A 144,179-nucleotide genomic window follows, 5' to 3' on the forward strand; every position below is an offset into this window, starting at 1 on the left:
TCTGAAAAGAGGCGAAGACTTCCTACAATATGCTTCTCAGAGGAGCCTCTCTCTAAATCTCTTGTTTGTTTTACGACCGCAATCCCGTAAGTACGAATTTTTTAGTACCGTTCTACCCCGATTTATTTCTCTAGACCGCAGCGGAAAGAAAAAGAAGTTTTACGGCTGTCAGTTACCGGTGGACGTAAAGCACACGATAAGTCTGAGACACAGTAAAACCGAAGACCGAGCAGCTCGCGGAAAGACCACTTCCCTCTCACCGGGAGCTTACTCCGGTGTCATCGACCAAATGTTTAGCACTCGTTTCTGAGGCCGCGTCACAAGCCAAGAAACTTTAACTAAATATGTATGAAATTTTCTTGCCTGTAACCATTAGACGAAAGTCGGAATTACGTTTTTAATTTATGATCTTTGGACGTGACCAATATTAGTTTACTTCGAATATTTTTTTTTTTTGCAGCATGAAATCAAATATATTAGAATTGTTGTGCATATTCTTCTAAAACCAATTCTTACTGAATGCACAAAGATCCCTAAAAATTGCAGCGTCTATTTTTCATTTGCACTTCACGCTGCGTCACGAAAGAAGCACGGGAAGAAAAAAATCCCCTTCTGAAAGTACGGAAACTTTTGATAGATGTAAGATATTTCTCCTCATGTTTATCCAGCTTGCTACTCGTATAACAGCTCAACGAAATATCACTAACCAAGAATGACATATTTCTCGAAGATAAAACACGCTGCTCCGCTATATAGCAAATAAAAGTGTGAGCTGGAAAGGGGTTCAAAATGGAAGTTTGACATACAAGAGTAACGCCTTTCCAGCGGCTAAGATGTATACTAGTTAGAAAGAGTAAAGAGAAAGGATGAGGTGGGCTGTGAAGTTATTGCATACTGATAATTCTTCGCGGCTGAATTAACTTGGGCAGCCAAATGAAATTCTTCTTGCTATCTGCTAATCTTCTATTGTTAGTCTAGTCAGAAGTTCCGCACTGTGACGTTCTCACAGTTCGTATCATGACTTGAACCAAACTTGTTGATGTACGGTTATTACACTGCAGTCGCACCCGTGAACAATTAAGCCTTTTGCAGCGAAGACACACAGCGTGGCGTAGGAAGCTTGGGAGAAGGAGGGTGGAGGTGGGGCAGAAGGGAAGGAATTGTGATACATATGTACAGCTCTGTACTTTACAATTAAATTTCCAGATTGGGAAAGTAGAATGTCGTATCAATCCTTGTGGCTAAGGATATCGCTGACGACGTTGAGTCATACATCAGCATCTTTTTAAGTACACGCGAGTAAGGAGACATAATATTTCTTCCCATAGACAATAGCAAAACAGCCGTCTGGATAAAATTAAACAAATCCAGGTTCATAGTAAGGTGAATGAGCAGTCGTTCTACAAACCATTTGCGAAAGGAACTGGAAGTGACTGAGAACCTATACTGGTTCATTACGTACAACTGCCGAAAGATAGTGTATCGAGTAGAAATGAAGATGTAAATTTTCTAGCTAGTTCATCTCGACCATCGAAGAATAGTACGTAATTAAATATTGCCAATATCTGCACGCAAAACGAATAAAAGGACATTATTTCCTCTAAACTAGTCTGTCTAGTATTTTGTCTTGAATCTACATGACCATTTGGGAGACATTCGGGAACCTAGATTTCTCAGCATTCAAGAAGAACTTGTACCAACACAAGTTCAGCTGTCCTTTTATAATGGAAGATCATTCACTGCAGAACAATCGTTGATGGGAAGTGACGCACGATGAATACAAAAAAGTAAGTTGGTACACTATTATTGGCTTATAGACATGAACGATAAAGTGTGAAACGCCCTAATTATTCTCTGATATTCGCACTATTCTTCGGGAAGTGCGGTTGTACTGTTCCTAATCTACATGTTTTAGTGTGTTCTTGTAGATTGTAACGCAATGTGAGTTTTGCTAATACTGAAAAAGAAGAAACAATCGTGATCTCGGGATCGACAAATAGACCATTGCTCCAGAACAGCACCAACAAGACTACCAATGTTAATATCTCCAACTTGAAAACAGCAATATTGGTCTTTCATCCAGGATATTGGCGAGACGTTACGCCAGTACTTCTTTTGCCCTTGCCAGTCTAAAACTGTAGACGAAAGTTACTTCCACGATCTGGGCTCTAACTAGATTCCTCCGACGTGACTGACACTGCGAGATCTGGGTACTGTCACACTCGTTCTTCCGAGAATCCTTTTTTTATGTTTCTGGTCTAGGACTTGAAACGTATACAGAATTTTGCAAAATTAGGGACTGGCCCATTAGTATGTACTGGAAGTATTTCGGCTGCAACGGACACATTGCCAAACTTCCTACTACAGTTCGCTATAAGAGTTAGAACTACACTAACGATAGTGGAAAGTCTGGTAGACGTCAACATGTCTGTAGACGCTCTGGTGAAACGCTCCAGGAAGCAGAGAGTTTCAGGACCCACTCTTTTCGAGCTTCTTGAATCATGGCGTGAAGAGCTATTGGTTATTTTCAAAATCAGTAGCTCCTACAGTAGTAATTTGCTAATTATTGAACGGAGGCAGAAGGCAAACCACTGTGGCGTAGCGGCTCATTTCGCTCCCACGTTAACTAAGAGATATTAGCGGTCAGACGGCTTCAGACAACGAGTCACGGTTATAGCACAACAGATGCGCTCTGATCCAGTAGCTAGTTGCAAGTAGTTACGATTGTGGTCGGAAAGTGTCAGCTTCTGAAGGGGTATGAAATTATCAAACATTTAAAACATATTACGAAAACAAAACTATAGTTGTGATTATTGTGACTGGCAATTATTATTGTTAATTTGTTTATAAATGTGAATGATACTGTGAAGGGAAAGTAAGATATCAAATGGAAATTGTTGTGTCTATTAACTGAGAAAACATTAGCTTGTGAGCTGTAACTGTACAGAGAAAATTAATTATACTCTCAGAGAAATTTTGTAAGGTGCAGCTATCAAGTTTATGGAACTAGGAGAACAAGAAACTTTTACGATAATTCTGTTATTTAAAGAGGAAGTTATTTTGACATTTGTGGAGTTTCTAAATTTGTTCATTTAGTAAACTGTTTATAAAACATATTAAGCTGTAACTGGTCAAGTGTAAAAGATGCGGAATTGCGAGGCTTAGTACTAATGTCGGATTGACTACAATGTGAATCAGCCAGAGGATAGTACGTTCGCGCGTATTTTCTTGGCTGTAAAACTTGCTTTGTGAAGTCTAAAAGGTTCATTTCGGAGCTCAGCCATCATTATGTTCAGATGCAGATATAAAGAACTCTAAATAGATCTGATAATTTTGCAGAGTAATGATTAAAACTGTAGTGCCGCAAAATGGATACGAATGTATAAGAAAAACGAACACGTGAAATTACGATTGTAATGTGTAAACTGTGACTTTTGAATAGCTAAATATGAGTGGCATGTTATAAAAACCGTGCGCGCAAACTGGACAACTGTAGTGATCAAATTGTGTAATATTTGACCGAGCATTCTGTCACAGACGATCCGTTTGATAATCCTTTTGATAATGTGTTCCGTTAATAACCATAAGCTGGCTATGATGAGTGACTGTGACTGCGTGTGTGTTGAAACTAAAGACTAGTACGGGCTTTGCACTGTTTTTTGTATCAAACAAGTGCCAATATATCGCAGTTTTCACTGACAAACCATCTATCAATCAATCGCTCAGTTGACCTGATACTTAAAACATTTGTATACCCGCTGGATTCGTATAATGCTAATGGTTTTACTACAGCTTTTCCAGTAGAGGAACATCATTCTTTTTTAACAGGGAAGGTATGTGGACCGGACTGCAGAAGAAGAAATCACCGCAAGGACTGCACCTTATTTCCGTAGGACAACTACTTAGTAACCGCGACGTTGCACCATGAAGACCTTGGCCCAAGACTACGGAACTGAGACTCCATTATTTCCTTATCTGTTGGACAGATCGTCAAAATGTAATCCATATGCGAGCCTATTTTCAGTAAAAGACGCCATTACGAGAAATGAAGACTGACGTGAGTGCAGGGTGGTTATAATTAAACATCCGCGACTCGAGAACCCCCCCCCCCCCTCCCCAATGGAAAACGAGTGATGGTAGGACAACGAAACTTTATGAAAATATTTTAATGATATGCGAAATGGAAATGACGAATAAACCATAGAAACAAACTTATCTTCATTTCCATTTGAGATGGTGACATTTGTTAATTGCATAACATGTTTACGTTCCAGGTTACTAACGTTGCTCATTGTGACGACATTCTGCATTCAAGAAAGCCTGGAACCGTGCCATAGATAGCGTTTCACAACTGTTGGCAGCATTTTTCGAACGGTGGTCCATCCAATATTCAATTGTCGTGACACAGCTCGTGTACTGCTTGAAGACCACGCATTGCGTCCAGGATTCTCAGTCATTGCAGCAGAAGTTTCTTCAACAATTTGTGGCGCATTTGCCCCTCCCAGGATCAGTTCCCAAATAGCCAGTTAATTCGAACTTCCGAACCACGTTCTTCGACCTGGGTGAGAAAAGAGGACTTGTCCGTATACTTGTATTGCGTCGAAGCTCACGTGGAGCAGCTGCACTATTGCTGTTATTTTGACAATACAGCTTTACGAGTACCAGGCTGCTCACCTTGTGCAGACCCATGTTGACTGCAACTGTAATGTGCACTGATGCTTGTGTTTCTACCTTACGTCGCCGAACCAATATCGGCGCCTAACGTCAAGTCATTACATTGACACTGCTAACAATGCAATTCATACAACGCACAGTCTGAACACCATTCCTATAAAGTTGCGTATCCATACTGTAAATAGTTTTCATATAGAATGGCTGAAGTAGCGAGAGATAAACCACGCTGTACACGTTATCGGTTAGATGTGTCTGACGTGAATGGAATTTTTCAGGTGATCACAAAATAGCATCCCTAGAGGACTGCACGTGCAAGTTATGCATATCTTTCGGGGTTTGAGAAAGATTGAATCTTTGGCGTGTTGAAGGAGAGAGCATCGTACCGACAGAGCGCACAGACTGTCGGCTGTAGTATTACGGCTGTAGGAGTGTGGACTCAGGAACAGATTACGGGATACTGGGTTGAGATTTGATGTTTACCGCCGACACAATACTACATACAACAGAGACTTGCGTGGTGTAGATCCAGGGTCAATGGGTACACTGAGTGGCAATTTGTCGTGTTACGCGTCGAGTCTCGCCTTTGCTATGGCGATCAGAAAGAAGTCAACGCATCCGTGGACAGCCTGGTACACAGGAATCAGCGAGTTTCAAGACCCACAATTCTCCAACTTCTGGAATAATGGTGTGGGAAGCTATTGGATATGACAAATGGAGCGACTGGTAATGTTCAATCGCAGGCTGAAGGAACACCGTTATGTGGCAAGAATGGTAAACTCTCTTACCATATATTTCGTGGTAATGGTACCAAGTGGCATATTCCAACAGAATAATTCACAACTCTATACTACAGTGCACACGACAAATGCCTTGAAGAATGCCTTTATACCGCAGTTCACACAACAAATGCCTTGAACAATGCATGGATGATCAACAGCCCTCTACAGTACCCTAGTTTCCCATCCATTGGGCATTTCTAGGATGCGATGGTGTCCATAAATTGAACCTGAACACCTGATGAAATGCGAACGCCACAGCAGAAAGGCCAGTGTGTGGCCTGATTCATATAGACGACGCCCAATAACCAAGTGCAAGGAAATTTTCGAACACGGTATGGAAGGCCACAACCAACCAACTACTCGGGCTTGGTATACATCATTTACGGAAACAGGTAGTGTTCCCAATGAAAGGTGCGCGGATCGCCCATCTATTTCGGACGCCAACGTGGACAAGGTATGACAGGCTTTTGCAAGGAGTTCGTCAAGATCGGTGCGAGTTGGAAATGAGACGATCGACAGTGCACAATGTCTTGCATGAGAGGTTACGGCTATCCTTACAAAGTGCAGTTGCTTCAGCCATTAAAGCCTACGGATATCCTCAGCGCGAACAGTGTGCAGTAGACATGCTAGGCAAGACTGACACAAACAGTGACTGTTTGGAAGAGATTTGTTTCTGCAACGAGGCAACCTTCCATGTATCCGGCAAACTGATTCGTCATAACGTTCGTATACAGGATTCGTAGCATTCTCATGTTACTTATGAAATGGAAAGATATGTTAGCGGCAAGAAACAATAAATGCCTTCTCTGTGCGATAGCAATGGAGATACTATCGAAGACAGTGCTGTCAAAGTAGAGTTACTAAACACAGCCTTCCGAAATGCCTTCACAAAACGAAGTAAATATTCCAGAATTCGAATTGAGAACAGCTGCCAACATGAGTAACGTACAAGTAAATATCCTCGGAGTAGTGAAACAACTTAAATCACTTAATAAAAGCAAGTCTTCTGGTCCAGACTGTATACCAATTAGGTTCCTTTCGGAGTATGCTGATGCATTAGCTCCATACTTAACAATAATATAAAACTGTCCGATCGACTAAAGATCCGCACCCAAAGACTGGAAAGTTGCACAGGTCACATCAATATTCCAGAAAGGTAGTAGGAGTAATCCATTAAATTACAGGCCATATCGTTAACATCGATAAGCAGCAGCATTTTAGAACATATATTGTGTTCGAACATTATGAATAATCTCGAAGAAAATTGTCTATTGACACACAGTCAACATGGGTTTAGAAAACATTGTTCTTATGAAACACAACTAGCTCTTTGTTCACATGAAGTGTTGAGTGCTACTGACAAGGGATTTCAGACCGATTCCGTATTTCTGGATTTCCGGAAGCCTTTTGACACTGTACCACACAAGCGGCTCGTAGTGAAATTGCGTGCTTATGGTATATCGTCTCAGTTATGTGACTGGATTTGTGATTTCCTGTCAGAGAGGTTACAGTTCGTAGTAATTGACGGAAAGTCATCGAGTAAAACGGAAGTGATTTCTGGCGTTCCCCAAGGTCGTGTTGTAGGAACTTTGCTGTTCCTTATCTATATGAACGATTTGGAAGACAATCTGAGCAGCCGTCTTCGGTTGTTTGCAGATGACGCTGTCGTTTATGGACTAATAAAGTCATCAGAAGATCAAAACAAACTGGAAAACGATTTGGAAGAAATATCGGAATGGTGCGAAAACTGGCAGTTGGCCCTAAATAACGAAAAGTGTGAGGTCATCCACATGAATGCTAAAAGGAATTCGTTAAATCTCGGCTACACGATAAATCAGTCTGATCTAATTGCCGTAAATTCAACTAAATACCTAGGTATTACGATTACGAACAACATAAATTGGAAGGAGCACATAGAAAATGTTGTGGGGAAGGCCAACCAAAGACTGCGTTTTATTGGCCGGACGCTTAGAAAATGTAACAGACCTACTAAGGAGACTGCCTACACTACGCTTGTCCGTCCTCTTTTAGAATACTGCTGCGCGGTGTGGGATCCTTACCAGATACGACTGACGGAGTACATCGACAAAGTTCAAAGAAAGACAGCACGTTTTGTATTATCGCGAAATATTTGGGAGAGTGTCACAGAAATGATACATGATTTGGGCTGGAATTCATTAAAAGAAAGGCGTTTTTCGTTGCGACGGAATCTTCTCACGAAATTCCAATCGCCAACTTCCTCCTCCGAATTCGAAAATATTTTGTTGACACCGACCTACATAGGGAGGAAATATCACCACGATGAAATAAGGGAAACCAGAGTTCGTACGGAACGATATAGGTGTTCATTCTTTCCGCGCGCTATACGAGGTTGGAATAATAGAAAATTGTGAAGGTGGTTCGATGAACCCTCTGCCAGGCACTTCAATGTGATTTTCATGGTATCCATGTAGATGTAGATGTAGATTTCCAAGTCCAATGTTTGTTACGGACTGATGCACAGTTGCATCACTGGTCCATTTTTTTTCATCGAGGTATCCGTGCACGGTGGTGTTTAGTCGGGTATGTTGCAAGAGTTTTCTGTGCCACAATTGAAGCACATACGGCCTGATATCATATTTCGGCAGGGTAGGCTGTCACGCCACTGGTCCCTAAATGTCAGTCAGTTTCTAGATGAAAAGTTTCCAGATATGTGGATTGGCCGAGATGGTCGAATTCGATGGCTACCTCAATTCCCTTACCTCACATCAACAAACTCCTTCCCGTGAGGTATCGGAAATGATCTTTTGTATCGAATCAAAGTTAGAGACCTACAGAAATTGAAGGTACGCATTTGCAGTGCATCTAAACTTGTCACGTTGGAGATCTTGAATTTTATGTGGAGTGAAATGGGGTTAGTATTATTCTTGCCTCTCGGAATGGACACACCGATGTGTATGAATGAGGAAACTTCGAGTTATCATCTCACACTTTGATAACCATTTTTTAGTATCTAGTGAAATTTTAAATGTATTAAGGTCATAAAACATATAGATAATTTATTGACACCCTGTACTTTCGCACTAGGCTTCGTCCCGAAATATCCATGGGGACAGCAGTTCCAAATTCAATGTAAGTTTACTCATTTAGTATCAGTATATGATGAGCATCTCCACAAAAAATGCCACGTAATGGACTGCTACTTCTTGGCGCATCTCTATACATTTCCATACTTGTTTTACAAATTTATTTTATTTAACTCATACGCGTTTCGTAGTCTACTGTTTTAAGGCATCATCAGTGGGATGATTTACTGATTAACGTTTCCTCACATCTGGTCTGGAGGTCGCACTGCCACTTTTATCACTGTTCTATATTCACTTCTTCGTGTTTTCGCCATCCACATACTGTTCAGCATGTTTGTCAGTCTTTTTTGTGGTGGACTATCGTTCTTCTGTCACTCGATACAACTATTTCCAGAACAGTGATAAAAGTGGTAGTGCGACCTCCAGACCAGATGTGAGGAAACGCAAATCAGCAAATCATCCCACTGATGATGCCTTAAAATAGTAGAAGGCGAAACGCGTATGGGTTAAATAAAATAAATAGCAGCAGGAAAAGGCAGTTTGATTTGCAAAACAAGTATTTATAAGCGCGCTGCGGAAGATTGCCACACAAACAAACGTGCTATACATTTCCGTATGAGGCAATCACATGCAGTTCTGGAATGCGTCCCGAGAGTTTTTATTACATGGTGAGCATCTCTCATTGTACCTGTCTGTTTATTTCCACACCTGCTGTGAAAAAAACCACATGCAAGCTGCGGCTCCCAGAGGGTGCTGGTTTCCGAAGAGCGTCGGAGTCTCCATCCGCCTGCAAAACGGGCCTCAGAAGTGGGACGCGAGCGGTCGGGGTCTGGTGGAAGTGATGTCGCAATGAAATTAACTGGCGCTGATAGGGGCAATCCCGAGATCGCGACCCACATATTTAAGGCGGCCCACGTGGTATGTAGGCCAGCCGGCAGCCAGCAGCCCGCGGCTACCGGCCGTGTATCGACTGCTGCCGCCACGTGCACCTCTGCCTCCACCCCCACCCTCACCTCCGCCTCCGCCGCCCCCGCAGACTCCATCTCACGGCACAAACTTCTGCCCGCCCCCGCCACCACCCCCAGCACTCCTGTCCCGACTCAGAATTCAGTTTAAAATATGGTCTCATTCCAGTAACACTCTTAAAACTTTGGTCATCTGTTCTCAAGTTCGCCCCTTTGTGTGTGTGCGTGAGTCAGTGTGTTCGTGCGTATGTATGAGTGTGTGTGTGTGTCGCTCTCTTTAATCATTCCACTCACATTTAGCACGAAACCACAAACAGGCTCAAGCATAAAACTTTGAGGTAGAAATCCTAATTTAAATTCACATTTTTCTCATCTATTATTATTTTACCTTACTTTTTTCGCTTTTCCTTTAGCAGAGAGACAAAAGTAATTTTCTCCTGAATATGCGAAACAAAAGAACAAGAACACGCTTTAGTTTCTCCTTTACCATAATACCGTACGGCACGACAGCAGTCTTAACGGCCGTCGGTCTTCCTGGTTACTTAGCACGTCTTTCTGACTCCAAGGGCTGCAACGTAAAATATTGGCCCACTCCGCGTAAGTGGGGCAAATAATAACCAGAAAAGTCTTCCAATATAGAAAATAATCCGTGTGAAAGCGTGAAACCAACTTTTTTCACATTAAAGACGCAGAAGCAAAGAAGAAAGTCTGTTACGCTGTGTTACTAGTTCATTTGAAAGCGATCTAAAATAAGGAATTGTTATGTTTTCTTTTGTGATCTTGTCTATGCAGTAACTGTTCAAACGATAGATTATGTGTAGATTAATGTTTTCGCAGGAGCAAAAAGCGTGCTACATTTAACTGTACTCGTTTCACGTTACTTCAACGAAGTGTCTTGATCTTCATTTATAATTTGAAGAAGCTAAATATAAAAGAACTCTCACGTGTAATCTTTAGAGCAAGGCACTTCAAAAAAGTCATACTTTTCCTTCTCCTAGAGTATTCTTTAGTACAATGACAACATTCTTTACATACAAACAGCAGTATTTTATGTTGTGATGATACATGTAATACCACTATTTTGATTCAGTTATCTCACGTGAAACACACTGGATTATAAGGAGAATTAGCTTTGTGTGGATGCACAAATTATGAGCTTGCATAATGTACACTGAAGAGCCAAAGAAACTGGTACACCTGCCCAATATTGTGTAGGGCCCCTGCAAGCACGCAGAAATGCCGCACGTGGCACGGATGCGACTAATGTCTGAAGTAGTGCTGGAGGGAACTGACACCATGAATCCCGCAGGGGTGTCCATAAATCCGTAAGTGTACGAGGGGGTGGAGATTTCTTCTGAACAGCACGATGCAAGGAATCCCAGATATGCTCAATAATGTTGATGTCTCGGGAGCTGGGTGGCCAACGGAAGTGTTTAAACTCAGAAGAGTGTTCCTGGAGTCACTCTATAGCAATTCTGGGCGTGTGGAGTGTCGCATTCTCCTGCTGCAATTGCCCAAGTCCGTCGGAATGCACAATGGACATGAATGGACGCACGGGTTCGACAGTATGCTTACGTAAGTCTCATCTGTCAGAGTCGTATCCAGACGTATCAGGTGTTCCATATCACTCCAACTGCACACGCCCCACACCATTACAGAGCCTCCACCAGGTTGAACACTCACCTGTTGACGTGCAGGGTTCATCGAATCATGAGGTAGTCTCCATACCCATACATGTCCAACCGCTCGATACAATACGAAATGCGATTCGTCCGACAGGCAACATGTTTCCAGTCATCAAGAGTCCAAAGTCGGTGTTGACGGGTTCAGGCGAGGTGTAAAGCTTTGTGTCGTGCACGCATCAAGGGTAAGCAAGAGGCCTTCGGCTCCGAAAGCAGATATCGATAATGTTTCGTTGAATGGTTCAAACACTGAAACTCGTTGATGGCCCAGCACTGAAATCTGAAGCAGTTTATGGAAGGTTTGCACTTCTGTCACGTTCAACGATTCTCTTCAGTCGTCGTTGGGGACCAACGTGCCGGGTCATTTTTCGGGCCGCAGCTATGTCGGAAATTGGATGTTTTATCGGATTCCTGCTATCCACCGAATACTTGTGAAATGGTCGTATAAGAAATTCCCCACTTTATCGCTAACTTCGGAGATGCTGGTCCCATCGCTTGTGCACTGACTATAACTCCACGTTCAAACTCACTTAAATCTTGATAGCCTGTCATTGTAGCAGCAGTAATCGATCTAACAACTGAGCCAGACACTTGTTGTCTTATATAGGCGCTGCCGACCATAGTGCCGTGTTCTGCCTGATTACATATCTCTCTATTTCAATACGCGTGCCTATACCAGCTTCTTTGGCGCTTCAGTGTCTAATACTGCCACAGTCACAAATGCAGTGTAATGGAGTCATGTGAATTTATATAAATGCCTGAATACAACGCATCAGAACGAAATTAAAATATGAAAACTATGAATAAGATTTCTTTCGGATCGTGTTTACTAAACTGCAACCAAATTCTAAATTTTTCACTACAGTAAACGCAAAATTACGTATATCGAATAAAAAAATCGGTGCATGTTCGATCAAAATACATAGACCGGGGCATAAAACTCACATAACTGACAAAGTCAAATCAAATTTAAATCTAGCAATAAAAAAGAAGGAAAGTACTTTACTTTGCTAGTGATGTCGGAGATGACGATCAGTTTTGGCTGTTAAAACTAATTTGTACTAAAAATAAAATAACAGGTTTCGTTTATCACGGAAGATACATAACCGAATCGTATTGTAACCCCGTAAATTCATTCGACCATTCCTGTAGCACTTATATTTATAATCATCCGGTCTGTATTTTTTAGTATTTAGTAATTTTATTAGTAATTATGAGATCACCGAAATCTATATATCTATTTTTTCAATTTTTCCATGGCGCGTACTTCGTGTCTTACATAAAACACGATTAATTTTTAATCTCTTTGTTCTTGACATTTGGGTACAGTCGGTTCTAAGACGAAGCACTATTGCTTTAGTGTAACTTGTATCTGACATCATATAACGAAGAATTTTAGTAAGACTTAACACTGACCAAAATTCTAGAAAATTCCGTACATTTCACATTAAAACCTGAAGAGGATAGTAGTAATGCAAACGATAAATTTAAAAGTTGACCTTCTCTGTTGGTGGTAGGTACATCTTCGGCTAAAAAAAAAAAAATAAACTCGTGTCTCACTTTTTGTTTTCAAGATTTTCATGACACTGTCCGATTCTTTCAGCAAATATCATGTCTCGCACAACAGTGAAAAATGGCTACTTGAAATAAATTTCTCACATAATTTTTTAAAGAAACTCACGAGATCGTGATGGAAAAATTAACGAGCATTGCTTTAAACCAGTCTATATATTTTGAAGATTTAATGTCTCGTTTTCAGCGTGAGAGTTGTAATTGGAGTGGCCACACTGCTGAATGACTGTGGTAAGCTACGGCAACGTGGAGTTTTTGAAACAATGTGTTACATGTTCACTTAAAGGGATTTGCGGAAGTCAAGTAGGAATAATCAGACGACGTTTAAGTGGATTTAAATCCATGTACTCAAACAAAGATTCCAGTTTTCTATCTTACACAGTCTCGTTCAGTACTTAATTGTTTTCCAAGCCGTCTAGAAAAATGTGATTTGATTGTTGATCTGCAGTTATTGATAGAAGTCTGTGTGGAGGAAAAATACATAGTGTCAAACGGAAATACCTAGCGCATAGCAGACTTGTTTTTATATCTGGTCTCAAGGTGAGAACGAAAGCCTGAATGGAGGGAAAAAGACATTATCATGCCTATAAGCTAGTAAGAAATTGTAACATGCTAGTCGTAACTATGAGTAACTCACGACTGCGCTATGTGGTATTTACGAAACGCAGTACTTCCTCTCGGGTCCGGTTTGCTCTGTTTTCATAGTTAAATAGCAAATGTACGACCTTATTTAAACAGATAGTATAACTTTCTTTTATACATTACCAACGTTTTTCATTTTTATTTGCCATCTGCGATATATTAACGGGTCTGCGCAAGTGCAATATTAATTGGCAATACTAGTTTGTAGACCTTCAATATATTTAAGCGACGTTACACTGTCAGTATCACTGACAAAAATTGTCAGATGACAACGCGGATTGTCAAGGTTAAAATATCGCAAACCAAAGAAAGCATGTGTTATAATTAGATTAGCTTTACCTTGAAAGCATCAGAAAACAACGAACAAGAGGACATAGGCCCGAGATTGGTTGAAAAAAGGAGCGACTGGTCATATGGGTCATATGTTAATTTACTGACTAAAGTCAGAATCACGGACCCGAAAGACTTCGTTAATTATTTTCCGATGAGTTCTGCATCGCACAGGGTATTGGTGTTGGTACAAGACAAAATAAGGAAGCAAAATGCCTTAATCGCATTCAACAAGCGATTAGCAGTAACTTTGAGATATCTGGCGACAGACAGGTCATTCTAAGGCTCGAAGTTCTGTAACATCATCAAGCACAATTTGTAAAATTCTATGGGAATATGTGAAGCAGTTGTACCTGACAAGCAATTGCCTGACAGGCAATTAAAGTAAAACTTCCTTTTTCGCTTTGTGATAATTTGGTGAAACTGACATGCATTCCGCAGACATCTTACTAGTCACTGCGGACATACGACATATTTTACGAAATGGGTGCGTTTGTCAAAAATCCTATGTAACACAGAAATCTATACTATATTTTCAAATTAATAAAGTAAGCAATGCCTTATAAAATCCTCCGTTAACCATCTTAAGTGGAATATACAATGAATTATTATACATGATGGTCGAATTAGAGAGGATATAAAATGTAGACTGGCAATGGCAAGGAAAGCGCTTCTGAAGAAGAGAAATTTATTAACATCAAGTATAGATTTAAGTGTCAGGAAACCGTTTCTGAAAGTATTTGTATGGAGTGTAGAAATGTATGGAAGTGAAACATGGACGATAAATAGTTTAGACAAGAAGAGAACAGAAGCTTTTGAAAAGTGGTGCTACAGAAGGATGCTGAAGATTAGATGGGTAGATCATACAACTAATGAGGAGGTGTTGAATAGGATTGGGGAGAAGAGGAGCTTGTGGCACAACTTGACTAGAAGAAGGGATGGATTGGTAGAACATGTTCTGAGGCATCAAGGGATCACCAATTTAGTATTGGAGGGCAGCGTGGAGGGTAAAAATCGTAGAGGGAGACCAAGAGATAAATACACCAAGCAGATTCAGACGGATATAGGTTGCAGTAGGTACTGCGAGCTGAAGAAGCTTGCACAAGATAGAGTAGCATGCAGAGCTGCATCAAACCAGTCTCAGGACTGAAGACCACAACAACAACAATGATTACTCTTACATAGCCATTTAAAATTCCCTTGTGTTAAAAGACTCCTTAAAATTGTATTTTAGGTGTGATACACACAATCGCGAATTAATAAAAATAAACAGTGTATTCTAACGCCGCGTGGCTTATTCCTGAAGCTATGTCAACATCTGAGTGAAGAATATTGTTAAACCGTCAATATTTTACCTCACATTTTCAGAATATATTCACAATACTGAGAATATTTTGATGTCCGTCAATACTGTCTAGTACTGACAATACGTCACTAAGCGTCCTCATATGATCAACATATTGACAGTTTGACAATATTATTGCACGTGTGAGGGTCCCTTTACTGGTGGTACTGTTATATTCATAAGAATAACACAATACAACAAAACGAACGAAAAGTTTACAATTATTAGAGGTTGATTCCCAATTTGGCTACAATATAAGTAACTCATCGCTAATAGTAAGAGCGTCATTTAATTGGATGGTTCGGTTTTAGTAAAAAAACGTAACATTTCTAGAACCACATCGATTTATGGAATCGAAGACGATGTGGTTAATTTTCTCGTCGACACCGTATACATACAGCAGGGTTGGAGCTCGACCGATAGCCTGCAGACATTTGTTAAAACAGGTGAAGTTCGGGCATGACATGGTACCTCTGAAGGGCCGTCAAGATCTCCAGTTGTTGTACACGGTACTGTCACATTAATGTGACCACCGGCTATGTCTGACGTCAGTGTCCAATAACCACTCACAGACAGCAGGTAAAAGAGCTGGCAGTGGTGTGTGTGTGTGTGTGTGTGTGTGTGTGTGTGTGGCGGTGGGCGGAAGAGTGGGCGCGGGGGGGGGGGGGGGGCGGAAAACAGTGCAGTCGCTGTCGTAATGTGGAAACTGAGCGATTTATCTAACGTCCAAAAGGGGATGATCACCGGCTTTCGGGGCAAGGGTGGACCATTTCCGGAATGGCTAAGCTTGTAAACGGTTCGCATGCTGCCATAGTTGAAGCATACGTGCACGGCAAAATGGCCCTATCAAAAACTGGCGCCGAGGCAACTCTGGTGCATCAAAGGCCGTAGATGGCAAGGATGAACGACTGATGTAGAGATGTGTACGGGCCAATAGGCGTGGAACTGTTGAGCAACTGAGCACGCAGATGACCCAAAGGGCTACTAATATTGTGTCCTCAACGACCGTCCCTGTGTATGGGTATTCGAAGTGGGCTCCAGATTCACTCACACATGCCGACTGCTGTTCATCGGCAACGAAGGCACGACATTACGGCAACTTGATATCCACTGAGAGGCGACAGGTGGCCTTTTCAGATGCATAATGTTTTATGCTTCGTCGGCAAAATGGTCGTTGGAGTGTGTGGCCCTCCAACAACTGTATGCAGGGTCCAGGCCGGAGCGGGGAACGTTATGCTCTGGGAAATGTCTTCATGGAATTTCCTGGGTAATCTGTGTTTCTGGAAGTCACAATGGATCAACAAGTATATATCTACCCTTGGGGGCCATGCCCACCCATACAAGCTGTTTGCTTTCTCCTCGGCACAATAGCATCTACCAATAGGGCGATGCAACTTGTCGCAGAGCTAGAAGCGTACGTTCACGTTTCGAAGAGCACCAAGATGAGTTTACTATTCTGCTCACCAGAGCCACTGAATTTACGCCCAATCAATAATCTGTGGGACCACCTCGATCGGGCTGTACGCGTTATGGGCCCCCAACCGAGAAACCAAGCCCATCAGGCCACAACACTTATTCTCCATCCCTATTGCGACCTTCCTGAACCTGACTCTCTTTCTGTACGTCTTCGCTGTAAAAGGCGATTATTCAGGTCAGTGAAGGGTGGTGACAATGTGACTTGACTGTGTATAACTGATGCACTGTTAGCCAACCATATCAACTGCCCAAAAGTAGTTTTCCACCGCCTGCACGACATGCATATTTGGTATTCCTTCCTTTCTTAGGTTTACGTACCTCAGTCGGTTTAAAGGGACCCGTATAGGATCACTTTATCCCCCTGTCTGTCTGCCTGTTGGTCTGTCTATCTGTGAAGACACCTTTTTCTCAGGAGTAGATATAGGTATCGTGTTGAAACGGTGCCAATGTGCGTAATAGCGTACCGCCAGAATGAAAAGAGACATGGCATTCTGTTTCGCCGCTTTTCATCGTTGTTTTGTAAGTGGAGCATCAGGAGGCATGATGACGTATTTAAAAAGGCGGTACAGTACATAAAAAAGGGGTAAAGCCCGTGCCTGACGATGGAAAAGCGGCACAATCGAATCTCGGTCGGACCACAGATTTTCAGTCTGTTTTAACCTATCCTTGACCTTTCAAGGATGTGAGGAGAAGCCGGTGACAACACGTGGTTGGTATTCCACGCCAAGCTGTGGGTCCTCTTTCCCCTTTTGGATAACTGGTGTAGGTTAGGGGCCCGTACGTAGCAGAAGTGGCGTGTAAGACTTGGACTAGGCTATTGAGTCACATTGTTATTATTATTATTATTTTTATTGCTATTATTATTATTATTGTCTGTACACATGCTTAATTTTGTACAGAACCACCAGAACGCGAATAATACTCGCATTAGTCTCTTTATTGGAACTGTCCTTGTCATTAGTCTCTTGAGCGCTTGAAAACGCTACGTGCAGTCACTAGCATAATAGAGGTAAGCGTAACCGCTAATTCTGAATGCAGTTAAGAAGAGCATTCCAATCATGAATGTGATAATGCAGCTTGTAAATCCTGTCCACACAGGAAGTTGCCGGTCGATCTGGCGTACACTACACTGACATTATTCGAACATTCATTAGCTATCGTGAGACACACAAGGCAAAGTAGTTTTACATTGTAATTGGACTTCCTACAAATTATTACTTTTAGTTATCAGGACGAGAATGCAACGGAACTGCACGCTATTGCTTCGGAGGCGGAAGAGTTTTATCGAACCAGGACGTCTCGGCAAACACCTAGACCGGGCAATTTGGGCTCTCGGCGTCCTCTACGAACAACAGCACAAACCCTCCAGCATCGTGGCTCGCCAATAAGATGGGTAAGAAAATATCTGGATTGAGACGTGGATGGATGGCGTGAGCTTCTCTTCAGGGAGGAGTCCATCCTGTATGGCTACAATCGTCATTGGAGAGCAAGGAGGTGGCTAGCTACCAATGAGCCTCTCAGACATTCAGTCGCACGTGTTCAGCTGTGAGGTGGCACTACGGTATTTTATCCCGGTGTCATGCAAAGTTTTCTGACGCTGCTCACGGCTATCGTCTGTAATTTGAGGGCTCTGAAATACTAAGACAGGATCCTCCAGCCTTTTACCCAGTCTATCAACATTTCGGCGGAGGGTTCGTCTCGTAAGACGATGATTCAAAGTCATACGTCATGAGTACCTCCCTCTAAGGGGCGGGAATTAATGGAGTAGCATGGTCTGTGGTTAACTGCTGTCATGAAATCAGCGAGTTTAGGGCCAGTTGGAATCTCTTGCAAGAAATTAGTTTCTGCACTGGCTTCCATCAATTTTATTTTCATTTTGTGTACTATGTCTTTCAGGCAGCGTAGTTATTTTCGATCAAGATATTAAAACAGTTTAAGACATATTTTGAGCTACAGGTACATAATTACCGGGGCGCTGCACGGCTGGCCGGGCTTGAGAGGTGTAGCCATGATATCCTGTTCAGTACGAACAGTACCACACAGACAAGCCATTTACGCAATCAAAAGTATCCGGATTCCCCCACACAATGCGGAATTGTCAGTTGTCACGAGAGGAGAACACGTCAGTATGAAAAGAGGAGGGGAGTATTGTGTTATCAGTAAAATAGCAGCAACAGCAGAATGAGTCGCTCAGGGGAGCTCAGTTACCCCGAACGTGGGCCAGCCATTGAATATCACCTGAAATCCATTAGGGGTAGTTCAGTTCTTATAAGGCTTCCGGTAAGTCGATTGTTCACGATGTGATTGTGCAAGGAATAACAAAGGAACAACCACAGCCAAGGCAAGACCAAGCACGCCTCACGTACTGACAGGCAGGTACCATAGAGCATTGCGGAAGGTGGTTGCAAAAAATCTTAGGAAATCAGCGGAAGGAATGACTCGTGGGTACCGAAGTACTACGAGCAGCCCAGTAAAAAGACTAGGACACAGTAGTCATGCAGCTCCTCATAAGCGGCGTATTTCTTTAGTGAATGGTAAGCGACGTGTCAGGTCGTATAAAGAGCGACGACACTGGACGGTCCACGTCAACAAACGAATCATCTGGAGTGATGGACCCTTTGGCAATCTGATGGAATGTTTGAGTTCGTGAAATGCCTAGAGAACGTTACCTGCCATCAAGAAAAGTGCCAACAGTGAAGTATGGAGGAGGTGGTTTTACGGTATGGGGTATTTTCGTCATTAAATTGCATTCTCCTGAGTTTTCTTAACAAAGCGGTAGGGTATGAACACATTTTACAGCATTGTGCTCTGCGTACAGTAGAAACAGTTCGGAGACGATGGTTGTACTTTATCAATGTGACATTGCGCTCTGTCGTAAAACAACATCTGTGAGGCAATGGTTTGTGGACAGTAACATCTCTGAAATAGACTGATTTCCCCAGAGTCCCGAACTAAATCCAACAGAACACCAATGAGACTGCGTAAAACGTCGACTGCGCTCTAGACCCCAGCGTTCAACGTCAGTATCTTACCTCCTTTCGGCTCTTGAGGAACAAAGCGCTCTCAATCCTTCACGGACATTCAGACATGAAAGTAACAAGGCAACAAGCTATATTAGTCAATACATATTATAATAATAAGTGCGTACCGCTAAAACCCAGAAACGAGTTCCGGTACGATTAAGCAAATTATATGGTGTGGTAGCTCTCTATCCCCCATTCACGGAGAATGTTCCCGTTTTTACCTGAAGGGCGTGCTTCTGAAGATATAAGAACTGGGAAGTTCCGCCCTCTGGAAATTTCTAGAACATTACAGAACATTCGAGAGTATTTGAGAGTATTCCACAACATTCCAGAATGTTCTGGAATGCTCCACAATGATCCGGAATGTTTGGGAGTAGTCTGGAACATTCTGGAAGGTTCCAGAATCAAAACAGTTTCTTCAAAATGTAAAAGCGTACAACACCCTCTTCCAAATGATTTCCCTCGGTATCACTTCCACCAACACTAACAGAGACGAAATAGATTATGTTTTTTTCCATTACAGAACAAATCTATCACAACATAGGACCATTACTATCACTACTCAACGAAGACCATAAATTTCTGCAAGTATATTTCAGTGGAAATGAAGAAACAAAAAATGATCAACTTGGGATGCAAGCACAACGAAAAGATGCTATAAGTGTGCTAAACTTCGAAATTACAAAGGGAATTTACAAAGTTATCATGGACAGGATCGACAACAACATTGGGGGAATTATTTACTTTGACACACCTGGCGGCACGGGGGAAACGTTTCTAATATATCTATTTCTGGTGGAAACACGTGCTAAACAACACATCGCATTGTAGCTACACTCATGGAAGGAGGACGAAACTGCTCAGTCCGCCCTACTGCTGAATGTAGCCGAAGAACAATTCCCGGTATGTAAAGTCTCAGCCAGCCGCTGTGACCGAGCGGTTCTAGGGGCTTCAGTCCGAAACCGCGCTGCTGCTACGGTCGCAGGTTCGAATCCTGCCTCGGGCATGGATGTGTGTGATGTCCTTAGGTTCGTTAGGCTTAAGTAGTTCTAAGTCTAGGGGACTGATGATTTCACATGTTAAGACCCATAGTGCTTAGAGCCATGTGAACCATTTGATTTTTTTAAATAAAATTTGAAGAGTATATGGATGGGTTGCACTCCTAAAGCAAGCTAAAGTTATCTTCTGGGAAGAATGCACAATGAGACATAAAAAATCACTCGAAGCCATGGACAGAACATTACAAGGCTTGCGAGGTAACTCTGAGGTGATGGCAGGAGATCTCCTCATACTCACAGGAGTTTCTTGACATTCACTTCCAGTTATGCCTAAGTCAACTACATCAGACGAGATCAATGCATGATTAAAGAAATTACATCTCTGGCCACACATACAAATAATGCGACTAACAAAAAAATGTGAGAGTTGAACTATCGAAATACGAAACAACAGCACATTTTGCTCAACAACTTTCGAAAAGTGGCAAAGGAACATACCTTACTGATCAGACGACCCGTCTCATTAAAGTCAACAATGATTTCTGCAACACAGCCACTGCTGAGAACGAATCAGCGACCACATTTATCCAACAATTGGTTTACAACTATACCAATTCAGATTGGCTATTTGAAAGCTGAATTTTGACAACTAAAAACAATGTTGTCGACGATATTAACATTAATTTTCAAAAGAAAAATCCCGGTGAAGAGAGAATGTACAAATCAATCGGCACGGTGGTAAACGTTGGAGAAGCTTTTAACTTCCCTACAGAATTTCTAAACTCTTTGGAAGTATCAGGAATGGCATTACACTGCCTTCGACTTAAAACTGGATCTCCGATCATACTGCTCAGAAATCTCAACTCACGAAAACTATGTAATGGAACAACGACGATCGTCAAACAGCAATGTAATAACATCACCGAAGCCGAACTTATGGCTGGAATCTACGAAGGACATACACTATTTATCCCCAGAATACTACTGATCTCTCCTAAACTGCCATTCCAATTTAAAAGGCTGCAATTTCCAATCAAATTAGCCTAAAGTTTTACAGTTAACAAAGCTCGACGACATACTGCGGCATCAACCTCAAAGACTCCTGTTTCTTTCGCAGTCAACTATATGTAAACCGTGGGTTCGGTGTGGAGCGGCGGTGGGGTCACTGGGCTGCTGTACCCTGTTGTGGGGTTGTGCACCACTGAGGGCTACGGCGGGGACGAAGCCTCTCCGTCGTTTCTAGGTCCCCGGTTCAATACAATACAATACAATAGAACAATATGTAGCTTGATCTCGAGTAGGAAATTCAAAAAATCTGTACATACGTCGCCCGGATACCAAAATGAAAAATATTTTTGTAAACAGTTATTGTAAATAGTGAGAATATATTTTCAATAAAGAATTTTTACCTCTTGTACTTGAAAAGTGTTGTAAATAGTTAGAATATGATTTCAATAACATTTTTACCTCTTGTTTCTTAAAATTCATTCTTTTAGTCCAATTACCAGACAATCTCATATCAACTCTTTGAGTGAATCCGGGTACCCTAGCTTAGTGTTCACTAATAAGTGGTTAGATGCTTTTGATCAGAGAGTGTGCAAGGGAGCACTGAACTATGTAGCAAATAAGCGATAAACCTCTATTGGAAAAAATAGATATAAAAGCAGCTTATGTGGGAAACTAATTTCTTTCAAAAAATGTATTATGGCCGTGGACCAGGTTACAAGTTAAATACTACAACATGTCGTTTCACAGATTGCATGATTTCAGGTACAGTTCCGGACGTTGATTCCCTATCAAAACTTTATCTACTACGTCCCTCTACAACCTGTAGATGCCTCTTATCAATATTGTCAAACACTCTGTGCGTGAATTATGTTCCACCATACACGCAAGTAGCAAAAATAATGATGTGATTCTTCAATTTCTCCAGGCGTATTTTATGACGAAATAAATCTCGGATGAACAGCCTGGTATGAGTGCCCATAGGATACAATATTTCGGCAATCGACCACGTTGTTTTCATCAGGTGCGCACCTGATGATGGCAACGTGATCGATTGCTGAAATATTGTGTCATATGCACATTCATACCAGGCTGTTCACCCGAGATTTATTTCGTCAACAAAAATAATGCTTTTTGCTGAGGAAGCAAGTATTATGATCAAAGCGTAATGAGGTAAGTGCAGCACGATCAAAAGTAAATAATACTTTCTTGAAAATTAATAACTATTTCTCCGCAAAAGGACTGTCACAGAATTTAGATAAACTACACAACACGCAATTCAGTCCAGCACAATGGTTGACACATCAGCAAATGAAAAAGAATGTTCCAAATTAATAAGTGTTTATATTGATCGTGAATGGAAGTCACATGTCTTCGTGAATGATGGATCGTGAATGGAATTTTACAAATCCATTTAAACGTATAACTTGCGCAATGTTAATTTCTGTTTCGTATTTTCATTCATTAATATCCTCTGACATCAAATTCTGGAGTAACACAGCAACGAGGAAAACATTTGTAGCGCAGAACTTGAAATAAAGATCAATTTAGAGCCCACTCTAGATTTCTTGTAGTCAGCGCTGTAAACAGTAGGATACGCTGACAACAGTCTCTCTTATGAAGTTTGTTCACAATAATAAAGCACAGCTAGAAAACGTGGGTGTAACATTGGTAAGTAAGATAGTAGTACGAGAAATGATTTACGATATCCATCGCTAAGTTAATTTAATAGTTCATAAAATTAAACACCAACTGTTATCGTACCTGGTTGACAACTACTTCTACTCCATAGAAGCATTTCTTAGTGTGTGGTAGTGCGCCTGCTTACGTGTGTGTGACTCGTTGAATATCACTATGAGGAGTCACAATTAGGATCCATTGAACACGCAAATAATTAGTTAACGAAGCGGTCCAGGAAACAGTATCCGAAATGCATGTATACCGTTGTTATTGTGGTGTTCAGTCCAGAGACTGGTCTGATGCAGCTCTCAATGCTACTCTATCCTGTGCAAGCTTCTTCATCTCCCAGTACCTACTGTAACCTACATCCTTCTGAATCTGCTTAGTGTATTCATCTCTTGGCCTCCCTCTACGATTTTCACCCTCCACGCTGCCCTCCAATACTAAATTGATGATCCCTTGATGCCTCAGAATATGCCCTACCAACCGATCCCCTCTTCTAGTCAAGTTGTGCCACAAATTTCTCTTCTCTCCAATTCTATTCAATACCTCCTCATTAGTTATGTGATCTATCCATCTGATCTTCACCATTCTTCTGTAGCATCGCATTTCGAAAGCTTCTATTCTCTTCTTGTCTAAACTATTTGTCGTCCACGTTTCACTTCCATACATGATTACACTCCATACAAATTCTTCCAGTAATTATTTTGCTCCCCAAATAGCGAAACTCATTTACTACTTTAAGCGTCTCATTTTCTAATCAAATTCCTTCAGAACCACCCGATTTAATTCGAATTCATTCCATTATCCTCGTTTAGCTTTTGTTGATGTTCATCTTATATCCTCTTTTCAAGACACTGTCCATCCCGTTCAGCTGCTCTTCCAGGTCCTTTGCTGTCTCTGACAGAATTACAATGTCATCGGCGAAACTCAAAGTTTTTATTTCTTCTCCATGGATTTTAATTCCTACTTAGAATCTTTCTTTTGTTTCATTTACTGCTTGCTCACTATAAAGGTTGAATAACATCGGGGAGAGACTACAACACTGTCTCACTCCCTTCCCAACCAGTGCTTCCCTTTCATGCCCCTCGACTCTTATAACTGCCATCTGGTTTCTGTACAAATTGTAACTAGCCTTTCGCTCCCTGAATTTTATCCCTGCCACCTTCAGAAATTGAAAGAGAGTATTCCAGTCAACATTGTCAAAATCTTTCTCTAAGTCTACAAATGCTAGAAACGTAGGTTTGCCCTTCCTTATTCTAGCTTCTAAGGTAAGTCGTAGGGACAGTATTGCCTCACGTGTCCCAGATTTCCACGGATTCCAAACTGATCTTCCCCGTATTTTACGTTATTTGTACAACACCAAAGTACTACTTATAAAGCCGTAGTGCAGTGTAAGCACGTGAGCGATGAACCCCTTCATACATTAAACAAGTTGTTGTACCGATCAACTGTTTTTTAGATGTTTTTTTACTTGTACGTCTATGCATGGTAAGCCACCTTGCGGTTGGTGACGGAGGATGCTCTCTTAAATTCTATGTTTGTCCCATCTGCGTCAATAAACGGAAAACTCAATATTATACACGCCTATATCTTTCTCTCTGTCTTTCATGTGCGCAAGCGCTGCTGTGTGTGTGTGTTTGATAGAGAGAAAGAGAGAATGAAAGAATTTTAAGCTTCTGAGTGACTACATGCGTAATAATGACTGCGCAAATGATTCGTAGAAATGTAATACTTAGATAACTTACTATATGAACAATCGAACTTAATTTCTAATACCAGCAGCTGAAAACTTGCATCACGCAGAGCCGTTCGTGTCAAAGCACATAGACCGACCAGAACGCCAAACACACAACACTTCAGCAGTGTTCTATCTCGGTCGTGTCATTTCTACGGGCCAAGCACACTGTAAAAACGCCAGCCATCGGCGCCGAGTTTACAACCACTTAAGGCAAGGAAAGAGGCTATAAGCGCACACAGCCAGAAGCCATTTAATGGCGAGCTGTTTCTCAAAGGCGGTAACATATAGGCGCCTAATGCAATAGCGAGCGCCAGAATGACAGCATCGATTGAACGAAGGAACGCGCACGCTGAGCTGTGCCGATACAGACTCAACCGAGTAGCACTTTTCGCACTTAAGTGCTGCAGGCCCCGAAATCACACCGCCGAGTAGGCTTATTGCTGAAAGACAGTGTTGTGTCAACAGGAAGGCCGGCATACGTAGCAGTCATGTGCCAACAAATCGCTCGAAAAGTGGAAGACAGTTATTACCCAACAAAATCTATTGATTTTTTATTCCTTTCAGAAAAAAAATGTTAAACTAACCGGTTTTGAGTTTGTACCCGTTTTTCCTGCCCTCTTTATCTAATGTTTCGACCTTTTCCGTACGTCATGGCTCTATCAAAGGACTATTACCACAATGCAATCAGGCACTGTTGAAAAGCACAGATCACTTTCTTTTATCGTATTCGCTTCCAACAACGACCACGTGTCCGTAACTAAGTCATTATCATTAGCATGCACTATTTATGGCGGAGAAAGTATGTTCAAGTCAAGTTTCACGACAGGGTATTTTTATAAAATATCGGTAGCTATGATTTGCAGCTCTTACGCGCATACGGTTGAAATCATATTCTCGGTAAATCACTCGCGAAATAATTTCATTCCTGCCCCGTTGACTGTGTTATTTCCAGTTTGATGTCATTATCGCGTCCATACTCTGGCCCCTCACTCGATAAACGCTTCACGGTTCACTCGAACCATGCCTGTTGTCGTCATTAGCCGCGCTTTAGTTTAAAGATCAACCAACGACAGTAGAAACGGTACACTTCCCTGGTAAAGGCAGGGCCTAGCTGTGTTGTTTTCACGCCAACCGTATTTCGACAGCATGTCCACAGCCTTGTAAATAACCAGTTTCGGCGAGGAAAGGTTCACACTAACCGGTCTTCGGGCAGTGAATCATATCACATATACGCTCCTCACTATTCCTGGAACATACTCGACATGTGACTGAGGAAGCACCTTGATATTCGTAGTGTTTAACTGAAGAAAGAATTTTTGCATTAACAGCAGAAAACTGAGCTTGAACGGATAAATTCCTGTGTGACTTTCATGTCAACTAGCTTATAAGACACTATATACTGAAACATTTGCTCTAAAGTTATCAAAAGTTATCTTTGTGGCCCTACATGAATTGTTATACACACGCACAAAGACGATACTTATTTTTAATTATTCATCTACAACTTTCTTTCTGTTGGAACATTTTTGTTATGCGTACAAAATTCTTGTGTTTACAATGACTCCTCTCACGGTGTTAACCTTACAGGAAAGTAAGAAGACTCAACAGTCGCGTCTCTCTGTCTGATATAGAACGAATATCGCAAATTTTCTGTGTAATCTGTCAGCGAATTTTTACATTAACCACTTGTTACAAATGTGTTAACAACTGAATCTTTCCAACGAATCACATCTCCTTAGAGCAAATAACACAATGCCTTGTGAATGAATAAATGAGTGCTCCAACTAATGTACTTTAAAAACCCATGATAGTTTGTAACTTTAATAACAATGGTTGGCTATATCATTATGCTGAAGATAATTTTTATAAGTATATGTGTTCAGAAAATATTATGTAGGCTGGAGAGATGTAAGAAAACTCGCCTTCAAAAACTTGTAGCTTAAACCTGAAACAACCACGAAAAAATTAATGTGTCTAGAGGAAGGAAGATTAGGGTTCAGCAGTCATAGACAGCAAAATATTTAAGATGGAGTAAAAATTTTGGCCGAGGAAGGAAATCGGACGTTTTCGAAAAACAGAGCCACCACGGAATTTGTTTTAAAGGATTTAGAAAACCTAAATGTCTACGAACGGAGGAAATTTGGAAGTACCGTTCCGACGAATACGAGTCTAGTTTTTGTCGCTGTGGTCATCGTTTCGTCCATGTGTAGAGTGCATCGCAGGACCACACGGATTAAAATGCATGTCATTAACGCACAGAGCACGGTTCCTATCGCTGATGATTTTTTACTTTCTAGGAATACATTTTTCTTTCAACTCTGCCGGTCATTTATATGCAGTAAAAAATGCCAAGCCAAGAATTTACGTTTAATGACAAGTCGGTGCGTAAATAGTTCAGTGTATCTCAGAATGGAGGAAGTCAGCTGTTCATGTGTAGTAAATTACGAAGTATTCATTTCTCAAGGAAGATAACTGCTACACTTATTTCTCTGAACATTGCTGAGTTCTATAACAACATGCCTTTCAATCAATGTGATCCAGAGTAGTTATTCCGTTCTCTAGGGTTGATTACATGACCGCATATTTTACAATGTATTTTTCTCTGAAAATAATTTTCATTATAGATTATTTCCATGAATCTGAATACATACATTCGCAATAAACAAATGCCAGAGATCCTTACGATTATTCCGACATACATCTTGTAACATTATTTATAAATTCGGAGAGGTAGACAGGATTCTAATGGGACTACAATTTTCATTATAGATTATTACCGTGAATCTGGATACATACATTCGCAGTAAACAAATGCCAGAGATCCTTATGTTTATTTCGACATACGTCTTGTAACATTATTTATAAATTCGGAGAGGTAGACAGGATTATAATGGCACTATCAGGACAACACAGACTCGGTTTATTCGCTCTTCTGAGAATGACATGCTCATTAACTGCAGCCATGTTGAAAATTGTATGAAAAGTATCCAAAACAATTACTGCAAAATCAGTATCATATAGAGAATCTCATCAGGTTTTAGACCGAAACGATATCAAACATTAGACAGTTCCATACAAGAATAATAAAAAGTATGATGATGTATTTGTCATTCTTAGAAAGGACCATCATATATAGAATGTTGGAAAACCAGTCTACTGAATGCAAAAACTGTTTAATTCCTATCTTTAACCGTTCCGGGGATAGTGTGTAGCGAATCCACATACTGATTTTAATATTTAATGTCACAGTAGCACATTGCCTTTTACGTCATTTTGGGTCCCTTTGCAGTACCATGGTGTTAAAAGACATAAAAGCGTAAATGCAGATATGTCCTTTTGTCACTAAACAGAGGATATGTATATACGTGTCCTATATGAAGAGCAACCTGTAGCCTAATACAAATATTATAGATGTAAGAGTACTTATCCATTATTTCTGCTTCATGAAACACATCAAACCATTCTTAATTTCATGATTCAAGCCTTTGCTGCTGTGAAGTGAACGTGTTTTCCAGAGGAAGAAATACTGATCTTTTAAAAATCGAAAATGTAGTACTATTCGGGTTCATTTACATTCCACAATGTGCTCTCATCATCATGCAGCAATACTATTGTAGACCGTGATAAGTTATGATTCATTACTCACAGTAAATAACACATTATTGTATTAATTAAGTAAAAGCCGTTTGCTTAGCGTAATTCCGTAACTGTATAGCAAAAGTAACTGTGTGACCCTGCGACCCTGAAAAGCTGCCAGTGGTTCAAATTTGGACTTCTCACCTGATGACTCCTTAAGGGATCCTAATTGTCAGCCAGCAATCAAGGGCGGCAGTGACGACGGTCATGGTGGGTACAACTCAGCAGTGTTAATGCAAAGGAATCTATTGTAGAGGATGAGAACAAAATTATTTATGCAAAAACAATAACCCAAACAATTTCTGTTGAGTTGCTAATACTGTATTTCGCTATATTGTACAACAGCAGGCAAGGGAGTAAAATGGACAGCAAAGAATTTTTAATTTGGAGTTTCCTTCTCCAAGAAAACTACCAACAAGTACCTTTTGGCTTTCGTTAACATTTTATAATTCTAAGAAAATTTGTTTTCTAAATTTTGCGCACCTGTATTACATTTTATATTCCCTTGCTAAATTATGTTTTCAACATTTCGTTTTTTAGATCACCGTATGACTTCTCTTAATAAATCTTTAAACACTGCCAAATATTGAGGGACAAACTATTGGTACTGGTAATCGAAAAATATTCTAGGTAGAAGGGTACAATCTGAAAGAAATTTTAGAGCAAGATGTTTCAAACATTTTCAATAGTATTAGAAAGTGGTTCGTAAATGAAAAATATGACGAAGAAAATGAGACAAAGGTAAAACGCAGACGAAGTATCCAACCTAAGAAAAGGAAGAAAAATGACAGAAAGACCAAACGGCAATAGGGAAAACTATATATTTCTTCCAAAGTCAAACATATCTGTGGAAGGTAAGTAAAAACAAAGGATTTCTCAAATTTCTGACTTTTTGGATTTAGATGATGGAGATAAGCAGTGGTTATACGTTACTTTACTTTTAGAAAAGGCGGACAAGCGCAGTAACAGGACTTCTGCAGCCTCGGCCAGGAGGAACCTCACAAATAAATATCGTTTTAAACAAAAATGTTAAAAAAGTACAGTTTTATGAGTCCTTCTTACTTGCGACAATGGATTTGACTGAATCATTCATACGCAAGATTTTGTTAAAAAAGAACGAGCACAACGTAATTCCTAGAGATCAAAGAGAACTGCACAAGCCACCTGTAGCTAAATCAGATATTATGGAAAAAAGAATCAGATCTCACGTTAATAGCTTTCCAAACTCCCTTCACATTGTGCTAGGAAAAATTTGGAGAAAGAGTACTGGTCTCATGAGTTAAGTATTCGAAAAGGCATCCTTTTATTGTAACATATTTACTTGTGAATTTAACCTATCTTAAAAGTATAGCGTGTGATACATGCTACAGGTTGTCTTATATGAATGCCACAGAGATATTAATTCACCATTCAGGACAGGATGCCCATATTCATAGAAAGTGTTTATCTAGGGCTAGGAAGGATAGTGTAAAGTTGAAGCTGCATCAGGAAAAACTCATTTGGCCAACTTTGATCTGGAGGCTACTGCCCAAATGCGAGTGCTAAAGCACTTTTGTATCGACGAAGGTTTGTTGAGTTCAACCTAAGTGCATACAATACAACTTCAATAGGTGCTGATGTGGATTTAAAAGGCAGCCAAACGTGGGTATGCAGAAGGTGCGTCATGTTTGTTTAATTTTCTAGAAACAAATGAAGGTGATAAAGACCGAAATTTCTTTCCTGTTACATGTGGATGGCAAAAAAGAAATGCAAACATGTCTGCTATATTCCTATATGCTGTTGAGCGTTTCGATATCCTTGTAATAAACCGTATGTTCGTTGAACTGACAGTGCGACTCGGTTCTGCCTCAATAGAGAAAAAGATAAAGCTGCTGCATATATGTGACCCATAAAGGTGATTCTCTGATGTCAGAATTACAAACAAAAAGTGCTATGTTGCTGAAGTCCAGGATGGACGTACTGGATTTTCCAAAACTGAAACGCTATAAAATAATGAACAGTAAAAAGTTGACGCTGGTGGAAATAACGCCAACTGCCTCAAGATATTCTGGTTCCAGTTTCGAAAAGAAAACTCAGAACACATTTATTTTAAATACAGCAGCAATACTTCTGAAGACGTTATAAGAATGGAAAACTCCTGCAGAGTTGAAACGAGGTCGCAAGAATCATTCACACTTCAGCCTTTGTAATTTGCTCAAATTCCCCTCCAGAGGATCTTCTAGATCCCTGCAACATGGGGATCTTACCAGAACAGTATCATCACTTTTACAAGTCATTAATGGTAGATATAACAGTTGGTGAAGTAACAGAAATTAATGTTCATTATAATGATGACTAAAGTATTCTCAGCTTTCATCACAACTTTTATAATGTTTCATTGATATCTTTAAAAATAAGCACAATATTTATGTTGTACTTCTATATATTTTGCCATTTCCTCATGATGATCATTCTTCGTGTTGTTTAAATTAAATGACAATTAATTATGAGCTTCGTAATTCGTGAATCACTGTAAAACACTTATAAATCTCTTAAACAAAATGTTAAGAATTTTTAATGAGATTTTTAAAAAATGTATTTTGTTTAAAAGTGTATGTCATGTTATCTTTTTTTCTACTATATCAGATACAGCTACCCAGAGCACCAAAATGTTTGAAGTCAAAACAACATATATACAACAGTGCCTACCTTTTTGCTACGTACTACTTAATGCTGAAGTCGAAAAATTGTTGAATAAATGTAAACAAACACTAACAACCATGAGCTATCATAACTGTCAGCATCGTGAACTAAGGTGGTCACAATGATGGTGTTTCTACTGTTGCAAAACTTTTTTGGCTTCATCTCAAAACACACATTTCGTAGATACGTCGTAACGACTCAAAGCCCCCAGATTCTGTGGATTGTTCCATGTAGTACGTATATCTACCGAGTGAGCATTCAGAAGCGCAGAATAGAATTTTTGTCGCCAACATTAACTGTAACAGTCACGTGCTGTGGTCCGTAAGCAGTCTGCAGATTTTGAACGTCATCACATCGATGGTATAGAAACGACTCGTTCAGAAGTACCGTGGAATTTGTGCAAGCATCTCACAGGCCTATTAACGATTTGCATTTGGCATCTGGAATAAACGCGGCTTTAAGCTTTGAAGTAATAAACGTAAGATTTATAAGTTTCACGGCTTGGGTTCTGTTTTCTTCTTTTGTTTGTAATAGGAAGAGAAGGATTAGCTACTGTTTCTCTATGTTGTGAACTAAAAATAATTGTATATTCGTTACTTCGTAACAATAAATTATGCTACGGTGGCATTGCGATATGGCTCTCTACTGCTTCATTTTGAAAGTTCCCGAAAAATTATAATTTGGTGCTATGATGTGCAGCAAATTGGCGATTTATAACAATATGAAAATAGTTTACTAACAAAATTCTTCTGCTTTCACTTTCTGCTACAATCTTCTTACGTTTGTCCTTATCAGAACTAAAATACTTATCGCATATAATCACTAACGACGTGAAAGGAACTATACCGCTACTGAAAAAAAAAAAAAACAAAAAAAAAACAGAACGATTTAGAAAATGGATTGAATGGCAATACATTCCCTAATTATGGAATATATTCACCATATACCTTAAAAAAAACACGGTCACAAAATTATTCCAACGGTTACACTGTGTGTATTCGTCGACATTAATTAACACACAAACCGCATCATACTAGTACGGCAACTATAACTAGACCTTTGTGATATTTACCTCTTAAACGTAGTTTCTTCTCCTTCGACGAACTGCGATTTGAATTCATAGCAGCAACAAATTAAGCACCATCGCTGTTGGTATTAAATAAATGTATGAAAATAGGACAAATACAGGTAATACTTAAGATACAGACTTAGCACAAAAAGCAAACAACAGCATCAAATTAACGTCACGTGGCTATTTCGGTTTGTTTTTTTGCGACATGCGCAGAACGATGCGCTAACTGCATAGATATTCCTGCTCTTTGGTTTACTGCTTCCATGGTTATTACATATATTAAGAATGTCTATGGGATGCGGGTAGTGTACCGAACATATCGCTAACACCAAACGATAAATGTCACGTCACTTCTGCTATAGTGTCGATTGCTTTCGCATTGCGCGTTGACCTGATGTATCAAGTATTTGCCCTGTTCTTACGCATTTGTTTCATAGTAACTGGAAAGACGTGGAATTATGACTACTATGGATTCAGATCGAAATATGTGTAGGGGTAATATTAGTTATCATAGGTAATATGACAAAGTCTCGTGACTTTCGATGACTATGTATCTTTTTTTTTAAAAAAAAAATCTGTAATGAATAACTGAATGGTCGCGCCATAGATATACGTATTTTATGAAGCAATGCATTTTAATAGACCCATTGAGACAGTAGTTTTCGGAAGACATTGCACTTTTTAAAGACTTTTAACTAAAATTACGTTACATTAACTAAATTCTCGTCATCATTGCTTGAACGGGAACCATGTAATCAAATTTGCATCGGACATGTGATTTTTAAATCAGAGCTAGTTATTTCGATGGTAGCAAAATATTAGTTTCACGTTACAGATACATACGTTTAGATGTTATGGTCTCTGAATGTGTAGTGCTTCAGGGTTCATGTGAGCCGGATGGAGGGTCAGTACTAGTGAGTGCAAACAGCCTCCCACACGCACGGATTCAAAACTCAAAACTACCAACAATTCGACACCTCGTAGGTTTGCAACGTCATCGAATGACACTGTCAATGATAACGACTCACTTAGTTCAGCCCATATACAGGTGAAGTTTAATTACCAATACATAAACACTCAAAATTCATAAACAAACGTTATCAAACGACCATATTTCCAGATAAATAAAAAGAATGGTCCAGGTAAAGGCACCTCTCTCTCATATTCATCAAGATCAATTAAGATCAGCCTTCATGTCTGTACAACCGTTTTTTAAAATTCCGATGAGTAGCCGCTTGTCGTCTGTACGCATCAAGTTAGTAAACAATTTTATCAGTTTGTCATTGGTGTATGGTTGGTCTAAATGTTGATTTTGTTTTAAAATCTAATCGAAGTACACGACGTACAAGGTGAAGCACATTGACGCCAGGGGTGGGATTTTAACTACGCCGAGACGAGCCCCATTTTGTTTAGCCACCGCCCGGGACATTTTTATTATTTCTAATTCAAAGTCCTTGACGGACTTTCACTTCCGGATGGTTCTTGGAACCTTGGCAAATGCTTCACAGCTCAGATGTCTTGTCATGAACTCAGTTTGCCGGTGGACAGGCGAGTATTTCGACAGAATAGTTTTGAATTGACTAGCAATGTTTTTACGAGTAGTTTCCCTCCCACATCGAACGTTAAGAATGTTCTTCATGAGAAGAAGTGCTGCTCATCGAAAGCTCGGTCTGATACTGGCGCAGGAACCAGGGATTTCTCTTTAAGTATGTACGACGGAGGTGAGCCATTCTTCCTTAAGCCACTGCTCGCATCACTACATCTTCATTTCATATTCGGCGCTCTCCTAAAGGTAAGAGAGGCTCCGTCACTCACATTCGCCCCATCGCTTTCTTCACCACGTCCATGTCTCATTTAAGGATACAAAAATCTTCCCATTCCGTAACCTGAATTGACCCTGTTGCTTCAGAAACGGATGCCCTTTAAACATCACACTCTTTCCGCAAGGTCTGAGTTTGTGTTTTTAACCTTTGCTAATTTCTTCACAAGAGACAGTACTATCTTTAACTTATTTTTGCCCAGGAGAATTCATCCTACTCCACTCTCAACTGTTTTATTGATATCCTCTATATGTTTATTAATTATTTTAAATGTAAAACCTATGCCATCCAACTTCTCCAAAAACTCCTTTTTTATCTTTTTTCATTTCGATCCTATCTGCTTTAGTTCCTTTCCTATCGCCTTTTGCTTTTTCTCTGTCGGCATCTGCCTGTTTCCTACGGGCTCTGCTTTTTCCTTTCTAATTCACGTGGAACATTCCCCATACATTCAAACATGCATTGAATGACCCCACGATAACGTCGCTTCCGTTTGACTTCTTGTCCCTATTTTCTTCGCGGGTCATATCGTTTCCTCGGTTTCAGGCCCAGTTTCTTTTTAAAGTGATTCCTCCACAGGAGGCTCTGCAAAATTAGTCAGTGACTGTAATGGAGTTTCATCTCGAGTGATGATTCTCGCTTCACGAGTCGAGCTCCATTACTATGGTTCATGATTCGCTGAGCACAAAACAGGCCGTTCGCACATTGATGCTGTAGGGGCAAACAATATCATTCTGAAACACAAAAACATAACGAAATAATATAACCATTTATGAAGTCTTCCCTCGTAGAATGTTTATTCATCGCAAGTGACAACGTATCATCTTAACAGACCCCCAAAATACACAAACCATTATAAGTATATACGGCCAGACGACTTGAGTGGCGTGGCCTTTTTTATTTCGTGACCAAGAATAAAATTCAAGAAACAACGCGAAGCAAATGAATATCATCACTTTCATATAACTTAGGCGATGTAAGCAGCACACGCTAGGAAAGTTGTCAGAAGACATGAATGTTACGTGTTCTGTACTATTTGCGCAAATTAAGTTGACACTCAGCGCGCTGGCTGATGCGAACGACCGCAAATGGGAAATCGCTTTACAGTGGTTTCCTTAGCCGCCACTCCGACTGACAACTTAGTTTGCGCGAATATTATTGAATTGGCGCTTGGCGAGACATCTCATGGCAGTGATGGGTGCACTTAGTGATCTAAGTAATATGTTTACAACCAATGTAAATATTTTATGCGACCATATGTATTGGAAGCTGGCTAACTGGAACAAATAAAAGAAAAAAACATAAAATATGAATGATGTATATGTTTACATCAAGTTACAGCAATCCTCTTGTAAAGCTTAGTACACTCTGTGATGCATTGTTGAGACTCATTGCCGCAATTCTTTGTCTTTAAGGCAGACTTCTTTATCCGGTCACGCAAAGAATCGTGACCACGTGCAGGTTTGTTTCAAGAAGGGCAGAAAGCTGGAAGTTGAGTTATCTGATCCGCTGCCGAGGTATGCAAAGTATGTAAACGAATTAAAGTTGCTGAAGCACTTTTTCGGAAAACGTTTTGCTTGAAGCATAAAACATTAACCACCACATATTTTGAATTCGCGTATTTTTTCTCTAGGCAGTTGTTCGGAAACGATTACAGGGAAACTAGAGGTTAAAATATTTGATCATTTCAAATTGTAAGTCTTACATCACCGTCTTAAACCACAGCCTGATGATGAGGTGATTATCTTTTCGTTATTGCTCATATTTATTACGGTAGTTCAAAGGTGCATAACTCGCTGCTCGTTGTTCAAAGAATTTGCAGTGAACTAAGAGTGCGAATTCCAGCTGACACTCTGAGGGAAGCAGAAATAGGCAGTCATATTTCGAAATGCTTCCACTAATCATCTGTATGAATATTTCGAAATCTTGTGTCTTCATCGGCAAGAAATTACTGAACTCAGTCCGAGATGATCGTGTCCATGTCTTTAGGATCTGCAAAAGGCCTAAATCTCTTTCTCGCTGGTGCAGACTCGTTTACCAAGCTCCTGTATGATTTAAAGTTGTGTAAACAAAAAACATCCTTCGCCCCACCTTGCAGAGAATAGTGAACGCATCTGCGTGACTCGAGGACAGCAGAAAGCTTGTGAGTCATTTGCAGCCTGCTACAAAACTTTCTTTACATAAACTAAGTGAAGCTGCATCCCGTGCTGCGTTTTCCTTCATGCATGAATGATTGAAAACCACGGGTTTTAGACTCGAATGTTTTCTTCGCTATACACTTGTTCTGAAACGATTCCAATCAGCTGGATGTCACTTAGGCGCTTTGCATATGCCTAACCAGTTACCCGACCGGGAAAAGGGGAACTAGTACGTAAAAACGTGCAATCTGAGCCACGTCTCGTTTCTGGAGAGTCTCTACGTGACTTTAAGGTGAATGCTAGGTTAAAACGCAGCGTGAAGAAAATTGACGTGACGGGATTCGATTCTGCGTCCTTTATATTCGTAGTCGAACACTTTACCACTTTTTTCCCTTCATTTTGTTCGTCATTTATCCCGGAATTTGGTGTGGGTGAACGTTACATACACCCCTTCAAGTTCATTGTTGAGTACTTCACACAGTTTTATTTCTATTAATAAGGAGTACAGTTAGCGCTCTGACTGAACAATCCGAGCTACTGTGACGGCCCACTGGATTGTCACAGCAGCTGCGGATTTCGGCCCGCTTTTTGCTAATGAAATAGGTACTGCTGCTCTCTCGCATTATGGTGGCTGTTCGGCAAGTGGCAGTGACTCCGTTTTCACAGCTTAACTTTAATTCTCGTATTCACACAATTAGTTCGAAGCGCTTATAAACTGCATACAGAAACCTCAATCGCAAATCAGTGTATCCATTAGTGAAAAACGCATCAAAGTCCCTACAGCAGTTACTGAGATTATCCTGCAGGAACAGACGGACGTTAGGAGGTAACTTCACTTTATATATATAAAGAAGACATAAAGTTGTCGTTGTTGAAAGTAGAACTACAAGTAAGTGGTCACTCCAGCCGAGTTCTGTACACTAAACAGCGTCTCATTGCGTCATTTTGCATTCTGGCTGTCTAAAAAGACAAACCAAAGGGAAGGACCCTAACTCAGGGTCGACATGTAGTCTTATGGCCTCTGTGTTTGCAGTGCTTCATGGTTAATGTGAGTCATCTGGGGTTTGGCAGTAGTGAGCGAAAACTAACTGCACACACACAGATTCAAACCATGATTAATTCAGCTACCTATTCGACACCTTAAAAATAGATTTACAACAGCAAAAACGACACTATCAATGTTAACTACTCACCCTGCTCAGTGTAGATCCGGTGAAGTTTAGTTACCTACAAATAAATCCCAAAAATTCATAAACAAAAGGGATCAAACAATCATCTTTCCCGGTTAATCAGATGTTCCAGATAATGGCACCTGTTTTACACTGGAACGCTGACACAGCGAGTGCGCAATTCAAGCATATAGAGCAGTGTGACGATTGTTATTTAGAGAAAAAGATCGCCTCATCAAGTGGTTGTAGGACAGAAAAAGCAATGATATTAAGTTAATCTTTATCTTAGTGATTGGAAAATAATGTAATTCAGACTTTAAGGGAAACTGTGGTGATAATTCATGGGTAGTGAAATTACTGCGCATAGAATTACAGACAGAAAGATGTTACCAACCCACAAGATAAAATTCCAGTCAGTACTGAATGCACTGAATAAATGATGAAGGCACTTGAATGCGCTACGCAACACTGTTACTTAACAAACCAATGACCTGTAAAAGACTGAGCACCTCGCAAATGCGGTAATACTGGAGAAGATCGACCCACAGTACCAGTAAAAGAAATCCACTGCAAATAGGAAACTCACGTCGTGAAAGAAACACGCAAAAGGTGAGTCGCTCAGAGGAAAAGCTGCGCTAATACTAGCTGAGACTCTTACTCGGAAAGAACAGTGAAAGAACAGCCAGGCTGGACCCAATACCTCGCAGCATCTCTGCGATAACACGCCCCACGCCCCCGACTGGTGAACAAAACGTCCCTGAAACCGACTCCATTTCACTGTGCTCTACCCATGTTCCTCACCGCTCCTGTACGTCACTGGTGGAGGTTAGGCCTCGCGAGTGTTGCCATCGTGACAACTGAGAATTTCTCTTCACATTCAAAACTGCAGGGGAAGCCCTCAGCATTTTCTCCAAAAGCACTGGTTGTGTTTGCTGAAGTTGATACTGGACAGGCTTTCGTCCCAACTGGCTGAAAATTCATCTGGGCGCAAAATGCAGCTCGTTCCAGCACCATGTACGGTACTATGGTGGTGGTTCTTTCTCTGACTTTGCTTCTGGGAAAGGCTGAGGGCGTTTCTGGCTAGCCCCAAGAACCACTTGTACATTCATGTTCAGAAAAAACCGAACACATTGAATGACTAGAGCTAGAACCTTTATTCACAGGACAAGTACATTAGTATGTTCTGCAGAAACGATAGGCATTTCAGTCATATCGGTTCAGCATGTGTCCTGTTGCCTGGTAGGCACAGGGTCTGCCTTGGACCCTGATAACTTGTTCCATGTGTGATGGCATCGACGCGCATAAGGCGCTAATGGCATCCTGTGGTCTATCCATCTATGCTACATTCACCTTTTCCGAAGTTCTTCTGTGGTGGTCGGTATGGGTCACAGTGCTGCACATGTGGTTTCATCATATCCCAGACGTTTTCGATTGCCGACAAGTCCGGTGATCTGGCGAGTCAGGGCAAAAGGCTGACATTTTGTGACACCAAGAAGGCACGCGTTCGTGCAGCAAAATGTGGTCGTGCATTGTCTTGCTGAAAAATGGCGGCTGAGGCAGAAAGGGTACACCTATGAGTCGCAGGATGCCATTCACGCAAGTCACTCTGGTCACAGTGCTCTGGACATGCACAAACTATGAATTGTGGTTGTACCCAGTAGACCCCATACCATAAGGCCTTCAGTTGGCACTGCATATCTTGTGCGATTACAGTCACTTTTATGCCGCTCCCCACGTCTCTGGCGAATCAAAATGCGGTCATCATTCTCAAACAAACATAACTTGGATTAGTTTGAAAACACTATCTGATGTTATTCCTGTTCCCAGTGAGTCGTTCCATACACCACTGCCATCTATCATGTTTCCGAACATTCATCGAAGGTAGGCGGAGAACTGGGCGACGCGCACGTAGCCCATGGCTTAATAATCTGAAGTGGAATGTCACCTCTGATAGTGTACGATGTGTTCCACTGTTGCGTCAGAGCCGAATAGGACACAGACGTGTCCTGCACCTCCATCAGGACGAGATGTCAATCTTCTGGGGGGATGGTCTGAGTGGTACGACCTGACCCATGTCGTCGTGTTGTACGGCCTTGCGTGAACCATTCTGCACACTCCCCTTCCGCTGTCGAAACACTGTCGTAGGCTGTAATAGATGATGGGCCAGCTACAGCATAGTAATCGCCAATTCAATGCGGAACAATAATCGGTGAACAGCAAAACTAATCGTAGCCACATTTCCAGTATTGGGTTCAAAATTTTACTGTTTTCATGATCTCCGATCATACAGAACAGAAGTTAGCAGAATGTAAAAACACGAGCAGAAGTTTCCCGGGTGAATGCATCATATTATCTCATGCCAATAATGTTCCCTCTCTTAGACTCACTGATCTGACGGTACGGTTCACGCATACATATGAAAGGCATACTGCACGTCTGCTCAAGTCACACTGATCCGTTACCTTCGGTTGTAAGTAGGCTGTTTAGGTTTTTGTATTGGTAACGCCACGAAGCGCTCTGTATGAAAATCACTGGAGGTGCTGTGTGCAGTCTGTGGCTCGTTTGCAATGTTCTATGCCATTGTAGTGTTGGGCAGCTGGATAAGCGCGTAGCGTTGGGCAGTTGGAGGTGAGCCGGCAGCAGTGGTGGATGTGGGGAGAGAAATGGCGGAGTTTTGAAATTTGTAGGACTGGATGGCATGAACTGCTATATATATATATATATATATATATATATATATATATATATATATATATATATATATATATATATTATGACTTTTGAACAATATTGAGGTAAATACATTGTTTGTTCTCTATCAAAATTTTTCATTTGCTAACTATGCTTATCAGTAGTTAGTGCCTTCAATAGTTTTAATCTTTTATTTAGCTGACAGTAGTGGCGTTCGCTGTGTTGCAGTAGTTCGAGTAACGAAGATTTTTGTGAGGTAAGTGATTTGTGAAACGTATAGGTTAATTTAGTCAGGGCCATTCTTTTGTAGAGATTTTTGAAAGTCAGATTGCGTTGCGCTAATAATATTGTATGTCAGTTTAAGCACAGTCTTGTATAATTGTTCAAAGGGGACGTTACATATGTCGACCCTTAGCCGAGGATACCTCACTGGAATCTTCTAATATTTTCTTGTAGTTTGTGTAATTAGTGTAGCTTTTGTTCATTGCTAGCCCATAATTATAGACAGAATTTCCTTTGTAGTTGTAGATTTTCATTGTTGTACAGTAAAACAGTTGTGGCATGGATGTAGATTTGCACCAAGTATTTCGCAGCTGCACTTGCAATTAACTAGATATTATTTTCAATGCTATGTTAATGTGTTTTATTATTTTTCTCTTCAAATTGAGCTTTTCTATGTTGTCGTGTGAAATATTGTGACAATAATGGCGTGTGAAAAACGTAATACTAGGCTTCAAAGTAAACTGAGAAATGACAGTGAAGACGAAAGCAGTGTGTTAGCGCCACCGAGTAATGAATTAACTAATGTTCAAAGTAGTAATTTGGTAATTTTGCATAGGGAAATGGAGTGGGCTGCAAATAATGGTGTAGGCAGTGAAACAATTAGTGAACAGGGAAGCATTATCGATCGATCGGTCGGCAACATCTCGCCTCAGGAATCCGAAATGACAGAACACAATATTGTAAATACTGTAGATTAAGGTTTTGGGTCCTCACCGTTTTCTCAAATGAGTCAAGACACATTTTCTGCTTGTCAAAATGTGAATGTTGCCGGTGAAAATGCACTTCCAAAAAGCATAGAGAAACAGATTCCAGACACTAATACGTTATTATTGCAATTATTGCAACAAATAGAACAAAATCAGAGACAAACACAGCAAAAGCTTCACAAGTTAGACACAATGAAACAACACCAGAGACAAACACAGCAACAGTTAGACGCAATGGAACAAAAGCTTCAAAAGTTAGACACAGTAGAACATACGCTTGAACAAACACGTGAAGATTTAACTACTGAATTACATAAAATCGAATCGAAATCTCAAAAAGTCTGTAATAACGTAAAAACACAAATCTGTGAGCATTTTCAACCTATTTTTTCGCGTCATGAAAATGCATTACAGAATCACGAAGCAGCCATAAATGAACTGCAAACTGTTGTTCATGAAGATCCCGACACTTTACAATCTAAAATTGACTCAGTTGCATCCACCGAGTCGGTTACGCAACTTGCAAAAACTCAGGAAAACTTAAAGGACACAGTAGATACTCTGAAAATTGGTTCAGAAAGACACATGAAGGAAATTAGTTCATTATCAGAGAAAGTAGTTGAACTTTCGGATCAGCTAAATAATTTATCTACGAAGGTAGATGGTAATCTAAAGACATAAAACCAGTAGTCTTTAATGACACAGAAGAGTGCGAACAAATCAAGAAGTTCAAACAAAATCAGACTCAAATTAATATGCAACACGAAAGAGAAATCCGGGGAGTACAAGATCAGTTGGCACAAGTAATACAAGAATTACATATTTCAGAGGACACTCGCGCTCCAGTACGGGAAGAGGGACATAGAAATACAGAACAGCCACAAAATAATAACACAGAGCACTTCGGAAATTATGAAAGAAATTGGCAAGGTACACCGAATTTTGAGATGGAGCCGCCGAAATGACGTAACAATGACCGACATGCGACTCGCCGACATGATGATTTTGACTATAAGCTGTTCATTACTACACGTAAATTCGAAACATTTAAGAATTCTGGCAACGACATTCATCCACAAGCATGGCTCCTTCAATTCTCTCATTGTTTTCCTCCCAACTGGTCATTAGAGCACGGATTAGCATTTATGTGTGGCTACTTAGAGAATGCTGTCTTGAAGAAGTAGTGTTGTCCTTCCAACGGAAAGACAGTGCTGACTCTTGACAGCCGGCCGCGGTGGTCTCGCGGTTCTAGGCGCGCAGTCCGGAACCGTGCGACTGCTACGGTCGCAGGTTCGTATCCTGCCTCGGGCATGGATGTGTGTGATGTCCTTAGGTTAGTTAGGTTTAAGTAGTTCTAAGTTCTAGGGGACTAATGACCACAGCAGTTGAGTCCCATAGTGCTCAGAGCCATTTTTTTGACTCTTGACAAGCTGACAGGTAATGGGCCACAACAGAGCAAACCCACAGCAGAGTCAGTCGAAGTTTTGAAGAATATTGGTAGGTAGGTCATCACAGAGCAGACCCACTGCAGTCCATGTAGAGACGGCCAGCAGAAATCTGTTGCGACTGTACAGGTGCACAACCACCATCGAAGTCTTGCGGAGAATATACACTCCTGGAAATGGAAAAAAGAACACATTGACACCGGTGTGTCAGACCCACCATACTTGCTCCGGACACTGCGAGACGGCTGTACAAGCAATGATCACACGCACGGCACAGCGGACACACCAGGAACCGCGGTGTTGGCCGTCGAATGGCGGTAGCTGCGCAGCATTTGTGCACCGCAGCCGTCGGTGTCAGCCAGTTTGCCGTGGCATACGGAGCTCCATCGCAGACTTTAACACTGGTAGCATGCCGCGACAGCGTGGACGTGAACCGTATGTGCAGTTGACGGATTTTGAGCGAGGGCGTATAGTGGTCATGCGGGAGGCCGGGTGGACGTACCGCCGAATTGCTCAACACGTGGGGCGTGAGGTCTCCACAGTACATCGATGTTGTCGCCAGTGGTCGGCGGAAGGTGCACGCGCCCGTCGACCTGGGACTGGACCGCAGCGACGCACGGATGCACGCCAAGACCGTAGGATCCTACGCAGTGCCGTAGGGGACCGCACCGCCACTTCCCAGCAAATTAGGGACACTGTTGCTCCTGGGGTATCGGCGAGGACCATTCGCAACCGTCTCCATGAAGCTGGGCTACGGTCTCGCACACCGTTAGGCCGTCTTCCGCTCACGCCCCAACATCGTGCAGCCCGCCTCCAGTGGTGTCGCGACAGGCGTGAATGGAGGGACGAATGGAGACGTGTCGTCTTCAGCGATGAGAGTCGCTTCTGCCTTGGTGCCAATGATGGTCGTATGCGTGTTTGGCGCCGTGCAGGTGAGCGCCACAATCAGGACTGCATACGACCAGGCACACAGGGCCAACACCCGGCATCATGGTGTGGGGAGCGATCTCCTACACTGGCCGTACACCTCTGGTGATCGTCGAGGGGACACTGAATAGTGCACGGTACATCCAAACCGTCATCGAACCCATCGTTCTACCATTCCTAGACCGGCAAGGGAACTTGCTGTTCCAACAGGACAATGCACGTCCGCATGTATCTCGTGCCACCCAACTTGATCTAGAAGGTGTAAGTCAACTACCCTGGCCAGCAAGATCTCCGGATCTGTCCCCTATTGAGCATGGTTGGGACTGGATGAAGCGTCGTCTCTCGCGGTCTGCACGTCCAGCACGAACGCTGGTCCAACTGAGGCGCCAGGTGGAAATGGCATGGTAAGCCGTTCCACAGGACTACATTCAGCATCTCTACGATCGTCTCCATGGGAGAATAGCAGCCTGCATTGCTGCGAAAGGTGGATATACACTGTACTAGTGCCGACATTGTGCATGCTCTGTTGCCTGTGTCTATGTGCCTGTGGTTCTGTCAGTGTGATCATGTTATGTATCTGACCCCAGGAATGTGTCAATAAAGTTTCCCCTTCCTGGGACAATGAATTCACGGTGTTCTTATTTCAATTTCCAGGAGTGTAGCAAGTCCATAAGCCACCACTTGTGCGCTCACAAAGTTTTTTCTTTTTTGTCCTTAGAACCAGCAATTGTGTTATCCAGTCCCTTGCTAACTTATTAACACACATCCAAACACTAACAGTCCTCTTTTTTTCACATCCTGTGCGTATACTATGACCAACAGAAACATGTGCAGTGAAATGCAACTTACAAGTTACTTAATTTTATGAACGGGTGTCAATTAGAATTTTATAACAAAGGTACAAAATACATTATTAAAGAACATAACAATAGAGATAAATTTGTAGTAGTACAGGCTTTATAAAAGAATAGAAATGAACAGATACATCAGTGTTACAGGAATTATGACATAATTGAATTTATAAAATAGTGAGAATAGTTTTCGAAACATTAATTTCATACACGAGCATTAAAATAAAACAGAATAAATAATGTCTAAGCATCTTTGCAAAGAAAATAACTTAGTATTTGAAAAATTCTACAGCATAAATCTTATTAGCTTAACACATAAGGACAGGAAAAAGACAAATACACAAGGATACATAAACACTAAGCGGAATAACACAGGAGGAAAGGACAGGGTTTGTTTACAATGTAACGTTTGGTACTGCAGTCTAACCCAAAACGTCATTCCATAGATCTTTCGTCTTATTTCAACATTTGTTTCCACCAAAAAAATCCTATCCAAGCATGCTTTCTGTATTTATATGTTCACATATTTCTTACCTCATTATTTATTTTCCATTACCCTACTTCATCATTTATTTCCAAGAAATCCTACCTAAACCTGTTGTCCCTAAACCCTAATTTTTGTTCATATCCTCTTTCAAAGTCCTTTTTTGGCCAAACCATTTTCTTATAGCTTCTCGATGCATTTCATCCATTTCATCACAACTCGTTCTCATATATATAGTATACCCCTCTTAAACTAACTTAAATCTACTGAGCTCAGATGCATAAACTAAGGGACGAGGCAATGCAGTAGCACAAAACAATTAATACTAACAGCAATGACAAAAAATGGAAATTGGCAAAGCAAGCTAAGGTAAATCTAAATTACCAAGTAATGCAACATTACAATATTACAACCAATATGACAGGTTACAGATACATTATATAATGGTAAGACAGAGATTTAGGAACCAGTTTTTAAATTGTAAGACGTTTCCAGGGGCAGATGTGGACTCGGACCACAATCTATTGGTTATGACCTGTAGATTAAAACTAAAGACACTGCAAAAAGGTGGGAATTTAAGGAGATGGGGCCTGGATAAACTAAAAGAACCAGAGGTTGTACAGAGTTTCAGGGAGAGCATAAGGGAGCAATTGACAGGAATGGAGGAAAGAAATACGTTGGAAGAAGAATGGGTAGCTTTGAGGGATGAAGTAGTGAAGGCAGAAGAGGATCAAGTAGGTAAAAAGACGAGGGCAGGTAGAAATCCTTGGGTAACAGAAGAAATATTGAATTTAATTGATGAAAGGAGAAAATATAAAAATGCAGTAAATGAAGCAGGCAAAAAGGAATACAAACGTCTCAAAAATGAGATCGACAGGAAGTGCAAAATGGCTAAGCAGGGATGGCTAGAGGACAAATGTAAGGATGTAGAGGCTTATCTCACTAGGGGTAAGATAGATACTGCCGACAGGAAAATTAAAGAGACCTTTGGAGATAAGAGAATCATTTGTATGAACATCAAGAGCTCAGATGGAAACACAGTTCTAAGCAAAGAAGGGAAAGCAGAAAGGTGGAAGGAGTATATAGAGGGTCTATACAAGGCCGATGTACTTGAGGACAATATTATGGAAATGGAAGGGGATGTAGATGAAGATGAAATGGGAAATACGATACTGCGTGAAGAGTTTGACAGAGCACTGAAAGACCTGAGTCGAAACAAGGCCCCCGGAGTAGACAACATTCCATTGGAAGTACTGACGGCCTTGGGAGAGCCAGTCCTGACAAAACTCTAGCATCTGGTGAGCAAGATGTATGAGACAGGCGAAATACCCTCAGACTTCAAGAAGAATATAATAATTCCAATCCCAAAGAAAGCAGGTGTTGACAGATGTGAAAATTACCGAACTATCAGTTTAATAAGTGACAGCTGCGAAATACTAACGCGAATTCTTTACAGATGAATGGAAAAATTTGTAGAAGCCGACCTCGGCGAAGATCAGTTTGGATTCCGTAGGAGTGTTGGAACATGTGAGGCAATACTGACCCAACGACTTATCTTAGAAGCTAGATTAAGGAAGGGCAAACCTACGTTTCTAGCATTTGTAGACTTAGAGAAAGCTTTTGACAATGTTGATTGGAATACTCTCTTTCAAATTCTGAAGGTAGCAGGGGTAAAATACAGGGAGCGAAAGGCTATTTACAATTTGTGCAGAAACCAGATGGCAGTTATAAGAGTCGAAGGGCGTGAAAGGGAAGCAGTGGTTTGGAAGGGAGTGTGACAGGGTTGTAGCCTCTCCCCAATGTTATTCAGTCTGTATATTGAGCAAGCAGTGAAGGAAACAAAAGAAAATTTCGGAGTAGCTATTAAAATCCATGGAGAAGAAATCAAAATGTTGAGGTTCGCCGATGACATCGTAATTCTGTGAGAGACAGCAAAGGACTTGGAAGAGCACTTGAAAAGAATGGATAGTAACTTGAAAGGAGGATATAAGATGAACATCAACAAAAGCAAAACTAAGATAATGGAATGTAGTCGAATTAAGTTGGGTGATGCTGAGGGAATTAGATTAGGAAATGAGACACTTAAAGTAGTAAAGGAGTTTTGCTATTTGGGGACCAAAATAACTGATGATGGTCGAAGTAGAGAGGATATAAAATGTAGACTGGCAATGGCAAGGAAAGCGTTTCTGAAGAAGAGAAATTTGTTAACATCGAGTATAGATTTAAGTGTCAGGAAACCATTTCTGAAAGTATTTGTATGGAGTGTAGCCATGTATGGAAGTGAAACATGGACGATAAATAGTTTGGACAAGAAGAGAATGGAAGCTTTCGAAATGTGGTGCTACAGAAGAATGCTGAAGATTAGATGGGTAGATCACATAACTAATGAGGAAGTATTGAACAGGATTGGGGAGAAGAGAAGTTTGTGGCACAACTTGACCAGAAGAAAGGATCGGTTGGTAGGACATGTTCTGAGGCATCAAGGGATCACCAATTTAATATTGGAGGGCAGCATGGAGGGTAAAAATCGTAGAGGGAGACCAAGAGATGGCTACACTAAGCAGATTCAGAAGGATGTAGGTTGCAGTAGGTACTGGGAGATGAAGAAGCTTGCACAAGATAGAGTAGCATGGAGAGCTGCATCAAACGAGTCTCAGGACTGCAGACCACAACAACATGAACCAATGTGCAGCAACAAGAAAAATAAATCAGTAGTAAAACTAGCTTAACAGAGTAATACAAAGTGAAATTTAGTAGCACTATGCCTGGAAAACAGCAGCAGCCAATGCTATAACTTATATCTAAACATGAAAAAGCTCAAACAGAAAAAAAATATTACAGTAAAAATGACCATGTTTAATACCTATGTTACATCTTAACACTAGAGTGATGCATCACTAAAAAATTACCAGTATGCAATTCCTGTGAAGGGAAGTGTCTTTTTGTGCTCCCTCGTTTTTTTCGAAGTAAATCAAAAATTACTGTTTACTGGATCTGTAGGCATAAAATATCTATATTAGTACATCTAATAAATTTTATTTCAACCAATGCTGCAGTACAGCTAGAAACTAGATATCCAACAAAATGAGCAGTCACTCAACTAGAAAGACAATAGATGTAAAATATTTCTTATCATTTCATTAGGCATTTTAGTAAATATCATAAATTAAGAGCTCCACAGTATAATCATATGTTTTCAAGTTTGAGCGTGTCGTTTTGCGATGCTTTCTACAAAGACATGTCAATAGCGGGGATAATGGCCTCCTATTTTCTCTACCTGTGCCTCTGAATGGCACACACTAATGGCTTTTTTCCAGGCGACTGTCGCGCAGCTGGGTGCCCACGATGCATTACGTGCAGGTGGTCACTTAACTTTCTTACCGAAATATTTACGACAGCCGTTTGCGCTAAGTGACAGTCTCATATAAAAAATTTCACAGGTCGAGAATTTGCGTTTAAAAATCTGTAGAAACAAAATCCTGTAAATATAACAGTGTCCAAAAAATTTTCGCCAGTATAGTGATACATTCACGCATATACACACATTTCATAACTCTTAAAGTACGATTCTCGGTTTCCAACATCATTTTTCACAAACCAGAGTCCCTAACCACTACTCATTATTCGTTACCTTATTACACATATACATATTCGTCGACACTTCTTCAATATTTCATCATAATAGATACGTAGCATAACCAAATAACTCATATAGCATCAGCTTAAACATACCTCAGCAGCATCGTCGTCGTAATAATAACATCATAACACCTCAATCAAATCCTCAAAATCGTCGTAGCTTCCTCCAATAATTTCAAAACCTAAAAAATTCTCTGCTCATTTCAATAGTGTTATCTACCTCAAACGTACTTTAAAAATCATGATCTCATACCAAATACATCATTCAGAGCTCTCATAGTATCACAATGGTTCCAAAAAAATATGAACATTTCACAAAGTACAGACAAAATACAATTTCATAAGTGTGAAGTTATCCAACTGTGTAATTACGTAAACATCTGTCACTGATGTAGTAAAATAAATATTTGTCTCTCTCAGTTAAATGATCAGATAGCTGTGTAATTCTGTGTTAGAGAAATATAGTACCGATGTGTAAAGTTGTATAAGCAAATACCATATTAGCTAGGACTCCTTGTGCATGCCAAACACGTGGTACACAAAGTAAGCGTGCATCCCCCTGAGGATTAATGTAATTATATCCTCAGGTGTTACAGATTACAGCAATGGAATGAAATGTATCACTGAAAACCTTTGTATCATTGTACTTCAAATACCTTTAGAAATATATGTTTTAAGTACGAAATTAATCACTCAAATTGTGTACTGTAGCGTTAAACTGTGCGTCTTGTTGTAAGATAATCTCTGTGGAAGTGTCGTAGCTATCGTCCTCCGAAAGCTAAGTTCTGCAGAAGTCAATGTACTTACCTCATGTAAACAAAAGTGAAATGCTTTTCGTATAGATATCTAAGTTATTACGCTTATTGCCGTGATGAAGAAAGTACTGTGCTGCAACGTATTGTTGTGCTACAGAAAAGGCTGTCTCATTGTAGCTATACCACAAAAGATACTACTAAAACATGTTTTCCTTTCCAGAAGAATTCAGAAAAACTGTGCAGATATAAAACAGAAACACCGCTAAAGCAACATTGTACATTGTCACTCATTAGTAGCGTCGTCATAAAATCGTGTAGCTGTCAAAGAAACCAAATACTAAGTCATCTTTAATGTCGCAAAAACTACTTGAAATAAGGAATGTCTTTTCAAGTAAACCAAAACGTTGCATTAAAATCTCATTAGCAGTATATTTCCTAAGCCTGTAAGCCTGATAGTCGTTACGTAATCGTGCAACTAACAAGCAAGAATGTACAAATAACAACAATGTGTCGTCTGTTCACTATAACAATGCATTCGTAATTTCTGTTTAAATAAGTTCTCTTGGTTCTTGACCGGATATTTAACTTCAAACATTGTTGCATGGTAACAGTTTCTTAAGTCTGAAAAGCATACTAGAAATGTGAAGAGATAAGTTTTATGGCAAAGACAAAGTTAAAAAGCAGATTATCTTTCAATAAACGGTTTTACTTGTGAAATGTGGTGCAATCCTTCACTTTTCCTAGTATGCAGAGTTTCAACTTCAACGCAATTATCATGTGGTAAACTTCAGTAATGAATACTGGATTTTTTCTCAAGGTTAGCGTCTATGTTATTTTTCTCTGAGCGAGCCGGCGCACGTGGCTGCCTGCGAGTCATTGTCTGTCTCTTTGTTGGCGCGCGTCGTTATTGGGATTAGGAGGACCTAACTTCTACAAATTCACCTTGTCGAGAGGGCCCTGCACTGTTTGAATCCCGCCAGTTCTGATGAAATTCAGGTCTGTCGTTTCGATTATATCGTCTGTCGTGATGTCGGTAGTTCCTGTAGTTTCTTTCTTATCGGTTACGTGGTGGAGAATTTCTCCCGGAATCATAACTGCGCGGAGGACCATTGCGTCTGACGTTATTCTGTCTCCCTTGTTTTTGTTCCCATATTGTCTATTTCTGTGGTTATCTGTGTCATATTCATAATTACGGAAATGCGATCTTTCTCTGTAACTATTATTCTGCCAACGGTTGTCATATGGGTGGTGTCTGTTTTGGTCGCGATTTGTGTTGTAAGTATAGCCTTGTGGTGTCCAGTTATTATTTCGTTCATCGCGGAATTGCGACGGATGTGACCTGTAATTGTTGTGTTCCTGTTTTCGCGTTCAGCGATTGTCAGTGTCAATTTCTAATTCCTGTAAGAGTCCCTGAAAAGCTTCAATGTCGTCTTTGCAACGTCCTGCCAAAATAGTATTCCTTAAATGTTCAGGCAATTTGATTAAGCAAATGCGGATGAGTTCTGAGGGGCTGTATGGGTTTCACAGGTACTGATTCTTGTGCAACATGTCTTCAAAATATTTCACAAGACTGGAAAATTCAGATTGTTCGAAATGTTTCATCATTATGATGCTATGTTTTACTCGGTCTTGTGTAGCTTGAGACCAATATGCTGAGAGGAAGGCATGACAAAATTCTCCTTCACTATGACAATCGTGAATGACCGATCGCATTCTTACAGCTGGTTCATTCTCTAAGTAGCCACACATAAATGCTAATCTGTGCTCTAATGACCAGTTGAGTCTGACTCTGCTGTGGGTTTGCTCTGTTGTGGCCCATTACCTGCGTGCATGTCAAGAGTCAGCACTCTTTCCGTTGGAAGGACAACACTACTTCACAACAGCATGGAAAACCACTACTTCCGTGCGCATTCTCTTTTACTGCTCAGACTGTGAGAAAACAAACGGCCGTTTTACTGTGATGAATGATCAGGACTGTCTTTATGGACTGTGAGAAAATTTTAGCTTTTGACCAACGTTGTATTTATAAGTGTGTGCATTTGATATCTATCTTACTGTAATTATGAAATTTTTTTTCAAACCTGTATTGGCCAGTGCCCAAAACAAATTGTAAAAATTTTTGTGGGGAGCATGGAGGCTACGTAAGTAGGCTGTTTAGGTTTTTATATTGGTGACGCCACGTAGCGATCTGTATGAAAATCACTGGATGTCCTGCATGCAGTCTCTGGCTCGATTGCATTGTTGTCTGCCATTGTAGTGTTGGGCAGCTGGATAAGCGTGTAGTGTTGGGCAGTTGGAGGTGAGCCGACATCAGTGGTGGATGTGGGGAGAGAATTGGCGGAGTTTTGAAATTTGTAACACTGGATGTCATGAGCTGCTATATATATTATGACTTTTGAACAATATTGAGGTAAATACATTGTTTGTTCTCTATCAAAATTTTTTATTTGATAACTATGCTTATCAGTAGTTAGTGCCTTCAATAGTTTGAATCTTTTATTTAGCTGACAGTAGTGGCATTCGCTGTGTTGCAGTAGTTCGAGTAACGAAGATTTTTGTGAGGTAAGTAATTTGTGAAACGTATAGATTAATTTAGTCAGGGCCATTCTTTTGTAGGGATTTTTGAAAGTCAGATTGCGTTGCGCTAAAAATATTGTGTGTCAGTTTAAGCACAATCATGTATAATTGTTCGAAGGGGACGTTTCACGGTTTATAGCGACGAGAGCCGCAGGTACGTTTTGCCAGTAGGTGATGTTGGGCTACATTATCGGTGTTGACATTGAACCTGAAGGGCGACATCGTTCAAATGCTAATCATTTCTACAAAACGTACTAATGTCCTCGTCCTATCTCTAGTCGTTCAAGGTGGCTCTATTTTTTTCTGATCGTGAGTGTACTTCTTAAACTCTAAGAAGGCGCCTTACAGTATCGCGGCTTGGGAGTACCTTCACCTCCGTCAGCCTTCTCACTTCCTTGGAGGAAATCAGGCAAGCGTCCAGAAAATCCACCCTTGGCCACCCAACGTCCTATACTTGTAGTTGGCCTCTCTCACCAAGTTCCAACAATGGTGAATTTAACGACCTTAAAACACCAGACTTCACGAACCTTGTTTCTCCATCCAGAAAATTTCGGATAATACAACAATTATATTTATGGTCGCTTATCGGATTATGACTAATCAGAAACGTCACAACGTGTAAGAACAAGAGGCTCATCTGGGTAGAGTAGGCAGGAGCATAAAAGTGTTGAGCTCAGGACGCAAGAGGGACAGCTGTGGACTCGGAATTCACATGAATCTATACTCATTATCTTGACAAAATGTATACACAGCTGATAGTAAGAGACACCATTATGTATACATACTGTAAACGCAAGACAGTCGTGAGCACATAAATGTCTTGTGTAAAGAAAGACTGAAGTAAAAGTAAAGGAAATAGTCAACTATGGAACAGCAATCTTGTTTTCAGACAACGAACGTATAGCTGGAAGAAATCTAAAGTCAATTTATTGTAAAATCTCCACTTTTGAGGATTGATCTCCAGAAATAATTAACATTACGAAGATTCTTTCTGAAAGTAGACAAGAAGCTTTAGAACTTTAAATTCAAATTGCACCAACTTAGATGATTCAGAACTCGTAAAATACTAGTAGTTTCTTACGCCATTTCTTGGGAGAAAAAATTTCGTGTTAATGACTCAGAAAAAAAGACAAGAATTCTGAACGTCGTTTGGTATCGAGCTCCTTTCGCTTGATGGCGTCCAAATTTGCTCGACTGAGTCAAGTTCAGGTGACTTGATGAGTCATATAAGCACACTCACCTCTGTGAAGTGTTCCTCAAACCGTCCTCACACAGATGGAAGGGAATGTGTTGATTCATTTTATTTTGCATAACGTACAGGCCTCTTGTGGGGTCTCTAGGCAAACATGAATGTTCATTCATTATATTCCTCTGACTTTCGCTTATGAAAGACGACGATAGATTTTTCAGGATCCAATTTCACCATCCCCTGCCTGAGGATACTTCCACCCTGTAGCTGAAAGGTGCCCTGTTGGTAATGGGGAGAATCGCCTCATGCTATTTGCAAGGTACTCGTACTGTGTCATCAGGACGTACTAACATGAATCGCGACTCATCTGTACAGACGGCCTTTTCCCATGCCATGAGCAGTCTTCTTACATTCTGCTAGTCACTGTTCCGTATGATCGGAGATCATCAAAGCAGTAAAACTTTTAAACCCAATGGCTACGATTAGTCCGGCTGTTCACCGCTTACCGTTCCGCATTGAATGGGCGAGTAGTATGCTGTAGCTGGCCCGTCTTCTATTAAAACCTGCGACAGTCGACAGAGATAGGAAGTGCTCAAAGAATCAGCAGTCCAAACTTCCGTTGTTCGGTGTCTCTAGTTGTGTCTTTCAGCTGTTAGCCTGCCACGTTGTATCATTGTGAGTTCATCGTTCTGAATATTATTGCTGATTTCTTTACATGCTCTACTGAGTCAGCGATTTTCGATATATCTGACTTGAAGGGAGAAAGGCTCTGCATTAAGCTTTAAGTTCTTCGATACTACCTGTGAAATGTCTTACAAGCTAGAGGGAGGCTTTTGATGAGAAATCATTGAACCAAGCAAGAACACTTCATTGGTTCAAGCGATTTAAACATTGCCGAGAGTTCGCGGAGAATGGCAAACACTCGAGCCGCCTGTCACCATCCACAACTCGGGGAACGGTTGCGAAAATGCATGCATGAGACCCAAGGACAGAAGGAAGACCATCGGCGGTGTTTCTCAAGTCGCTGTAATTACATATGCGAGCTATCAACGCATTCTAGCTGATGAGACGAATCGCAGTCGTTGTGACAGCTATCACAGAGTGCAGTATTGTACGCTAAATAAATGTCAGTTTCCTCAAGGTGGCTACGTAAATACAGATTACAATATTAATTAAAGGTGCCACACTTATTCAAGGCATAATTTATACAGTGTGAGTCGACTGTGTAAAAATACACAATTCACTAAAGATCGCTGACAAGTGAAGTTCAAACTGGGTAAGTTACACCTTCCTGATCAGAAGTCTTGTCCAAGCTACCCAGCTTGCTGGACGTATTCCAGTCAGTATATATTTATACACTAGAATATAAATCTGGAAGGTGACTCGAAAATTATACGATGCCCGCTGCTAGGAGAGTCGTGGATAACCGCTCTTACAACTCGGAGGGAACTGTTTTTCGCTTCAGGTGACTGGAGTCATAATTCGGTTGGCTCCTAAACTGAAACTGGCTGCCATGGAGCCATGCGGCCATTTAAATACCAGAGTAATGAAAGTTTTCTTGCACCAGTCTATTTTTGTACACCTGACTGCTGTCAGGAAGTAGAGCGGTGACTTTGGCGACATCTGTGATGACTTTGGCGCCCCCTACCCGAGTGGGGCCTTCTCCAAGCCTGACTGTGACCGTGTTAAAAATTATTGCATTCCATCTTCGCGTGGCGCTACAACAACCGTCTGCCTTGTTATTTTGATGTTGAAGAACGGTTAGGCAACACAGCAGCCCGGCCTTTCGCGTTCGAGGGTATAAGGCACAGGATGCAGCAGAAGATGCCAAACAATGGGGGTTATAAGGTTCAGGTGTGCAGTGCACTGGAGACAACAGTCTGAGATGATTCAAATTTTCTGTCCGGTGTCACTATTTACGATGACTCGTGAGTATATGGTTATGGTCGTGAAACAAAACACCAATCTTCGCAGCGAAAGACATCATTCAATATGCGGGACAAAAAGGCGTGCCAAGTTAACATCAAGTCAGTGGTAATGACATTTTGTTTGTTTGTTTGTTTGGCTTCCGTGAAATTGCCCACAAGCAATGCCTTCTACGTGGTCACACAGACACGGGAAAGTTATTTTGTGATGCTTAAAGGAATCGGGAGAAGATGTTAGACACAAACGTCCAGAGACATTGGAGGACAAGGTCTGATGGCTGCATCGTAACGATCCACTTGCGCGTTCCTTGCTCGCTGTGAGGGAATTCCGGCAAAAAACAACACGATACCAGCAGCCCCCTCCCCCTATCCTACTCGCTTTACCTCGACCTTTGCCATTTCTTCCCCTTTCCGAAAGTGAAATGAAAGTTATGAGGGTGAGTTTTGACTCCGTAAATGAAATTCAAACAGAATTACAACTAATTTTAAACGAGTTTCAGCCAGCAGAGTTCCAGCACTTCCTACAACAATGGAGAAATCTATGGAAGCGTAGCACATGAGGTCGAGGCAGTACTTTGCAGTAGAAACTGGTAAGATTCCTGATTCTTTAGAGGTTACTCTCAAAAATTTTGGGTAACAGCTACAAAATGCATTGAAACAGCGACAAGTGGAAAGCCCAGGGCCGTGCGACTTTAAAAGTAGTGTTCCATGCACTGGATACATGTGTTTTGGCCGCCATCAGCGTAATAGTAGCGTCGTTCTCCTCATGTTTTGCTAAAATACCTCTCACTTTGTAAAATCTGATGAATTTTCTATGGCGTCATTGCAATCTTATATATTCAATTCGGTTGCAAATTTAAAAACAAATAGAAAAAAATGATTAGCAGTTGAAGTCAGATAAACCGTCGTCATCAAGATAATTAAGGACAGAGTATCACCTGGATGTGGCCTAGGTAGGGGTAGAAAACGGTAGTGAACTTGTTAAGGGATCCAGGCCAGTAGCTGTATCAAGTGATTTTGGGAAGACACTAATGTTAAAAACAGGGTTTAGTAGACTAAGATTTGGACCCCTCCCCTTCTGCATGCTTCTCCAGTATCTTAAGACTGCTGGACCACATATCACTGTAAAAGTCAATTTAAATAACAAGTATTGCACTTGCCTTTTATTTTAGGCACTTAATATTTTGAAACAGCACTGGGCTAGGGCTATGGGTGGTGTTGCAATGGCTACGTGCCAGGCTTCCATTCAGGAGGAGTGAAGTTCAGAACCGGCTTAAACTGTTCGAGTAAAATAGTTACGGGTACGTCAGGACGGTATCATCTTGAGGTCATGGCCGATTTCCTGACCTGCTGTTGTCCAATTCGAGTACTAATAGAGTGGTAAACCTACCAAAAGCTACTGTAAGCTATCATGACTAACAGTAGGCTACACTAGTTTTTCTAGTATCCTTGGTCAGTTAAGGTCGCACCCACGTTACGTGTACTTTAGGTGTGTTGCATGCCTATCGGCCTTTGCAGCACGTCGATCGTTTTGTTTGGGTATAAGATCAGTGTGTTAACCACATTCCCCTAGAAACCTGGAGCGTTAGGCCGTCTATACACTGAGGGCTGTGTGATCTATAGAACATTTTCGTACAACAAATTTATCCTCCTTTCTCTTACTTAAAAATAAACAGTATTTGTGGAAAAATTGAAATTATCACTATTTTATTCTGGCTTCATTCGAAAGATGTTGGTTTGTAAGGTGAAACAGAGGGATGTTGCATTAAAAATAAATGCACCAATACAAATTTATCATACAGCGCTGGAAAACGCTATTTCCTTAAAAAAGGTAAAATTAAAAAAAAGAACGTGAAAAAAAAATATGTCAAACATTGGCTTCAGTACTTCGTCGAGCTTATGTTAAATATGTTTCTGTTATTCATAAACAATTTTCTCACTTATCAATAATAATAGGAACCTCTTGCCTTTGATCACGATGAAGTACGTTCTCAAAAATGGCTCTGAGAACTATGGGACTTATCATCTGAGGTCATCAGTCCCCCTGAAGTACGTTCTGTTAAATACAAAGTAGAAGAATAAATATATGAGTTCTTTATGTTTGTGCATGTAAACTATACCTGCAACAGAAGTTATTGCTTTGGGATCGCGACACTCACAACTAAGTACTCTTTTCATACCAGAAACTGTGCAATGCATCAGTCTCAAACTAAGACAAGTACGCAACTACATTCTCAGACTTTTACAGTTTTGTCGTACGCAGTTGAGTAGCACCGAAGACGGGATTAGTATGCTGGAACCTGGCTAGTACACATGCATTTGTCCAAATAAAGGAACTCTGCAATTACAGATGCAGCAGATTTTATTCACCCTGAACAATTCAAGTAGCTGAGCGCTTCGAACGGCTTAAAGAACGAAAGAACAACGGACGGTGCCGTTCAGAGACGATCGTGACATTTGCACGTTCTCATTTTGTGCTGGCAGCAATCTTTAATTCAGCGCCGTTCCCGATGTTGAAACCTGTGCGCGGGAGTCTCGGCAGGTCGCGCGCAGCGAACGCTTACACGTCACCTTTAATATGAACCACCGGCTCAAGATTCTAAGCGAACTGCTGCGCTGCAGAGAGCAAGAACATAACGGAGAGGGCCATTAGCAGAATGAAAACAGCAGACGCCAGGCAGAACACATCGCATCCGAGATGGTAAAATAGAGCGGCTTGCTGATGAGTCAGCAGTTCAACAGAGATCTTTCAACTGCGACGGCGAAACGAAGACAGTGATACTACAGGCGCGCCGTATAAACAGTAACATCTGTTACTGTCCACTGTCAGGAAATATTACAGCAAGTGGTGGACAAGTCGACGATCAACCTTGCTTGAAAATCTTCGTAGTGTCCTATGTGCACATTTCACAATTTAGCGGATGGAAAAGCGTCACGAACCTAAAGTGCGTGCGTGTGTGTGTGTGTGTGTGTGTGTGTGTGTGTGTGTGTGTGTGTGAAGCGTTGTACAGAGCGACAGAATCAGCTATTACGTTGACCAAAACACTCTTCTGTTTAAAGGAACTATGGAAATCAAACGAAGAGAGGATCATAGGAAGTTCTTTTAGGTATAAAAATCACACATAATACCATCTTATTCAGTCACTAGGAATCATCGAGTAGGAGGCTGCCGTCAACAATGACACACTGTTGAAGCATTTCACGTTATCTGTCCCCTACTTTGTGAGACTTCGTTTAAATGATGGAAACCTCGTGTTACTGAGACAGTTTTCTTGAATTATTCGGAGGCTGCAGAATGACGAACAAGATGTCAGGCTTTGACGTGCTCCAGACAAAACTCAAGAGAACAATTCAACTGAGCGTGTGGGCAATTCGACGTAAGAAATCTATGAGGTGAGACAATCAGAGAATTTAAATAACGGCCTCCGTTTTTCTATGCCAGCTTTGAAATAATTTTTATTTTATTTAATGGTTATTGCTTTCCAAATGTGGGACTGATCCCCCCAAAGGTGGGCTTTATTTCTCCCATGTGCTGCAGAGTCATAAATTGTTTCATCCTGTCACTTTCTCATTATTGGTTAATTTTAGTATTGGGGTATAGTTATTGAAACGTCCATTGTTGTTTTCTAACCAACCAGCATGAACTTCCTGTTATTTACGCTGTATAGCTGTTTTCATTTTATGTCACAAAAGTGGCTTTATAATTCTGAGGGCACTACCTTGTCCCGCTTCTTCTGTTGTCAGGTTGTACCAGCTACACAGTTAGTACACTTGTCAGCTAACTCTTCCCGCCTCAGCTGAGCGTGCATTTACGTTTTAAAGTCACGCCTTCTTTCGCTTGCTTAAGGATGTAGGCTGCAGTAGGTACTGGGAGATGAAGAAGCTTGCACAGGATAGAGTAGCATGGAGAGCTGCATCAAACCAGTCTCAGGACTGAAGACCACAACAACAACTCTTGCGCTCTCCTTTACATGAGAATTCAACAACTTTTATTTGTTTCCTAACTAATTTCAGAATCTCATGCCTTGTAACGACTAACAACTCTGCTTGCTGCAACAGTTGCTCAGTACATCTGCGCATAGCAAAGTATTCATAGCAGACCGATACTGTTATGTGTCATACACGCGTGCATTGACTGCCGTTCCTAATTCGTCAGCAACTAATTCCGTGCTGCGCTGACAGAAGCTCACATCAACCTAGGTGGGTAAATTAAAGCACAGAGATCTCACACGTTTTGCGTTATAATAATTAAATAATATTATCAATTGGAGTCCTGCGGGCAGTAACAACTGCAAACAGAAAATCAGTGTCTAATGCAAAGCCATTAATATTAGATTTTGATTACACAACAACAAATAGATTACGAAGTTCGTGTCTTATTGAATTTAATTTTTCATCAATATATTGAGTAAACAAAATTTAGCAAATATGTTCTTGCAGCTTGCTGTCAAGATATATGTAGCTCTACAAATTTAACATGAATCTCAAAATTACGTTAACCGGTTTAATAAAAAACTTCGAACAGAATAGTGTCCCACAGATAAACTATATTGCTGTTTATCGTTGTTAGTAAATAAATCACCTACACAGTCGCTCTAACTACTGTTACATGGAACTGAATACTTGCACAATATGTTGCTGAGTTTAATCTGTCTTTGTATTCTTTTTTTATGCGAATGCTCCTCGTAATTTACATTAATGTTTATTGCAAGCCGTCACAAAGTGTTTGGGCCATTAATCAGGACTCAGTTTTGCGGGCTGTGTTCAGCGTTTTTGATTTACAGTCGGTGCGGTAGTTCAGACGACGAAAGGATAGAAGAGTTTACCTTCTGTGGCAAACGCCTTCTTAGCTTTGCTGCTGTCTTCTTATATTTAACTTTGACCGTCGAAGCGCAGTCCAACTGTGTTATACGTCATCTTTAATTCAAATACGCGAAAAATGCTAATTGTTGTCTAAATTTATCACCGGGGAGAAAACTTCCACCAAACACATTTTGCTTTCTCGAAAACAAAAAAAATGGGAACAAAATCACAATTCGGGGTGTGAGCGAGAATTTTTCTTACTTAGTCTCAAATATTGAAGTTTCTACTGCGTGCTCAGACATTCTAATTTTATAATATCTGTCTGTGTATTTATTTAAAACAAATCTGTAAACTGCATAATCAAAGCCTCGCAAAAGTTTTATTTTAGTTGTTACTTGTGTTTATTCGATCAAAAGCAATTGTCTTTCATTTGCTGAACAGCACTTATCATTATAACTCAGCATTGAGTTTTACTGCAATGAACACACTGTCTCGCACTTCTCTCATTTACTTATAGACTACTTCAAACTGTGTGGTTGTAACAATTTGTACAAAAATGACATCCATGTGATTGCTGTTTCGTGTTCAAGAGACATTAAGTCTCTCTCGCTGGCCTCTCTGATTTCAACTCTCTCTATCTCTCTCCCTGTCTCTTTCTCTCTCCATTTCATCTAAGATATTAAATATAAAAAATTCATTTCCTTTGAGAGCTCCTCATTAACATTTTACAAGGAAGAATTACAATGCATTCAAAATGCAAATATAGGTCACGTAGGCGTTTATAAATGGCAAAATTACTCCGACTGCGTTACAGCGTCCGGTATATTCGCATATTTATACTAAAACTACGGCTCTCTCGATGATTTCAGTCTCCCACACTTTTCTGCAGAGTTCCATTTCGTGAACAAGTAGACATGATTATGTGAAACACTGCTATGCCGTAAACCTCCACAAATACTGTCCTAAAAAATACCCAAAACCCCTATCCAGAACGCTGGTCCACCAACAACATTTTTTTATGAGCCACACTGAAACTGAAACCAAGTTTAATATTTTGTGTCAAGAATTTCCATGTGGTCTTTCAGGTATAGGCTACTCAGTATTAGCTGTAACTGTAGAATTTCTTTTCGTTCACTTTTATTTCAAGCTGCAGCATGTTCTTGCTGTGATAAGACCTTTTTGCGATTCGAACACTTGCTCATGAATAGTACTTTTCGTGGTGATGAGGCAGGGTTTAATAGACTACATTCGTGCCTGGGTGTTAGTCCATAGTTTGAGAAAAAAGTAAAAACAGTATTTTTATTGATGTAGACATACGCTGAACCACTACTGTTCGTGAAAATTGGTCTGAATCACTTCAGAATTGGAGAGTGTGTAGAACAGTGAAATCATACTAAGGTATCAAGTTTCAGAGAGATGCAATGCTCATGGGCCCAGCCGCCCCCCCCCCCCCCCCTTTTATGTGTCCAGACAGGTCAGCGTTACGCCACGCCCAATTAGTGCCAAGCTGCGCATGCAAGAAAGTTCCGGTGTGCCTCATCGTTGCCGTATGGTGCAGTGTCAGCATGTGTGTGGGAAATCTTATGGGACGTAACTGCTAACGTCATCAGTCCCTAAGCTTACACACAACCTAAATTATCCTAAGGAAAAACACACACACCCGTGCCCGAGGGAGGGCTCGATCCTCCGCCGGGATCAGCTGCACAGTGCACGACTGCAGCGCCTCTGACCGCTCGGCTAATCCCGCGCGGCAGTGTCAGCATGTGAGTGGGTTCAAAGGCGCAGTGTGGCTGCTCCCCGAGAAATGAGTTTGTCGTGTCGTGATATTGCAGCTCCCACAGAGCACGCTGCTATGACGGTGATGCGTGTGTGGTACTGTGGTAACAGAGGACAGAGGAAAGTCGCACACAGCAGTAAGTAGGTACTGCGCCACACAATGTGACCACAACGCAGGATGACCTACATCTTGTCCAGAAGCCATCAGAGCATAAGACTTCCATGGTCTCCTAAATGCCGTCACTGGTGTGCTGAGAAGCAAAATTTAGTGTTTTCAGATGGGTCCCATTCCAAGTTGTCCCACAGTGTTGGTGACATATGTGTTTGATGCTACCGTGTTGACAGGTACCTAGCAGACTGCATCATTGAGCGACAGATCTGACAACCACCAAATGGGATGGTCTGGGATGTCATTGACTATAACGAGCAATCTCACTGCCTATGCACTGAGAAGAATCTGAACAGCAACGTCTTTGATGTCTTAGAGCCCGAGGCACTGCCCCTCCTGCAGGCAATTCCACATGCCATATTCCAACAAAACAGAGCCTGGCTACCAGTGAAGAGGAATTTGCAACCCTTCTTCAATGTGTGAAGTGCACCATTAATTACGTTGCCTGCACGTACGCTAACATGTAGTCCATCAAACATATTTGGGTATGGACTTTCAGCAACTTGTTCCTTTTGGTCCCCCTGCAGCCACTGAAGACACTTTATTGATGCTCCTGCATATCACATCTCCAGGACCTCTTTGATTCCACGTAACGAGATCCACAGGCTCTGATTTGAGCAAGTGACACCTTCACACCCTACTGAATTCCGGTAATCAAACTGCACGTACAGTTCTGTAATTCTAGTCATTTGTGTATTGTCATTTCCCTAATCTGCAGAATAAATTTCATTGTAATCACTTGTCTTCTTCTTGGTGTTCCAATTTTCGGTAATAGCAGTGTAAATAAAATAAATAAGCTGATTGACGTAGCCTTAATGTACCCTAAAACTGCTGGCGGCTTACGTGGTTTTATGTATTATACATATGAACGCAGTCACGAGGAATGAGATCATCCTCCGTATTTAATGCCCATGTTCTCGTTAAAAAGTTACGATGACAAATGATGAAACAGCGGGGCACATAAACCATATCGTCAATAGCGTTTGCCTCCTCTGCCGGGAATTATTACTTCAGGAATGATAAAATATTTCATATTCATTACTTCTTTTGCCATCTGCCGCTTCGTGGCAGGCAGAAGCTTGTAACTCTAAATATATTGTAGTTACTACAAGAACAGTGTTTCTCAAAAGCTTGCGTGGTTTTATAATTAGGCTGCCTACGATAAATTTCAGTGGAAGGTTCCCATTTCCTCCGCCGATGAGATATTTTATGAGTATCTGACGCTTTAACGTTACGTTCTGTGCGAGAGGGTTAAACATTCTGTAATGGCAGAATGTTCTCGGATGCTGCAATATGGCCTCTGGCAATTCCAGAGTGCTGCTTAGTCACTGGTTATAAGTTGGCTTCATTCTGTGCATAAACTTTTCTTGGTGTGAACCCTTCTGGTCTTCGTCCACGTGGTTCGATTTTCGTGTAGCGTGTGTGGCGTTCCAACTCATTAGTTCAAAGGCTATTTCAGTCAAGTTGACACATACTGTTTCGATTTTCAAATGAAGTGAGCTTACATAAAGTTGTTGCAGTTAGAAGCTCGATGGTGGCGTACGTCAGTAACACAGAATAATTGCCTTAAGATTTGCTCGTCTTGGAATTCTTGCCGAGAACTGGATTCACATTTTAGCGTCAGTCAGCGTGTAATGTGAAATAAGAGACAGATACACCTTTATACTTCTCATTGCAGCTTTATTGCTCGCAGTCACACAGGTGGTGCGTCATAAAACCGATGACTACCAGCAGGTTGGCTTTCTCTCTTGTAATTCCTTCCAAACCACGTTTTCGTTATCGCTATTACAGATTCTCGACATTGCAATTAAAAGTAATTACATTCAAATGAACTGACCCGCGTACATTGTTCCAAATACTCTCTTCAGTTTTATAGATACAAGTCAGCCAAATTACAATATTATTATAGGAATACGTAATACAAACAATGAACATATTAATTTCCTTAATTACATGAAGACAAAATGAAGCACCACTCTCCTGTCATATTTCCGATACATGTTTGAATAGAGATTTTCAACAGTGTTAACAGCAATGCTGTCTTTTACATTGAAAGTATCTTTTGATGATTTGTTCACGTGTTTTGGGTTGCACAATACCGCAAATTGACTAAATTACAATGGAAATGAGCGACATTGGTTACATGTGTCTGTTATACAGGTGGATAATAGCAGTTTATGAGTTGTTTCAGGTTCTGTTCCAGGTATTTTTGGATAACAGACGAAAATGAATAACACTGTTTTACATCATTTCATCAGATGTTAATTACAACAGAATACGAACATTTAAGACGTTCCTACCAATCAACCGAGTTACATAGATTTGGTGCATTACTATTTCAATATCATATACTTTCCGTATCATACACAAGGTAGGGGTAACTGAGGCGGACACTGTATTCACCTTGTAATTATACTGTGCGTTAGACTCTGAGTGATTACTTCCCCTAAATGAAATGCGATATGGTTTCAAAACTGATTTGTTCCGTGTCATGGGCTATATAGTTGATGAAAGAAGGAAGGAAGATTAAAGAGTTTAACATCCTGTCGACAGCAAGGTCATTATCGACGGAGCACAAGCTCAGATTACGATAGGATGGATAACGAAATCGGTCGTGCCCTTTTCAAAGGAATCATCCCAGCATTTACTTGGAGAAATTTACGAAAACCACGGAAAACCTAAACCAGGATGGCCGGGCGCAGATTTGAACCGCCATACACCCGAATGTTAACAGTTGTTGGGACAGGGTTAGCTGACACCCGATGTCCTTGTAACTACTACCACTTTCAAATAACTGACTGACTTCATGCTTAGTTGCGACAGACAGTGATTGGCCTTTGCAAACGGCCCTGAGCTACAGACGAATGGATACCTCAATAGCGTCTACAACTTCCATAAATGAGAGAGTCATGTTGGACAGAGAGGTTTCTCTGAAATTGAAAGTGAAGTGTTTTGCACAAAAACGTTCATTTCGCTCCGTGTTTAATATTGTAGTGGAGACAAACAAAGCTCTATTGAAATCACGTTTTTTATGTATTTCATTCGAAACCACGGCAAACACTCCAGTAATGTTTGTTAGAGCTTTGAAAGATTAGAAACATATGAGAACAGTAATGCTTCCGCGCATTAAAAATTAATGAAAGCAACCGGACACTATATTACTCTAGTATAAAGTAAATTAAAAAAGGGAGTAAATGAAGGTCATTAGAAAGGAAGGTGGAACCTCGAGTTAGATAAAAAGGAATAATGTCTGTTCTTTTCAAAGGCACCACACTGGCAGTTGTCTTAATCATGTTAGGGAATAAAGGCGTTCGCTAGATCTGGATGACAGATGCGAAGTGGTATACCTAACTCATGTCCTGTTATAAAACGGGCAGATGCTCTACTTGGTTTTCTGTGTTTGCAGTTTCTTTATTTGAACACTCAGTGAGCCACATTACGATGCGTGACGAAGGGTGCTTCTGGTAGCGTTGTTTCCTTTTTTTACTGTTCCATTTGCGAATATTGTCTGATAAGAACTATTGTTGATAATACGCAGTATGAGCTATAATTTCTCTGAGTTTCCTGTCTTGGTAATTTTGCAGTATGTATGTAGGAGGACGCTTTATCTTGCCTGACTCTTCTTGGAACATGCGCTTTTGAAATTTCGTTTGCCTACGACTAATTTTATAGGGTCATCCAAAATTTGTCCCTCTTGATGATTACCCCCAGTCATTTTATGGCTGTTACTGTATCTACTGATTGATTACCAGTAGTGTAATCGAACGCTTCTGGCTCCTTCCACCTACACTGTATGTCTAGGCTCAGGAGCCAGTACGATGCACCAATCGGCTATCCTCCGTAAGTCTTTTTATATTTCGCTACAGCTTTCTGGAGTTTCAAACCTCTATACTCGTATCTACAAAAGTCTTTATTACAAACCTCGCAAATTATTTCTTTACCTAGTATGTTCTAGCACTGAGAACAAATACGAGCAGAGCTTGAATTGTTTGTAAAATAGTGATTGTGATAGTTATTAATTGATACGTTTTCATTGCTTAACATTGTTTTCATTCGATGTATTTTAAAGTTTTTGTTGGCTGGACGACTAGAGGCATATTTCTTCTTGCACCAGTGTATTCAGAGTTTCGGTTTAAAATATTTACGGTGAAATAACTTATTGCAGGCACTATATCTTCGACTCATAATATTTAATTTCCATCTCTTTAACACAGCATTAGTACAGTGTGCCAAGATGTCTGAAGCTCATAATACTACATGACACATAAGTACAACAGATTCCCTCCAACTTCATAGAACAGCAACTTCTCACAGCCAGCTCAGCAGAATAAATATAATATATCCCTCAAGGAAATTCTTTTACGTAACAAATGAGTTTCGCATCGATAACCTTTTCTTCGAAGTATTTTTTTTTTAAGTTTGTAAACAACAATTGTAGTGTAAATGAGTTCAATTGCAAATAGGACAAACAAGTAAATTCCGGAGTAAATAAAACGTATGAGAAATAATTAGGTTTTTTGAAAAATAATAAAATTAATATTGTTTAAGTTAGATCCAAGTTTGAGCGCATATTATGTATGTAAGTGTACAGAACTATTTTACTGATGTTGTTAAAGCTGTACGGGACGCAAAACTACAATTTCAATCTTGTCTGTATCTTACAGTAAATTTATGGTGTGTATCGAATATTCCGTTTCCTCTCATGTATCGACAAGTGCTACACATAGCGATAGATGAACTATTGACCAGTTTCGTTACGTTTATGACTTATTATTGGAAACTTCTTTTTTAAATACATATGAACGGGTAGTCCGTTGATTAGGAATTGTACATCAACCGACTAGGACCTGTATACTTCTCACAAAGACGCAGCCAAAGGGAGGATTTGGGGGATCCAGACGACCCTGACCACCTATCACCTAAGTGAAACCACACATTACGTAGTTGCCGTGTAGTGAAACTGAAAGGTATATTGATTTTCAGTCATACGACGAAAATGGGATACCACTATCGGTTGTGAACAAGGCCTGCGATAAATTTAAACTATTGATACATCGATAATCCAACTACTATGCCCATACCTACTTTAGCAAAGACCAACCACAATACATTATTTTGCTTTACTTGAGATTAATTGTTGATTTGTTGATCAGTTCAGTTCTTACTTGCAGTTGAATTTAATGTAAGTGGTGTCGTTTATTGTTTGTGTTGTTTGCTGTTGTGATAGTTTATAATTTAAGTTTGTAACAAGAAAGAAAAGATAAGTCGCTTTTGATTCGTGCACTACCGTTACGGTAAGGTAAAAATATAACAGCCATCAACTATTTACAACTGTTTAATGTTAATACAATTTTTCAGTATTTCACAAGGCAGCTGAACACTAAACATCATTAAAAAATAACATTAATTTAAATCAGTGCATAAAAATACACTTCCTGAGTCAACCCAAGTAGCGTTGATCAAGACAAATATTGCCCACACGGCGATGGTTCCATTTCTTCATAAATTTGCTCAAAATTCTATCATTAGTAGCCCAAATGGCAAAATGGCAAAATGTCGCGCAATGTGTCGCCACGTGGTGCTCGATTATGAACAGCATTTCCGATCAGGAACCATGGTGACTGATTTGGGGAGAGCGGAATGGGTATGTAATGGAAGGACAGTCTATAGTTCATGAGTTTTTAAAGACTTTTTCAGCAGGGTTCTTGAGTTCTTCCGAGCTGACTGCGACCTGCATCCCTGTCCAACACTTTCCTCCAAAACCTGTTGATGCTCTTGTACTACTATGACTTCGCCAGAAGATGATAGATACGAAACTCATTGAAACGTTGCGACAAGACGACGCCACCACTCGGCTGATAACCCGAGGAGAATTCATCAGTGGAGTACGCCGAGAAAGACTGCTATCGCATATACTATAACTGAAGTTACGAATTCAATTCGCAATTAAATCTTAAAATATGCATACACTCACGTACCATCAAATGATCAAACACACAAAATTAAGGGAAAAATATGCAGTACCATAATTCCACCTGTTATTGCGATGCAATTCATTTTATTCTGAAACAATGTACAGTAAACTGTTTTTCCAAATTCTCCACCGACCGGAGTAGCTCCGTGCGTTGAGGCACTGAGTTAGCAATCCCTCGGTTCTGGAGATGAGGTCGTTCGAATCCACCTGTCGGCAATCTCTCAAATGGTTTTCTGTGGTTTCCCATTTTATGTTTAGCCAAAGGCCGGGTTGGTCCCTTAGTATACAACACACCCAGTTCCTTCCTAATTCCTTTCTTTTCTGACCGACTCCAGTTCCATTAAAGATACAGCCTCTCTGCCTTTAATAAAAACAGCTGCATTTAATGAGAGCTGAACATCCTTTCCAAGGACATGCTGACATGTCATGTCTTTTCCCGCAAGAATGATGTAATACTGTGAAATGTCTTACTCGTTGTATCCTAGGGGCAGTGAGTCCAACCGTCACAACTGCTACGTATTTGTAAATAAACGTCACATAAAAGACAGGGTATATTACACATCATAGAGGAGGTTATTAGCATCAAAGACTTATGACCATATTATCATTGATAAATACCAGCGCGTGAGATCTCATACATTGGAAGTCTAGTTGAACAATGCATGAACCCATGTTGAGATATAAAAACTTAAGGTCATGGTATTTGTGTGTGCTGTTTTGTTTGATACATAAATTTGGTTGCTATAGTTTCGAGTTGATTGTTGAAATAACAATTTTAAAAAAGTTCTTTAAAAAATCACTTAATGAAACTGATGAATTTTATCGAAACTAAAGATATTTTAATAAAATCTGAGACTGAATTGAGGAACCTGGGATGCTTCGATATATTGAAGAAATTCTGATTTCGTTTAAGAAAAATGGTTCAAATGGCTCTGAGCACTATTGGACTTAACTTCTGAGGTCATCAGTCCCCTAGAACTTAGAACTACTTAAACCTAACTAACCTAAGGGCATCACACACACCCATGCCCAAGGCAGGATTCGAACTTGGGACCGTAGCGGTCGCCCGGTTCCAGACTGTGGCGCCTAGAACCGCTCGGGCACTCTGGTTGGCCGTTTAAGTAAGTCTGCAAATTTTAATACAAGATTGTGGTAGGAGGAATACATGTATTGCCAAAAGAGATTTGAACACATTTAATTATATAAGTTATTCATCTCAACGTTAAGATTCTTCTTCTCTGTTATAGTTAACCAGTGAACATTATTTAGGAAGACTACGTGTGTCTTCTTAGCAAAGAGGCAACGCATTATATTAGATTTTTAATTCAATTGGCAATAGATCCGAATTATCATACTGCTAAATAAAGAAATATCTGATTGTGCATTTTTTAGGAATACTTTTCGTGCTTAATTTTGCAGACGAAATACTATTTGTGTTAAGGCCCCCTTAAAGCAAATAATGTTCATAAAATTAAAAAAATAAATGCGAAACTTCTTAAGGTGTTCTTTATCAAATTGGATCCCCCTTTGAGAGAATCCTGGCTAAATAAGAGACTTCTTAAGGTGCTCTTTATCAAGGTGCTCTTTGACAGAATCCTGGCTACGTCCTTGTTTCTCATCTAAGTACCTTCACCTTTCTAGGGGTAGTGCTAATTACATTCTGTTTAAGTACCACCGTAGTAGCGTTAAGTGACCTCATGGGCTGAGGCGATTAGTAAGTGTGTTGTGTGCCGTTAAAATCGATATTTCAGTCGTTTTTGCTAAAATGATAAGCAGTTTGTTAGGTGTTCGTCACTATTTCAAAAGTAACACATATACGGCCTCGTCAGACAGTTGGTGAAGATACTATGTGGAGTCAGAGATTTGGGCGCGGAATGTTAGCAGAAAGATTCACTGAAACGCTTGCGTTATCCGAGTAATAACGGCAGCTTCGGACAATGATAACCCGCACGGGAAATGTTTTACATTAATTCAAAACATTTTGCGAGAAATCATTTTTATTTGCGCGCTGCTTCCAAACAGCCCGCGGACGTACAGCAAAGGCACGGGATTACATTTTCAAAATGTGTTATGCCCTGCAGAATGCTCTCGCAAATCCTATTACGTACGAAATAAAAAGTTATGAATAAATATTACCATCGAACATTTTAGCGCCTAAACGAAGACAAACTGGCAAAAAGTGACAGCGAGGCAGCATGCAGGAACAACATTACTGAATCGCTAACATTATTTGCTAGAGGTATTTTAAGCAAACAAGAGCATCGTGTGTAACCCCAGAGAGTTCTAACACGAGGATTAGTGTATCAAAATAACGTACATAGCCCGTTTATAGGAGATACAATGTAAGTATTGGCGTTCGCTGTTAAGGTAAAATTAAATTAAAATTAAAAGAATGAAACGGGATATAACATCTTCAACGTAATAAGGCACAACGAAGGAAACTGCAGCTCATTTTAACTGTCACTGATGGAATTTGAAATCCGTTAGGAAGAATGGAGCTACGTACAAGGTATCTCAAAAGAAAACATGTCGCTGTTCCGGAAGAACAATGAAACAACTGCAAAATTCACCAAATCGAGGTTATTGCACCAGTCATCTTAGAAAAAGGTAGCGCATGCAGTGAAAAATCGTCAGAACTGTAGTTATACGTAGTGCTGCTAGAGGCTAGTTGCGTCTTTGTGGAAACATCGATTGTTGTTATTTGGGTTGCGTGTTTCAGTTTGGTGAGTGTAGTAACGTATCCAGTGAAATTACGACACAAGTTATGAATACTGCTGAATGAGAATCATTTCAAGTAAAATCCTTGGTGAAATAACGGCGTAATAGTACATTGTGTCATTGTTTTCCCGATGACTCTTCATAGCGTCATTGTTTCCTCAACTTTTTAATAACTTATTTTGTTATAGCTGTTTTTCTCGTCATTGTTAATGTGAACAAAAAGGCTATTTAATACATTTGGGTCAGTTTCATTTCCGTTTTATAGGGGTGAAAATGAGCGACCAAGCAAAGAAGATTATGCGACTTGCTCTTCAAGGGCTAGCGGAGGATAACAAAGGGACAAGGGAAGTAAACTGTTCCATGATAAGTGAACCACAAGCACAGGTGAGCAGTATAGAGCAACAACTATCGAGACCACACTGTGAAATGACAGACAACCAAGTGCCCAAGGTGGAGCCACAGGCATCATCATCAAAACATAAATACAAGGTAACACAATTGCCGGAAGCTTCATACGTGTATGTGGTTGAAAGAGCAAGTGCGACAAAATCAGTTTTGAAAGGTGTGCCAGTAACACTCGCTTTGCCGAGCAGCACTTCCGATAGCAGTTCAGATTTGTCCTCTGGCTCAAGTGACAATTATCACCCATCAAACAGTGATGAATCCTTTAATTCATGTGGAAAACCATGCTCCCATAATCTTCCATTAAAAAAGCCTAAAAAAGAATTCGAAATGTTAGCAACGGTGGCAGAGTAAAAGCCAAAACGTTGAGAAATAGTTGAAAAAGTTATACACCACGTACGGGTAAAATTGTCAAGGCTCGAAAAATAGATGCTCCCTTTACTGATAAATGTATCCTCTCTTGTACAAAGAAAGTAACAGAAGACTATAGATGTCAGCTGTTCACGAATTACTGACCACTGGGATCGTTACAAAAACAACGGAATTTTCTAAATACAAGCACTGAAACGATCTTTCTCAAATATCGTCGCATTACTGCCCAAGAACCTAGAAAGCCTAATTGCGTTTTCTACTTGGTGAAAGATGAGCAGAAGATTCGTGTGTATAAAACATTTGTAATAAACACTTTGGGAATAACCAAAAGGCAAATCCGTACTGTTATCGAAGCGACAAGGCCTCAGACTTCGATGGTATCTGTGGACAGAAGGGGACAACATGGAAAACACCGTAAGACTGATCCAGAAATCTTGGAGTCAGTTAGGAAGCACATAAACTCAATTCCCCATATTTGGAGTCACTATGTAAGAAGTGACACAACAAGAGTATTAATCGATGGTGGCTTATCTATCGCAGAAATGTACAGAAATTACTCTTCAGAGCGATCTTCCGCTAACCTGCCAGTTGCGAATTACGACGCCTACGCCCATATATTCAATACCGAATTTGACATCGGATTTTTTGTTCCAAAGAAAGTTCAGTGCGACCAGTGCGAAGCTTACAGAAACGCTACAGATTTTGAGTTGACTAGCATTTCGCTCTCATTCAAGTATGGGGCCGAAAGAGTCAGCCTACAGGAATTGTGAAACGAAACTTGTCGTCCAGTACTGCATGCCACAAAGGGCTCTGGATGGGGAAACTCACAGGCGTCTATTGTCTATTGAGGCCTACGCGCTGTAGTGTGCGAGTGAGACAGACGAGAACCTATGTCGCACGGAAACTCAATACAAGCCATTTGTGGCCGCGGAGACGTAGCACTGTTAAATATAGCGGACCTTAGATCGGCCATAAAGGGAAACGTTTATGGAAACTATTTAATTCTGTAGTAATGCAGGGAACGCCGCAGTAATGTTAATCTGTAATCCTCCATAAATTTTCATGGTGATTCCAAAAAAACATGAATATTGATGAATCTATAATAGTTTAGGATTTACTGTTAAAGTGAAATTAATAAGGTTTGTAACAAAGACCCGAATGCTAAAATCTGTACGCTTTGGTCGATCTTAACGATCGACATTTCATATAGAAGCGAATCATTAAGATGACAAACGTTGTAAATATCAACGCTCTAACTTTATTTGTTTAAAATATATATTAAATTTAAATTATCAGTATTTATAGTTAATCATCATACAGTCATTTCCTCCACACAAAACACACTGAACGATGACAGCATGACACCTTATTGAATCATTAGTAACAGAATATTTGTTGTAAAGATTAGTGCATAATAGCTACTTTTGTTCTTTGTTTATTTATCATAAAGCACATTGGTGCAAGGCTATTGGTAGTGGCAATGAAAGCTGAGAAGGAAATTGTATTGGTTTTATGTAAAAGAATTTAAGTTTATTATGTAATGGATGTTATTGTTACTTCATTTAGAACGTGAAAGTCGTAGAGCTTCGATTATTTAAATATGCTAAAATGTAAAATAATGTAGAATAAGCTGCAGACAATCAGATGGACGGTTTCAGGAAAGGGAACTGCCCTAGTCAGTTGAGCGAAACTGTTCGGCGCGCGGGAAAACGCGGCCGGGTGAGTGATCTAACTGTGTCAAATTCATATGCGCTCGGGTGTAACAGTAACTCTAAATACGACCACTTTCGCGATTTGTTTGCTTTCTGTATAAACATTATACTAACCAAATCAGAACTACATCATTTATGGGTCGTTAATGTAGTTCCCAATACTGTTATTACGGTTATTATATGTTATATTAACGGTGTATTTCGCAAACTTTCCATCAGTTAGAAAATTTAACCAGAGGATCACAAGTGTCTAATATAGGGCGTGTAATGCGACACTTGCAGTTCAACCCCTAGACGAGTTTGAGCCAAGACATTTCGACGAAGAGGAACCACGCTTGAACCCGAATGTCTTTGGGATGTTAGCTCGCATGATAAAGATAAGGCAAAGCTACAAGAAGTATTTCAAGAACATCAGGTAGAGAAAGAATTGAGTCGTATACAAAAAAAAAACTTGGATAAGGATTTGGCTCGAAAAAAGGACATACACCTAGCTGTTTGTGATTTAGAAGCTGTCTTACCGGTACCAACGGGACAAGTAAGTGTCTATACATACATTTTTTTCACCATATATTATTACTCTTTATGTCTGTTCTACTTATTTTTGTTGTTTGTTGCAGGTCACTGAGATTGGAAACGACAAAACTACCTTTTTTCCACCAGAGCATTGGAAACATAGGCGTGATAGAAACAGCAACTTGCGTCTTACGATATCTAGAAGAGTTATTCAAGAACCTTCCTGGGACGGATGTCGTATTTTACCCCGACAATCGTGGAGGGCAACAGAATAACAAGGAAGCACCATAAACTCAGACTGTGATTCACAGAAATCATATAACAAAATGTTTCTGTTGTACAAATCACATTGATTAAAATATTCATTCTCTTCTATCTCAGATACATGATTGCAATGTATTTGTATGCAGTATAAAGGCTGGATATTCGGTCCATTACGCACAATTATTTGATTCGTGGTCACACCCAGAACGAGGGAGACGCAGTTCACAGCATCATTGAGAGACCAGTTAAGAGTGCTGAGAAGTCAGGGCCAATTTATGTACCCGGTCAATACATATCGGTCATCCGAAATGTAAAAAAAGAAGGGAAATCCGGTTTGTCTTAGAGAAATGTCTTTCTCAGATTTCAATGATATTAAAGGTTTGCAGGATGAGATGACTCCTTACATGGCCAAGGACGATGACGAGAGTATTTTAAAAGTGTCCGAAATTAAATTATTTCGGTCTGATAAGGGAATCGATGTGTTTCAGTATAAGAACAGCTACAAACAGTTCGAGTAGAGACAAGTTCAGTTCAAAGGAAGAAAGACGCGTTTAACAGAGAATGTAGATGAGATTAATTTGGATGTGAAACGTGCTTATATTACAAAAATGACACTCTCAGGAAACAAAATTCAAGATGCCAAGAAGAAGCCAATGTTCGGAGGCACCTAAAGAACAAAAGACCTCTGAAAAATGTGAAGTCGCCAATGAAAGCCTTCAGTGGCCCACAGGGTTTCGGAAGTGTTGAAATGAAAGTGGTGATATTTGTGCACGGGAAACGTAAGAAAGCAATGTCAGTTTTCCGTTATGTCACACGAAATAAAGTATGACAATTGACACGGGAGCAGAATGTCCAATTTAAGGCCAACTCTGGTTGGTGTACAGGGGTGGTATGATGCAATGGATTTGTGCTGAAGCTTAGAATATCCATTTTTCAGCGTCTTCGAGCATCATATGTGGAGAACCTGGTCGAGTATCAGCGATCGTTATAAGACTGAGAAAGAAGCATTCTTACCTCATAGGGCAAATGGAAAACACTGACGAGAGTCCTGTTTACTTCGACATGACATCCAGTGCAACAGCAGAATTGAATGTCTCCAAAAGTGAAATGTTCGCAATACGGGCAATGAGAAGTCGCGATGGAACAAAGACGAGTTCCTACGTCACCTTCTCTCGTGAAACTACACCAAAGGAAAACCTGCCACCTAGAGTCATATGACGTTGCAGTGGAGAAGGATGGATGACCAATGAGCTGATTATATTGGTTCCGTACAGTCTGCAGCAGGAGGCCAGATTCTAAAGAATTGTGAGATGTTGATCTTTGATGCTTTCAAGGGGCATCTGATAGCAACTACAAGTGTTAGATGTGGTGATAGGTAATCCATTTAAAGACCATCTGCAGCAGTCGTATGGCAACTCGTTATTTGAAGATGGTTAAGCCCTCACCCTTACTGGAAAACTGATGAAGTATTATTTATCTATAATTGTGGAATTGATCCAGGTTGCCTGGACATGCATTCCAATGCATCAATTCTGAACGGCTTTACGAAGTTGTAACGCCGGAAATGCATATCTTCCTATTTCCATCTACTGCACTGCAAATTTTTTTCCTTATTTTGTTACCTGATGATATGACATTTCTGTGTCTTCATATATTGTAATTGTTTTACTAATTATATATATATATATATATCGATGTATAATTGGTTTGGTTTGTAAATACTATTTGTATTTTTACGCTGGGTCTTGCCTAGGGAAAACTATGCTATCGAACGAATACAGCGATAGGTCGTGTGGAGAACCAAAGTGTTAAGGACCTCTGGTAGTGTTAACACTGTCGCGTGGAGCGCGGGCAGGGGAGAGTCTGGCTGGAGTAGTGCAGTGGAGCAGGTGTGTTGTGTGACGCTCCCGCTACTTGCCGCGCTTTCGGGGTTTGGCAGCATGTAATTGCGCTAGACTTGCTATGATAGTTTCTGACACGGTGTCGCGGACGGTAAGCATTAGATGGCGCACATCAAGAGCCCGTTTCGCCTGGTGACCGTGTCGAGAAGAAGCCGCGCCAACACCCAGCTTCTGCAACAGCGACGGCCGACAATAAGTGACTGTCGCCACCTCCTCGATCGACGGCTTCAAACCTTCAATCAACCAACAAGGAAGACTGGAAGCACCTAAAGTTTTAGAACTGTATGGCAGACCTCACCTTTTCAAACTGTTAAATTTTTCTCACTAAATTACAGCAACGTAGCATGAACCTTTGTTGCTCATTGTCCCAATTGCATTACCAATCAGGGTCCCTTCCTTTTCCGGAATGAACCAGAGTGTCGCTGAAATTCAAACGCCAGCATTAAAGTAATATCATTCCATTTCACTGCTTTAATTTCGAAGTTCAGTTAAGGTATTCATAGCTGGCTACAGTATTTAGATTACACAAGCACAAATTAAGAGTGTGAGTTTTGTTACCGTATTTTAGCTTACCTGTGACTGCAGCTCAGCTTGGTACGCACTAAATTTTACTATTGTTAATTTTTCAGAATCATGTAATATATGTTCAAAGTTAAATCTCTTATTTATAAATTGCGTAGATTGAAGTAGCTTTTGAAATGATTGTTGAGGTACCCCAAGACTAACCTTATTTTATTGAATTTCGTAGTGCTTCAGAAACAGGGTTCACTATTAATTTCTGTCACTAAATTAACTTTCAATTTTCCGGTTTTATTAATTCTTTTGCTAAATTAAGTCAGAGTGCAGCGAAATTCATTACTTTTGACAAACTTTCAGTTTTCACACTACACGTGTCAACCTTCAGTTGCCACGCTTCTAGTGCTAATTATATGTGTAATAACCTTTCTTTTTCAGTTACTATAGTAATTGTCCATAGGACTGGCGACCGTAATTTCCCCCAAATCTCAAATATCTAATTACCGCTAGTTAATTGTTAACGTAACGGCCGCACATTTACTTTCTTTATTAACTTTACCCCTTTTCAAAATTAATTTCCACCAGTTTCATTTGCATTTTCCTTTCATTTAGATGTAACCCTTTCCTCCGTCTTTACCGACAGATTAACTTCGGTGACGATTGCTTTTCCCAAATTCCCATTAGGTACACACGGTTTAATTTTTCACTGTCATTAAGGTCGATAAATGAGGGCGAGGTTACAAAGTTCTGTGTAACAAATACATTAGATGGGAGTGAAGCCCATCTACTATGGCGTGAATTGTAAGATAACTATGTCAGTGGCAGTGATACTGCAGATTCCGTGGACAGTCCCAGGGCGGAGGAATAAGTGGCATCTCTGTCTGATAAAGGGAGGTCTTTATTTAATTTTATTGTCTGTGCACCTGAACTTGTGTTCCATTCTTCAGTTACTCATAGTTAGGTAACCATTTGTAAGTTTTCAAAATCAACCTAAAATGTGTACACATGTTTTTCTGTAATCCTTTGTTGAGCAGTATGGCGGGGGGGGGGGGGAGGGGATGGGGGGGGGGGCGGGGTTCATCGTACATCCATAGTCGCCCGGGATTTCGCCATATGCGGTATGCTCACGAAAAAATATGGCGTATTCTGATTCTTTATGCAGGCGGTGGGTGCAACCGTTGCTTACAAATGCTATGTAAGCTCATATTATTTTTACTTATTTTACTGATGTCGATGATTGCTGCATGAGAAATTTTAGTCTATATCAGTTAACATTATTTCTTGTAAATATTGTGTAACTCGTATACTTACTGCCTATGAGCCGTTTAACTTTTGTTACTGGTTGCTGATTAACCGCCTAAAAAGACTTGAACATCGAAAAATTCGATAAATCGGCCAACTTCATACACGATATCCTCCTTGGCACATGGCAGGACGATACCCCCTGACTACCACTCTGTCACATGAACACCTGGTGCCAGTTCTACGCCATACACAGCGCTCCAGAGCGATCTGCAATATGACACATATATCTCTGTCACATTCTGCGACAGCAGACGGTGACTCCTGTCGCAGAGAAGACCGAAATACTAAACGTCTTTTTACAAAACTGTTTCACAGAAGAAGACCGCACTGTCGGTCCTGCTTTAAATCGTCGCACAAACGATACAGTGGTCAATATCGAAATAAGTGACAATGGGAGAGAGAAGCAACTGAAATCGCTCAATAGAGGGAAGACCTGTGGACCTGACGGGATACCAATTTCATTCTACATAGAGCACCCGAAAGAAACTTGCTCCTGTTCTAGGAGCAGTGTACTGCAGCTCTTTGGAGGATCGAAGTGTTCCTGATGATTGGAAAGAAAAAAAAGAGGTCATTACCATTTTTAAGAAGGGTCGTCTGACAGACGCGCAAAATTATATAGGCCTACGTCTTTGACTACTCTCAGTTGAAGAATTTTATGAAGTATTTTATGCTCTCGTATTATGACATTTCTGTAGGAACTAAAATAGGTTTCGAAACCGACGATCGTGTGAAACACAGCTGACTCTGATAAGCCGCAAGAGCCAGAGAGCAATACACACCGGTGCTCAGGCAGATGCCCTGTTCCTTGACTTCCGGAACACGAGTGAATGGAATATCAGGCTAACTGTGTGACTGGCTTAAAGCAAACAGTACACAGCTTGTCACTGTCAACGGAGAGAAGTCTTCAGACGCAAAAGTAACTTGGAGCGTGTCCCAGTTAAAGAAGCATTACTTTTACCAATATATATAAATGAGACTAGTAGATAGCGTCAGCTATCTGTTGAGAGGCCAGACAAACTTGTGGTTCCTGAAGAGGGGCAGCAGCCTTTTCAGTAGTTGCAGGGTCAGCAGTATGGATGATTGACTGATCTGGCCTTGCAACATTAACCAAAACGGCCTTGCTGTGCTGGTGCAGCGAACGGCTGAAAGCAAGAGGAAACTACGGCCGTAATTTTTTCCCGAGAGCATGCTGCTTTACTGTATGGATTAATGATGATGGCGTCCTCTTGGGTAAAATATTCCGGAGGTAAAATAGTCCCCATTCAGATCTCCGGGCGGAGACTACTCAAGAGGACGTCGTTATCAGGAAAAAGAAAACTGGCCTTCTACGGATCGGAGCGTGGAATGTCAGATCCCTTAACCGGGCAGGTATATTAGAAAATGTAAAAAGGGAAATGGATAGGTTAAAGTTAGATATAGTGGGAATTAGTGACGTTCGCTGGTAGGAGGAACACGACTTTTGGTCAGGTGAATACAGGGTTATAAACACAAAATCAAATAGGGGTAATGCAAGAGTAGGTTTAATAATGAATAAAAAAATAGGAGTGCGGGTAAGCTAGTACAAACAGCATAGTGAAATTATTGAGGCCAAGATAGACACGAAGCCCACGCCTACTACAGTAGTACAAGTTTATATGCCAACTAGCTCTGCAGATGATGAAGAAATTGAAGAAATGTATGATGAGATAAAAGAAGTTATTCAGGTAGTGAAGGGAGACGAAAATTTAATAGTCATGGGTGATTGGAATTCGACAGTAGGAAAAGGGAGAGAAGGAAACATAGTAGGTGAATATGGATTGGGGCTAAGAAAGGAAAGAGGCAGCCGCCTGGTAGAGTTTTGCACACAGCATAACTTAATCATAGCTAACACTTGGTCCAAGAATCATGAAAGAAGGTGGTATACATGGAAGAATCCTGGAGATACTAGAAGGTATCAGATAGATTATATAATGGTAAGACAGAGATTTAGGAACCAGGTTTTAAATTGTAAGACATTTCAAGGGGCAGATATGGACTCTGACCACTATCTATTGGTTATGAACTGTAGATTAATGCTGAAGAAACTGCAAAAAGGTGGGAATTCAAGGAGATGGGACCTGGATAAACTGAAAGAACCAGAGGTTGTACAAAGTTTCAGGGAGAGTATAAGGGAAGAATTGGCAGGAATAGGGAAAAGAAGTACAGCAGAAGAAGAATGGGTAGCTTTAAGGGATGAAGTAGTGAAGGCAGCAGAGGATCAAGTAGGTAAAAAGTCGAGGGCTAGTTGAACTCCTTGGGTAACAGAAGAAATATTGAACTTAATTGACGAAAGGAGAAAATATAAAAACGCAGTAAATGAAGCAGGCAAAAAGGAATACAGACATCTCAAAAATGAGATCAACTGGAAGTGTAAAATGGTTAAGCAGGGATGGCTAGAGGACAAATGTAAGGATGTAGAAGCGTATCTCACTAGGGGTAAGATAGATATTGCCTACAGGAAAATTAAAGAGACTTTTGGAGAAAAGAGAACCACTTGTATGAATATCATGAGCTCAGAAAACCCAATTCTAAGTAAAGAAGGGAAAGCAGGAAGGGGGAAGGACTATATAGAGGGTCTATATAAGGGCGATGTACTTGAGGACATTATTGTGCAAATGGAAGATTATGTAAATGGAGATGAAATGGGAAACACGATACTGCGTGAAGAGTTTGACGTCGGGGAAGATCAATTTGGATTCCGTAGAAACATTGGAACACGTGAGGCAATACTGAACTTACGAATTACTTTAGAAGAAAGATTAAGGAATGGCAAACGTTTCTAGCATCTGTAGACTTAGAGAAAACTTTTGACAATGTTCACTGGAATACTCTCTTTCAAATTCTAAAGGTGGCAGGGGTAAAATACAGGGAGCGAAAAGCTATTTACAATTTGTACAGAAACCAGATGGCAGTTATAAGAGTCGAGGGGCATGAAAGGGAAGCAGTGGTTGGGAAGGGAGTGAGACAAAGTTGTAGCCTCTCCCCAATGTTATTCAATCTGTATATTGAGCAAGCAGTAAAGGAAACGAAAGAAAAATTCGGAGTAGGTATTAAAATCCATGGAGAAGAAATAAAAACTTTGAAGTTCGCCGACGACATTGTAATTCTGTCAGAGACAGCAAAGGACTTGGAAGAGCAATTGAACGGAACGGATAGTGTCTTGAAAAGAGGATATAAGGTGAACATCAACAAAAGCAAAACGAGGATAATGGAATGTAGTCGAATTAAGTCGGGTGATGCTGAGGGAATTAAATTAGGAAATGAAACACTTAAAGTAGTAAAGGAGTTGTGCTATTTGGGGAGCAAAATAACTGATGATGGTCGAAGTAGAGAAGATATAAAGTGTAGACTGGCAATGGCAAGGAAAGCGTTTCTGAAGAAGAGAAATTTGTAACATCGAGTATAGATTTAAGTGTCAGGAAGTCGTTACCGAAGTATTTGTATGGAGTGCAACCATGTATGGAAGTGAAACATGGACGATAAATAGTTTGGACAAGAAGAGAATAGAAGCTTTTGAAATGTGGTGCTACAGAAGAATTCTGAAGATTAGATGGGTAGATCACATAACTAATGAGGAAGTATTGAATAGAATTGGGGAGAAGAGGAGTATGTGGCACAACTTGACACAAAGAAGGGCCGGTTAGTAGGACATGTTCTGAGGCATCAAGGGATCACAAATTTAGCATTGGTGGGCAGCGTGGAGGGTAAAAATCGTAGAGGGAGACCAAGAGATGAATACACTAAGCAGATTCAAAAGGATGTGGATTGCAGTAAGTACTGGAAGATGAAGAAACTTGCACAGGATAGGGTAGCATGGAGAGCTGCATCAAACCAGTCTCAGGACTGAAGGCCACAACAACAATAACAGTAAGCGTCATAAAGTTTGCGTCCCTGTTAAAGAAGCATTACTTTTACCAATATATATAAATGAGACTAGTAGATAGCGCTCGAGAACTGTAGCGCACTGCACGAAGACCTGCAGAGGATCGACGGTTGCTGTAGGGAATGACAATTGACCCTCAAGACAAACAAATCTGACGTGTTGGGTACACACACAGAGAAACAACCTATATTTTGTAACAGTCACTGGAAGCAGTTACACCCATAAAATATTTAGGTCTATGGGTGCGGAGCGATTTGAAGTGGGACGACCAGATAAAATTAATCGCGAGTAAGGAAGATGCCAAAGTGGAAGTCATTAGAAGAATCGTCATAAAATGTAGTCCTTCAACACTTAGCTTACAAAACACTAATTCGAACAATACTTGAATACTGTTGGTCAGCATGGGATCCGTACCAGATAACACCGATAGAGGTAACCGAGAACATCCTGAGAAGAGTAGCGTATTCTTTACAGTTACATTCAATAAAAATAAAAGGGCCATAGAGGTGATTAACCAACTCGAGTGGCAGACCCTGCAAGAGAGACGTTTTGCGTCACGGTGTTCTTTATTTTTAAAAGTTTCGAGAGCGTACGTTCCCAGAAGAGTTAACAATACATCGCTTGCCCCTACGTATATCTCGCGAAAAGACCATGAAGCTATAATCAGAGAGATTCGAGCCCACACTGAGGCTTACCAGCAACCGCTCTTCCCGCAAGTTGTGACTCGAACAGGAAAAGGAGGAAGTGACGCAGGTCCAAAAAAATTGCTCTGAGCACTATGGGACTTTACTTCTAAGGTCATCAGTCCTCTAGAACTTAGAACTACTTAAACCTAACTAACCTAAGAACATCACACACATCCATGTCCGAGGCAGGATTCGAACCTGCGACAGTAGCGGCCGCGCGGTTCCAGAGTGTAGAGCCTAGAACCGCTCGGCCACGTCGGCCGGCCGACGCTGGTACACAAAGTGCTCTCCACCACACACCGAAATTTGGCATGCGAAGTACAGATTTAGATGTAGAAAGTTTCTGCCCATGGCAGTCAACACTGGCGGCTATTTCTAAGTCGGGGTACTCACGAAGCATTGTTGGTACATTGGCACCTGAAGTACGGCGTCCTCACGATTTCCGAGATGGAGTGTCTCATATGACGATATCCCACATTCTGTTCGCGGTCGGATACGCTGGTATCGCTCTACATACTTACCCTGCAGTCATCCTGACAGCTTCTATAGGGTCTCGCGACGCACTAGTGTGTCATTCGTCGAAGTACTCTACTTGCTATGACGGCAAGAGTAGAGCCTACACTTTCTCCAAGAAAGTAGGTATCTCCAACTCAGTTTCTCAGGGGTGTCTAATACTGTGCACCGAAAGAGGCTGAAAGTTACTGAGCAATGTCAGATTAATCCTTCGAGTCTCTTTGACAGGGGACCAGGAAAGTTGCAAGGAATTCACTTAATTTTGGCAACAGCAGTTAATGATTTGTATTCAAATGTTTAAAAATTTCTGTAGCTTTTATTTGCAACTAATGGTGATTTAATACTGATTTCTCTGATGAATCTGCAGCCCTGCTCCACTCAGTGTTTATCACAGTATATTTAAGAAAATGTCTAACCGAGAACACGTGATGGCTGGGTGTTGTGTGATGTCCTTAGGTTAGTTAGGTTTAAGTAGTTGTAAGTTCTAGGGGACTGATGACCATAGATGTTAAGTCCCATAGTGATCAGAGCCATTTTTTGAACCGAGAACAGTCGGTGTACAAAAGGGGAAACCAGTGCATAATATACAAAAACTAGGAGCAATTGGGAAGTGTGCCAAGCTGGCTTTAATGTGCGTTCCAAGAGAAAGTACGTGGCTCCTTCCAGTATCGACATGATCGGTCTAATCGTAATGGTTTTCACCAAGTATAAAACGCTTTAGGGTGCGATGTTGGTAGATACCATACAGAAGCAATATAAAAGTTTTCTGTGCTTTCTGAAGTCGTGCATACTTCTCGTTCTGCTTAAGTCGAATAGGGATCATCGCCTAAGACTATAAACCCTGACATATCCACTTCGTGATTTATCTAAAGTAGTAAATTTTTCTCTGTATTGCTCTTATCACAACTACTATCGTAACGGAATGTGTCCTTGCATCTAAAAGAGCGTAACCATGTATTGTTTGCTTTAGACTGCGATTGGCATTCATGTCTATAGTCCATTCATCATAAGAATAAACTGATGTCAACAAACACAAACGCGATGATTGGTCAGAAGCCGTAGCACACGTACACTGGTGGTGTTACGCTCTTGGAAGTAGGCCCTACTTATGTATTAGATATCTTATTACTAAGTTACGTTAAATGAAACTTTAAGATATTCAAATGTATTAACAGCCATCAAAGTGTTTCTTAATCATGCTTTGGCTTCTTAGTTTTTATTCCAAAAATCGTGTACAGTCACGGTCTCTGCAGCGTCACGCTCCGATTGTCGCGCTGTTGACGTGCAGTATGAAAACGGCTGAGGCTGCTTTCTGTTCCGTAGTGAAACATGCGCGTGGACGCGGTTAATAAGTGCCGAGAAATACGATGTTCTTAATGCTTTTCATAAATTTACAGAGATAACCGGCTTTGAAGTTTTCCCAGTGTTGTATATGACGCAGTTGACAACAGAAATCCTGTTGAACGAGTCGGTACCGTAATTGGAAGTAAAACAAAAGTGATTCGTCTGTGGAATCAGAGCTCCACAGGATCCTTTTTTTCTCATTCAATTTGAAAGAACTACATCTCGTATTTATAAAACTCATCAACATTTTTTATGAATAATGCACGTCTTCTTGTTTCTAATTACATATTGGACGCGAAATTCCTGTTTCCATTTCAAATACAAATTCTTAATTATCGATGTTTTATTAAAGACTGTTCATAAAAGTTGTAATTAACAGCACATAACAATTTAATTTTTAAGACAAAAATGAAAAACCAAATCTTCTGTCTTTGGACATGTCCATCGTTTTATACCACAGAGGTAGGTGAATAACGTAGAAACACCAATCAACTTTTTTCCTAATCACGATTAAGCAATGTATTTTTTATTTCAAAAATTTTGTACAGTTGCGGTCTCTTTACTGTTGTGCTCTGATAGTCGAGCTGTTAATACGTAGCGTGAAAATGGCTGAGGCTGGTTCCAGCTCTGTCGTGAAACACGCGCGTGGAACACCATTAAAGAGCGGCGGGAAACAGATTGTTCTGAATGTTTTCATCAAGTTTGCAGAAAAATAACCCGTCGCTAGCGATACGGCAGATTGCGGAAATGACATTTGAATTTCCTGGCAATATTTCCCCACCAGGGTAGACGCGGAAACGTCAATCGTTTGTTGTTGTTGTTGTTGTTGTGCTTTTCAATCCTGAGACTGTTTTGATGCAGCTCTCCATACTACTCTATCCTGTGCAAGCTTCTTCATCTCCCAGTACCTACTGTAACCCACACGCTTCTGCATCTGCTTAGTGTATTCATCCCTTGGTCTCCCTCTACGATTTTTACCCTCCACGCTGCCCTCCAATACTATATTGGTGATCCCTTGATGCCTCAGAACATGTCCTACCAACCGATCCCTTCTTCTGGTCTCCCCAATCCTATTCAGTACTTCCTCATTAGTTATGTGATCTACCCTTCTAATCTTCAGTATTCTTCTGTAGCAACACATTTCGAAAGCTTCTATTCTCTTCTTTTCCAAAGTATTTATCGCAGAGGTTTCACTTCCATACATGGCTGCACTCCGTACAAATACTTTCAGAAATAACTTCCTGACACTTAAATCTATATTCGATGTTAACATATTTCTCTTCTTCAGAAACGCTTTCCCTGGCATTGCCAGTCTACATTTTATACCTTCTCTACTTCGACCATCATCAGTTATTTTCTCCCCAAATAGCAAAACTACTTTACTGCTTTAAGTGTCTCATTTCCTAATCTAATTCCCTCAGCATCACCCGACTTCATTCGACTACATTCCATTATCCTCGTTTTGCTTTTGTTGATGTTCATCTTTCAAGACGCTATCCATTCCATTCAACTGCTCTTCCAAGTCCTTTGTTGTCTCTGACAGAATTACAATGTCATCGGCAAAATTCAAAGTTTTTATTTCTTCTCCATGGATTTTAATACCTACTCCGAATTTTTCTTTTGCTTCCTTTACTGCTTGCTCAATATACAGATTGAATAACATCCGGGAGAGGCTACAACCCTGTCTCACTCCCTTCCCAACAACTGCTTCCCTTCCATGTCCCTCGACTCTTATAACTGCCATCTGGTTTCTGTACAAATTGTAAATAACCTTTCGCTCCCTGTATTTTACCCCTGCCACCTTTAGAATTTGAAAGAGAGTATTCCAGTCAACATTGTCAAAAGCTTTCTCTAAGTCTACAAATTCTAGAAACGTAGGTTTGCCTTTCCTTAATCTTTCTTCTAAGATAAGTCTTAAGGTCGGTATTGCCTCACGGGTTCCAGTATTTCTAAGTAATCCAAACTGATCTTCCCCGAGGTCGGCTTCTAGTAGTTTTTCCATTCGTCTGTAAAGAATTCGTGTTAGCATTTTGCAGCTGTGGCTTATTAAACTTTCCCCACGAGGGTAGACGCGGGAACGTCAATCGTGTGTCTTACGAATGTGTGATGATTTTGTGAAAAGTGCTTTTTGGTCAAAGGTGCATGCCTTTTTCTTGAGAAACAAGGCGCCCACAATATATTACTGGCACTGGTAAAAGACGATGATGATTTGCCCTCTTTTAAAAGGACAGAATTTTACAAATTATTGATAGACATTTGTTTCCAGTTTCAAAAAAGGAAACCAAATAATATAGTAACAGACAGAGATTTTTTTTTGTGGGGGAAACTTTATCTTCGTCAGATTCGCGAATTTAGATGTGAAAAACGTAATATTTATTACCTTGACGAGACTTGGCTTAATGCGGGACTTGGCACACAAAAAGTATGTACTGACACAACAGTTACCGATAAGAAGCAAGCTTTTGTTGCAGGTCTGTCACAAGGGATAAAGAACCCGACGGGAAAAGGAAAGAGGTTAATTATTGTGCGGTTTTGTGGAAGGTTGTGACTTAATTTTTGAATCTAAGAAAACAGGAGTCTATTACGAAGAAATGAATGGTGAAGTGTTTCTTAAGTATTTACAGATGTTCTGCCCAAATTAGCGCCCTCCAGCATTATTGTAATGGGCAACTCATCTTATCACAGCGTGAAAATTGAGCGTAGACCGCAAAAATCTTGGAAAAAGCGAGACATTGTAAAGTGGTTGGTAGAAAAGGTAGCCATCGTCGATCCTACCGTAATTAAGGTTGAAATGCTGCAAAAGGCTGAACTTTATACTGTAGACCAATACATTGTTGATGAAGCTGCTAAGTCGGCAGGTCACATTGTCGTTAGGTTACCAACGTACCACTGTAATCTGAACCCGAGAGAACTGATCTGGAGGTAGGTGAAGGCGTTTGTCGCCAGAAGTAACAAGACATTTGAGCTGCCAGACGTACTTAAACTAATGCGCGAGGTTTGTCAGACGTCACTGCTGAACACCGGCGGTATGCAGAATAGCACGTCGTTAAAGAAGAGGTAAGACCTTCAGTGGCTTCTATATTTAACTATACTGTGAAATCCTTCAATACTCTCTTACGTTAGACACAGATTATGCAGAAAAATTACTTTGTGGTTCAGTTATGAATTTTCGTCGTTCTTGTTTTTAATTACAGTAGTACATTAGCTAAAAACGATAACGTGTTGGGTTTTCGTATAGTCGTCTAGGAGCATAGTGTGGGGAATTTGCAGGGTATTATTTCATTCTGCTTAAAAATTAAATAACATTCAAACCCGTATCGCTCCTCTGCTCGTCTGTTTTTACTTGTGAACTATGGCTGGCCACGTCACTGCAGGCTAGCAGTACCAGCTGACTGGCCAATGCTGTCATAGTTAAATGCGCCGGTAAAGCTGTTGTGCCGTGTTATAGCTAAGTCGATGTGCGCGTAATGCACAGCACAAAACAGTACTCGAGACAGCGTGGCTGCAGTCTCTCGTAAAACGGAAATCCAATGAGGTTCCAGCAAACGCGGAAGAATACATAGTGCTATGTTTACATCACGTTTATTCTTATGGTCAATGGATTATAGTGCACCGTTTACACAAATGTTTCTATTCACCAGCACTGATCTTTCTGTCATTTACAATCATACCATCATCATTTATTATATAAATCAGTATTTAACAATGTTTAATACAAAATAAATTCAGCCTTTTTTCTGTCATGTTAAATATCTACTCCAGACTCACTACACGATCATCGGTACTAGAGATACATTGGAACCTCACTTAACGAGCACCTCCCGTAACGTAAATTAGCATAACGAGCAAAAGAAATTGCAAAAAAATGATTCGCTTAACGAGCCATGTTTCGCATTAACCAGTGACTACGATTTAGTGTGACTTCACGAGCCGTTGGCGCGCGGCGGAAGAAACGTTCAACAATATGAACACATTTCATTGTCGGTAGCGCCGTATGAACAATGCCTTTAGTAAAGGTCGCGCAGCACACGGTGGTAGATGCGCAGTGACTGGTTTCCGTCTAAAGACCTGGACGAGTTCATTCGTTTGTTCATAAGGAGACACCGACAAGGGCATGCCGCCTTTCGGCCAGTCGGCGATGACAAAATTGATGCGCAACCTCTGCAATCTTTCTCAAACGATTTTACAGAAACTACTCAGCAAAATAGTTTTATTTTTGCGTTACTTCTAGTTTTATATGTCAGGTTCATTATGATGTGCCTACCATTCTGTTAATGGTCACAGATATTGTGATATTTACGTGGAAGTAATGCACTGCGCGACACACTAAAAAGTTTGCGATGAAAAATAGGGGTCTTTATGGTTTTGCGGCTGTTGCCTATTTCATAATATATTGCTGCGTATCAACGTTAGCTAAAGAATATTGAATTTTTATTTAAACGTGACTGTCCGTCACCAGTCTCGAGAAAATTGATCTGAAGTAGCGCACGCACTTGCGATCGCACCGCGCCAGCGAGAAATAGCCACACCGTTTCTAATATTTCATAAACGGTTTGAGGTATCGATTGAGATTTTGACAAATGATAGCACATAAAAAGGATAGTATCTTGTCGTATGGTTATTATGCAAAACTTCATTATCTACCGTGTTAATACCACTAGCTAAAGAGGAAAGATATAATTTTTACTGGCCGTCTACAGTTGATGAAACGAGAAATGCTGTGGGTTTTGGAACAATATAAGTGAAGTCTTTACACGTTTATTTTGCTTTTCCATAAGATACTGACCTTACTTTTCCTCTGTTCGTCACTTAATAAACTTAATAAACCACAACACGTTAGTGAGATGAAACGGTGTAAACTGAGCTGAGTTTTCGTAAAAAAGCAAATTTTAACATGACAACAAGACTAGGTTTTACTCAAAATTCTGCACTTTTGAATGTTACAAATAGTTAACTAACCAGGCGAAAACCAATCGCTTCATATCCGGCGGAGTTCTTTTTAAGAACATACCAAATAAGAGTTGACTGATCGGTTTGAATGGTTTCAGTGCAAGTGTGGATGTAGAGACGCCCCTCTTAATATTGCCCAAAAATATGAATGTAGGCTTCAGTTTAGAACGGCACTTCCCCTACAGCGAACTGAGCTACCCCCCCCCCCCCCCCTCCTCCCAAAACCACTCTCCCCTCGCATCCCCTGCCGATCTCGCTTCTAGCGGCCACAGTATTTTGCGCACATTATTCGTACCACAATCTGGGTTTAGCGCTCCTTCTGTAACCATCTTAGTGCAGCATGTGATCACAAATTTTTCTAAATTTGTGTTCAGACTGCGTTCTTTTTTTGTATTCAAATTTTAATGACCTTCATAGAAATGTCCCCGACGATAAAGCACAAGGAGACGACTATGAGAGAAAGAAAATGCCCTTAGAAATAAATGTAAAATCATTGAAAAACGCGAATGTGGTATGTTCAAAATTGTGTGAATTCCTAAGGGACCAAAATGCTGAGGTCATCGGTCCCTACACTTAAACTAACTTACGCTAAGGACAACAAACACACCCATGCCTGAGGAAGGACTCGGACCTCCGGTGGGAGGGGCCGCGCAATTCATGACATGACACCTCTAACCTTGCGGCCACTCGGCGAGGCTACATCGACCTCTTGCACTATTCTCAAGAACAAGAAAAAGATTGAGGAGACAGATGCTTCAAAGGGAGTGACAAGACCATCTAAACAATGGTTTAGTGTTCTGTATGACGTCGAAAGATTGGTCCTTACATGGGTAAGTAAAAAGCAATTGCAAGACGACACTATTAACGAGAGCATCATTCGTGAAAAGGCGAGAATGATTTTCGTCGACCTCGTTAAGAAGACGTCAGGATCATCAGCGGCCGAAGATGTGTTTAGGGGAAGCCGTGGGTGGTTTGAGAAGTTTAAGAGAAGAACCGGCATCCACAGCATTGTGAGACACGTCCAATCAGCCAACTTCAACACAAAGGCAGCAAAGAACTTCATCAGCAACTTCAAGATGCTCTTAGATTCGGAGGGTTACCTGCCGGAACAGATTTTTCATTGCGACGGGATGAGTCTGATCTGGCCAAAGTGTACCATCGTAACAGAGGAGAATGCATTGGCCAGTCACGAGCCAACGAAAGACCGTCTCACACTGTTATTCTGCGGCAATGCAAGTGACGACTTGAAAACCGCTGATTGTTTGCCATTCGGAAACTCGACAAGCCTTCAACAAGTTTAAAGTCCAGAGGACCAGCTTAAATCTGATGTGGAGGTCTGACAGCAAGGCTTGAGTGACACGTGATCTCTTTTGTGATTGGATCAATGAAGTGTTTGGTCCTTCGGTGAAAAATATTTGCTTGAGATGAATCTTCCACTCCATGTCTTGCTTGTGATGGACAACGCCGCTGCCCATTCTCCGAACCTACAAGACTACCTTCTTGAAGAATTTAAATTCATCAAGATTCAATTTCTGCCTCCCAACACTACTCCGCTACCGCAGCTTATGGACCAGCAGATTATTTCTAACTGTAAGAAGCTCTCCACTAAAGCTCTCTTCGAGAATTGCTTTGAGTCGGCTTACTCTCAGAGAGTTTTGGAAATATCACTTAAACATTGCTGCTAGCGTCAAGGTGTTCGAAAAGGCGTGGGAAAAAGTTACAGAGAGAACTGATGGTTAAGAGCTTGGAAGAAGCTCTCGACAGACAGTGTCGTCGAATGTGACTCTGATGTATTTGGTTCATTGTCTGGAGCATGTAGTCAATGAGATTGTGTCTTTGGCCAAGAGCATGGGACTCGAAGTGGATAACAATGATAGCGATGAGCTTGTGGAAAAGCGCAGCCAAGAAATTAACACTGAAGAGCTTCTGGAGTTGCTATTTGTTTCACAGCAGGAAGTTGTGGAGAGGAGTTCTCCAGAGGAAGAGGAGGAGGAGGCGGTAACAGCAAAGCAGCAAACTTCTGGCACAATAAGAGAAGTGCGGAAAGCATGAGAATCGGATGCTACGTACGTTGGACATCATCACCGCATAAAGTAGTGGCTAGAAATTTGTTTGACGATGATGCTGCGTCGCATTTTCACCAAGTGCGGAAGCGTCGTCAGAAACAAATGACTATAGATAGCTACCTAGTAAAAAGAATTACTTACGTATCGTGAATAACAAAGAACATAAAACTGTATATATAATTTTCTTTGAAGGAATGGCATGAAAAACATAAAAAAATTTAGTACTTTTTCTGCCAGGAACGCATTATTGTACTTTACGTTAATTTACATGGGATAAATTGTTTCGCACTACAGTAAGATTCTGGAAAGAACTGTGCTCGCTTCGCAAAGTCCCAATGTGCTTTACTTTTAAAATGCTGTACCAAGCTCTTCTCCATCAGTTTCAAAAGAGAATTTTTGAGATGAGTTTTTAAAAAGTAGCTGGGAAAGTCACTGTATGAGAAATTGATTTAGTGAAAGCAATAAGAACTATTTAAGGTTGAGTAATAATTACATTGTTTTTGTTCTAAGGGCAAAAACAGCGTAGGCCCCTACTTGTTATTCAGCCTGAAATATGGAATAGTTCTACCAGGAAGTAATGGACGAATCCATAAATAACAATAGAGGTAGTTAGTAGGAGATCAAAGCTTTGCTCGTTCCCTACAAAGTACCCGCAAAGCTGATACCGCATCGGTCAGCAACATCAGCAAATGGCTGGCTGGTAGAAATTTTATATACAGGCTGCCTATTTGAGCACTGGCAAAATATTAGAAATATCAGTTATACTTAAAGAGTTGTGAAGAAGCTGTCTTCAGGGACGTACTGGATTGGACCAAAGTGAAAATATGTTCTTACGTTTTTTGTGCAGAGGTTACAGAAAACTATTTTTTTCATATTGCGTGTTTTCTAATTTCCTTTTGTCCTTATTTTCTCTTTATGTCGGCGTGGGAAGGCAGACGGCGAAACCGCTGGCCGAGCAGTGCCATGAACAATTTTGTGTCTACACGTAATGCAGTTATTGTAGGCTAAGGGGACTTTAGAGAAGCACTGATTCTTAGGCGAGTGGCACAGAAAGGAACGCGACCACTCTCCACGAAGAAGGTTGCGGCCCTCACCTCATCTGATCGTTCTCTCTCTTGTCAGCCAGTAGCCTTCACCGGTGCCTGCCGGATCTCCTACAGTCACATTCTAGGCTGTGCTGAACGCTGTATATAAACTAATACATGGAGATAGATTCTGAGATATTCTTACTACCTTTAACACGATAGAACCTGTTACTCGGGATGACCTCAGTGCCTAAGCTTTTATGTTTAACCGTGATTCTTCAGCCCATGATATCTCAAAGTGTCTCAGTGTTATAAAACTAATATTTCCGCTATTGAATGAACCCGTGGTTTAGGGGTAGCGTCTTTGATTCACAATCAAAAACGTCTTCGGTCCCGGGTTCGATCCCCGCCATTGCATTAATTTTGATAAATAATCAGCATTGTCGGCCGAAGACTTCCGGCATAAGAAGTCAGCCTCATTCTGCCAACGGCCTTGTCAAAGAGGGCGGAGGAGCGGATAGAGGTTCAGGGCACTCTCTTATCCTAGGGGTGGGAAATTGCCCTTAAAGGCGGAAGAATCAGCAATGATCAACGACATGAGGATGCAGAAGGCAATGGAAACCACTGCATTAAAGACACGTAACGTGTATCCACAGGACATGTGGCCTGTAGTTGAAGAAGTGTCATGAAGAAAAGATTGAATAATCAACGAAAGGATAACGTTCTACTAGTCGGGGCGTGGAATGTCAGAAGCTTGAACGTGGTAGGGAAACTAGAAAATCTTAAAAGGGAAATGCAAAGGCTCAATCTAGATATAATAGGGGCCAGTGAAGTGAAGTGGAAGGAAGACAAGGATTTCTGGTCAGATGAGTATCGGGTAATATCAACAGCAGCAGAAAATGGTATAACAGGTGTAGGATTCGTTATGAATAGGAAGGCAGGGCAGTGGGTGTGTTACTGTGAACAATTCAGTGACTGGGTTGTTCTAATCAGAATCGACAGCAGACCAACACAGACAACGATAGTTCAGATATACATGCCGACGTCGCAAGCTGAAGATGAACAGATAGAGAAAGTGTATGACGATACTGAAAGGGTAATGCAGTAGGTAAAGGGGGACGAAAATCTAATAGTCATGGGCGACTGGAATGCAGTTGTAGGGGAAGGAGTAGAAGAAAAAGTTACAGGAGAATATGGGCTTGGGACAAGGAATGAAAGAGGACAAAGACTAATTGAGTTCTGTAACAAATTTCAGCTAGTAATAGCGAATACCCTGTTCAAGAATCACAAGAGGAGGAGGTATACTTGGAAAAGGCCAGGAGATACGGGAAGATTTCAATTAGATTACATCATGGTCAGACAGAGATTCCGAAATCAGATATTGGATTGTAAGGCGTACCTAGGAGAAGATATAGACTCAGATCACAATATAGTAGTGGTGAAGAGTAGGCTGAAGTTCAAGACATTAGTCAGGAAGAATCAATACGCAAAGAAGTGGGATACGGAAGTTCTAAGGAATGACGAGATACGTTTGAAGTTCTCTAACTCTATAGATACAGCAATAAGGAAAAGCGCAGCAGGCAGCACAGTTGAAGAGGAATGGACATCCCTAAAAAGAGCCATCACAGAAGTTGGGAAGGAAAACATAGGTACAAAGAAGGTAGCTGCGAAGAAACCATGGGTAACAGAAGAAATACTTCAGTTGATTGATGAAAGGAGGAAGTACAAACAGGTTCCGGGAAAATCAGGAATACAGAAATACAAGTTGCTGAGGAATGAAATAAATAGGAAGTGCAGGGAAGCTAAGACGAAATGGCTGCAGGAAAAATGTGAAGACATCGAAAAAGATATGATTGTCGGAAGGACAGACTCAGCATACAGGAAAGTCAAAGCAACCTTTGGTGACATTCAAAGCAACGGTGGTAACATTAAGAGTGCAACGGGAATTCCACTGTTAAATGCAGAGGAGAGAGCAGATAGGTGAAAGAATACATTGAAAACCTCTATGAAGGTGAAGATTTGTCTGATGTGATAGAAGAAGAAACAGGAGTCGGTTTAGAAGAGATAGGGAATCCAGTATTAGAATCGGAATTTAAAAGAGCTTTGGAGGACTTACGGTCAAATAAGGCAGAAGGGATAGATAACATTCCATCGGAATTTCTAAAATCATTAGGGAAAGTGGCAACAAAACGACTATTCACGTTGGTGTGTAGAATATATGAGTCTGGCGACATACCATCTGACTTTCAGAAAAGCGTCATCCACACAATTCCGAAGACGGCAAGAGCTGACAAGTGCGAGAATTATCGCACAATCAGCTTAACAGCTCATGGATCGAAGCTGCTTACAAGAATAATATACAGAAGAATGGAAAAGAAAATTGACAATGGGCTAGGTGACGATCAGTTTGGCTTTAGGATAAGTAAAGGCACGAGAGAGGCAATTCTGACGTTACGACTAATAATGGAAGCAAGGCTAAAGAAAAATCAAGACACGTTCATAGGATTTGTCGACCTGGAAAAAGCGTTCCACAATATAAAATGGTGCAAGCTGTTCGAGATACTGAAAAAAGTAGGGGTAAGCTATAGGGAGAGACGGGTCATATACAATACGTACAACAACCAAGAGGGAATAATAAGAGTGGACGATCAAGAACGAAGTGCTCGTATTAAGAAGGGTGTAAGACAAGGCTGTAGCCTTTCACCCCTACTCTTCAATCTGTACATCGAGGAAGCAATGATGGAAATAAAAGAAAGGTTCAGGAGTGGAATTAAAATACAAGGTGAAAGGATGTCAATGATACGATTCGCTGATGACATTGCTATCCTGAGTGAAAGTGAAGAAGAATTAAATGATCTGCTGAACGGAATGAAGAGTCTAATGAGTACACAGTATGGTTTGAGAGTAAATCGGAGAAAGACGAAGGTAATGAGAAGTAGTAGAAATGAGAACAGCGAGAAACTTAACATCAGGATTGATGGTCACGAAGTCAATGAAGTTAAGGAATTCTGCTACCTAGGCAGTAAAATAACCAATGACGGACGGAGCAAGGAAGACATCAAAAGCAGACTCGCTGTGGCAAAAAAGGCATTTCTGGCCAAGAGAAGTCTACTAATATCAAATACCGGCCTTAATTTGAGGAAGAAATTTCTGAGGATGTACGTCTGGAGTACAGCATTGTATGGTAGTGAAACATGGACTGTGGGAAAACCGGAACAGAAGAGAATCGAAGCATTTGAGATGTGGTGCTATAGACGAATGTTGAAAATTAGGTAGACTGATAAGGTAAGGAATGAGGAGGTTCTACGCAGAATCAGAGAGGAAAGGAATATGTGGAAAACACTGATAAGGAGAAGGGACAGGATGATAGGACATCTGCTAAGACATGAGGGAATGACTTCCATGGTACTAGAGGGAGCTGTAGAGGGCAAAAACTGTAGAGGAAGACAGAGATTGGAATATGTCAAGCAAGTAATTGAGGACGTAGGTGCCAAGTGCTACTCTGAGATGAAGAGGTTGGCACAGGAAAGGAATTCGTGGCGGGCCGCATCAAACCAGTCAGTAGACTGATGACCAAAAAAAAAAAAAAATTGAATGCCTCCAGACGAGAATACGGTGATGAATTATTTCGAAAGTCAAATAATTAAATTAAATACAAATTTTGAGACGAAAATGAAGAAAAATATTCAAATGACCTTAAAAATTGTATGTACTTTACTCAGATCCGTGAGCCACGCTAGAAACACTGTTTTCCCAATACATGTTGACATGTACAGTGAAATCAACGTATATCGTTACTTTTGCTGTTATTTTGCCCCTTTTGCTGTTATGCGGTGCTAACCTTTTGACATGGGGAAACAGGAAAGAATGACAGCTACTGCGCAAAGGGTCGCACTCATTAAATTTCACGGATATCACCAGCCAAGAGGGAGCGAAATATGGACCTCTAAGATACATAAAAAAGTACAGTGTGGCAGATGTAAGGCATTATCATGCATTCATCTGCGTAATAGTGAGACGAGGACTTTTTGCAGTTTGGGCAGGGTGGAGGAAAACTGTACGGCGTCAGCGATTAAAGTAAAATGCAACCTACGTCGAAAAACTATAGTAAATCGAAAGACTTATAAAGCAAAAAAATGCACATATGTACATGAACATAGAAATAAAAGTTCTACAGCGCTTTGTAACGTCGATTTCATCAACCACAAGCAGTCGACAAGTCGCGCCGACCTAGTATGAAGACAATTTTCTAAACAGTAGTGGCAGTGTATACAACTAAATATACAAACAAATTTTGTTTACGACAGGCTCAACGTTTCCAGTCTAGTAAGAAAACTCTCGATGGATTGCCACATCTGGGTCAGCTGTCATTACAAGAGACTGTCTCTGAGGCTGACATCGTATGAATTGGTGATTAGGACAGTGTCAACACAATCGAATACATACATTAGGAATATTGTTTTCGATTAACCCTGCACAAGTTGACTGAGAAACATGTGCCGATGAGGATAGAAACTGCAATCACCATGACAAAAAGTGATAACTGGTTCAATTCGGAATCTAAGTGGCAGTCGATGTAACGAGATTCACCAGCTTCCTCTCACTCCACAACTAATCAACGCTGGCCGAAGTGGCTGAGCGGTTCTAGGCGCTACAGTCTGGAACCGCGCGACCGCTACGGTCGCAGGTTCGAATCCTGCTTCGGGCCTGAATGTGTGTGATGTCTTTAGGTTAGTTAGGCTTAAGTAGTTCTAAGTTCTAGGGGACTGATGACCTCAGAAGTTAAGTCCCATAGTGCTCAGAATCATTTGATTTTTTTGAAGTAATCAACACGAAAAGTTACGAAGAATTCGTACCTAAAGGCCAAACTATCGAATTCTACACTCATTTTTCAAATGGTGACTGCTACGCATTCTGTGTGTTCGGCCATAACTGTACAGTACTGGGAAGCTGGGTGTGTCGAATGACAGCGACAGCCCACACTTCTCTGGTAAACAGCTGCTCGCAAACACACATCGTATCCCGGGATCTTGCGCCTGTGGATTTTTGTTCTCACGTAACAAGGCGAAGTGTTGCTATTCCGGTGGGCAGTCGCCTCTATTGACTCTAGTAAGCCCCACCACCCCCAGAAGCTTCAAATGTCCAGTTACTCTATAAATGAGTTAATATGTTACCTATTTGACATAAAATAAAAGAAAACCTTTATGGTTGCAGACCCAAAACGATAAATATGTTGGAATTTATTAGTTTCTGATTATTCATCCAAAGATTAATGAAAATACCAATACAAAAATGAGTAGAGTACGGGTAATATGCGCTGCCTTTTTAGAAAAACTAGTTTTTCACACATCTCAATCTTTATGCTATCCTATCTCCTGGACAATGGGTCGTATAATTCTATAGTCTTGCATGTACATTCAGTGGCATATGTGAATAGTCTCTGCAAAATCTATTGGAATAGAGTTAGTAATGAAAAAATAATAAACTGCAGAATGATTTTTTCCACCGTGTACAAACTCTAGGGATTGGTCGATGAGATGATTTGGAACAAAAAAGTCTATAATGAAGTTATGTCCGGAAATGCTAGACCAGTTATCCAAACATACGTTGTTAAAGAGACTGTGATCTAATACGCGCTGTACCATGCAATCACAGTTATAGTATGTGTTGAAAAAGGTTTCCATGTGCCACAATGCATGCGCGTACGCGTAGTAAGATGTTCTGTATAGCTGGCCGCTGTCCTCGACCGGTTCTAGGCGCTTCAATCTGGAACCGCGCTGCTGCTACAGTCGCAAGTTCGAATCCTGTCTCGGGCATGGATGTGTGTGATGTCCTTAGGCTAGTTAGGTTTAAGTAGTTCTTACGTCTAGGGGAATGATGACCTCAGCTGTTAAGTCCCATAGTGCTTGGAGCCATTTGAACCATGTTCTGTCTCACACGTTCACATCGGTCAAGCTGCATCTAAACAGTGCCAAGGTAGCATGGATACACTGCTCCAGTGTCTACACATGCGGAATGGGCTCTGCATACACGATACTTTTGAGAGGCCCCATAACCAGAAATCGCTCGGGTTGTGGTGCGGTGAAGGAGGAGGCCATGCAACTGGACCCCTTCATCCGATCGATCAACCATGGAAGACACGATTGAGATGCGTAGGGACGTTAACAGCGAAATGGGCTTTAGTACCATCATGTAGCAGCCACGTGATGCTTTGAACCATCAGTGGAAATTGTTCTAGCATGGGAGTCAAAGTCACCTGCAGGAAACGGTGATAATTCCGGCCTGTCAGGCGACGTGGAAGGAAGACTGGACCCAAAATACGGTCGCCAGTTATCCTAGCCCACACATTCCGGCTGCACCAATGCTGACGATTCGCTGTCGTCATACCAAGGGGTCTTCTGGATAGTATCCCACAGATGATAGTCACGGAAGTTGAAGATAACACTCCCTGTAAAGTTGACCTCATCTGTGAATAGGATGGATGACGTCGTGTGGTAACTGTGGCTCCATGGTACAGCGCGTGTCAGACCACAGTCTCTGTAAGAAGGTATGATTCAATAAATGGTCTCTAGCAGGAAAACCGTGCATTTCCGGACACATGTTCGTTTGATCTTTTTTGTTCCATATCCTCTCATCGATCAATCCCTTGAGTTTGTAGACGTTGGAAAAAATCACTCTGTAAATTGTTATCACTGATCCTGAAATTTCACTGCATGAACAGCGAATACATAGTAAGCAATATACTGTATTTCTTCCATAATTTTGTGTGTCAGGAGGGAGAGGGGAGACCAGCGACAAACAGTTTCGAAAATGTTTGAACCTATTGTGTAAAGTTTGCTGGAAGTCCCTTAAAAGTTCTCATTATCAAATGCTTGACGAATAAAGTGTGGATAATTTGTACTCCGTCAGTTACGCTGCCTCAGTTTCTATCTTCAGTACTTGGATTATTCTGTTAAACTTTTCATCGAAAGTCAAATTTCTTAATGAGTAGATCATAAAATCATATTAATTTTTTAATTTGGCCCGTATTTATATAAAATACTGAAAATCAAATACTTCTTGCACCAGGAAGCTGTTAGATAAGCAAATTGCAACTGTGGCTGTTTTGATATATTGGTAAAGGAAATGAATTTCCGCTAAATGTTATGAATAAAACTGTGCAGATAGATAAATGAAATTCTTCATTTAAACTCTATGACAAAAAACGAGAAGAATGACGCACGAAGAAGGTATTATCTGAATGGGACGGAAATCGGAAGATGTGATGTACAAGTACAGAGAAGCAAATAATTAGAATTTCAGAAAAATTGGATCATTTATCCAAGAGAAAAAGTTTCACAAATTGAGAAAGTCAACAGCGCATTGGTCCCACTCTGACCTTAACGCAACCATTTATTCGGCTTGGCACTGGTTGACAGAATTGTTGGATGTGTTCCTGTGTGCCAAACTCTGCCCACGGACGCGTTAAATCGACAAAATTTCGAACAGGTTGGAGGGCACTTCCCATAATGCTCCAAACGTTCTTAAACAGGGAGAGCCGGCCGCAGTGGCCGAGCGGTTCTAGCGCTGCAGTATGGAACCGCGATACCGCTACGGTCGCAGGTTCGAATCCTGCCTCGGGCATGGATGTGTGTGATGTCCTTAGGTTAGTTAGGTTTAAGTAGTTCTAAGTTCTGGGGGACTAATGACCTCAGAAGTTGAGTCCCATAGTGCTCAGAACCATTTGAACCATTTGAAACAGGGAGAGATCCCGCGACTTTGCTGGCGAAGCAAAGTTTTGCTAGCATGAAGACAATCAGTGAAAACCTTCGTCATGTGCGAGCGGGCATTAAGTAACTGAAATGTAAGATCAGTATGGCGTTCCAAGAAGAAGAACAGAACGAGACGTGTAATATCGTCGACGTATCGCTGTGCTGTAGGGGTGCAGCTGATAACCAATGGGATCCTGCTGTGAAAAGAGGTAGGACCCCAGACAATCACTCGTGGCTGTCGGGCCTTCAGGCGGGTGACAGGCTGGTACCGGCCGGCCTGAGGGACCGAGCAGTTCTAGGCGCTACCGTCTGAAGCCGCGCGACCGCTACGGTCGCAGGTTCGATTCCTGCCTCGGGCATGGATGTGCGTGATGTCCTTAGGTTAGTTAGGTTTAAGCAGTTCTAAGTTCTAGGGTCTCATGACCTCAGAACTTAAGTCCCATAGTGCTCAGAGTTATTTGAACCATTTTGAACACACTGGTATCCTACTACTGTCCGGGGGCTGGAATCTCACTGACTGGAGTGGAACTGTCTTCAGTGATTAGTCTCGCTTCGAACTGACCAGCACAGAGAGAACTCTCCCCATCTGAGAACGTTTGGAGGATTGTGGGCAGGTCTCTCCAACTACGTCGGGATTCTGACAATTTAACGCGCCAATTGAACGGAATTTGGCGCGATATGGCTCAGAAGGATGCCCATGATTTCTATCAATTAACGCCACGCCGAATAACTTACTGCTTGCGTAGGGGCCACAGCTGAACCAACGCGTTGTTAACTTACTCAATTTGTGAACCTCTTTGTCTTGAATAAATCGTCCATCATCAGATATCGAAAAGTTACAAAATATTTAAAAAGATCTCTTATCAAAAAGCATTCAACTGCGAAACAATTATCAGTATCAGTATTAAAATCTATACCAAATCGGGGCATCAGCCAACAACTGCTTCGAAAATTATACAAAGAGGTAATTTCTAGCCTAGCCTACAGGTGTGGGGAACGTTGTTTTCAAATTCTACTTTTATTTTGTTGTTATTCTGTTTACACCTTTCCGTTTACAACTGCAAAAGGCAGAAATACTTTAATTTACAAATATAAACAGTCAATTTATAAAACCTGATTCAAATGACTGTAACTTCATGCTAATAGCGTCAATTTATGCAGATGGGAATACACTCCTGGAAATGGAAAAAATAACACATTGACACCGGTGTGTCAGACCCACCATACTTGCTCCGGAGACTGCGAGAGGGCTGTACAAGCAATGATCACACGCACGGCACAGCGGACACACCAGGAACCGCGGTGTTGGCCGTCGAATGGCGCTAGCTGCGCAGCATTTGTGCACCGCCGCCGTCAGTGTCAGCCAGTTTGCCGTGGCATACGGAGCTCCATCGCAGTCTTTAACACTGGTAGCATGCCGCGACAGCGTGGACGTGAACCGTATGTGCAGTTGACGGACTTTGAGCGAGGGCGTATAGTGGGCATGCGGGAGGCCGGGTGGACGTACCGCCGAATTGCTCAACACGTGGGGCGTGAGGTCTCCACAGCACATCGATGTTGTCGCCAGTGGTCGGCGGAAGGTGCACGTGCCCGTCGACCTGGGACCGGACCGCAGCGACGCATGGATGCACGCCAAGACCGTAGGATCCTACGCAGTGCCGTAGGGGACCGCACCGCCACTTCCCAGCAAATTAGGGACACTGTTGCTCCTGGGGTATCAGCGAGGACTATTCGCAACCGTCTCCATGAAGCTGGGCTACGGTCCCGCACACCGTTAGGCCGTCTTCCGCTCACGCCCCAACATCGTGCAGCCCTCCTCCAGTGGTGTCGCGACAGGCGTGAATGGAGGGACGAATAGAGACGTGTCTTCAGCGATGAGAGTCGCTTCTGCCTTGGTTCCAATGATGGTCGTATGCGTGTTTGGCGCCGTGCAGGTGAGCGCCACAATCAGGACTGCATACGACCGAGGCACACAGGGCCAACACCCGGCATCATGGTGTGGGGAGCGATCTCCTACACTGGCCGTACACCTCTGGTGATCGTCGAGGGGACACTGAATAGTGCACGGTACATCCAAACCGTCATCGAACCCATCGTTCTACCATTCCTAGACCGGAAAGGGAACTTGCTGTTCCAACAGGACAATGCACGTCCGCATGTATCCCGTGCCACCCAACGTGCTCTAGAAGGTGTAAGTCAACTACCCTGGCCAGCAAGATCTCCGTATTTGTCCCCCATTGAGCATGTTTGGGACTGGATGAAGCGTCGTCTCACGCGGTCTGCACGTCCAGCACGAACGCTGGTCCAACTGAGGCGCCAGGTGGAAATGGAATGGCAAGCCGTTCCACAGGACTACATCCAGCATCTCTACGATCGTCTCCATGGGAGAATAGCAGCCTGCATTGCTGCGAAAGGTGGATATACACTGTACTAGTGCCGACATTGTGCATGCTCTGTTGCCTGTGTCTATGTGCCTGTGGTTCTGTCAGTGTGATCATGTGATGTATCTGACCCCAGGAATGTGTCAATAAAGTTTCCCCTTCCTGGGACAATGAATTCACGGTGTTCTTATTTCAATTTCCAGGAGTGTATTTAGTCCATGTGGAGGACACCTAAACTTGACGATAAATATTCATTAAATCTGTTAACAATATCTCTACAACAGCTACATTAAGCATTAGTTTTAATCAGGTTTCACATCAACAGAAAGCAGCGATTATAAAGTCTTTTCTCTTATAATGATACTTGTGTAATAAGTAAAAAACTGTGCCTTATGAACTAAAACATCGCAAAGAACACTAAAATATGTAGACTTGTAAAATATGGAATAACAAAATAAAATACTCTGGTTGTGAAATACAGATGTTTTGAAAGGTCGCCGGTCGCTGTGGTCGAGCGTTTCTAGACATTTCAGTCCGGTACCGCACTGCTGCTACAGTCGCAGGTTCGAATCCTGCCTCGGGCACGGATGTGTGTGCTGTCCTTAGGTTAGTTAGATTTAGATAGTTCTGAGTCTAGGGGACTCATGACGTCAGATGTTAAGTCCCACAGTTCTCAGAGCCTTTTCTTTTCTTTTTTTTTTTTTTAACATCGCTCCGACTTGCGAAGGAGCTGCAATGATGCAAACAGGTCATGAAAATGGACGCAGAAAGAGTGGTGTCATCAAGATTGACAAGAAAACAAAAACGGAGAAAGCACTCTGCCAATTACGCCTAAGATATGCAGCGTTAATATTTAACGTCTCGCGTTCTGAAACCATTGCTCCCAGCTTCAAGAAAGCTAATGTCAACATTGGTATCCAAACCAGAGGTAACCCGGGAAATAGGTTACGCCAGAAAACTGGAAATAAATGCGACAAATAATTTCACTCAGGAGTGTGCAAAAATTCTGCGACGATTGTGACAAGATTTATGTACGGCAAACATGGAGGAAATTCATGACGAGGTTTAGGGAGTACTCCTACGGTAGGAACGGTAGCGCACTGACGACGAAGTTAAAAACGGGGAAGCATAAGCTACGTCAGGTAAGTGAAAATTTGGATGAGTAGCACAGAGGCCCCCCCCCCCCCTATGAACTATGGACCTTGCCGTTGGTGGGGAGACTTGCGTGCTTCAGCTATACAGATGGCCGTACCGTAGGTGCAACCACAACGGAGGGGTATCTGTTGAGAGGCCAGACAAACATGTGGTTCCTGAAGAGGGTCAGCAGCCTTTTCAGTAGTTGCAGGGTCAACAGTATGGATGATTGACTGATCTGGCCTTGCAACATTAACCAAAACATCCTTGCTGTGCTGGTACTGCGAACGGCTGAAAGCAAGGGGAAACTACAGCCGTAATTTTTCCCGAGGACATGCAGCTTTACTGTATGATTAAATGATGATGGCGTCCTCTTGGGTAAAATATTCCGGAGGTAAAATAGTCCTCCATTCGGATCTCCGGGCGGGGACTACTCAGGAGGACGTCGTTATCAGGAGAAAGAAAATTGGCGTTCTACGGATCGGAGCGTGGAATGTCAGATCCCTTAATCGGGCAGGTAGGTTCGAAAATTTAAAAAGGGAAATGGATAGGTTAAAGTTAGATATAGTGGGAATTAGTGAAGTTCGGTGGCAGGAGGAACAAGACTTTTGGTCAGGTGAATACAAAATCAAATAGGAGTAATGCCGGAGTGGGTTTAATAATGAATAAAAAAATAGGAGTGCGGGTAAGCTACTACAAACAGCATAGTGAACGCATTATTGTGGCCAAGATAGACACAAAGCCCATGTCTACTACAGTAGTACAAGTTTATATGCCAACTAGCTATGCAGATGATGAAGAAATTGAAGAAATGTATGATGAGATAAAAGAAATTATTCAAGTGGTGAAGGGAGACGAAAATTTAATAGTCATGGGTGACTGGAATTCGTCAGTAGGAAAAGGGAGAGAAGGAAACATAGTAGGTGATTATGGATTGGGGCTAACAAATGAAAGAGGAAGCCGTTTGGTAAAATTTTGCACAGAGCATAACTTAATCATAGCTGACACTTGGTTCAAGAATCATAAAAGAAGGTTGTATACATGGAAGAATCCTGGAGATACTAAAAGGTATCAGATAGATTATATAATGGTAAGACAGAGATTTAGGAATCTGGTTTTAAATTGTAGGACATTTCCAGGGACAGATGTGGACTCTGACCACAATCTATTGGTTATGACCTGTAGGTTAAAACTGAAGAAACTGCAAAAAGGTGGGAATTTAAGGACATGGGATCTTGGTAAGCTGAAAGAACCAGAGGTTGTACAAAGTTTCAGGGAGAGTATAAGGGAAGAATTGTCAGGAATAGGGGAAAGAAACACAGTAGAAGAAGAATTGGTAGCTCTGAGGGATGAAGTAGTGAAGGCAGCACAGGATAAAGTAGGTAAAAAGACGAGGGCTGCTAGAAATCCTTGGGTAACAGAAGAAATATTGAATTTAATTGATGAAAGCAGAAAATATAAAAACGCAGTAAATGAAGCAGGCAAAAAGGAATACAAACGTCTTAAAAATAAGATCGACAGGAAGTGCAAAATGGCTAAGCAGGGATGGCTAGAGGACAAATGTAAGGATGTAGAAGCTTATCTCACTAGGGGTAAGATAGATACTGCCTACAGGAAAATTAAAGAGACCTTTGGAGAGAAGAGAACCACGTGTATGAATATCAAGAGCTCAGATGGCAACCCAGTTCTAAACAAAGAAGGGAAGGCAGAAAGGTGGAAGGATTATATAGAAGGTTTATACAAGGGCAATGTACATGAGGACAATATCATGGAAATGGAAGATTATGTAGATGGAGATGAAATGGGAAATACGATACTGCGTGAAGAGTTTGACAGAGCACTGAAAGACCTGAGTCGAAACAAGGCCCCCGGAGTAGACAACATTCCATTAGAACTACTGACGGCCTTGGGAGAGCCAGTCATGACAAAACTCTACCAGCTGGTGAGCAAGATGTATGAGACAGGCGAAATACCCTCAGACTTCAAGAAGAATACAATAATTCCAATCCCAAAGAAAGCAGGCGTTGACAGATGTGAAAATTACCAAACTATCAGTTTAATAAGTCACAGCTGCAAAATACTAACGCGAATTCTTTACAGACGAATGGAAAAACTGGTAGATGCGGACCTAGGGGAGGATCAGTTTGGATTCCGTAGAAATGTTGGAACACGTGAGGCAATACTGACCTTACGACTTATCTTAGAAGAAAGATTAAGAAAAGGCAAACCTACGTTTCTAGCATTTGTAGACTTAGAGAAAGCTTTTGACAATGTTGACTGGAATACTCTCTTTCAAATTCTAAAGGTGGCAGGGGTAAAATACAGGGAGCGAAAGGCTATTTACAATTTGTACAGAAAGCAAGATGGCAGTCATAAGAGTCGAGGGGCATGAAAGGGAAGCAGTGGTTGGGAAAGGAGTGAGACAGGGTTGTAGCCTCTCCTTGATGTTATTCAATCTGTATATTGAGCAAGCAGTAAAGGAAACAAAAGAAACATTTGGAGTAGGTATTAAAATTCATGGAGAAGAAGTAAAAACTTTGAGGTTCGCCGATGACATTATAATTCTGTCAGAGACAGCAAAGGACTTAGAAGAGCAGTTGAACGGAATGGACAGCGTCTTGAAAGGAGGATATAAGATGAACATCAACAAAAGCAAAACGAGGATAATGGAATGTAGTTGAATTATTTCGGGTGATGCTGAGGGAATTAGATTAGAAAATGAGACACTTAAAGTAGTAAAGGAGTTTTGCTATTTAGGAAGTAAAATAACTGATGATGGTCGAAGTAGAGAGGATATAAAATGAAGACTGGCAATGGCAAGGAAAGCGTTTCTGAAGAAGAGAAATTTGTTAACATCGAATATAGATTTATGTATCAGGAAGTCGTTTCTGAAAGTATTTGTATGGAGTGTAGCCGTGTATGGAATTGAAACATGGACGATAACTAGTTTGGACAAGAAGAGAATGGAAGCTTTCGAAATGTGGTGCTACAGAAGAATGCTGAAGATAAGGTGGATAGATCACTTAACTAATAAGGAAGTATTGAATAGGATTGGGGAGAAGAGAAGTTTGTGGCACAACTTGACTAGAAGAAGGGATCGGTTGGTAGGACATGTTTTGAGGCATCAAGGGATCACAAATTTAGCACTGGAGGGCAGTGTGGAGGGTAAAAATCGTATAAGGAGACCAAGAGATGAATACACTAAGCAGATTCAGAAGGATGTAGGTTGCAGTAGGTACTGGGAGATGAAGAAGCTTGCACAGGATAGAGTAGCGTGGAGAGCTGCATCAAACCAGTCTCAGGACTGAAGACAACAACAACAGCACAGAGCCCCAAAGGGAAGCGCCTTAAACCTACCGGAGGACATAAAAAATTTAGCCACAAAAGGAGAGGTCCACAACAATCATAAACAGAGTGAATTCAGTCCTAACTAGATATTCCATATTTTTCAGAAATTGCTAGATTGAGTTGTGCTGACCGTGGTGTGTTACCCCGCTGTTGGTTGCGCACAACCCGCCTCGGGTCTGCTGCTGCTGCCGCTGGTTGCACGGCAAGCGACCTGCTTCGGGAAGCAGGTTACTTATTCTTCCGCAAGGTGGAGCGGCCTTTCATAATATTTAAATTTAATAATCAAAATGTTTTATTTATTCCATTATATTTTACATGTATACATACTTTAGTGTATTCTTTAGCAAAGTTTTAGTACATAAGCCTCTCTGTTTATTTATACAGTCAAATCTAATTTCAGCACTAAAATTGTAGATGAAATATCAGCCAAACTCATTCTTTTATTGAACTTGTGAATAGCACATGTCAAGTTCGTAATGTAAACATAAGTTATTTTTGCAATAATGACTATAATACACTCTCCTCAATGTGCAATGCAAGTGCTTAACAGAGAAGGTCTCTGCTCTAACACAAACTCTTAGAACATAAGTTTAATCATGGTCTTTGGTTTATTTACGTTTTATAAAGAAGGTGGAAGTTATTAAGTGGCTAAATTTTGAAGCAATGTAAAAGTAACGTTACTGGGAAACGTACGTTATGTTTTCCAAAACAATGTGTGCACCAAGAACAAACCAACAGATAGTAACAACTATAAGTAATACAACTAAATCGATCTCATAATGGGAATAATTCTCGCCACATTGAGTGCTTACATGTTTCATTTACATATTTTGCCTCATCAACACGACCCGTATAATGCTGCAGACCTGCAATACATACAGGGTGTTTCAAAAATGACCGGTATATTTGAAACGGCAATACAAACTAAACGAGCAGCGATAGAAATACACGTTTGTTGCAATATTCTTGGGACAACAGTACATTTTCAGGCAGACAAACTTTCGAAATTACAGTAGTTACAATTGTCAACAACAGATGGCGCTGCGGTCTGGGAAACTCTATAGTACGATATTTTCCACATATCCACTATGCGTAGCAATAGTATGGCGTAGTATCTGAATGAAATTACCCGAAACCTTTGACAACGTGTCTGGCGGAGTGGCTTCACATGCAGATGAGATGTACTGCTTCAGCTGTTCAATTGTTTCTGGATTCTGGCGGTACACCTGGTCTTTCTAGTGTCCCCACAGAAAGAAGTCACAGGGCTTCACGTCTGGCGAATAGGGAGGCCAATACACGCCGGCACCTGTACGTTTCGGATAGCCCAAAGCAATCACACGATCATCGAAATATTCATTCAGGAAATTAAAGACGTCGGCCCTGCGATGTGGCCGGGCACCATCTTGCATAAACCACGAGGTGTTCGCAGTGTCGTTTAAGGCAGTTTGTACTGCCACAAATTCACGAAGAATGTCCAGATAGCGTGATGCAGTAATCGTTTCGGATCTGAAAAATGGGCCAATGATTCCTTTGGAAGAAATGGAGGCTCAGACCAGTACTTTTTGAGGATGCAGGGACGATGGGACTGCAACATGGGGCTTTTCGGTTCCCCATATGCGCCAGTTCTGTCTATTGACGAAGACGTCCAGGTAAAAATAAGCTTCGTCAGTAAACCAAATGCTGCCCACATGCATATCGCCGTCATCAATCCTGTGAACTATATCGTTAGCGAATGTCTCTCGTGCAGCAATGGTAGCGTCGCTGTGGGGTTGGCGCGTTTGAATTTTGTATGGATAGAGGTGTAAACTCTGGCGCATGAGACGATACGTGGACGTTGGCGTCATTTGGACCGCAGCTGCAACACAGCGAACGGAAACCCGAGGTCGCTGTTGGATCACCTGCTGCACTAGCTGCGCGTTGCCCTCTGCGGTTGGCGTACGCGGTCGCCCTACCTTTCCAGCACGTTCATCCGTCACGTTCCCAGTCCGTTGAAATTTTTCAAACAGATCCTTTATTGTATCGCTTTTCAGTCGTTTGGTTACATTAAACCTCCATTGAAAACTTCGTCTTGTTGCAACAACACTGTGTTCTAGGCGGTGGAATTCCAACACCAGAAAAATCCTCTGTTCTAAGGAATAAACCTTGTTGTCCACAGCACACTTGCACGTTGTGAACAGCACACGCTTACAACAGAAAGACGACGTACAGAATGGCCCACCCACAGACTGCGTTGTCTTCTATATCTTTCACGTCACTTGCAGCGCCATCTGTTGTTGAAAATTGTAACTACTGTAATTTGGAAAGTTTGTCCGCCTGAAAATGTACTGTTGTCCCAAGCATATTGCAACAAACGGTGTATTTCTATCGCTGCTCGTTTAGTTTTTATTGCCGTTTCAAATATACCGGTCATTTTTTAAGCACCCTGTATGTAGCATCTGATGATGGCGATTCGAAATTGATAATGGAAGATAAAAACTGAAGAATAAAACAAAGGTCGGCTGGTTGGAGTAATTTGTGGAAAACTTTATTCGTCACAGTCGCTGTGTTTCACATCCTAATGGAAAGGGTTTAAAATTTTTGGGTGAGCAAAGTTTTTAAAAAAATTTGTGACTTTTTTAAAATTCTTGGAGGCTGTCACACATTAGGTACTCATCATCTAACTGCATATATCTGATGGTGGAAGATGCTGAAACTTTGTAATAAAAAAAGAAATTTTATTTAGTGATGTGGACGTCCTTATTAATAAAACGTCCCTGTTTTAGCCGTTTACTCCTGAAGATTCCCTAACACTGTGGGATGGATTTCATTACGCCACAGGTTATCGCTCTGTTTCTCAGAGTTCTCACTCCATGTTCAGTTCTCACGGGCATGTAGAAGACTTCGTACCATTGCAGTAGGGGATGAGGTCGTTTCGTCGGGGCTGGAGAGATTAGGGGACTTCAGTTTTAGGATCCCTAATTAGATTGTGGCTAAGTGGGACCGTTGAGTTTCCGACCTCTTTTCTGACGGAACTGGAATAAGCTTAGAGCAATATGAAAGTTTCTTCACAGGCTGCTGTCACGTACTTTAGATGCCTCGTTATTAGTTCCCATAGATTTTGGTGCACCGGGTTATGTGGCCGCATTAGTTTTTATTGCCTCCGCCCTTTTGAAAAAATGACAGAGGGAAGCCGGAAACCAACGAGACCCTTAAAACCGCAGGACTCTTAGTTTACCTCTATACCGTTTTTAGGGCAGCCGATAGCTAGACGCCTACTTACAAGATTGAGCAATAAAGGTAATCTAAGGGCAGAAATTAGAAATCTACATTGCCATAGCGTCTACCCCTACTACATGTATGTGAATTTCCTCATCGTCTGAAACTGGTCTTACATTCTGAGATACTTTGGTCAGATATTTTCTGGAAGATAGAGTTGAATGCAATGAGAATCCCGTATATTTTAGGAATTCGTTATGCTTCGCTCTCCTATAGGAGCCATTGAAATTTAGAATTTCCATGACCATCAACACACTCCATTCCAAGTGCAGTGTCGGATGCAATGAGTCGATATGACGGCAGTTGGAACGACTTGTCTTTACTTTCAAAAAATTGTTCAAATGGCTCTGAGCACTATGCGACTTAACATCTGTGGTCATCAGTCCCCTAGAACTTAGAACTACTTAAACCTAACTAACCTAAGGACATCACACACGTCCATGCCCGTGACAGGATTCGAACCTGCGACTGTAGCAGTCGTGCGGTGTCTTTACTTTCCCTGGGACTGTGGCTTTCATACACAATTGCTGCTGCGGCAGGTTACTGACTTTTTCTGTGTACAGTAATAGGCGTCTTTCCCATATTCAAACTAAACAGAGCCTTTGTGGGATGCCGCAGCTAAGTTCGCGCAATCTGTTGGACATTATGCACTGCCCACATTCAGTTTTCGATTACTCAACGATTTATTCTAGAGCACCCGCAAAACTTTTAAAAACAGCACTGCTTAGAAATACTAAGAGCAGATTCTCCTCATGTAGCATAACATGGACACTGATGAAGGCCACGAAAGCTGTTCGTCTTCAGTTTACGTTGAAAATTTTCGTCCGGATAAATGGGGAGCTTAATTACTTGTGAAGTCCAGCTTTTCGCTTAATTCAGTACATCAGTCATGTTCTGTAAGATCGAGATGTTAAGCCCTTCCAATGGCTTTTACGGCATGAATATACATGAGGCTTTCCGAAATTGGTGTATTATTATTTGGGCTCCAGAATACTTATCTGGATCCATATGTCACTAGCTTATACAGTCACGTATCAAGGAAATGAATAACGTCTCTCAATCGAAAACGCCTTGAACCATCTGGGAATGATGGAATTTTCTCGGTCTAATGCCAATTCAGTATTTGACTAGAAAGTCTCCTTCAAGAGATTTTCATTCGGTAGAACAAAGATTACTTACCGAATGAATTTTATCGTCCCTGAAAACATATCATTACTTTAAATGAGTTTCCAACTTCTTCAGAGAAGTATTTGAGGAAGAGTCAGATGGTTCAAATGGCTCTGAGCACTATCGGACTTAACTTCTGAGGTCATCAGTCCCCTAGAACTTAGAGCTACTTAAACCTAACCAACCTAAGGACATAACACACATCCATGCCCGAGGCAGGATTCGAAACTGCGACCGTAGCGGTCGTGCGGTTCCAGACTATAACGCCTAGAACCGCTCGGCCACCCCAGATGAAGAGTCGACATGTGTGTTACGCCGTAGTGCTTTTTAATAGTAGAACTTCTTGATATCTCTAAATAGACCCTACTCTATAAATTAACTTCAGGGAAATTTGTTTCGCTAGGCTCCCTTCGAAACCTGTTATCAGTAACAGAAACATGTTTTATACATGTTCGACGAAGTTTTGAAATGTTGTTGGACATATTCATTTTTTGCGTTTTTTTATTTTAACTTTTTTTAGGAATTGCGTTTTGTAGCACTATATGACAAATCTGTATTGTTTCCTTTATTTTTACTACAACATCCCTCTTTTTCGAGTTAGAAATAAACAATATTTCGAATAAATGATGAATTAAACATTTACGGTTTCAATGTTACTATACATACTGTTTATTCTTAAGTATCAGACAGGAGGATACCTATGTAGAACGAAAACGTTTTGTGGCTTACGTGCTCCTTATAAATCCTCACTCAGTTTAGAGTCGGTTCACCGCTTCCGATATTTGGGGAATCTAGTAAGGCACTGATCAGATGTCTAAAGAAAGCGATCGGTATGAGGTAACGCCTGATAGATATGCAACACACTCAATGTTCTGATAACGCGGATGCGAGCTTAACTGACCAAAGCTACCAGGTAAACTACTGTAGCCTACTCTTACTTATCGTCGTCTACTGTAGCTCCAAACAGGGTATACCAACAGTGCTTGTAAAATGATATTAACCGACAAAGCCAGAGACGACTGACAAGTCTTTTCAAAGATAATAGGTTACAAACCGAATGGGGTTTGCTCTCATCAGTGTATGTACCTCCGTCTCATCCACAAAAATAATCTTTGCGTTAGTCTAGTCGCACTATTATCTTGTCCAATGACAGCCGGTTTCGGTAAAAACCAGTGTAATTATTAAGCAATCCACAGGCGTACAGTCGTCAAACTCTTTTACTCTGGTAGGTGTGTGAACCTGTCAACCAGGCTCCGACCGAAGATCGTGATGGGAAGAGCATCCAATGGACATTCGGGGGTAGAGTCCCTCGCTAACGGCCATTGATCACAGCTGCACAAAATCGCTCCACAATCTCAACGGACCAGCTACACAGAACTTGGACAGTTACCGACTGGAAACTTGTAGTGTTCGGGAAGTCGTAATTTTGGCTCCAAATATTGCACTGTATCCAGTGCACCGACAGCACAATGAGATATTTAACAGAGTGTGTGGAGGGTGCAATTAAGGCCAGAGGTTGTTCTGAAAATTTTCATAGAGTTGGGAGGGGGGGGGGGGGTATTTGGACCAAGAATTGTTCCCACTCATTCAGATTACAGCGAATACAAACATTCTCAGTAACCAAGTGTTGTCCATTTTTCTGTATCTTCCTGCGTACACTCCTGTCTTCCAGGGTGTTAATACAGTTTCAAACATACGTTCCTAGCTTTATGAACACTCAGGCACCTTGTTGCACCTTCCTGGCACGCTGAATCATCTGATCTTAAACTAACAGAAAATGACTGGGACTATTTGGAACACCAGGTTAACACAGCAGCGTACCTCTGTGGGAGCTGGCCATCAATACCTGTCTTCAGCTTTTTACGCCATACGTGAAGAAACATTTGAACTCTTTTCCTCGCCGAATTTACGTTCTATCTAGGGTGATGGTGGGCCATGATACGTCATACTGGGGTGAAAAAATAATTCTAGTGTTCTTACCAGCCACAACGCTAGACTGTACTTCATAAAACGTCTTGATAGAAAGATACACAAATTTCCTGGTGTACGGGCAAGAAAAGTGTTACTGAATACGTATGTTGAATGGTTACAAGGTACGCGAGCTAACAGGAAGCAGTGTAGTGGTAACGAGGCCAGCCCCATTCTCTTCCCCAGTGCTCTATGCCGCGAGCCTGCTAGCCCCTGTGAACAGAACTCATAGTCGATTCTGGCCGTGTAGTGCCAAGTGCTCATTCCGGGCCGTGTTCCCCCCCCCCCCCCCCCCCCTTCACACACACACTTGGCGCATGAAACTTTCACAGTCTAATTACTCGAAATGTATCATATAAAATATCACGTCCGAACGCCATCCCCCACCGCGCGCCCGTGCTCCGTTCTCTAATTAAAATCCATTAAACGCGCACGGGGCCGCTCGCGTATCGCGCAGTGTGACACTGCGCTCGCACAACGAGCAGCTCTTTAGCGTAAATACTCATCAGTAATTACGGCACAGCCCGGCCTAATTACGCAACGGCCTTTGATGTGCTGCCCAAGACGAGCGGATCGTGCGAGAGGGTGAGTACAGTGAACCCAGGCCCGGGGGCTGTAAGCGTAGCTTATTTTCGCCACAGAAGTTTACTAGTGCCTAGAGCAAACGCACCATCTGCAGTTCTACAATGGAGAAAACATTCTCTATCACGGTCTATATAAACACTCCAGCTTACAATTGGGTTCTGTCTGCTGCTGTTTTTTTTTTTTTAATCATAAAACACTATTCTCATATACACGAGTTCCGTTAATGTATTCTTAACTAATGGTCGTTCTTTTATCGAAGGCTGCAACCCCACTGCTTCAGACAATGTTTGAGACGAATGAATGGTTGAAAGAGAAACACAAAAGCTTTCACCAACGTTTGTTGATTATCATTCAGCACAAAACAAAGATGGACTGCTCCACTTCAGTGCGGCGCAGTCAGCGTTGCTAGCATTCCGTTTATTTCAACCAAATCACCTGAAACTGAGCCGGTCGCTGTGGCCAAGCCGTTCTAAGCGCTTCAGTCCAAAATCACGCGCCTGCTACGGTCGCAGGTTCGAATCCTGCGTCGGCCATGGATGTGTGTGATGTCATTAGGTTAGCTAGGTTTAAGTAGTTCTGAGTCTATGGCACTGACGACATCAGATGTTAAGTCCCATAGTGCTTAGATCCAATAAATCCATAACTATTTCTGGATGACTACATACGACACTCAGGCTCGGAATGTGTAGCAGGATACTGGATTGTGCTTAGAGCCATTTGAACCATTTTTGAACCTGAAACTGTTCCTCTCATCACTCTGCTAGCAACTCGTTACGCCACTGAGAAATCTTCAAGGTTTCCAATAACTGGTCACCTAGAGCGGAGAAAGCATCTTTTATTGTGCTAGACTTCACGTCATTCCTATGGCGTCAACCAAGCTTATGAGGCAAGTTATGGTTGCACTGAGGACTAATTTTCAGTGTGACTCAGTGGACCGAAATAGAATTTGGGTCTCTCGGAGACTGGCAGTACTGTTTGGATACAAATCGTGTTTATAATATCAGGTGCGCACCTGACGATGGCGACATGTCGATCGCCGAAATATTGTGCCCGTTGGACGCTATGAACCAGCAGTATACCCGTGGACTGTTTCCAGATACAAAACCAAAATTTACTGTAAAAATGTTAAAATCAAAATCACAGTGTGGCTTATATCATAGACTAGCGTAGAAATACGCGTTGCCTACGTATTTACCTTCACCAATACGTGCACACCCATACGGCCCCGCGTCCGACCTTGTGCTTAGTGCGTATGGCCGTATCTCCTGAACTATGTCTCGTGCAATGATATAATTCTGCTCTTACATCCACTGGTACATGTGCAGACTGCCTGTAAAATGCGTCGCCGCGAATTCAGTTAGGAGTAAAACAGAAATAAATTATGACGCCATGCCTCACGCGGTACTTTCACTGCAAGAACAGCGGAGAAGTAGTATGCGATAAATATTTTTTTCCTTTCACCCTCTTTTAGGGGTTGTCTATGAGAAAAATTTTGAAATTATGTCAAAAGTTAATTGTTAAGTCGCTAAGTGCTCTCATTTTCAAATAGCGGCTGAATAAAGTCTGGCATTGGCGCGTCACAGACTACGCTTCTTTTTCACCACCTCCGCTTCGATACTTGGATGGTTCTTACCCCCACAACGATTGTTGCCTGACAGTAAGATATATGTGAACCGAGTTTGGTTGAAATTGGTCCACTAGTTTACGAGGACACATGGAACACACACACACACACACACACACACACACACACACCACACACACACACACACACATTTTTATAGTATGTATGAATCACAAATTTAGACTTTGATGTCTCCAGGTAAAAGAATCTCGTACGTCATCAATGAATTTTTACCGATTATTTTTAATTAAATGTCTTCTTTTGAACGAAACTAATTACCTGTTCGTGATACTTACTTCGGAATGTCGTTTTAAAAAATGCCGAAAAGTAGGTTGAAACTGTGTTCTTACAACAGGCTTCGCGGAATTATTTCACGGACGCTGTCACCCACAAGACGTATTGTGTCACTGCGAATAAGAGATGAGTCTGACATCCAGTAATTGTTAGCAACGCCGGGGATAGTTCCTAAAATATAAACCAAATAGGAAAACGTCTCTCTCATGAGGAAGTTGGTGAAATGAATACAAGTGAAAAGATCGATATTGAAAAAGAGAGGTAATTTCAGTTTGGTAATCGAAAGTGCCTATTAAATCAGTCAGTGTCAGTGTCGTCGTAACCGCCGTCTGCTTCACGTCTGCTGTGCAGCGAGCTACTTTAATGTAAGTGTTAACTGTATTTTTCTTACTTGTAACTTCTTCTTCTGTGTGTTTTTGCTTTTAGGAAGCTTTAATAGTCGAGTGCTAGTAATAGTGTTCCATAGATTTCGTGTTTGTTTTGAATACAGTCAGAGAGACTTCCTTTAGTCAGTCATAGTGCCAGTAGTGCTAGTGTTTGTTTTGAATGCAGATCAGAGACAGGTAGTGCTATTTTCATTGTTTTCTACAAGAAGTGGTTGGCAATCACAGTTTAGTCAATAATCAGCCGCCTTTAGTGAATTAGCAGTCTAGTTAAAATTTGATTAAGTCACTTCAGTAAATTGATTCATTAGGATGGATAGGATGTGTGACTGCCGTGTACGGACGCAGGAGGAGCTGGCCACTCTTCGCGAACAGCTGAGCGTGTTGATGGCCGCGGTCAGCCGTCTTCAGGCTGCTGCCTCGGAGTGTAGCGGCAGTGGGGAGTCTGGTGCGTCGCAAGGTACACCCCAGGTGTTACATGCTTCACCCACTGTCCCTGCTGTCGAGACATCTTCGCGGGTACCGGGCGCGGTTGGGCCACCCTCTCCCCAAGGGGAGTGGCGGGTTCAGCGGCGTTCGCGGCGCACGAGGCGGAGGGTCAATGTGGAGGCCGGCCGTGTGGCATCGCCCGCTCTGCCTGTGAGTGGACATGTGGCTGCTCCTTCAGCAATGTCCGAGCAGGCACACGGGGGGAGGGGTTTATTAGTTATTGGGAGCTCCAACGTTAGGCGGGTGATGGAGCCCCTTAGGGAAATAGCGGAAATGTCGGGGAAGAAGGCCAGTGTTCACTCTGTCTGCTTGCCGGGGGGTCTCATCCGAGATGTGGAGGAGGCCCTATCGGCGGCGTTAGAGAGCACTGGGAGCACCCGACTGCAAATTGTTGCTCATGTCGGCACCAATGACTCCTGCCGTCTGGGTTCAGAGGTCATCCTCAGTTCGTACAGGCGGTTGGCAGAGTTGGTGAAGGCGGAAAGCCTCGCTCGCGGGGTGGAATCAGAGCTAACTATTTGTAGTATCGTTCCCAGAACCGATCGCGGTCCTCTGGTTTGGAGCCGGGTGGAAGGCTTAAACCAGAGTCTCAGACGATTCTGCGGAGAGCTGGGGTGCAAATTTCTCGACCTCCGCTATCGGGTGGAGAAATGTAGGGTCCCCCTGAATAGGTCAAGCGTGCACTACACGCCGGAAGCGGCTACGAGGGTAGCGGAGTACGTGTGGAATGCACATGGGGTTTTTTTTAGGTTAGAGAATTCCCTCCCTAGGCCCGACAAGACGCCTCCTGAGAGGCGGCAAGGCAGGAGTAGGCAAAATGCAACAGGGAATAACAATATTAATGTTCTAATAGTAAACTGCAGGAGCGTCTATAGAAAGGTCCCAGAACTGCTATCATTATTAAACGGTCACAACGCCCATATAGTACTAGGGACAGAAAGTTGACTGAAACCAGACGTAAATAGTAATGAATTCCTAAACTCAGATTGGAATGTATACCGCAGAGACAGGCTGGACAGTGAAGGGGGAGGCGTGTTTATAGCGATAAGAAGTGAAATAGTATCGAAGGAAATTGACGGAGATTCGAATTGTGAAGTGATTTGTGTGAAGGTCACGGTTAAAGCAGGCTCAGACATGCTAATTGGATGTCTCTATAGGCCCCTGGGCTCAGCAGCTGTTGTGGCTGAGCACCTGAAGAATAATTTGGAAAATATTTCGAGTAGATTTCCCCACCATGTTATAGTTCTGGGTGGAGATTTTAATTTGCCGGATATAGACTGGGAGACTCAAACGTTCATAACGGGTGGCAGGGACAAAGAATCCAGTGAAATATTTTTAACTGCTTTATCTGAAAACTACCTTGAGCAGTTAAACAGAGAACCGACTGGTGGCGATAACATATTAGACCTACTGGTGACAAACAGACCCAAACTATTTGAATCAGTTAATGCAGAACAGGGAATCAGCGATCATAAAGCGGTTACTGCATCGATGATTTCAGCCGTAAATAGAAATATTAAAAAAGGTAGGAAGATTTATCTGTTTAAAAAAGTGACAGAAAGCAGATTACAGAGTACCTGACGGCTCAACACATAAGTTTTGTCTCAAGTACAGATAGTGTTGAGGATCAGTGGACAAAGTTCAAAACCATCGTACAATATGCGTTAGATGAGTATGTGCCAAGCAAGATCGTAAGAGATGGGAAAGAGCCACCGTGGTACAACAACCGAGTTAGAAAAATGCTGCGGAAGCAAAGGGAACTTCACAGCAAACATAAAAGTAGCCAAAGCCTTGCAGACAAACAAAAATTACGCGAAGCGAAATGTTGTGTGAGGAGGGCTATGCGAGAGGCTTTCAACGAATTCGAAAGTAAAGTTCTATGTACTGACTTGGCAGAAAATCCTAAGAAATTTTGGTCCTATGTCAAAGCGGTAGGTGGATCAAAACAAAATATCCAGACACTCTGTGACCAAAATGGTACTGAAACAGAGGATGACAAACTAAAGGCCGAAATACTAAATGTCTTCTTCCAAAGCTGATTCACAGAGGAAGACTGCACTGTGCTTCCTTCTCTAGATTGTCGAACAGTTGACAAAATGGTAGATATCGAAATAGACGACAGAGGGATAGGGAAACAATTAAAATCGCTCAAAAGAGGAAAGGCCGCTGGTCCTGATGGGATACCAGTTCGATTTTACACAGAGTACGCGAAGGAACTTGCCCCCTTCTTGCAGCGGTGTACCGTAGGTCTCTAGAAGAGCGAAGCGTTCCAAAGGATTGGAAAAGGGCACAGGTCATCCCCGTTTTCAAGAAGGGACGTCGAACAGATGTGCAGAACTATAGACCTATATCTCTAACGTCGATCAGTTGTAGAATTTTGGAACACGTATTATGTTCGAGTATAATGTCTTTTCTGGAGACTAGAAATCTACTCTGTAGGAATCAGCATGGGTTTCGAAAAAGACGGTCGTGTGAAACCCAGCTCGCGCTATTCGTCCACGAGACTCAGAGAGCCTTAGACACGGGTTCACAGGTAGATGTCGTGTTTCTTGACTTCCGCAAGGCGTTTGACACAGTTCCCCACAGCCGTTTAATGAACAAAGTAAGAGCATACGGACTATCAGATCAATTGTGTGATTGGATTGAGGAGTTCCTAGGTAACAGAACGCAGCATGTCATTCTCAATGGAGAGAAGTCTTCCGAAGTAAGAGTGATTTCAGGTGTGCCGCAGGGGAGTGTCATAGGACCGTTGCTATTCACAATATACATAAATGACCTTGTGGATGACATCGGAAGTTCACTGAGGCTTTTTGCAGATAATGCTGTGGTGTATCGAGAGGTTGCAACAATGGAAAATTGTACTGAAATGCAGGAGGATCTGCAGGGAATTGACGCATGGTGCAATTGAATCTCAATATAGACAAGTGTAATATGATGCGAATACATAGAAAGATAGGTCCCTTATCATTTAGCTACAAAATAGCAGGTCAGCAACTGGAAGCAGTTGATTCCATAAATTATCTGGGAGTACGCATTAGGAGTGATTTAAAATGGAATGATCATATAAAGTTGATCATCGGTAAAGCAGATGCCAGAGCGAGATTCATTGGAATAATCCTAAGGAAATGCAATCCGACAACAAAGGAAGTAGGTTACAGTACGCTTGTTCGCCCACTGCTTGAATACTGCTCAGCAGCGTGGGATCCGCACCAGATAGGGTTGATAGAAGAGATAGAGAAGATCCAACGGAGAGCAGCGCGCTTCGTTACAGGATCATTTAGTAATCGCGAAAGCGTTACGGAGATGATAGATAAACTCCAGTGGAAGACTCTGCAGGAGAGACGCTCAGTAGCTCGATACGGGCTTTTGTTAAAGTTTCGAGAACGTACCTTCACCGAAGAGTCAAGCAGTATGTATATTCCTCGCTCCTACGTATATCTCGCGAAGAGACCATGAGGATAAAATCAGAGAGATTAAGAGCCCACACAGAAGCATACCGACAATCCTTCTTTCAACGTACAATACGAGACTGGAATACAAGGGAGAACCGATAGAGGTACTCAGGGTACCCTCCGCCACACACCGTCAGGTGGCTTGCGGAGTATGGATGTAGATGTAGAATCACATTAAAAACAGATTTTTCTACACGAAAAGTTTGCAGTCGACCTTTGATTTCCGAGTCATAAAAAAAGCGAAGCATTCAACAGAATTATATTACACAGTGTCTTTGCATGCTGCTAAACAATTTCATAACACTTCAGGTTCATTAACAATGAACAATCAACCACGAGCTTAATAGCGTCTACAAAAGGAACGTATGAAATCTCGACGTTGATATTTTACTGCATAATGATACGGCGATTCTTAGCAGAAAACGAGTATGCTGCCTTTTTGGGAGGAGAGAGACTGATGTGCCTATTCATCGTGTACGAACTACCAGACGTCAATTTAGACGTCGAGCACCTCCTGAGACATCAATCGGAAGACGATGTGACCATTTACCGACAAACGATTCATTCTCATAGGCGAACTGGACGCGCTAAGAGGCTAAGTGTGAAATAATTCCTGCAGACGGAATGCGTCAAGCTTGGTATGGAATCTGCAAAAGGAGTGCACGCACAAAGCTCTGTAACCATTGTAGTTAACATAATCAAGTGTTTGTAACATGCTACGGCAGACGTTATGACGAATCCTACACAAAACTGGTACTCACGTGCATCCTAATGACAATGAATTTATTTTCATTGAAGAAATAGATGAAGGTTTGTCAGAATGCAGTATTATAAACGAAAATGTGGTGTTTTATTTGTCTCGAAAAGTCAGGAGGCACATTGTCGAGATATAGGAGATTAAACATGCCCATTCAAAAGCGAACATATTTTGTGCTATGTTTTGTGCAGTTTCTATCAGATGCGTGTAAGGCAGTTTTCCTTCTCAGTCGTAAAAAAAGTCAAATAGTCCATCAGAGACCGCTTTTAATAATTTTGATAAGCTGTTGCCGGTCTAGATCGCTTACTTTGCAATTAATTGATAACCACCGGTTTGGGCTCTAGCTAACTTCAAATATCTTTCCTTCAGTCTCGTCTCGATTGAAATAAGTTTGCCCCTTGGAGGTCCGACCTACTGTTATAATTTCTGCTTGTATAAAACGTGGTCCGCAGATCTCTAGCTCCTCCCTATAGCACATTTAAGTGTGTATGCTGACTTGCGCAGAAATGTAGAGGGTATCCATAAACGTTTGCCCTGATTTCAATGTTAAATATTAGTTATATTTATGATGGTAACATTTATTTTTGTTATAGTTGTACTAGAGAACACCTGTAGTTTCTGTACAGCTGTGTTTCTTTCAACACTTGCACCGCAAGGAGCCCCAGCTGTGTGAGCTATATCATAAAAATCGCTTTCTCCCAGGAGAAAGCTCAATGTGTTGTGTGGCTACCAGAAACCAAATCACCGATTACTGTGCAACGAAAGTTTGTGTCCCGTTATAGGAAGAAACCACCTGATCTCAAGTTAATCAGAACATGGATAGCAACTTTTTTAGAAACGGCGTCGGTTCAGAAATGGACAAGCAACCGCATACCATCTTTTCGGAGAAGATTGTGCTGCAGTTCAGAACGCATTCGCAAGGTCGCCACTGAAATCGATTAGACAGACTTCACGGGAGCTTGAAGTGCCAAAGAGTACAATGCATAAAGTGGTTAGCAAACTTCTTAAATTGTATGCGTACAAGACCCAAATTGTACAGGCATTACAACCAGATGATCACCCAAAACATGAACATACTGTAACGTTTGGATTAGGAAAATTACTTCTTCAGGTGTGTGTGTTTTTCCTAAGAAGCTACATTTCATGTTCGTGGCCCAGTTAACGTGCGTAGTGTACGAATCTGGGGATCATATACTCCTCATGTCGTACGAGAACACATTCAGGACAGTCAGAGGTTAATGCGTGGTGTGGGCTAATGTGTGATCGAGTGACTGGCCCATTTTTCTTCCTTGAAAGCTGGATATGTTTATCTTGACATGTTGGTGATTCAAATTGTTGAAATGGCTCTGAGCACATGGGACTTACCATCTGAGGTCATCAGTCCCCTAGAACTTATAACTACTTAAAGCTAACTAACCTAAGGACATCACACACATCCATGCCCGTAGCGGTCGCGCGGTTCCAGACTGAAGCGCCTAGAACTGCTCGTCCACAGCGGCCGGCTGTGTTGGTGAATTATGCCGTTCGCCAGCTACGGATACGCACGGTGCTATCATCCGTCAGCAAGGTGGCGCTGCCCCTCATTAGGCTCGAGAAGTCTGCGACTTTCCGTATGAAACCTTCCCCAACAGGTGGATGGCAGAGACGACTGATCCCCTGCCTCCCATCCCCCCTTCTTAGATTTCCTTCTTTTAGGAGTATGTTAAAGATAATATGCACAAAACAAAAGTTCCTGTTATTGTGACATTGCAACAACGCATCAGAGATGCCACTCACGCAGTCACACCAGACATGTTGCAGAAAAGACTGCATTCCTGCTTGATATTTTGCAGGATACCAGGGATGCACATTTGTTGAAGTGATTTAAACACTTAAGTGTATTACCTGTATTGCATGTTCATATAAGGTTCAAAATTTAATGGGTAGAGGCACATATGGTGTAACACATGTTTCACTAACTATATAGAATAAAGAATTCCTCTATTTTGTTATCAGTGTAAAAATTTATGTATATTCTCTATTGTGAATTCCTCCTTCCTGGAGCACTGCATTTGAAGCGTATCCTACTAAACGTACCGGACCAAGTAAACTCCTGGAAATTGAAATAAGAACACCGTGAATTCACATCTTGGCTAACTTAGGGGTGAGACGTAACCACCAACATTCCCGCAGTTTGGTAGCTCAAAGGAATTTAATAATCAATGAGTGGCTTCAGATGTACATGGCACACAGGCAGAAACTTTTGGGTTCTCTTTCTCGCTGAGTGGAGGCCGTTTTCAAGACTAGAGGCGGTGGTACACTGTATTATTATGGCATCTCTTAGGGGTGGCAACAACCTGAACGTTCGCTGCCTTTAGCTAACAGTGTCAACTCGGAAGGGTTTTTTTTTTTTTCATTTACTACGCTATGTCACAGTCTCATCTACAGGGGTTCGAGAAAAATATGAAAACACAAACAAATACAAGACATTACCTTGCATCGGTCTAAGGCGCTGCAGTCATGGACTGTGCGGCTGATCCTGGCGGAGGTTCGAGTCCTCCCTCGGGCATGGGTGTGTGTGTTTGTCCTTAGGATAATTTAGGTTAAGTAGTGTGTAAGCTTATGGACTGATGACCTTAGCAGTGAAGTCCCATAAGTTTTCACACACAATTGGACATTTTACACTTTGACTTTGCCTAATTCGGTGCACGAAATCCACTGTCATTCAAAACAGCTTCCAGTCGTCTAGGAATGGGCAAAGAGGGGTCGTGTATGGCTTTCAGACGGATGTTGTACGTTTCCTCCTGAAAAATAGGGGCGAGTTCAGGTGACGATGAAGGACGTCAACAGCGATCACGCACCCTTCTCTCCAAAGTAGATCACAAATGCTGAAATAATATTGACCTCTGATGACAGTGGCGGGTAGCAGTTCTCAAGTCTCCTGTACGTTGCATGTTGTTTCAGATATCGATACTTCATGTATTTGTTTTAATGAACTTGCGTATGTTTTTCATTTGCAGTCATATCACACTGGATATGTATCTCTATATTTTTTCCCATAACTGTAGAGAATTCACGCAGCAACAACACTTTTAACATCTACAGAAACGGTCGAGAAGGTCTGGAGTGTGCAATATTCACTTTCTGAAGCATTGACGCAATTCGGGCTCATTGTGCGAGAAGAGTGGCTTCGTATGTACCATACTGTATATGCAAACCTATTTCCAGACTACGTATAGTTGGAGATTAAAATAGTGGGCAATTTCCGGTAAGTCGTCAGCAGCGACCCTAGTGCTATGTAAAGTGGGATGAGCTCACCGAGAAGACCCCCATTCACCATTACTCTGAGGAAACGACGCTGAACAGAATATTCTCGAAAATGGACCTTACGTTAGCCTCAAGTGCTGGAGCCGAGGCGGTTCGGAGCGAATGTTCATCACCCCTCCAGCAAGTTGTAACGGCAGTTGCTCTGAGTGGGGAGGGAAGTTGGCGAGGCCGCGGGGCACACATGAGCTACGTCCATGTGTTCAGCCAGCCACTGCTAAACATCGACACTCTCTCGCCAAGACCTTAGCCTATAATCTGCCCCTATTTTGCAGGAGAGAAACTTGGAATTTGTATTGGCGGTAAAACGCAACTCTCACGAAATTCGTAAACTGTGAACCTATAAATAAAATCTCTTTTCAAAACGGCTCTGAGCACTATGGGACTCAACTTCTGAGGTCATTAATGCCCTAGAACTTAGAGCTAGTCAAACCTAACTAACCTAATGACATCACAAACATCCATACCCGAGGCAGGATTCGAACCTGCGACCGTAGCGGTCTTGCGGTTCCAGACTGCAGCGCCTTTAACCGCACGGCCACTTCGGCCGTCAAATCTCCTTTCTCAACAACTAAGAACAAATTTGCGTATTATGACAGCAATGAATACTTTGCGGCGCGGTTCTTTCCGTCCCTTTCCGACGAACCTGCACCTACCTGTGAACATTGTCTCAGCATATCATCAGCAGGGAAGCCGAGCGAAACCTACTGTACTTCTACGTGAACCAGGCTGCAATTAAAGTCACTAATCTACGTTTCGGGAGAAAGTTTTCACACGAAATGAAAGGTTGGAAATTTTGTGCTCACTTAATATATTCTGAAACTTAGCTGAACAAGTATCACTGCCAAGCCCGTGCAAGTCTTAATGCAGTCACTCACAATCCCTTTCACTCACGTTAGCAAGTGTATGGTGTTGCATTTCCCGAAAACGTAATAGCTACCAAAATACGGATTGTTTTTGATTGAGAATGCTCGCCAAATATTAAGTCTGTCGGTACCTAATGCAGTCACAGTTTTTAGGCACCGACCTGTTCAATGCGCCACGCGGAATTTATGTCATTTCTCGTCACAAAATTCACTTAAAAATTCCGAAATTTCTACACGCCCATCGGAATAATTATGCCGTCACTTTACCACACTTTTCATGTATGTAACACTGATAGATCCGGCAACTATTCGTTTCCACCGGAACTACTACTACACACGTCCGAACTGTTTCATGGCTAGGCTCCGACTCTTCCCTAGAATACTCTTAAGTCTTCTCTACCAACAGAGAAAGGCGTGCAAAGAATATGGCTTTACCATTGGTCAGTTTACTGAACAGCCAATAGCAAAACAGCATTCTCCCACGTCAGTCCGCGCCTTTCATCAATAACTAATCGAAAAATATTAAACCTAACGACTGCACTTTTTACTGACATAATTATCTAATATGCAGAAGTTCTGTTTATGCATACTTTTTTTTCTATTGTTATGTATACCTGAATTAACTTTTCCTTTACCGTAAACTTACTTTACAAATCTATTCTACAAAAATCCCCTTCGTCCACATCCATACTTCTTTGAAATGTTCCCACACTAAATCCCACTACATAACTCGTTAAACAATTATCTTCATATTAACATTAAACCACACTCATACATCATTCATACTGGTAAAACACATTTATAACATTTTACCTACAAAAAAAGACATAATAACACTTTATGAAAATACTAGAACAGTTTATGAAAAACATTCTATTACATTAGTGCACTCTAGTGGGCACAATCGAAACTAAAATCACAGTCCCCCTATCCAGTAGACTATTGTCCTCTATCGGCTGATACATAATCTACGTGCGCGTCCAGTCTCGCGTCACCATCTGCCACTATCCAGCTCTGAGACACATCTCCCACTTAACCGCCTCCAAAGCAGGGTCGGTATACGGCGCTACGCCTCAACTTGAAAGCATTACAGTTATGTGCGGTTCCTCAGGTGCGATGGGTAAAGTTCAGATCTTAGTGTTCAAGTGATACTGACCTGCTTGTATAGTGCAGTTAATATAACTTTAGATAGGGGAGACAGATAGATGTGAAGACTGGAATTGGTGTCATACACCGGTCACACCTTTCAGAATGTTTTCCACTTCTAATATACAATACTAAACATTTACAGTAGGAAAACACGTATAACGCTTACAAAAACATAGCATGCGGGTATGCGACTCTATACTTCATTACGATCGGTTCCGGTTTTAGACCATCATCACAGTGACTAAACGAACAAGGAAAAAAAAAACATTGAAACTGCAATGTGTAGTTCTTTTAATGTCAGTGTTTTTCCTCTTTTCATACAGTCACCGTGATCGTCTAAGACCAAACCCAATTGTACTAAAGTGTGCAATCATACAAGTGCGAGTCTACTAGTAATTACATACAGAATTGAGCTTTTAAGCATTATTCCTCTACGCCTTTAAGTTGCCTTGCTTACACTCATTCCTTCTTAGGTACAGCTAAATAAGATGCGGTACCGAAATTGAGAGACGAAAAGGAAACTGGAACGGGGGAACATATACGCTCCTGTTATTGCTTATTATGTCTTGTCTCCGCTGTCTCTTTGCGGACGGCGAACAAAGTTCCACGTCGAGAGAGGAGTAACAATTCTTGGCACAGAATGCGCAAAAGCATGCAAATTAGACAGGATTGCAATGCATGAGAAGTTAGAACTCTAGAGATCTGCAAGTCAGTTTGCATTTTACTCTGTGAACAGGCGACCGGCCTTCTAGCCTGCGGACAACAGAACATTAGAGGCCTTACAGAGCACGAAAACGTTTCGAAACATTCACTGGAACTTCAGCAGGAGCCCGGCTCCGCTCACAGCTATTCTAGTGGCACGGAAATCGCCGTCACATGCAGCATCAGGAACTCATGGTTCACTGTCCAAAAAGGTAAAATACGCTAAAGGAAAAAAATCGAAACACCAAAAATAATTAAAGTGGAATAATGAATGCTCGTTGTGGATGATACTGGAGTTTCGTCCGATGATGTGCCATTTGTATTCGTTTTAAGACAGATCTGGTGACCGAGCAGGACAGGCAACAGAATGACATTCTGTTCCCCATGTTGAGCTACAAAAACAGTATGTGAGCGGACGTTATCCTGTTGGAAAGCACCCATTGGAATGATGTTCATGAATTGTGGCACAGCATGTCGAATCACCAGACCGACGCACAAATTTGCAATTAGTTTGCGTTGAATAACCACTGCAGTGCTGTTAGGGAATACATTTATCTAGGTCACATATTTAACTGATTAAAATTGCAAGACCACATGTTAATGTAAGCAGGAGATAATCCATTGCAAATGTGAAATGTTGGTAGGTTAATAACCTGTGTAGCGGCCAGAATGTTGAATGTAAGCTTACACAAGTGCATGCAATTGTTGTATAGATGCCGGATGTCTGTTGGTGGGATGGAGTTCCATGCCTGTTACACTTGGTCAGTCAATATAGGGACTATCAATGCTCGTTGTGGATGATACTGGAGTTTCGTCCGATGATGTGCCATATGTATTCGATTTAAGACAGATCTGGTGACCGAGCAGGACAAGGCAACATGATGACATTCTGTTCCCCATGTTGGGCTACAACAACGGTATGTGGGCTGGCGTTATCCTGTTGGAAAGCACCCACTGAATGCTGTTCATGTAGCACAGCATGTCGAATCACCAGACTGACGAACAAATTTGCAATTAGGTTGCGTTGAATAGCCACTAAAGTGCTCTTCGCGTCATACGAAACCGCATCCCAGACCATAACTTCAGGTGGAGGTCAGTGTGTCTAGCATGCAGACATGGTGGTTGAGGGTCCTCTCTACTGGCCTTCTAACCAACACACGACCATCACTGGCGCCGAGGCGGAACCAGCTTTCATCACGTAATACAACAGATCTCCACCCTGCCCTCCCACCACTGGAGTCGCAAAAGGTGGTAGTTTAGGGTCAGTGGAACGCCCGCTACAGGGCGGCTGACTCGGAGCTGTCTTCGAAGTGACCTATATACAACAGTTCGCTGTGTCACTGTAGTGCCAACTGCTGCTCATATTGTTGTTGCAGGCGCAGTACGATGCGCCAGAGCCACGCGCCGGACACGATGTTCATCCTCTCAGTAGTGCTACGTGGCCGTCCGGAGTTCGACCTTCTTGCGAGCGTACACTCTCGTGACCACATTTTCCAGCTGTTATGTACTATAGCTACATTCCTACCAAGTCTTTCTGCGGTGTAGCTAAAGAAACATCCAATTTGTCGTAACCCTGTTACACGACATCATTCAAACTCAATGAGGCATTGATAATGGGGGTCTTCGTCTCCTTAAGGGCATTCTTGACTAACATCAACTCACCACGTCCTGTCTCAAAGGTAACTGACGCTCATAACTGTTAAAGCCTGTATTTAGAGCAAACCTCATTTTCATCCTCGTATTGGCCCTACTAGCGCAACTATTATGCGACTGATGCGAAATTTAAACTGACAGCATCTTTCAGAAGTACAAACACATTTACCAATTTTCGTTTACGTTGCAAAACTCCTTGTTGGTGTTGTGATTTTTTTCCATCAGTGTATTTAATTTATTTTTCTAACTAGTAGATTCGAATTACTACAGATATATGTATCCTTAGCGCAATGGTTTGGATGCCTATAGCTTAACGTTCTATGTCAACTAATTTACAAAGTTATATTACGAAAAAAACTACAATCAATTAATTGTGAAAGTAATATCAGAGACTACAGCAGTGCATGTCGAATACTTAGATTTAATATTTACTGCCACTGAACCACATTTTCTGTTCACATTGACACACACTTGCAAATGAACAAAATTTCGTGATGACGTGTAGAAGCGGAGTAAAGATTTTCACGTGATGCAGGCGAAAGCTGTTGTTGTTGTTGTGGTCTTCAGTCCTGAGACTGGTTTGATGCAGCTCTCCATGCTACTCTATCCTGTGCAAGCTTCTTCATCTCCCAGTACCTACTGCAACCTACATCCTTCTGAATCTGCTTAGTGCATTCATCTCTTGGTCTACCTATACGATTTTTACCCTCCACACTGCCCTCCAATGCTAAATTGGTGATCCCTTGATGCCTCAGAACATGTCCTACCAACCGATCCCTTCTTCTGGTCAAGTTGTGCCACAAGCCCCTCTTCTCCCCAATCCTATTCAATACCTCCTCATTAGTTATGTGATCTACCCATCTAATCTTCAGCATTCTTCTGTAGCACCACATTTCGAAAGCTTCTATTCTCTTCTTGTCCAAACTATTTATCGTCCATGTTTCACTTCCATACATGGCTACACTCCATACAAATACTTTCAGAAATGACTTACTGACACTTAAACATATACTCGATGTTAACAAATTTGTCTTCTTCAGAAACGCTTTCCTTGCCATTGCCAGTCTACATTTTATATCCTCTCTACTTCGACCATCATCAGTTATTTTGCTCCCCAAATAGCAAAACTCCTTTACTACTTTAAGTATCTCATTTCCTAATCTAATTCCCTCAGCATCACCCGACTTAATTCGACTACATTCCATTATCCTCGTTTTGCTTTTGTTGATGTTCATCTTATATTCTCCTTTCAAGACACTGCCCATTCCGTTCAACTGCTCTTCCAAGTCCTTTGCTGTCTCTGACAGAATTACAATGTCATCGGCGAACCTCGAAGTTTTTATTTCTTCTCCATGGACTTTAATACTTACTCCGAACTTTTCTTTTGTTTCCTTTACTGCTTGCTCAACATACAGATTGAATAACATCGGGGAGAGGCTACAACCCTGTCTCACTCCCTTCCGAACCACTGCTTCCCTTTCATGCCCCTCGACTCTTATAACTGCCATCTGGTTTCTGTACAAATTGTAAATAGCCTTTCGCTCCCTGTACTTTACCCCTGACGCCTTCAGAATTTGAAAGAGAGTATTCGAGTCAACATTGTCAAAAGCTTTCTCTAAGTCTACAAATGCTAGAAATGTAGGTTTGCCTTTCCTTAATCTTTCTTCTAAGATAAGTCGTAAGGTCAGTATTGCCTCACGTGTTCCTGGCGAAAGCTATACAATGTAAAAGATACATGTGAAAAATTCGGTAAAATATGCATGCAAATGTGTTACTTCAGAACGCCTTTAAACTGAGCCGTTGGAGTTGCCGACAAAGTTATAGGAGTGTCAAAATTATGTTACTTTTGTTTTCGTCGTAACTTATGCGCTGCAAGCCGGGTGGCTGTCTCTCGTCCACATTCTAAAAGTAAGTCAAAGGCTCCTTTCTTTATACGTGTCCCAAACACTTGCGCGATTACGTCATAGAGCGGTGGGTGAGTCAAGTGAGACCCCAATTATTCTTCTGCGCGTGTAACGCCGCATGAGAAGCTTGTCCATTAACGAACGTGACTTGACCATAAATAAAGCTTATAATTCAAAATGTATAAGCAACACAAGATTATAAAGCTTTAAAAACACACGCACACGCTCAGGTAAGTAAATAGTGCAACAATATTCGGCAAAAGAAATGAGAACGACGTTGAGCGAACATTGTACCCACTAAATAATCAATACAGCTCAGTAATAAGCATACATAACAAATAAAAAAGTATGAACGCACTATAATAGTATGACATCTGGTATACAGAGGGGACTGAGGGTTAAATAGGCTGATAGATAGGTGCAAGAGATGTTTATAGATGCCGGCCGCGGTGGTCTCGCGGTTCTAGGCGCGCAGTCTGGAACCGTGCGACTGCTACGGTCGCAGGTTCGAATCCTGCCTCGGGCAGGGATGTGTGTGATGTCCTTGGGTTAGTTAGGTTTAAGTAGTTCTAAGTTCTATGGGACTAATGACCACAGCAGTTGAGTCCCATAGTGCTCAGAGCCATCTGAACCATTTTTTTTTTTTTATAGACGCAGAAAGCGACGGTGCCTTTTGAGGAGAGTGTGTTAGTCGTCCACAGTATTATTGCGCCTGTGAGTGAGTGTAATTCGGTCGATTTGTTGGTAGTTTTTATCGTTATATTTCACGAGGAAACGCTGCGCCGCTTGACAATATATGCACTACTGTCTTGCAATATTCACAGTGCGATGCGTTTTTCTTAGACACCACTGTACTTGTTTACTGTAACATTACCGGTTGTTTCCGATAACGGCCACAGGAGGGCAAGTGCGATAATATCGTCGTAGCTTAATATACAAGGCGACTGTAACGCGACGGGATACGTGAGTTTCCATGGGGTCCGCCCCCGGGTAGCTGAGGGGTCAGCGCTACGGAATGCCATACCGAACGGCCCGGATTCGATTCCCAGCAGTGTCGGATATTTTCTGCGCTCAGGTACTGGGTGTTGTGTTATCCTTATTATCATCGTTTCATCCCCATCAAAACGCAGGTTGCCGAAGTGGCGTCAAATCTCAAGACTTGCACCAGGCGAACGGTCTACCCGACGGGAGGCCATAGCCACACGGCATTTCCATTTCCAGCTTCCATGGGAAAGGCGATATGTGTCACCAGTATTGAACAACATTACTTGAGCGTCACAAAGAGTACCTTTTGTAATTCACTCATTCTTTTATCTTTGTATCAGATGACTTCAGACATGTGAAACTTTCTTTTACAAGCATCTAAATTCACAGTTTAAGTTCACTGCCGGTATCAGAAGACGCTTCTGTTGAGCGGATATAGATTCTTATACAGCGGGGAACGTGTCTCGAAAAACGACAGCAAACAAAACAGTGATCTCTGAAAACTGTAGCACAACGTTCATACTTTCCTTGTGCGATGAGATTTCGAAATTTAAAGCCGATGGGTACGTTAAGCCAATAGATTACTTAATCAATAAATATTTATCAGCTCAAACGTTAATTGTTCAGTCATATAGATCCTACTTTCGCTGGAGTAGGTTAACATGTAATGGGGCCTATTTTATATCACATTGCTTCATGTTCATTGTACCAATATTTGTCGGCCTTGAGCAGTCAGTTGGATTGTCCTTGATCTAAAAGCTAATAAGAGGCTTTCTGATCCAAGTTCATTGAGACCTACATTATACCGAAAGTAGCAATGAACGAGTCCGGTATCGTGCAATAAAAAAACGGTAGAATACCGTCAGTGAACTAATTCGTTATGTCAGAGCATTTGTGAGTTAAGTTTACTGCAACACGCAGTAACTTCATTTATTGCATCCTAACCTGACACATTTTCTTACTTTAGTACGAGCAGATTAGTAGCTTCTTCCTAGTTGTAGCGTATAATGATTCGTGTTCAGTCATTTCTTTAAATCAGATCAAAACGATAACCGAAAGCACTTATGGAGTACACGTAACTGAGTCTCAAAAAATAAAGGTTAGTGATTACCACATCTTCGTTCACGCTGTTCTTCTACAGCCACTATATTCGTTTTGGCAAAATAAGATTCATTTGTAACGATTCTGTACTAGTGAGAGATGCGCTGAACTGTATTAAAAAAGAGAATCAACTCGCTATGAACTTTAACAGAAAATATTTACTCAAAAATATGTTGTTTTGCTGTGGTTTTCAGGTGGAACTAGTGATGTTCATATTCAGGAATATACACACATCAAATAAAGTTTTGCATCACCCTGGTTCCCAGAACTCCTGAAGATAGATGTTGACTGTGGATATTGTATTAGCCATAGATCATGATTACGACACTTCGTAATGATGTGGAACGTGTGAGTCCCTTTGACTGTTCAGAAATGTCACTAAACCCGCCCAAAGACGTAAACAACCATGCATGAGGAGCGCAATTTAGATGGAAGTGGTCCGACAGCCGATCAGCTCCAGTCATTCCACCAGGAACGAGGTACACGGCTCGTGATGTCTGTAGTTCAACCATGCCTAGACGGTCAATACCGCAATTCGATCGCGCCCGCATTGTTACTTTGTGCCAGGAGAGGCTCTCAACAAGGAAAGTGTCCAGGTGTCTCGGAGTGAATCAAAGCGATGATGTTCAGACACGCAGGAGATACAGAGAGATAGGAAATGTCGATGGCATGCCTCGCTCAGGGCATCCAAGGGCTGCTACTGCAGTGGATGACCGCTACCTACGGATTATGGCTCAGAGGAACCCTGACAGCAACGCCACCGTGTTGAATAATGCTTTTCGTGCAGCCACAGGTCGTCGTGTTAAGACTAAAACCGTGCGCAATAGGCTGCATGATGTGCAACTTCACTCCCGAGGTCCATGGCGAGGTCCATCTTTGCAACCAAGACACTACGCAGCTTGATACAGATGGGCTCAACAACATGCCGAATGAACGGCTCAGGATTGGCATCACGTTCTCTTCACCGTTGAGTGTCGCATATGCCTTCAACCAGACAATCGTCGGAGACGTGTTTGGAGGAAACCCGGTCAGGCTAACCGCCTTGGACACACTGTTGAGCGAGTGCAGCAAGGTGGAGGTTCCCTGATGTTTTGAAGTGGTATTACGTGGGGCCGACGTACGCCGCTGGTGGTCATAGAAGGTGCCGTAACGGCTGTACGATACGTCAGTGCCATCCTCCGACAGATAGTGCAACCTTATCGGCAGCATATTAGCGAGGCATTCTGGAAGGTCTCGCTGTACGGTGGTACAACACGCAATGTGTGGTTTTGATGAGCAATAAAAATGGCGGAAATGATGTATATGTTCATATCTATTCCAGTTTTCTGTACAGCTTCCGGAACTCTCTTAACCGAGGTGACGCAAAACGTTTTGATGTGTGTGTATTACTAAGCCAAGGCCTTCAACCCGGAATCATATATTTTGGTAATATTTTTTTCTGTCCTTTGAGGAGACCGCGCGCAATTACACCGAGTTATACAATTTTATTTAGAAGCCGATGTAAGCAAACAGCTATGAACTGGTTAATGATAGAGTACTAGTTTGCAGTTTACACCGATTACGTCTTAGGCACGCACCACATGAGCGTTCGAAATACTGATAGTCTGTTTTACAGAGACTAAACCACGTGTGTCCGACTTACTGTAGACGCTTATGTGAGACACAGATATACTACAATGACATGTGCCATTATGGTATATCCCATAATTTTATTGAGATGCGTCTCTTACACGAACGTTCACTTTGATGCAGAAGTTTTGACTTAGCTTCATTTTATGAGCAGACGCTACACATGTTTTTATGGTCGGTATGCCTGACCTTACGTTTCTATTTATTTTGGTTTGTACAATCCCTTGCGGTGCTCCACCTTAGTGCAGTTTTTGTTATTACTTTAGATCTGATCATATGACCCTGTAAAGCAAGCAATCATTTCATTTGATTCACTTGCAGCTTACATTATTAAAAAAAATTACTAAATAATTTCAAACTTCGTGTAAAACTTTTAGTTCCTTGTCTCCATCCAGATCATGGTTTTACAGACAAGCTGACGAGAGTTCAGTCGGATTATAGAGCCTTGATGGATGATGTTGGTCATAACCTACGTAGAGCTTGTTGACGTCATCTGCAGTGTAGAGTGATGCCAGAGTGACGTAGCGTAGCACTAGGAGCCGCTGAACAGTCCTTGGAAGGAGTGTACGAGGTACGATTCGCGTGGCTTGTGGATGCTGAACATCCATTAGAAGGATGTGGGAACTGTTCAACGACTCAAAAGTACCTAGCTGATAAATAAACGAAAGCCAGTGCTGTTGTTCTCTTAGTATTTTTGTCAGTTCCCCAGGAAGATCCAGTTATCATTTGCAATAAATTATTGCGGCTCTTCAACCCTGCAGCTGTTTCCATAAGCTGGTTCTGGGAGATAAGTATTCACGTTGTTAAGTCTTCATGGTGTTGCATGATTATGGAAAACCATCGTACAATAACCATCTCACACATGTTGGTCATTCATAATATTTCCTGGGATGTTATTGTCAAAGGATAAATCAAGATACAAGTTGAGTAGGTTACAGACGAGTCAGAAAATACCTTCCTAAGCTGTCAGTTAAGTGCAGTCAACTGCTACTCGTCTTTTGCAACTGAATTTTAAATTCTTTCTTAACCAAAAATATCTTACCTGATTAATTTAGGCACTTTTAGCCTACAAAAGAAAAACTGTCATATTAGTCGTCTTCCTAAAAAAATATTTACAGTAGGAGAGTAGGCCCAGTTATAATAACAATTCCCTGTGTAGATCTGTGAAGACGACTTAGTCACTTACTGCCGATGTTTGGAATTTACCGTAATCCAGAGAAAGCAAATTATGTACTTAATACAAAAATTTCTCTCAAGTACACCATCGTGTGAACTTTCTGTACACCCAACCATTAGCGATCAACTAGTTTGCATTAATATGTTAACAAAAGTTAAGTTTTTTGCCGCACAAAACATTATTGAGCTCAGGGAAGAATGGAAAATATATGATATTCGCGTAAGTAAAATTAAGTTGCGCTATGCTCAAGAATTCTTAATAACTTTCTGTACTATAGGATAAGTATCTCATTCATCAGGGGAGTGTGTGAAGTATACTCACAGTTAAAATTCTACACCGGGGCGGTAAATGACCCAGAAAACGAATCTTATATATTCCAGTTCGGCACACCTCCTGGAGTGGTGAAAGACGTTACAAAAATAGCGATTCTTACAGGACTTTAGCGTGTCTGAGGATTGTCAACTTTCTGTTGTCGAAACTTCTTTCATCAAGAAGACCAAATTGTTGTTGTGCTTCAGCAGGAAGCACTTCATGTGGTGTCTTGTGTGGTTCCTCTAATCAAAGTACACACAATGAGGAGCAGGAATTTTGAATGGCGTCACACTGTTCAGACTGTCCATGTCACTTGAGAAACCTGAATATCGTCTTCGTCGGGACTAAAAAAACTGGAATTATTCATTTCTGACTTTTTGTGAAAAGAAATACATCACTTCAACAAACAGCACAGTCTGAACAGAGTACCACTTATACAAGTTATTTAAAGATTTTTCCATAAACGAAAGTAGGCTAAGCAAAGAGTAATGCCCAAGACACGCAAAACGAACGGATTCTAATAATCAAAATAGTTTTCTATAGCAATCACTAGTTTCTCTTACTCGGTTCACCTCGAATGCTAATGATGTATCCCACTCCTATGTGTTTGCCGAATACCATTATCTACCCATTACCTCGGTCTGTGGACGAATTTCGAGGAAAAATGTAAAGAGAAACATCCGTAGATCAATTGATTCATTTTACAGTAAACAAGAATTTTCGAGACTCTTAAACAAACTGTAAGGTGTCAGGCAAATCCAACACCTTCCATGAAAACCCTGACATAATAAGCAAATCTAGTAGTATGTCACATAGCTCCGAATAAATCGTGACATTAAATTAACGAAAGTAATACAAGTAACGACTGAGCAAATGGAATGCCACAGACTAACACAAGAATGCCTAAATGCATGTCGTACCTTCCCACCGTGAGGCAGACGCAGTTCCGAGGGGAGAAACGAGGACAGAAGCCGAGAGCAGAACCGTGTTAAGCTAGAACGCCCTACGATAAGGGAGGGGCTGGGCATCCACGCCGCGAGCCTACCTGTACGACTACACAACCCGTACGTTTTAGCGTGAGACTGTTTCGCGTCTCAGGTACGTCAAGGACAACCCCCAGCCCACGTTAAAAGCTAGAGCCCTCCAGAAAAGCAGTATAGATCTTACGATAACACAAAAAGGGCCACTACCACCCGCAAGTTTTAGCGTGAGACTTTTTCGCGTGTCTGTTACATTAGGACAATCCTCCAGCCCATGTTAAAAGATAGAGCCCTCCAGAAGAACAGTATAGATCTCACGATAACGCTAAAAGGACCACACCAGCTGCAGGTTTTAGCGTGACACTTTTTAGCGTCTCTGTTACGTTTCAAACTTTAAAAAACATTGCCCCACCACGAAAAGTATAACGTTTCTCATTGGATAGACAGAATTTTTGTAGGCGGAGCTTAAGGTTAACATTGTGACCCTGATTGGTCAGATGAAAACATAGCCAGATAGTTTTTTAAACTAACTTCGGTAAATTGTAGTAAGGAGAAGAAAAGAGTTGGTTCCGAGACGGCGAGCTGGATGGCTGCTGCGCCGGCCGCTGCCGCCCTGACGCTGCTTAAACACCGACAAGTTAATGAACGCACGCGATGCCGCATTTTTGAGCGCGTAAGGCTCCACTCAGAACTGCAGAAGTCTCATCTGTTACATCCCGTTTTTGCGTAATACTAGTGTCGATCGTTAATTAAAACTCATGGTGTTCACATTTGCCACTTGAAGTAAAAATCTGAAACGCGATAATTTTTCTGTTATATAGTTATTGAGAAGCCACATCAGCCACTGTAATTTACGACACGTTAGATAAGTAATTAAAGATAACTGAGGGTCACTGTAGACCATTTTGATAGTTTTCTCTTTTGTGAAACTTAAATTAAACCTAGATTATAGATGTGATATGGCATAGGTCATCCTTCGATCGATTGTAGAACTTGGAAACCCATTTAGGGAATATTCGTTCACAATTTTGTTGAACGCAGTTGGTTTTTACCATCCTGTATTAAAACACTTCCTTTTATCAATAGTGCAATTTATAAACGATGTTTTGTGAGTAGAATAAAATTTCCAATGGTAAACTTAACTGCTTTTTCGACGTTATTTTACAAGCTAACTAAAAATAGGAAAGCCTTGAACCCTTTCCACTAAATTTAGTTAGTATTAAGATTCTTTTACAGGGAGTGCAGTGGAGCTGACGCTGAGATCATTTAGTATTTGGTTATATCATCGCTAGTCTCACTGAACTCTTCTGAATTCTACATGTCATGTGTGGTCTGGCGTCTCCTTACCAGCAACAGGCCCCAGGTTCAAACTAGTTAATTCCCTAAAAAACACGCTCAGAGCGTCGTTGCGCCAAAGTGGTAGGGAGACACGATATAGTACAAACAGACACCACCATGAATGTTTAGAAAACTGCAGCAAATTAATTTTATTTATGTGTTGTTACAGCTTCATGAGAAGTTATCCTGATGTTCTAAAACAGATTGTGCATATTACTTTGTTTTAAATCCCCTTACATTTGTACCGTACAGGGAGATATTAAATTTTATTAATATTATGAAAAAGAAAATTGAATAAAAATTAAACAAATTAAGAAGAAATCGAGAAGTCGAGTAAAGCACATTCTGCTTCAAATGAAATCATCTGTCATCTAAGACCTTAAAATAAATGCTCAGTGACTAACTAGAAAGCGGTTAAGTTTTCCGAATTTCGAACGACATATTAGTTCTGATATCTCTAATTCCTTTTTTAATCTTCTATATCGATTGCTATCAGCCTGCATTAGTAACTAACTGAACGTCAACAAATTTTTATGCTAATTTACATTCTGCCAATATGTGGGCATGGATTTTGATGCAGCTAATTTCGCTGATGACATCGTGCTGCCACTATATAAACTTCAGGAATTGCCATCAACAAGTGCTGTCGATCTATTGTATTTCATGTGGATTGTGATCAACGATTATTCTTGAAGGTATATCACTCACATCGAACTAGACTCACGGCAAATTTGGCTTGAAACTGAGAGAAGACAAATTACTCTCTCACCTATTTTTCATATGCAGAAAATTATTAAAGATTTGTTACAACCTTGTGCACATTGGGTGAGACTCTAGAAAGTTAACGGCCTGAGAAGACGTTGATGGAGCCTGGTAGGGCGCTAAAAGCATGAGGTACTTCTATGGTTCTTAGCTCGCAGAAAATGGCATGTTGGAAGTTGAAAGCAACTGGCGGCGAGTCCATAGCTCGGTAAATCTTGCCGGACAGGCCCACAGTCGTACAGGGCGGACAGTGTAGCCCCTAGTCAACACATGTCTCCAGCAGAACAATGCCGAGCTACCTGCTGCTGCACCAGCAGAAGCCTGGGCAAGGGATGGCAGTCATAAACTGGGCATTGTGTGCAGAGCCATGTGTAATAAAAATTTGCAAGTTTTTGTGTTCGCCAATACTGCAAATAGGCTTGTGAACCACTTCCATCGGCCACCTCGGTGGTTAAAGAAACTCCGGCATCTGAGAAACGTTTAGAGATAGAATCTTTATTAGACCTCATAGCTAGAACTAACATGCTCCAAGGCACAGGCGATTTAGATGAAGATGTTTAAGATTGTATCTGTTTGCTAGTTGCTGCGGGAAGTGACACAACTTCAGAGAAAACCATCTTCCCCTCCTCGAACACCTAAAAAAAGTCAGTAATTAGTGGTTTCTTTTTTTTCAGAGATGCAGGTTTCTTAACTCTTGCACTAGTTCGACATGAGTTTGTGCTGTCATGTAGGAGGGTAGATTTAGCCCCTCTAAAGCACTGTGATTGGCTCAAGACAGGGTGAAGGCGGTATCGTTCATGCACATTGTGGGAAAACGGATATTTATTTACCTGGAGGGGTGCAAAGCACTCGGGCACTGGACTTTGGTCTGGTAGCATCTTCTGGTCGAAGCTATGATATGTGTGGTTGGTGCTTGAGATATGTCCTGAGACTGACCTCACATGCAAGTAGTTAGACTGGGGAGCCTGTGGTGAAGATCTTACTGCACTTACAATGTGACTTTAAACATCTCAGACTACTCGTTTACCAAGGGCACACTTATTCGTTTTTGGTTTAGCAGTCTCGACGTTTGGTATCCTTGTGTGCTCTGTCATATAAGTGAGCCAAACTGGTCGTTGGTGCGACCAGCGAACGGGTGTGCCACACACTGAAATCTACCATGATTTCAGGGCTCGGTAGAGAGTGAATTGCAATCTGTCTGCTTGATCGCTAGACCGTGAGGTTTTTGTATTTCTTTCATGTCCGTGGTTGATTCACAGGTGCCGCTCCAATTCTCGCCACCGCCGCACACTTTTCGCCAGCTGCCATTTACATCGCCACATGAAGCAAATAGGTAACGTACTGCTGCTCCAGCCTCTCATCTCAATCGCCACCTGCTCTCAGCTGCACCTATATTGAGAAACTTCTGTAGAAAGTCTGCTCGGCGTCAGATCAATTCAGTTGTCCATTACTCTCTTAAGCCAAATGTTAGTTGTTTACAGTATTCAATCAATAACTATAATCTATGCCTGCTTTTTCTTTTAAAAAATAAATGTTGTTAGTATACTTTTCTACAGTCCCAATCTATTTATATAGTGAGCACCAAGCCTTAACTTCCATTGTAGTGTCCCATGCCTGGGTAACTTTCAAAAGTAACCAATGTCAAGGGTACTAAGCATGGTCATCATCACCGATTTCGTCCAAATGTATGGCATATGCCGGGATTTGTCCGAAATTAAACTGACAGAACTCTGTGCTCCAGATGCCATCCGTTTAGACAAAAAATAGTATTTTTGGTGCGTCTTGTGTCAGGCGTGAGCTATTTACGTTAGTGTAGTTTCCAAGCAGCGATGGCACTGCGTAAGGAGTGATGTACGGTAGTCCGAAGGTCGTGGAATCGAATCTCTAGGCGGGAACGTTTTTACTTCCAATTAGCAGATACTCCCGAATACTGCACAGTACGTTGTACTTACAAACAGTTTCGTAAAAAGCATGAAAGGAAATGCAAAGGAAAAGTTGGGATTGTAGACCATTCTTGAGGAAGGAACTGCACATGGATATTTCATATATAATGTTAGATATTCCTATTATTTTACGGTTCATGATTTACACGTGCTGGAGTAATATTTATCACAGAAACAAAAGATGAAGTAATTTTCTTGGCGTCTTGCACACATTATAAAAGGTTGCATTTTTACAGGTACGTGGTTGCTTTGAAGCTCTTATAGAGAAACAAGCTTCGATTACCATTGTAAACGGTTCTCGCTCTTCGCTCAGTAGGGCAGTTAACCACGCGTAACGCTTAATTTCGCTGTTGGCTAGGAAATCTTGTTATGTAGAGTGGAACGTACGAAGGGCGTTCAATAAGTAAGGCAGTATATCGGTTTTCTGAAAATAGGTTTATTTTATTCACGATTTCAATACGCCGTATTATTCTCCACTCTCTTGGCTACAAAACTCTGTTTTTTCAACACAATCTTCGTTCAACGCTACGGGCTTGTGCCATCTTACTGGAAGAACCTGCATGCCTGCTTGGTGCACCTTCCATTGGGCTAAACAGATGGAAGTCGAAAGGTGCGAGACCTGGGCTGTGGGATGGATGAGGAAGAGCAGTCCAACGACATTTGTGAGCATCTATCGTGTGCGCAGACTTGTGTGGCGCCTTGCGTTGTCATGTAAAAGGAGAAGCTCGTTTGCAGTTCTGTGGCCACGAATGCACTGAATTCGTTTCTTCAATATGCTGAGGGTACTACAACATAAACAGAGTTGATTGTCGCACCACGAGAGAAGGCGTCTAACAGAACAGCCCCTTCAGAGTCCCAGAAGACCACAGCCATGACTTCACTGGCCGAGGGTGAGGCCTTGGGCGTGTGGGCGTGTGTTTCGTTTCCAGTTCGAAGTGATGAACCTATATTTGATTGCCTGTGACAATGTTCGACAAAAATTGTCGCAATCAGCCTCGTGACGAGCAAGCAATACTGCACAGATGATTATTCGTTGCTCTTTGTTGTCTTCTGCTAGACGGCAAGTACCCTGGCAGGGACACACCTTTGACTATCCCAACTGGCGGACAACTTTGTCAGTGCTATCAAGAACGTCGTCCAGTTTAGCAGCAAGGTGTTTAACTGCGATCACCTCAAATGAGAGTGTCCACGCGTTTCAGCACTGCAGGAGTCAGAGCTGTGTGGGGCCTCGTGGGAGAGCGGACACTTTCGCGCGACCTTATTGTGATGATTACAGACGCTTCCTTCTACGACTCATGGGCTTTTGTTCACTGCCAGGTCTCAAACGTGTTTGAATTCCTAAGGGACCGAACTGCTGAGGTCATCAGTCCCTTGCACTTACGCACTACTGAAACTAACTTAACGCTGAGAACAACTCACACCTAAGCCCGAGGGAGGACTCGAACCTCCGGTGGGAGGTGACATGACGCCCTAAACAGCGCGGCCACTACGCGCGGTACCAGGTCTCCATAGGTGTTCTATATCTGAGATGTTCTGGTTTCCTGCTAAAAGAATTTCAGTGATATTGTTGGAGCTACATCGTTTTTTCTCAGTACCCAAACATGATTCGGCACCACCTTGCCACCACCAGAGGGTTTTCCTTTTTATTTATTCTGCAATGTGAACATCTTTGTTAAATGATTATAAAATTATGTGCATCGTTAGTTCAAACAATAGATCGTTTCTTTTTGTAAATACCTTTGCATTTGGTGCGCATAAATTTTCTGGATCAGATCACTTGTGTGTTAATTACTACAGGTAGCTTGTCATCTGCAACCAAACGATGTTGATGAGAAAGCTTTTTGCTGGGATTTAAACTATCTTCTAGAATGTAATTGTTTGTCACGATGTTTTTGCGGCTATATTCGTTTTTACTTACGTTTTCGTGTGGCAAGCACGTCCATTCTCCGCATCATGCTGAGGTGTTGCGATGCACACGTAACTTAACTTTAACTGCAAACACGGCCAGCATAAGGAACTGCAAAACAAAATAATGAATATTTCAGTGATAGTTGTCTGCTTGGAACGCATCTCCGTTACAGACGCCTTTTTGAAGGCTACGTATACTATCGCCTCTTATCAGAGCTTCATGAAACCATAGAGACTAAAGCGGGAATATAGACGGTGTCCCACAACGAATTGGGCATTTTTTTCAACCGAAACTGGGGGAGAAGAAAGATGTATTCCATTACTTATGCATGCCCCTCGTATTTAGATGCATTCTTTTCGGGATGTGGTATCTTGTGAAGAGAGAGACAAGGTAAGTGCAGTCTTAAAGCTTATTGAACACATTCTTTATCTCACGACAAAAGTAGTTATCGCAGTGGTATCGCTAGTGGTTTGCATTTAGGAGGGATTACTTTAATACTCCACGAGTCTAATAAGAAAAGAAGTTTGTTCTGGTTCACATAGGGTTCCATCAAATCAAATACAATAAATTGATCATTATCTTGATTTATTTAAAGTGCAAGCAACGTAAAAATTGAAAATAAATAAAAAATTTCCATACAGGGACTCGATCCCAACTATCCTCGGATTACCGATTCGTACTCTTTCCGCTGCGCCGACAGGTGCCTGGAAATTACATTAACATACATTTCTCGTGCTTCAACCGACTTGCGCGAAAATGGTATTTTTTCTAAATTCTTTGCATCTGGAACTCCCAGTTTTATCACTTTCATTTCTGGTTAACTCTTAGATATACCATAAGTTTTGATGAAATGGATGATGACCCTGGGGTGCGGTCCCCTTGTAAGCCACTTTCTCGGTAAAGCCTATACTAGTTATGATAGACAATAAATAAATGAAGCACAACCTGAGAGAGGTCTAGGAAGGAAAAGAAAAGAATGAAGAACTACATGCAAAGTTGAGTGATATAGATATCAATGTTATCGGTGTTGAGAACCAGTTAAAATTGTCACGATCAGACAAGACACCAGGGCCTCATGGAATCCTCTTCAGGTTTTTATATAGAGTTTGCAGGTAAATTAGTTCCTTTTTTAACCACAAAAAATCGTTGAGTCCTTGAACGAAGAACTATACCCAATGATTGGAGGCAGGCACATGTTACACTTGTCTATACGAGTGGTAGTAGTAGTCATCCATAAAACTGTTCTCGAACATCACTGACGTCAATGTGTTGTAGAATCGAAGAACATATTCTGAGCTCAAACGTAATGAGGTATCTCGAACAGAACCAGCATGTGAAACCAAACTTTTGATTTCCTCACACGACTTTCTTAGACCCATGGATCAAAGCGATCGGATGGAGGCAGTGATTTTTGACTCATGAGAAGCATTTGCCTCGGTACCACAACAACGCTTGTGGACAAAATTACGACTGTATGAGGCATACAAAATTTGCGATGGAAGACGAGTTTTTAGTAGGGGAGATACAGTATGTTATAGTAGATGAAGAATCATCAACAGAAGTAGAAATGCATACAGAATTCCCCGCTGACCATGGGACGAACGTGCTGAAATATGGTCTGGTTTTTGTAAAGCCTTGTTTGAATAACAGGCAGAACTGCAAGAAAAAAGTAGAACTAGCTTCACGCGAGTTCGAGGAATATGTGTAGGGACCTGTATTGTTCATGCTGCATATTAAAGATCTGGCAGTGTCACCTACCACGATCGGTAAACAATGATGTGAATAAATCGTACGTGTCTTGTGGCGTAGAATCCGCATATGCAATTGAAATGGGGAGGGGGGGGGGGGGGGGAATTTGACACCGTAGCAGTCACAGATGCAAATTCCTAATATTGATATGAAACCTACGATCAAGGAAGCTGTTTTCCGTCAGTGGAACCGTGAATGTTATGTATGTCAGCAACGTAAGAACAAACATCTAACGGCAATACAACAGGAGACCTCAC

Source organism: Schistocerca gregaria, chromosome 1, assembly GCF_023897955.1.
Source record: "Schistocerca gregaria isolate iqSchGreg1 chromosome 1, iqSchGreg1.2, whole genome shotgun sequence".
Classification (NCBI taxonomy): Eukaryota; Metazoa; Arthropoda; class Insecta; order Orthoptera; family Acrididae; genus Schistocerca; species Schistocerca gregaria.